Here is a 144,179-nt window from a genome sequence, read left to right on the forward strand (position 1 = left end):
TTTGAAAGAATTTTTATTTCATCATTATTTAAAACATAGCATGACAAATTAACCACATTATTCATAGGTTCTCCCAAATTGGACATCTCACATCTTACTTTGCGGTTTTTACGCCCTGCTCTTCGGGTTTTCTTCCTCTCTCCCCCCTCTTCCTGTGATGTCTTTGCCTCCTGTAATAGGACGGCTGACCCTGTTGGTTTTTTGGAGATGGATTTTGGCCCCCCTTATTGTTATTAGTACCTTGGACTTGCGAGTTGGCATTTAGCTGTGTACTGTTGGCCAGGGAAGGATCCCTAGGTGTCCTCAGAGGGACCCCATTGAGCTCAGTGGCCTCGGGTGAGCTAAAGCTAACCCTACGTCTGTTGCGCCACTTGTCCCGTGAACGGGACCTGTGTCTATTGGGACCCGGGGATCTGGGCATGGTTTCCCAGCGTCCCCATTCATAAACCACTTTTTTTGTATAATCGTCTGTGTCTCTGACATATTTCATACGCTTCATATCTGTAATAAGAATTTCCATATTCATAATGTTATCCAACATTTTTGCATTTAAATCATCATACATTTTAGGATTGTGCAATTTATGAATCGAACTCTTAATATCAGCCACTTTAAGATTCAGTTCTGCTAATTTATTTTCTTCGTATGAAATGATAAGACGCATTAGCTTGAGCGAACAGTCAGTGAGAATTTCATTCCATTCTATAACAAACTGTTCCGAGTAAATGGTGGTTGGAACTTTCTTAATACGTAGGCCACGTGGGATGATTTCCTCAGCCACGTACTGTTTAAGGCTGGACAAGTCCCACCATACTTTGGTTTCCTTGGCCAAAACGTCCTCTAATTTCAAAAAGGCTGTTCGCATACTTAGGTCAGGATCTAGTTCAGCTACATTGCAATTTTTAGAGAACACAGAAACAAATTTGTGGCAACGGTCCTCATTATAGGCAAGTTCACCAAGAGGAATGATATGCTTTTCCACATATGTGGCTACTTGGGGAACACTGTCAACAGGGTCCCCTTCTGCATGGGTATAAATGTGGGGGTCCAGCACAGGAACGGATTTCTGGTGTATTGTTTCCTTTTCAATAGCCAAGGATTCACATGGCACCATAGATGTACCACTGTCACAGGCAATGGGTACAGCAGGAAGAGTATCTCTAGAACAACCAGGCACAATAGATGCAGTGGATGCAGTCCCCATGTGCTGGACATGAATTGTCTCCTCAGGAGCCTCCAATTCAGATGCCAGAACCACGGAGGTGGCGGTCTTAGGGATATTCAAAAGATCTCTTACCATGTCCCTGTAGTTGGATCTCAGCTGGAAAGAGACATCTCCACTGACCGCTCGATCGCTCCCCGTCTGGAGGAAGCAGTCTCTAGGACGTGCGCCCAGGTCTGACGTCACTTCCCCTCCTCGCTGGCTGCACCAGGATCCAAGGGAGTGACGCCGAAGTTCCTCCGCTGTTCCGGAATTCCGCCGAGTCACAGGCTCCCACTGTAGCTGCGACCATGTGCGCAGAGTCACCGGCACCCCAGCGGGGCCAACAGCGCCGCACTGGTCAACCCGATCCTCCGCAAGGTAATGCAATTGCGCACTCTGAATGTCGGAACTCGTACCTTCTGCGGAAGTCAGGGCAACGTTCTCTGGGAGTGAGGCAGGTGTCACAGGGGCTCCAGCTGGTCGCGATACTTTGGAGATAGAATCCTTGCCATCTTTCAGGTGACCCCTGCCAGTGGCTCGCGGCAAGGCTGTGGCAGATGTATTGCTTCTAAGGGAACGCTGCTCCTTAGTAGCCATGATCGTATGTAGATGCCAGGCCGATAGGTTGTGTCAAATTATGACAAGTCCTTGTGAGGTTCGGTGGAGGAGCAAGTGTGTAGCTCAAAGTAGATCCAGACAGCAGGTGAACACAGCTCCACTCCACCACTTCTACTGCAGTGCTCGACCCAGGTTAGCAAGACCAAAGGATACAGGACAGAGGAAATGGTCCGCACTTATCAGATAGAAGCAACCTTTATTGAGGACATATCCCAATTAAAATTCGACAGGCATCATAGCTGACATGTTTCGGACTCAACTGTCCTTAATCATAGCACACATACAAATGGCAGTTTAGACACATAAGTAGTAGTGTGGGCGTGTGGTGCCCGCCCTAGGATCATCCCCATTTGGGGAGTGGTTACTCCACAGGAAGTATGGCTGAGGATACCACAACCGCCCACACATACATGCAGATAAAATTAAAATGCATCCAAACTTTGAAATACATGTAAAAACAATTATATGTACAATCTAAAAACCAGGAGCAGGTAACCTGAAAGCTCCCAAAATACAAGACAACAAAACCACATATTGGGAGGTAACAGCCTCAGCAGCTAGAGAAGAAAGATGACAGGGGGGGGGGGGGTTTGAGTTAATGACACGGTTGTCTTGGGTCTGGACTCTGGAGGTCAGGGAAGGTATTACAACTAAGTAATGGTGGCCAAATCCCATCTGGCATTTAATCCATATGGGGACCCTGGTGTTAAGCTTAAAGATCCACTCTGCCTCCTTTCTTAGAAGCCTTTTATACAAATCCCCTCCCCTTTTGGATGGCGTGACCTTCTCTATCCCGCAAAAGGAGAAACTAGTCATGCTCCCTCCATGAACCTCTCGGAAGTGCCTGGCGACATTGGTAATGTGAGTTGTGTGCCAATGTGCTCCTAAATAATGCTCTGCCACCCTCTGCCTCAAGGGCCTAGTGGTGCACCCCACGTACTGCAGGGAACATGCTCCACAGGAGATGAGGTACACCACATATCTTGTGCCACAATTAATAAACTGTGAAATGGGGAAACTTCTGCCACTGGTAGCAGAAACGGCAGTTTTTAGATCTAGTATGAACGTGGCAGTATTTGCAGGTCGCCAACCCACATCTGTGAGAACCAACTGTGGTTAACACGTTTTGCCTGTGACCCCCGTGGTGAACATGCTGGGGGACAAAGTTTGACCAAGGTTGGTGCACGTCTACTTGCATATCTAACTCCATTGCTAAGTATGCTGGAAAGATCCATATCAGTTTGAAGCATTGGAAGATATTTAGCAATAATTGCATTCACCTGTCTATATTCACTTGAGTACATGGTTGACAAAGGTTGGTTTCCAGGGTTCAGGATTCTGAGGTACCCGAGGATTGACCAATTCGGGTTCTGGACTTCTTGGCTACTCTGTCCCTCCCCCTCTTAATACACCACTCTGGGTATCCCCTTGCTCTTAAGCGGAAAGCAGCTGTGTTTAGCTCTTGTTCCATATAATAAACGTCAGAGCAATTACGTTTTAACCCTCGTGAACTCACCCACAGGAATACCACGAATTGTGTGTGTAGGGTGGCAGCTGTCTGCCCTTAAGACTGTATTGCCACTAGATGGTTTCCTGTAGGTAATGGTCAAGATGCTGCCCCGCTCTATATCGCCTCTTAATTCCAGATCTAAATAACTGATGGAGTCAGTACCCACCACATGTGTGAATTGGAGATTTAAGTCATTTAGATTGAAGTACTCCATCAGGTCCCCAACTTGATCCACGTCACCCTTCCAAATAAGCAAGAGGTCGTCGATGTACCTCCCGTACCACACAACGTCCTCCATGCGACGGCAGGCACCCCCAAAGACGTAGCGCTCTTCCCACCATCCCATGTATAGGTTGGCTAGGGACGGGGAGAACTTAGCACCCATGGAAGCGCCACGCCTCTGGAGGAAAAACCTGCCGTCAAACATGAAGTAATTGTGGGCCAGGAGGTACTCGACAGCCATGAGTATAAACGTGCAGAGATCTGCAGAGTAATTGGAGTAACGGGTGAGGTGGAAATTGAGTGCCTGAAGGGCTAATGTGTGGGGAATACATGAGTACAATGACTTCACATCTATAGTAACCCACACATAGCCCCTCTTCCACTGGAAAATTATCCAGACTGGCCAAAAGGTGATTAGTATCCTTAACGTACCCAGGCAGCCGTCGGACAAGAGGCTGCAACAGGGAATCCACCCAGCAGCCCAGACGTTCGCCCAGGGACCCCAATGCCTGCCACTATTGGTCTAACCCTCAGGGGGGTAGCCAGGTTTGTGGATCTGGAATTAAGAGGCGATATAGAGCGGGGCAGCATCTTGACCATTACCTACAGGAAAACCATCTAGTGGCAATACAGTCTTAAGGGCAGACAGCTGCCACCCTACACACACAATTCGTGGTATTCCTGTGGGTGAGTTCACGAGGGTAAAACGTAATTGCTCTGACGTTTATTATATGGAACAAGAGCTAAACACAGCTGCTTTCCGCTTAAGAGCAAGGGGATACCCAGAGTGGTGTATTAAGAGGGGGAGGGACAGAGTAGCCAAGAAGTCCAGAACCGAATTGGTCAATCCTCGGGTACCTCAGAATCCTGAACCCTGGAAACCAACCTTTGTCACCATGTACTCAAGTGAATATAGACAGGTGAATGCAATTATCGCTAAATATCTTCCAATGCTTCAAACTGATATGGATCTTTCCAGCATACTTAGCAATGGAGTTAGATATGCAAGTAGACGTGCACCAACCTTGGGTCAAACTTTGTCCCCCAGCATGTTCACCACGGGGGTCACAGGCAAAACGTGGTTAACCACAGTTGGTTCTCACAGATGTGGGTTGGCGACCTGCAAAATACTGCCACGTTCATACTAGATCTAAAACTGCCGTTTCTGCTACCAGTGGCAGAAGTTTCCCCATTTCACAGTTTATTAATTGTGGCACAAGATATGTGGTGTACCTCATCTCCTGTGGAGCATGTTCCCTGCAGTACGTGGGGTGCACCACTAGGCCCTTGAGGCAGAGGGTGGCAGAGCATTATTTAGGAGCACATTGGCACACAACTCACATTACCAATGTCGCCAGGCACTTCCGAGAGGTTCATGGAGGGAGCATGACTAGTTTCTCCTTTTGCGGGATAGAGAAGGTCACGCCATCCAAAAGGGGAGGGGGATTTGTATAAAAGGCTTCTAAGAAAGGAGGCAGAGTGGATCTTTAAGCTTAACACCAGGGTCCCATATGGATAAATGCCAGATGGGATTTGGCCACCATTACTTAGTTGTAATACCTTCCCTGACCTCCAGAGTCCAGACCCAAGCGTGTCATTAACTCAAACCCCCCCCCCCCCCCCCCCCATGTCATCTTTCTTCTCTAGCTGCTGAGGCTGTTACCTCCCAATATGTGGTTTTGTTGTCTTGTATTTTGGGAGCTTTCAGGTTACCTGCTCCTGGTTTTTAGATTGTACATATAATTGTTTTTACATGTATTTCAAAGTTTGGATGCATTTTAATTTTATCTGCATGTATGTGTGGGCGGTTGTGGTATCCTCAGCCATACTTCCTGTGGAGTAACCACTCCCCAAATGGGGATGATCCTAGGGCGGGCACCACACGCCCACACTACTACTTATGTGTCTAAACTGCCATTTGTATGTGTGCTATGATTAAGGACAGTTGAGTCCGAAACATGTCAGCTATGATGCCTGTCGAATTTTAATTGGGATATGTCCTCAATAAAGGTTGCTTCTATCTGATAAGTGCGGACCATTCCCTCTGTCCTGTATCCTTTGGTCTTGCTAACCTGGGTCGAGCACTGCAGTAGAAGTGGTGGAGTGGAGCTGTGTTCACCTGCTGTCTGGATCTACTTTGAGCTACACACTTGCTCCTCCACCGAACCTCACAAGGACTTGTCATAATTTGACACAACCTATCGGCCTGGCATCTACATACGATCATGGCTACTAAGGAGCAGCGTTCCCTTAGAAGCAATACATCTGCCACAGCCTTGCCGCGAGCCACTGGCAGGGGTCACCTGAAAGATGGCAAGGATTCTATCTCCAAAGTATCGCGACCAGCTGGAGCCCCTGTGACACCTGCCTCACTCCCAGAGAACGTTGCCCTGACTTCCGCAGAAGGTACGAGTTCCGACATTCAGAGTGCGCAATTGCATTACCTTGCGGAGGATCGGGTTGACCAGTGCGGCGCTGTTGGCCCCGCTGGGGTGCCGGTGACTCTGCGCACATGGTCGCAGCTACAGTGGGAGCCTGTGACTCGGCGGAATTCCGGAACAGCGGAGGAACTTCGGCGTCACTCCCTTGGATCCTGGTGCAGCCAGCGAGGAGGGGAAGTGACGTCAGACCTGGGCGCACGTCCTAGAGACTGCTTCCTCCAGACGGGGAGCGATCGAGCGGTCAGTGGAGATGTCTCTTTCCAGCTGAGATCCAACTACAGGGACATGGTAAGAGATCTTTTGAATATCCCTAAGACCGCCACCTCCGTGGTTCTGGCATCTGAATTGGAGGCTCCTGAGGAGACAATTCATGTCCAGCACATGGGGACTGCATCCACTGCATCTATTGTGCCTGGTTGTTCTAGAGATACTCTTCCTGCTGTACCCATTGCCTGTGACAGTGGTACATCTATGGTGCCATGTGAATCCTTGGCTATTGAAAAGGAAACAATACACCAGAAATCCGTTCCTGTGCTGGACCCCCACATTTATACCCATGCAGAAGGGGACCCTGTTGACAGTGTTCCCCAAGTAGCCACATATGTGGAAAAGCATATCATTCCTCTTGGTGAACTTGCCTATAATGAGGACCGTTGCCACAAATTTGTTTCTGTGTTCTCTAAAAATTGCAATGTAGCTGAACTAGATCCTGACCTAAGTATGCGAACAGCCTTTTTGAAATTAGAGGACGTTTTGGCCAAGGAAACCAAAGTATGGTGGGACTTGTCCAGCCTTAAACAGTACGTGGCTGAGGAAATCATCCCACGTGGCCTACGTATTAAGAAAGTTCCAACCACCATTTACTCGGAACAGTTTGTTATAGAATGGAATGAAATTCTCACTGACTGTTCGCTCAAGCTAATGCGTCTTATCATTTCATACGAAGAAAATAAATTAGCAGAACTGAATCTTAAAGTGGCTGATATTAAGAGTTCGATTCATAAATTGCACAATCCTAAAATGTATGATGATTTAAATGCAAAAATGTTGGATAACATTATGAATATGGAAATTCTTATTACAGATATGAAGCGTATGAAATATGTCAGAGACACAGACGATTATACAAAAAAAGTGGTTTATGAATGGGGACGCTGGGAAACCATGCCCAGATCCCCGGGTCCCAATAGACACAGGTCCCGTTCACGGGACAAGTGGCGCAACAGACGTAGGGTTAGCTTTAGCTCACCCGAGGCCACTGAGCTCAATGGGGTCCCTCTGAGGACACCTAGGGATCCTTCCCTGGCCAACAGTACACAGCTAAATGCCAACTCGCAAGTCCAAGGTACTAATAACAATAAGGGGGGCCAAAATCCATCTCCAAAAAACCAACAGGGTCAGCCGTCCTATTACAGGAGGCAAAGACATCACAGGAAGAGGGGGGAGAGAGGAAGAAAACCCGAAGAGCAGGGCGTAAAAACCGCAAAGTAAGATGTGAGATGTCCAATTTGGGAGAACCTATGAATAATGTGGTTAATTTGTCATGCTATGTTTTAAATAATGATGAAATAAAAATTCTTTCAAAAGGTTTATCCTTTGCTCCCACCCATCACTTTAATGTCTTTGAAACAATTTTGGATGTCAACAGGTTTGTCCGGTCCCTCCTCCTCAGGAAGCACTTTGATGGTCCCGAACGGGCACATCAGCTAAATGTCCCCCTACAACATGAGGATCTCTCTAATATTGGTGACTTTAGGGATACCTGTGCGAGATGGACTTTGGAAACCCTAGCATCTGATAGCACTGGTCTGGTATCCCTGGATGACACCAAGCCCATACAGGTCAGAAATCCTGATTTTTATCCTGTCTCTGAGAGATCCCCATGTGTGGAACAGTTCCAAGAACTGGTTGAGAGGGATCTCCTCTCGTTGGCCTGGGGCTCCTTAGGAACAGGTCCATCCAACATCACTGCTGCTGAACGTGCTGCATTAAAAAGTCTGCAAAATAACAACACCATTGTGATTAGAAATGCAGACAAAGGCGGTTCAGTAGTGATTCTGGACAGTGACGCATACAGAGATGAGGCTCTCAGACAACTCAATGATGGGGACACCTACCTTGGCCTGACGGCAGATCCTACATCTGAATTTCAGGCCAAGTTGTTGAGCCTCTTGTCCTGTGGTGAGAGCATGGGCATCTTTGACCACAGGATGTGTGAATATTTGGGGGTAAAGTATCCTGTGGTTCCTATATTTCACCACTTACCCAAGATCCACAAACCTGGCTACCCCCCTGAGGGTAGACCAATAGTGGCAGGCATTGGGTCCCTGGGCGAACGTCTGGGCTGCTGGGTGGATTCCCTGTTGCAGCCTCTTGTCCGACGGCTGCCTGGGTACGTTAAGGATACTAATCACCTTTTGGCCAGTCTGGATAATTTCCAGTGGAAGAGGGGCTATGTGTGGGTTACTATAGATGTGAAGTCATTGTACTCATGTATTCCCCACACATTAGCCCTTCAGGCACTCAATTTCCACCTCACCCGTTACTCCAATTACTCTGCAGATCTCTGCACGTTTATACTCATGGCTGTCGAGTACCTCCTGGCCCACAATTACTTCATGTTTGACGGCAGGTTTTTCCTCCAGAGGCGTGGCGCTTCCATGGGTGCTAAGTTCTCCCCGTCCCTAGCCAACCTATACATGGGATGGTGGGAAGAGCGCTACATCTTTGGGGGTGCCTGCCGTCGCATGGAGGACGTTGTGTGGTACGGGAGGTACATCGACGACCTCTTGCTTATTTGGAAGGGTGACGTGGATCAAGTTGGGGACCTGATGGAGTACTTCAATCTAAATGACTTAAATCTCCAATTCACACATGTGGTGGGTACTGACTCCATCAGTTATTTAGATCTGGAATTAAGAGGCGATATAGAGCGGGGCAGCATCTTGACCATTACCTACAGGAAACCATCTAGTGGCAATACAGTCTTAAGGGCAGACAGCTGCCACCCTACACACACAATTCGTGGTATTCCTGTGGGTGAGTTCACGAGGGTAAAACGTAATTGCTCTGACGTTTATTATATGGAACAAGAGCTAAACACAGCTGCTTTCCGCTTAAGAGCAAGGGGATACCCAGAGTGGTGTATTAAGAGGGGGAGGGACAGAGTAGCCAAGAAGTCCAGAACCGAATTGGTCAATCCTCGGGTACCTCAGAATCCTGAACCCTGGAAACCAACCTTTGTCACCATGTACTCAAGTGAATATAGACAGGTGAATGCAATTATTGCTAAATATCTTCCAATGCTTCAAACTGATATGGATCTTTCCAGCATACTTAGCAATGGAGTTAGATATGCAAGTAGACGTGCACCAACCTTGGGTCAAACTTTGTCCCCCAGCATGTTCACCACGGGGGTCACAGGCAAAACGTGGTTAACCACAGTTGGTTCTCACAGATGTGGGTTGGCGACCTGCAAATACTGCCACGTTCATACTAGATCTAAAACTGCCGTTTCTGCTACCAGTGGCAGAAGTTTCCCCATTTCACAGTTTATTAATTGTGGCACAAGATATGTGGTGTACCTCATCTCCTGTGGAGCATGTTCCCTGCAGTACGTGGGGTGCACCACTAGGCCCTTGAGGCAGAGGGTGGCAGAGCATTATTTAGGAGCACATTGGCACACAACTCACATTACCAATGTCGCCAGGCACTTCCGAGAGGTTCATGGAGGGAGCATGACTAGTTTCTCCTTTTGCGGGATAGAGAAGGTCACGCCATCCAAAAGGGGAGGGGATTTGTATAAAAGGCTTCTAAGAAAGGAGGCAGAGTGGATCTTTAAGCTTAACACCAGGGTCCCATATGGATTAAATGCCAGATGGGATTTGGCCACCATTACTTAGTTGTAATACCTTCCCTGACCTCCAGAGTCCAGACCCAAGACAACCGTGTCATTAACTCAAACCCCCCCCCCCCCCCCTGTCATCTTTCTTCTCTAGCTGCTGAGGCTGTTACCTCCCAATATGTGGTTTTGTTGTCTTGTATTTTGGGAGCTTTCAGGTTACCTGCTCCTGGTTTTTAGATTGTACATATAATTGTTTTTACATGTATTTCAAAGTTTGGATGCATTTTAATTTTATCTGCATGTATGTGTGGGCGGTTGTGGTATCCTCAGCCATACTTCCTGTGGAGTAACCACTCCCCAAATGGGGATGATCCTAGGGCGGGCACCACACGCCCACACTACTACTTATGTGTCTAAACTGCCATTTGTATGTGTGCTATGATTAAGGACAGTTGAGTCAGAAACATGTCAGCTATGATGCCTGTCGAATTTTAATTGGGATATGTCCTCAATAAAGGTTGCTTCTATCTGATAAGTGCGGACCATTTCCTCTGTCCTGTATCCTTTGGTCTTGCTAACCTGGGTCGAGCACTGCAGTAGAAGTGGTGGAGTGGAGCTGTGTTCACCTGCTGTCTGGACAGACATGACAAGGACTGTGATTCAGACAGTCAAACACATTTATTAGAAACTCCCCCCAAAAAAATTTGCATCGCGTTTCGCAGGCTCAATCCCGCTTCATCGGGCAATACAGGGAGGAGTATCAAGCGATCTGCACAAGTATTCAAGTTAAGCACCTCTGTCTTATTTCCTGCAAAGATAGGCAATTTCATAATATTTCTTTTTTCCGCAAACATTCAGCAGCTTTGATAGCCAAGTCCCAACAATTAGCTTGGCTGCATAATATTTTATTAATCAATACATTATAGAAATCAGTGGCGGACATACGGCCGTGCAGGCCGTGCCGCCGCACGAGGGCCCCTGAAGTTCCGCTGCTTCAGGGGCCCATTAAGTATTGCAGTTTTTTTTTTTTAATTTTACCTTTTATTTTTATTTTAACCTGGGGGGCCCCTACTCCTGTCCTCCCCCCTCACATCGGCCCCCCCCCCTCCCCCTCCCCCTCATGCGATGCGGCGGGAGAGCAGAAAATACAGGAAGTCTCCGCCGGGGCTGCAGCAGACACTAGAGGCTGCTGCCGCTTGGTCTCCCGTGTCTCCAACTTTGTACACTGCTCGCTACTTCCTGGTTTAGTAGCGAGCAGTGTACAAAGTTGGAGACACGGGAGACCAAGCGGCAGCAGCCTCTAGTGTCTGCTGCAGCCCCGGCGGAGACTTCCTGGATTTTCTGCTCTCCCGCCCGCCGCCGCCGCGCATACCGGGAGGGGGGCCCCGAGGTGAGTGAGGGAGGATAGGAGTCGGGCCCCCCACCCGGATAGCTACACACCCATCCACCCGGCTACCTTACCCACCCGGCTACCCACACACTCACCCGGCTACCTACCCACCCGGATACCCACACACACACCCGGCTACCTAACCACCCACCCAGCTACCTACCCGGCTACCTACCCACCCGGCTACCTACCCACCCGGATACCCACACACCCACCCGGCTACCTACCCGGCTACCTACCCGGCTACCTAACCACCCACCCGGCTACCTACCCACCCGGCTACCTACCCGGCTACCTAACCACCCTGCCGGCTACCCACCCACCCACCCGGCTACCTACCCGGCTACCTAACCACCCTGCCGGCTACCTACCCACCCACCCGGCTACCTACCCACCCGGCTACCTAACCACCCACCCGGCTACCTAACCACCCACCCGACTACCTACCCACCCGGCTACCCACCCACCCGGCTACCTAACCACCCACACATCTACGCACTCACCCGGCTACCTACCCACCCGGCTACCTAGCCACCCACCCGTCTACCCACCCGGCTACCTACCCACCCAGCTACCTAACCACCCTGCCGGCTACCTACCCACCCACCCGGATACCTACCCACCCACCCGGCTACCTACCCACCCAGCTACCTACCCGGCTACCTAACCACCCACCCGGCTACCCACCCGGCTACCTAACCACCCACACATCTACCCACCCGGCTACCTAACCACCCACCCGTCTACCTACCCACCCAGCTACCTAACCACCCTGCCGGCTACCTACCCACCCGGCTACCTACCCACCCGGCTACCTACCCACCTGGCTACCTACCCACCTGGCTACCTACCCACCCGGCTACCTACCCACCTGGCTACCCACCCACCCGGCTACCCAACCACTCACCCGGCTACCTAACCACCCACCCGGCTACCTACACACCCACCCGGCTACCTACCCACCCACCAGGCTACCTACCTACCTACCCACCCGGCTACCTACCAACCCACCAGGCTACCTACCTAAAGACCCACCAGGCTACCTACCCACCCACCCACCCAGCTACCTAACCACCCACCTACCCACCCACCAGGCTACCTACCCACCAGGCTACCCACCCACCCGGCTACCCAGCCACCCACCAGGCTACTTACCCACCCGGCTAAGGGCTGCCTACCTACCTACCCACCAGGCTACCTATCCACCCAACCACCCATGGGAGCTGCGCGCTGGATGGAGGCTGGGACAGGAGGTCTGCTGCTGCAGGTGAGTAAATGGTTTTTTTTATTATTTATTTTAGCAGGTGTATGTTCTGGGCAGGTCTGCCACATGATTGCGTGTATGTTCTGGGCAGGTCTGCCACATGATTGCATGTATGTTCTGGGCAAATTTGCTACATGATTGCATGTGTTTTCTGGGCAAATCTGCCGACATGATTGCACGTATTTTCTGGGCATATCTGCCGACATGATTGCACGTATTTTCTGGGCATATCTGCCGACATGATTGCACGTATTTTCTGGGCATATCTGCCGACATGATTGCACGTATTTTCTGGGCATATCTGCCGACATGATTGCACGTATTTTCTGGGCATATCTGCCGACATGATTGCACGTATTTTCTGGGCATATCTGCCGACATGATTGCACGTATTTTCTGGGCATATCTGCCGACATGATTGCACGTATTTTCTGGGCATATCTGCCGACATGATTGCACGTATTTTCTGGGCATATCTGCTCACATTATGTGTATTTTCATGAGAAAACCTGCTCACATTATGTGAATTTTCTGGGGAAAGGGTCACCAAAACCTGGGCCCACTGTCTTTGCGTTGCACTTTTCAAGGGAACCTGAGGTGAGAATAATATTGAGGCTGCCATATTTCTCTCCTTTTAAGCAATACCAGTTGCCTGGTTGCCGTTCTGGTCCTCTGCCTCTTATTCTTTCAACCATAGACCCTGAACAAGCATGCAGCAGGTCAGGGGTTTCTGACAATATTGTCAGAACTGAGAAGATTAAGCTGCATGCTTGTTGCTGGTGTAATTCAGTTTATTACTGCAGCCAAATAGATCAGCAGGGCCGCCAGGCAACTAGTATTGTTTAAAAGGAAATAAATATGGCAGCCTCCATATCACTCTCACCCCGGGATCACTTTAAATTACAGTTAGCTCCGCCCTTATCCGGTCATTGCCACGCCCATTTTTTGCCGCGGCGCTACGCGCCGCAGGTTCTATCCACACCCATTTTTTGCTGCGGCGTGCTTCGCGCGTCGTAGGTTATAGCCACGCCCATTTTTTGCCGCGGCGCGCTTCGCGCGCCGCAGGTCAGGGGGGCCCACAATTGATATTTTGCACAGGGGCCCACTGCTGCCTGTGTCCGCCACTGATAGAAATATATATTACATACACAAATTACAACCGAAAAATATTTTCATAGTAGGTATAATATAATAAGCCGAGACGATATACATATCCTATACTGATACGGTCAAGCATCTATTCGAAAACCCTTCAAGTTTAGGGGGCATATTCACAAAGGTCTTTCATGTACCTGTTCTAGGACATCAATGTCCTTCCTACAGTGTGGTGCTCAAATCTGTATCCTATAGTCCAGATGTGGCCTTACAAGTAATTTATACAGAGGTAGTAGTATGTATGGAAAAGCAATCTCACATACTGTATATAGAGAGAACAATTAAACCTAAGCCAAGCTGACATGTGTTATTCTTTCTCAAAAATGAAAGTATCACTGCAGTTTGCATTAAAGCTATCAACAGTTCCAAAAAATGCATTACATTTTACCAAAGCCTTTGGCGTCAATTCACCAGAGGTTACCAACCTATGTATCTCTTGGGAGGTAATTTACCTCCTGTGATATCTCCAAATAGCAATTCTCCAGAAGTATAGGGGAAAATATCCACAGAGAGAAATGCAAGAGATAAATGTGAGATAAGTATGAGATAAATAAGTGATAGTTAGTAGTTAGTTTTTCTCCAAATCACAATTCACCAGGGAAGAAAGGGGGTGTGGCCATTCGTTATTTTTTCATCTCTTTATCCCCTGAATGAACCTGGAGATATGATATCGTGGTTTTCACACAGCAGCTGCTGCTGTGGAAGATGGAGCCTTTTGAGCTTACTCTGTTAGGCCTGGTGCACACCAAAAACTGCTAACAGATCCGCAAAATGCTAGCAGATTTTGAAACGCTTTTTCTTATTTTTCTGTAGCGTTTCAGCTAGCATTTTGCGGTTTTGTGAAGCGTTTTTGGTGTAGTAGATTTCATGTATTGTTACAGTAAAGCTGTTACTGAACAGCTACTGTAACAAAAACCGCCTGGCAAACCGCTCTGAAGTGCCGTTTTTCAGAGCGGTTTGCGTTTTTCCTATACTTAACATTGAGGCAGAAACGCCTCCGCAATCCAAAATCTGCAGCAGCCCGGGAGTATGAGTTTCTGCAAAACGCCTCCCGCTTTGGTGTGCACCAGCCCATTGAAATACATTACCCAAGCGTATCCACAGCCGCAAGCGGATCGCAAAACGCAGCCGAACCGCTCTGGTGTGCACTAGGCCTTAGAGCATGCTTCTATTATGAGGAGACGAAGGCGCAGGGGGAGGGTCTGTTTAATCGCCCCTCGTATTTTTCGTGAGAGAACAGTTCTGAGACAGAGGTGGTGAAGAAGTTCAGACTCACTCGTGATATGATTTATGATATGATCCTGCAGTAAAAGGCGGGAATACTCTGGTCACGTAGTGGTAAAACTCCGCCTCCTACCCACAATGCTTCACTTTCAAGCTTACAGAGAGGAAAAGTATCCCATGCAAATCATTAATACCGATTACCTAACTCTCTGCTTTCTCACACTTTCCTCATGCATATCTCTCCATTATCCCCTGCTATCGAACATTTTTCCCTCTGTCCTCTCACACTGGTGAATTGACTCCAGAGTGTTAAAATACCTCATGAGATAAACTACCTACCTTTTTTCTCTTAGTAAATCCTCTCTGGTGAATTGACGCCTTTGTGTAGACTTTTGGTAAGTACTGAAAGACAGTTGCATGAACAGGGAGGTGAGAATTCTGGGAGGTTTTGCATAAAACTCTTGTACTGCAATGATGGCTGCAAGCAAATGAAGTCCAAATATTTTCCCAGTTACAGAAAATCATATCTGTCTTCAGCTGGAAATGACCAGAACATTTTAATAACATTAAACTGGAAACTGACTTGTTATAGCAATTATACACGTAGTATCATTTTTATGAGGATGGCATTTTCCTTTAATTTTCATATATCTTGGATAAACAGCCTTAGCAAAGGCACAGAATGAAGCTTTATAATGAAAAGAGACTTTAATGGAGCTCGGAGACTGCATTGCAGCAGAACCTGATCCTGAAAACAAGACAGTTGACAGTGTAGTGCATATGATCCCAGTCAGCATTGATAAATAATACTCTTATTAGAAAAGGTAAGGGAAAAAAGAAAGAAAAACATTAAAAAGTATTCCTTTTAAAGCCTCATAGAATTACCATTGTAATGTGGTACACAACAGGGACTTTAGTGTATTGAGGGCCACCATCATAGAGCAGGTGCACCATTTTAACAAACATGAAAAATATTGTATCCTCTGTAGACGTGAATCCTTTTGGATCTTAAAATTGGGGACCCTGGAGCCGGGGGGGCTTAATAAATGCCTGGAGGAGATGAGTCACCTGCCACAGATGATATAGTGCCAGTTTGACTATGCTGCTCTATTGGGGTGCTTTTCTGCTGGGTGGGCGGGTGTGGAGACGTGCGCATACGGGTGCGTGGGCATGTGCGTGCCGCGCTCCGCGTGTGCGCCGTCTCCACACTTATATGTACACCCGAGTGTTGCACTCGGAGTGTAGATGGGATTGAGCTATGAGTGTTGATGCTAATATGTTCGTTGTATTATAATATATGGGTGGGTATGAACATGTGACAATTGAGTTTTTTTTTATATGTATTGATACATCTATCGGTAATTCTGTATTTTATATGCAGTGTAATGTGCCGTTTAATGTTATTAATGATTTTGAGGGCACTACTAGGAACGACTACTGCAACTATGTAGACTTACTGCCTGGGTATGGGAACTCTTCTCGATATACACTGGGTGTCTGTGCACTTCTTTGCCAGAGTATACTGAAATTCTATATTCCACTCACTTCCCCTCTATTCCATACTATACGGTGGCTTGGGGCCTTTTGATCCACTGGGACTCCGTAGTCACCTTGTAGAAAGGGCTGATTGGATGCTATATAAAGGGTTGTCTCTTTTTATTGTAAGATTTGACTTGAAAAAGCGGGGGTTGTTTTCCCAGCGAAACGCATTGTCTATGTCTTTGTATTAAATTATTTTAATATATCCCTTGCATATGTGCTTATTGCACTATTACCCTCCCTACTTTGCTATCCTGCCATCTGTGGAGGACCGGACGCCGCTCACCACGCTCCTCCGCGTGTGTTAGAGGAAGCGTCCAGGTCCCCATAGCAACTGCCGCTTGGATCACTGGGAAGGTGACGTCACGTACTTCCGCCCTGCCGACACGGAAAGCCCGGTCCCCGGCTGGCTTAGAGGGACAACTGCTCATCGCGTCTGTGTACGCTGTGCCAGCCATAATACGATTAGGTGAGACCATTCCACCTTCTTTCTGTATCTTGTTGAATCGAACTCTCAGAGTGCTCCCTCCCTTTTTTTCTCCTCTTTATATGCATAGTGCTTGTGGGAGCAGCCGAGCAAACTACTTGGGTGGCCAGATCGCGCCTCGAGGGGCTCACTACCCCCAACTTTCTCTATCATAGATATTCTAGACATCACATTGGTAGTATTGTCTTGCACTCACTAAAGGATCAAAACCATAGTCTTTAAGGGGAGTGCAACAGCTGAAAAGAGGGATGAAGCCCTCCATGCAGTATTCAACAAGGAAAAGAGCTGGCACATCCAAACTTAACCTTTATTGGTTCCATGTAAAAAATATGGCCAACATTTCGGAGCCACATAGGACCCCTTTATCAAGGCAATGTTTGCTCAGAGGCAAAGATCGGTCTGCGGCTGTGCAAAAATTCCTGCAAAGGAAGTGGGAGTCTGGCTCCTCTGAACACTTGCAGAGAGCGATGCATATTGTCTGGGATCAGCCCTGCTGATCAGCAGTAGAGATGGCCCAAACGGTTCCCGGCAAACTTCCAGGGATCGCAATCTCGGAGAACCGCAAACTGTTCCGGAAGTTCAGTTCGCCCCCATAGTGCACCATTAGGGTCAATTTTGACCCTCTCTACATCACAGTCAGCAGGCACATTGTAGCCAATCAGTGGCTCCCTCCTGGAGCCACTCCCCGTTATATAAGGCAGGCAGCGCCGGCCATTATACTCACTCCTGTGCCTGCAATAGTGAGAGAAGGGAAAGCTGCTGCAGACTCTCTCATAGGGAAAGCTTGCTCCTTGCTGATTCTTATTGCTAAAAAAGCACCCCACAACTGCTCTTTTGAGAGCTAATCTTGTTCTTGTGATCTATTTTTTTTCTCTGTGTGTCCCGCTGACACTTCTGTTGCATAGACAGCCTTGATAATTCATACTGTGTGTGGGCCACTGCCAGGCCCACCACATTCAGTGACTACCTGTGTGTGTGACAGGTGCACATTGTAATACCCATTACTGCATATACCTACCTACCTGTAGTTCACAGTGCACCCACCTACCTACGTGAGTGCACGCAGAGTCACTCTGCCTCTCCGGTATCTGTCTGTGTGTGACAGGTGCACATTGTAATACTCGGGACGTGCATGCCATGCCTGCTGCCTTCCTTGGATGTGTGTGTTAGCCGTTCCTGCTCCTTTGCCAACAGCGTGCCTGCTGTCTTCCTTGGATGTGTGGTGGTGGTAGCTGTTTCTTAGGCTCCCACTCCGGACCGGAATCGAACCAGGATTCCCCGGCCATTACCCGTGGTCACTCGCAATGGCAGACTTGCCCTCCATAACAGATTCTCGTTACAGGCAGTGAACAGCCAGCAGAAAAAGTAATTTAAAAAAATAGATGTAAGCTTTAACTATGTTATAGAAAGAACCATAGAAAGTTGATAAGGCAGTCAGACATTACCTGACATCACTGAGTGAGGAAGAGCAATCTGGCCATGGAGCGCACCAGTCTAGCACGGCCGTCACTACACAAACAGCTGTTTGCGGTGCGTTACACAGTGAGTTTGGTGTGTCAGTGTGAAGCAGTACTCTAATTACACTTCCTGATTGATGTATACACATGCAAGATGTTTTAAAGCACTTTAGGCAATTTAGCATTCAATGTGATTTCTGCCCTTAAAACGATGCTTTGCGTCCAATCCCGATTTTTCCTGGGGACTTTTGGCGTGTATCCCACTCCGCCATGCCCCTCTCCAGGTGTTAAACCCCTTGAAACATCTTTTCCATCACTTTTGTGGCCAGCATAAATTTTTCTAGTTTTCAAAGTTTGCCTCCCCATTGAAGTCTATTGCAGTTCGCGAAAGTTTGCACAAACCGAACCTTCGCGGGAAGTTCGCGAACCCGGTTCGCGAACTGAAAATCTGAGGTTCGGGCCATCTCTACAAACTAGAAGCAGCTAGTATCATAGGCAGTTTGAACACAGCAGAAGCAAAACGTAAAAACCACACTCACCAATCACAGGCCGCCATAAACACCATCATCCAATCAGAAGTCAGCTTTCGCTTCCTGTATGCAGCTGACAACTATACATGCCGGCACCTGAGAGCGTAGGACGGATGCGTGGTCACGTGTGCCCATCCTGCATAGCCCCTGGAGCCCACATGTGCATTAATCTGACCCCCAGAGACACTGTGAGCACTAGTGGGTGGATCAGGCCACTCAGCCCGGCACCCGGAAGTGCCAAGAGCATTGCAGAGGCGAAAGGTGGGTAAGAGCGTGACAAATACATACGGTCAAAATGAGGAAGGGCAAATCAATTAATCGTTGCCCTGTGTCAAATCTCAGCCAAAACACCATGCCAGATTGTCAGCAGTTGGAGATTTGTTTAGGTGTGATGTTTTAGCTTAAAGCAAACCTGAAGAAAAAAATAAAAACTTATGATATAATGAGTTGTATGTGTAGTACAGAAAACAAATAAAACATTCGTAGCAAAGAAAAGAGTCTCACGTTTTTATTTTCCATTACATAGCTTTTTTATAACTTTGCACCATTCTGTCACATTTGCCGTTTTGAAACCACAATCTGTCGTGTAGGCTATAAAACAAAGCAGAAATAATGACCCTTTGAACTTTCCTTCAGTAAAAACCTTTTCACAAGTTGTCTCTCACTGTTTCTTGGCTGTTTAAGTGCTTCAAAAAACAGGACTGTATTCCACCCGGTTGGTCAAATAGCTCAGAGAAGCTCTTTTGCATAGATAACAACTGAAGTTTTTTAACTCTCCCTGTACTGGAAAACAATACGAGACTCTGTTCTTTGCTACTAATGATCTATTTCTTAGCTGTACTACACATACAATTCTTTATATTATAAGTTTACTTTTGCTTCAGGTTTGTTTTAAGGACAGTTACAGTTGGAACAGATGGAATGTGAGTAACCATTAGTCCCTGTTTCCACTTGCCACCCTTCACTCCATTTTCCCACACACAAATTCACATCTGAATGGCAGCCTATTGAAGGAAATTCAGTATGGTCCTAAGGGACACCATGCTCAGATTTTGCACAGAGCACTTCAGGAAGCATAGGGAGATTTTCATGCACTTCCATGGAATTGAGCCGAAATTCAAATGCAGGAAAACTGCAGCATGCACTGCGTTTGCATGTAGATTAAAATCGAATTGCATCTAAGCACCACAGTGGGAATGGGCCACCATGATTACATTGATAATAATGTCTTATCTGATTTTAGGTTCGGGAGGCGGCCAGTGAAAAAAAGGGCTCTTAGGCCAAGCCCTTTTATTTGCAATGATTTTGCTCTTGCCTTTAGTATTCTTACAATTCTGGCCAGTGAAAGCACATGGTGTGTATGATCTCATCTCTTTAATGTATGTGTTTGCGCTCTAACATTGTGTAAATACAGTAAATTGGAAGAGTTACGAGGCTGAACATTGTGTGCATAGTAAACCCTAAAAAGCATGCAAATTAGCACTTTAACAGATGTAATGTTTACCATTCTCAGTGTCAGATGGGGAGGTTTTTGGAACACCTCCATCAATGTATTTCAACATAACAGATTATCCTTGCGATTAACACATTTGTCTGGCAGATGCCAATCAGTGCATCCATGCCAATTTCTTAAGACCTTGAGGAAGTAATTTCATCTTCCTTTACTCTTGAATTTTAGGCTGCTTCTCTGAATTTTAAAACTCTATTGGGCTGTGCGTACTAAGTGTAGAGTTGATGTGCTAAGTACACATTCATTCAGATTCAAGGTTGACATTGGCCATTAACAATGCTTTCACATGGACTGACATTCTAGTACATTTGTAGAAAAATAATAAGAGGAATTCTAAAGATCTCCATTTTTTCCTCTCTAGTTCACATCTCTATTTAAAAAATGTTCAGCGCATACAATGCTTGTTTTGTTATGACAGTGTGCCTAAGATTTACAGCTTTCTATTATCCAACACATATTAAGGAGTGCTGCATAAATGTATATAATTCACAATTCAAAACTTGCAAGCTATTAAATGACATGAACCAATCAAGATACACATTCCAAGACAAGTTTTTGCTTCCTGCTTACTAGAATTTTATAGCACTCAGTCTCACAAGGAAGCTTTACAAATTGACAACATTCTTTCTTAATGCTGGGGCAATAACTCTTGCTTAGTGGGAGGCTTTGGGGTACTAATAACACCAAAGGTCAAAACTCAGTGAGATGGATTGATCAGACAAGTTATCAGAAGAACCAGAAGAAGGCCTCACACCCCTTCAGGGGATGGTTACATGAGTATAACTAGAAGATCTGAAGCAACCTTCAAATATCAAAAACCAGTAGCCTAAATCTAGAAGTTTATGGACCGCAATAAATATAGGAATGCATTTTTTCTTTTATGTGTATAGGCCTATTTGACCTTGGAGACAAATGATTTATGGCAAAGCCCTTTCTTAAAATCAGAAAGTCTTTGAGGCATCACTGATTGACTGCAAAAATACACAAGAATGAAGACAATTAGTTCCATTATGCCATCCTGAACAAGCACTGGCATATTGGTCTTCATCTCAGGTGAAGAAAACCTTTCAGCAAACCTAAGGGAAGAAACTATGGCCTGCTTACTTAACAACAAACAAATATCCCATAGTGATTCTCCTTGCCAGTAGTAAAGATGTTGCCATAAATTTAAGATAAAGGTGGACGTACATTGATAGATGAGCAGTGCACCAGATTTGACCATCAAATCAAGATCTGATCAGAGAGGGATTTAATTCTGCTACACACTGTACACAGTTTTTCAATAGATTTCAGCATAAAACATTTTAAAAACCTGTGGAGTAGTGTTGGGCGAACACTGTTCGCCACTGTTCGGGTTCTGCAGAACATCACCCTGTTCGGGTGATGTTCGAGTTCGGCCGAACATCTGATGGTGTTCGGCCAAACTGTTCGGCCATATGGCCGAACTAAGAGCGCATGGCCGAACGTTCCCCGAACATTCGGCTAGCGCTGTGATTGGCCGAACAGGTCACGTGTAGTGTTGGGGCGAACATCTAGATGTTCGGGTTCGGGCCGAACATGGTCGCGATGTTCGGGTGTTCGAGCCGAACTCCGAACATAATGAAAGTCAATGGGGACCCGAACTTTCGTGCTTTGTAAAGCCTCCTTACATGCTACATACCCCAAATTTACAGAGTATGTGCACCTTGGGAGTGGGTACAAGAGGAAAAAAAAAATAGCAAAAAGAGCTTATAGTTTTTGAGAAAATCGATTTTAAAGTTTCAAAGGGAAAACTGTCTTTTAAATGCGGGAAATGTCTGTTTTCTTTGCACAGGTAACATGCTTTTTGTCGGCATGCAGTCATAAATGTAATACAGATAAGAGGTTCCAGGAAAAGGGACTGGTAACGCTAACCCAGCAGCAGCACACGTGATGGAACAGGAGGAGGGCGGCGCAGGAGGAGAAGGCCACGCTTTGAGACACAACAACCCAGGCCTTGCATGAGGACAAGAAGCGTGCGGATAGCAATTTGCATTTTGTCGCCATGCAGTCATAAATGTAATACAGATGAGAGGTTCAATAAACAATAAACAGTAATTGGTGTTGTCCAGAATGCGCACAATGCGTGGGTCGCGTTCAATGCAGTCCTAGGCCGAAGAGGTCATAGCCTAGGGTCACAAAAACCTGTTTATTTGGGCAATTTCAATGGTAGTTATGCTGATGTACATAAATCTCAGCCATGGCCGTTAGCAACGTCTGAATTTCACGAAATGTCTCATGCAGGTAGAAGACATATTGTTGGACTTGGATTCCAAAGATGGGGTCCCTACATCTCTGCAAACCAGAGTTACAGGGGTCCAAAATTGGTAAAATCCCCCATAGGCTTTCATTGCCTCCCTATTTCACTTTCCAAAATCTCACATCTTTTCAAAGGGCAATTGCTCAGCAGTGGCAAATTTTCTAGCATTGTAGGGACCCTTAGGGGGAACATGACTGGTGAGTTTCGGGCCCCTAGGCCAAAGAGGTCATAGCCTAGGGTCACAAAAACCTGTTTATTTGGGCAATTTCAATGGTAGTTATGCTGACGTACATAAATCTCAGCCATGGCCGTTAGCAACGTCTGAATTTCACGAAATGTCTCATGCAGGTAGAAGACATATTGTTAGATTTGGATTCCAAAGATGGGGTCCCTACATCTCTGCAAACCAGAGTTACAGGGGTCCAAAATTGGTAAAATCCCCCATAGGCTTTCATTGCCTCCCTATTTCACTTTCCAAAATCTCACATCTTTTCAAAGGGCAATTGCTCAGCAGTGGCAAATTTTCTAGCATTGTAGGGACCCTTAGGGGGAACATGACTGGTGAGTTTCGGGCCCCTAGGCCAAAGAGGTCATAGCCTAGGGTCACAAAAACCTGTTTATTTGGGCAATTTCAATGGTAGTTATGCTGACGTACATAAATCTCAGCCATGGCCGTTAGCAACGTCTGAATTTCACGAAATGTCTCATGCAGGTAGAAGACATATTGTTAGACTTGGATTCCAAAGATGGGGTCCCTACATCTCTGCAAACCAGAGTTACAGGGGTCCAAAATTGGTAAAATCCCCCATAGGCTTTCATTGCCTCCCTATTTCACTTTCCAAAATCTCACATCTTTTCAAAGGGCAATTGCTCAGCAGTGGCAAATTTTCTAGCATTGTACGGACCCTTAGAGGGGAACATGACTGGTGAGTTTCGGGCCCCTAGCCCAAAGAGGTCATAGCCTAGGGTCACAAAAACCTGTTTATTTGGGCAATTTCAATGGTAGTTATGCTGACGTACATAAATCTCAGCCATGGCCGTTAGCAACGTCTGAATTTCACGAAATGTCTCATGCAGGTAGAAGACATATTGTTAGACTTAGATTCCAAAGATGGGGTCCCTACATCTCTGCAAACCAGAGTTACAGGGGTCCAAAATTGGTAAAATCCCCCATAGGCTTTCATTGGGCCTACTATTTACCGTTCCAAAATCTCACACCATTTCAAAGGGCAATGGCTCAGCAGTGGCAAAACTCACCAGTCATGATCCCCCTAAGAGTCCCTACAATGCTAGAAAATTTGGTACTGCTGAGCCATTGCCCTTTGAAAAGATGTGAGATTTTGGAAAGTGAAATAGGGAGGCAATGAAAGCCTATGGGGGATTTTACCAATTTTGCACCCCTGTAACTCTGGTTTGCAGAGATGTAGGGACCCCATCTTTGGAATCCAAGTCTAACAATATGTCTTCTACCTGCATGAGACATTTCGTGAAATTCAGACGTTGCTTACGGCCATGGCTGAGATTTATGCACGTCAGCATCACTACCATTGAAATTGCCCAAATAAACAGGTTTTTGTGACCCTAGGCTATGACCTCTTTGGCCTAGGGGCCCGAAACTCACCAGTCATGTTCCCCCTAAGGGTCCCTACAATGCTAGAAAATTTGCCACTGCTGAGCAATTGCCCTTTGAAAAGATGTGAGATTTTGGAAAGTGAAATAGGGAGGCAATGAAAGCCTATGGGGGATTCTACCAATTTTGGACCCCTGTAACTCTGGTTTGCAGAGATGTAGGGACCCCATCTTTGGAATCCAAGTCTAGCAATATGTCTTCTACCTGCATGAGACATTTCGTGAAATTCAGACGTTGCTAACGGCCATGGCTGAGATTTATGTACGTCAGCATCACTACCATTGAAATTGCCCAAATAAACAGGTTTTTGTGACCCTAGGCTATGACCTCTTTGGCCTAGGGGCCCGAAACTCACCAGTCATGTTCCCCCTAAGGGTCCCTACAATGCTAGAAAATTTGCCACTGCTGAGCAATTGCCCTTTGAAAAGATGTGAGATTTTGGAGAGTGAAATAGGGAGGCAATGAAAGCCTATGGGGGATTTTACCAATTTTGGACCCCTGTAACTCTGGTTTGCAGAGATGTAGGGACCCCATCTTTGGAATCCAAGTCTAACAATATGTCTTCTACCTGCATGAGACATTTCGTGAAATTCAGACGTTGCTAACGGCCATGGCTGAGATTTATGTACGTCAGCATAACTACCACTGAAATTGCCCAAATAAACAGGTTTTTGTGACCCTAGGCTATGACCTCTTCGGCCTAGGACTGCATTGAACGCGACCCACGCATTGTGCGCATTCTGGACAACACCAATTACTGTTTATTGTTTATTGAACCTCTCATCTGTATTACATTTATGACTGCATGGCGACAAAATGCAAATTGCTATCCGCACGCTTCTTGTCCTCATGCAAGGCCTGGGTTGTTGTGTCTCAAAGCGTGGCCTTCTCCTCCTGCGCCGCCCTCCTCCTGTTCCATCACGTGTGCTGCTGCTGGGTTAGCGTTACCGGTCCCTTTTCCTGGAACCTCTTATCTGTATTACATTTATGACTGCATGCCGACAAAAAGCATGTTACCTGTGCAAAGAAAACAGACATTTCCCGCATTTAAAAGACAGTTTTCCCTTTGAAACTTTAAAATCGATTTTCTCAAAAACTATAAGCTCTTTTTGCTAAAAAAAATTTTCCTCTTGTACCCACTCCCAAGGTGCACATACCCTGTAAATTTGGGGTATGTAGCATGTAAGGAGGCTTTACAAAGCAGGAAAGTTCGGGTCCCCATTGACTTCCATTATGTTCGGAGTTCGGCTCGAACACCCGAACATCGCGGCCATGTTCGGCCTGTTCGCCCCGAACATCTAGATGTTCGCCCAACACTACTGTGGAGCCACCACCACTTGCCTGGCCCACAGGTGTTTCCTATGTAATTTTCTACCCCCTGGGGCAATGCAGACTGTTGGCAGCAGAGCACACCCTCACCTATCCACTGGTATACTCTTCGTGGGTCCTCTCTCCATCACTGCCAGTGCACCTGTACTCTGTGACCTGGCAGCATGTACCTGGTCATGTATCATATGTGCCATCTGGTCACAGGTGCAAGCACTCCAGTGGCAATGGAGAGAGGCCCCTTTTTGAGTGATATCTTTACAGTCTGCCTGATAATTTCAATTGATTCCAGACAGGAATCAATCACAATTAGGACCAGGAAGCCATGTTGCAGCAGAGATCTCGATCACTATGATCAAATCTGCCAGGGAATTATGCGCCATCGAGTTAGTAATTAACCCGATCATCTGCCGATCCTTGTAGCAATAACAGAGAGTGTTACATTACAGTACATTACAGTTTTACACTAGAAGCCGTCTGCTACTGGAAACATGAGGAGTAGATTTTCTCAGTTCAACATCTCCTAACTATCTGAGGCCCAGAGAGAAAGAGTGACATCTTTCAAAATCAAAATGTCTGGATAAAGCACATGTCCATCCATGGGACATACAATACTTCCATTGTTTCAAATGATAATAAAGAAGTAAGCCATCCACTTCATATGTGTGCATCCATGCATTAAAACCATAAAAAACATAATCAGCAAAAATTATAACGTGCCTATCATAAGTACAAATCAATGATACCTCTAATACAAGATCTTTAAAATGTTAGCATTTTGTTAATTTGGTAAACTGGTCACAAGATTTGTGATTTAAAAATGCACTGGAACAAAGATAAACTTTGTGCTACTTTTGGTAATTGTAAATTAGAGAATCACATGCTTAGGTCTGTGGGACTGCAAGGCGGGAAAAGCGTACGTACGAAAAGGGCGTCGGGAAAAAAGGGCGCGTGGTATAAACGATAAATGGAAATATCGTTTATAGAAATTATTGTGTAGAATTTCGTTTATAAATAGTGATTTAAAAATGTATAAATCACTAAATAATGTGTATGAGATCGGCAATTCTTAAAACGTTAATCTTCCCTGTTTGTAAAGTGAAACTTATATTTTCGTTTATTAAAAACCCTCCCTGTACCTATCCCTAACCCCTAGACCCCCTGTTGGTGCCTAAACCTAAGACCCCCCTGTTGGTGCCTAACCCTAAGACCCCCCTGTTGGTGCCTAACCCTAAGACCCCCCTGTTGGTGCCTAACCCTAAGACCCCCCTGTTAGTGCCTAAACCTAAGACCCCCCTGTTAGTGCCTAAACCTAAGACCCCCCTGTTAGTGCCTAAACCTAAGACCCCCCTGTAGGTGCCTAACCCTAAGACCCCCCTGTAGGTGCCTAACCCTAAGACCCCCCTGTTGGTGCCTAAACCTAAGACCCCCCTGTTAGTGCCTAAACCTAAGACCCCCCTGTAGGTGCCTAAACCTAAGACCCCCCTGTTGGTGCCTAAACCTAAAACCCCCTATGGATAATAATGTTTTACAGACATGAATAAATAAAGAATGTAAAGAAAAAAAATGTAAATTATTTTTTTGGGTGGATAATAATGTGTTAGAAATGTTTTAGAAATAGTGATTTATTATCTTCATAAACGTTATTCGTCACGGGCTCATTTTGTAAACTTAAATCATCACAAACATAGTTATAAATCCTTAAAAATCTCCGGGCGCCGTTATAAATCCTTAAAAATCTCCGGCGCCTTATTTTCCCCGTTCAGCGCCCATTAAACGATATTTATAATGAAAGTGAATGGGGCGCCCTTTTTGTCCACTTGTCTCATGCGCCCAAATCTACTGCTTCCGGCGGGAAAAGGCCTGCAGCCATTGATCTGATGAGGGTCTCTCAAAGCCAGCGAAGCATGAACCAAAGGACTTATTATTAGTATAAAACTTATTTATTTTAGAAAATAAAAAAGCATACAACAATCTAAAAGAGTTATGAGTACTGACAAATTTCGAGAGGAACAACCTCTCTTCCTCAGAATAAAAAAATTAGATCAGTGATGCTCTCCCAATATAAATTTTAATGAAGAGCTGATCAATCAGCTGTGACCACGGGTGGCCTACCCACCCATATGTAGGTACCCATAAGTCTGTGGGATCCTCTGGGTTTGATTCTCTTCACACGCAAAGGCCTCGATTCATAAAGCATTACCTCATGCGGTAATGCTGAAAACAGCAGACTTTATCGACCACTTAGCAAAATGTCAATTCATAAAGGCTGTTACCGCATGAAAAGCTGACATTACCGACCAGGGAGATAAATTAACGACTTGGCTGCAGTCAGTAAATTGTCAGCAAATGTCAATTCATAAAGCCTTCAACAAGCGGTAAGCCTGTCGGTAGTTACCGACACATCTAGTGAGGTCTTAACACGTTACCGACAGCTCTGACAGCTCTGATGAATACAAAAGTGCAGAGATCCGAAGTCTGTTTGAGTCATCAGTGGAGAGAGCCAGAGAGCCCTCTGTGTGAATTATTTCAGCAGGCAAGGAAAGACTGTGTGACTCATCTGTCTGAGTCATCAGTGGAAAGAGCCGTCTGTGTGAGTCATTTCTGCAGGCAGGGAAAGACTGTGTGACTCCTCTGTCTGAGTCATCAGTGGAGAGAGCCAGAGAGAGCCGTCTGTGTGATTCATTTCTGCAGGGCAAAGAGGGAATCGGGACACTGCTCTACTCTACCGCTCAATGGGCTGTGGTAATTTACCGACCTCCAAGGGCAGCTGGGGAAATCTTTATGAATTAGCACACAGACCGGGAAAATACAGAGTGCGGTATTTTTCCGACAAGATTTTTTTATCGTACTGCTGTTTATGAATCGAGGCCATAGTGATTGCCGCGTTCCACAACTCACTACTGTGCTTCCTCCTTCCGGCTTGAAGAAGTAAGTGCTATAGTGAGTCGTGGAACGCGGCCAACACTTCCCATGTGAAAGAAATGGAACACAGAGGATCCCGCAGACTTATGGGTAAGTTAATCCCCTGTCACCTGTGGTCAAAGCTAATTAATCAGCTCTTCATTAACATTTATATTCCGAGTAGCTATGGACTTGTAGCTACTCGGAAGAGCATCACTTATTGAGACAATCTTACTCACCATACATGGATAGAATCAATCCTTTGGTTCATGCTTCTCTGGCTTTGAAACATCCCCATTTGCCCAATGACTGCAGGTCTTTTCCAGCCTCTCAGTTCTGTGGATATTTGTGAATGCCAATTTGCTTGAATCCAGATGACTTCTGTGATCAGATGATTGTGGCAAAAAGTGAAAATGCTGATACTGTTGTATGACAGATTCAGCCAACAAAGAAGGTGAGAGTTTCAGAATCTACATGCATCTATAACCATTTGTACACCTATGGTACCTAAGGTGCCTTTTGGTCTCTGCCTGTCCTCTTCCCAATTTCTCAAGTTGTTTACAGTAGTGTCTTTGCAATGGTAACATACCTGATGTTTTACCAGATATTTCTTGGGATTACTTGAATTTGGGCTCTTCTTCAGGGTTTTTAATCTTCACAGTTTTATTCTTCCCTGTGGTTTTGCTCCCTTCTGTGTATGAGTGCAATTAACATGGGCATGCACGAGTATGATCTGCACATGTCCAGTAGCACAAAGCCATCGGTGCATGGCTTTTTTCTCTGCTCCTGAGCTTTGTGCTATTGGGTTTGGGTACTTGTGCATAAATAGTATAATTGTGCTTGCACACAGTCTGGAGCATAGCAGAAGAGGATCCCAGGCATCAATGATAGGGTCTTAATATGCTCATGACCCCCTCAGTATGGGTAGTCAGATGCCCCCAGTATAGGTAGCCACTAGAGATGTCGCGGACCTCCGATTTTTGGTTCGCGAACCCGGTTCGCGAACTTCCGCGAAAGGTTCGGTTCGCGCGAACTTCCGTGAAAGGTTCGGTTCGCGCGAACTTTCGCGAACCGCAATAGACTTCAATGGGCAGGCGAACTTCAAGATTTTGAAAAATTTCCGCTGATTGGAAAAATGATAGAAAAGATGTTTCATGGGGTCTAATACCTGGAGGAAGACATGGTTGAGTAAAATACACATCAAAAGTCCCAGAAAAAAAATCTGGATTTAATACAAAGCAGTGTTTTAAGGTCAGAAATCTCATACCGGAGGGAGGAAGGTCTCATCTTCCAGGGAATTGTAGTATTTCAAAAGCCAGCTTACATACCGTGGCTGGGAATTGAACCCAGGTCTCAGTGTGTGGTAGGTAACTCATTTAACCACTATACCACCAACAACACTACATGCTGAAACTTCTTGGAGCAGACTTACTTCCTTCCTCCAAAAGACACACATACATCCCCATAAAATCATTCAACAGCAACTGCATGCACAGTCTTTGTGGTACACAGTCTATGTGGCACAATTGGTTAGTGCGTTTGGCTGTTAACTGCAAGGTTGGTGGTTCAAGCCCACCCAGGCATGGCCTTGCCTTTTGTGTTCAACAGTTGTCCGAAGAGAACCCCAGATAGCCAGGTAGATTCATCTCTCTCTCTCTCTCTCTCTCTCTCTCTCTCTCTCTCTCTCTCTCTCTCTCTAGTAGGGATGGTCACCACTTTCTGCGGATTTGTATTTTCCGCAACTTTAGGCGGAAATTGGTCAGTCCGTTCCGTTTGGTCGGAACGGAATTCCTTTTTCAATCTGGCGGAATTCCGAAATTGCCTGTGATTCTGCTGGTATCTGTTGATGGTTTTAAGCTGAAAATTCACTTCAATGGCATCAAGTCCTAGAGAGAGAGAGAGAGAAATCATTTTTCTCTTGGGTATATCACAATGGTACATGCTAGGCTGGCTTCAGCATGTAGTGTTGTTGGTGGTATAGTGGTTAAATGAGTTACCTACCGCACACTGAGACCTGGGTTCAATTCCCAGCCATGGTATGTAAGCTGGCTTTTGATATAGTACAATTCCATGGATTAAGCAAGCTAATTTTTCTCTTGGATTGATCATAATGGTACATGCTAGGCTGGCTTCAGCATGTAGTGTTGTTGGTGGTATAGTGGTTAAATTAGTTACCTACTGCACACTGAGACCTGGGTTCAATTCCCAGCCACGGAATGTGAGCTGGCTTTTGAAATACTACAATTCCTGGAGATGAGACCGGGAGGAGGGAGTGAGGATTAGGAATAACAATCAGCTAGGAACAAACCTACAAGATCCTAACTAAACTCTCCCTAGCAGAGTCTGTCAGCAGCTGTCTCTTAACCAATTGAGGACCCAGCCTTTACCCCCCCTTAAGGACCAGCGTGGTTTTGTATGATCTGTGCTGGGTGGGCTCTGCAGCCCCCAGCACAGATCAGGTTGCAGGCAGAGCAATCAGATCACCCCCCTATGGGGATGATGTGCAGGGGGGTCTGATCGCAGCTGCCTGCCTGGGTGTTGCGGGGGGGGCACCTCAAAGCCCCCCTCCGCGGCAAAATCCCCCCCCTCCCTCTCCTACCTTTTCCCCCTGGTGATTGGGGCTGCACAGGACGCTATCCATCCTGTGCAGCCTGTGACAGGCTGTCCTCTGTCACATGGCGGCTATCCCCGGCCGCTGATTGGCCGGGGATCGCCGATCTGCCTTACGGCGCTGCTGTAGCAGCAGCGCCATTCAATGTAAACTAAGGAGACAAACATCTCCTGCGTTTATATTTAGTCTGCGAGCCGCGATCGGCAGCTCGCAGGCTATTCACGGAGACCCGCTCGGTGATCTAACAGGAAACGCCCGCTCGCGCGAGCGGCCTTTCCTGATTAATTAGGGAGGCACCTGGCGACGCAGATGTGCGTCTCTGGTCCTCCAGCTACCATTTTGCCACCGCACGGTATGAGTGTGCGGTTGGCAAGTGGTTAACTAATTACTGGAGGCAGACGAGTGAGTAAAACAACTGCAGAACCTTGCCTTTTATAAGGGGGGTGGGGCTCCAAGAGTGAGTGTAGTCTGATTGCTGATAATTTGCCTGCTGACTGTGATGTAGAGGGTCAAAGTTCTGCTCAATGGAGCATTGTGGGGCGAATCGAAGTTCCGCAAAAGTTGGCCTTCGCAGGCGAACACGAACCACCCAAATTTCGCCTGGAACCTTTTGCTGGCGAACCGTTCGGGATATCTCTAGTAGCCACCAGATTACCCCACCCTTCAATAAAGGTAATCAGATGGTACCACACTAAGTATGCCCCCCTTTCCTTCAGTATAGGCAGCCAGATGCCCCCCACCCTTTTCAGTATAGAGATACAGATGCCACCCCCCCCCCTTCTGAGTAGGTAGCCAGATGACTCACCTTCAGTTTGGCACCCCCCCCACACACACACACACACACACACACACAAACACCTTTAGTATATGTAGGAAGAGGATCACCTTATTCAGCATAGGTAGCCGGATGATCCCTCTCCTTGAATGCAGTTAGCCATCGATGACCCCCTTTCAGTAAAGGTAGACAGATAACCCCCCATTCTGTATTGGTAAACTGATGACCCCCCTCCTTTCAGTATAGGTAGCTAGATGAATCCCCCCCCACACACACACACACACAAGCACCTTTAGTATATGTAGGAAGAGGATCACCTTATTCAGCATAGGTAGCCAGATTATCCCTTTCCTTGAATACAATTAGCCAGAGATGACCCCCCTTTTAGTAAAGGTAGCCAGATAACCCCCCCCCCCATTCTGTATTGGTAAACTGATGACACCTCCCCCCCCCCTTTCAGTATAGGTAGCTAGATGACTCCCATCTCACTAGTCATATGCAACCCCCTCCCCCTAAAAGCAAGCAGCAGTCACTCCCTTTCCTCCACTCCAGCACCAAATCTTTACCTCCGCCTCCTCCAGCAGCTGTACATATCTCTCTATCCAGCAGGTTTGTCTCATCATGTCATGTGTTAGCATATTACCAGCGAGGCATATGACAAGAAATGCTAGCCGAAGAGTATGAGATGTAGAGTGAAGGGAAAGTTGAAGATTTGGCTGCGCAAGTGGAGTATGGAGAGGTGAGTGATTGCTGTTGCTCCACTCCCATTACTAAGTAATATCAAAGTTATTGTAAGTGATTTTTGCTTGGTGGGTATTTTATTCACAAGGGTTAAAATGATCTACTAGGAGAAAACCCGAGAGAAACGTTAACAGGATATGGGCCTATGAGTGTTGGCTAGGCCAAAAGCTGAGTTGCAGTTTTAACGACATTTTTGTTTTGCTTGACACCAAAAAAAATACTATTTTAGAAGATTAACTTGACATATGTAGACTAGGCTGCATTGCTGGCAGAAACAAAAAAATAAAGCAATTGAAAACATGTAAACATAACCAGATGGCATTATTTAAAAAAAAGAAGATTAAATAAGACTAATGAGGACAAAAACAGAGCTCACTAAACAAAATGATAACGCAACTGAAAGGAAACTTTAATTCGTTCTTAAAAGGACTGTTGGGTGTTACAATCAAATTGCTTTACTGAGATGTTTCGGTACACTGACCACTTATCCACAGTAATGCACAGCACAGCTACCAAATGCTAAATACAATAAAAAAAAAACATGTCTGTTCCTACTTTTCCTAACAGCACACCACCTGTTCCTATATTTACCAACAACAACCAGATAAATTACTTAAAACTGACTATATTAACTCAGAAGCTAGTCTCTTTCTTCTACTTATCTTTACAAAGGGAACACTACTCTTGACATAGACTTACATAGTTAAGGACTGACTATTACCGGATTGGTGACAGAAGAGGAACATCAAGAAATGCTTGCTCCCAGCTAATGCAATTTCCTACCTTTATTTGGTCAGCAGGCGCCAGTCAGCCAATCAGGTGCACTGTTATACATCCTTTGCGTGCCATACCAAATCTAGCAGGAATTGCATAAATTAGGAAGCATTCAGGTGGGATGCTTCTGTTGGTTGTAATCGCTAGCAGGGACGCCCCATGCAGGCAGGTCTCCAACACGGTCCCCTCCCTAACCACTTACCTGTCAACCGCATCCTGGAAGCTGCAAAAAATAAATATCTAATAAATTAAAATCACAAACACTGGTTCGCATGACAGCTGGGGGCCCCGGGTTTTTTCTCTGGCCGGGGCCCCTACACCACCATGCGATACCCAGAGGAAAGTGCAGGTGGGCACTGGACCTCTCAGCACCAGGGAATTCACCCCCACTGGTGACAGAAGAGGGTAGTTGTGTTTAAAGCAATATAAAAAGGAAAATCAGGAAAACTTAAAGAGGGTAAAAAAAATCAAACAGAGGTAACTGGGAGCCATCTAAGTGTAGTCCCGGGACATTTTGTGAGCAGGCTAAGATATTACACGCACTGAGCGGTTGCTTACTTGCAATTAGGTTTTTCTCAAGTGGGTAACGCCTGTTCCCATGGTCACACTTCAACTTACAGGGGATGAGCGAGAAAATGTCTGACATGTTCACAAAAAAATTCCCTTAAAATTGTGATGGTTCCCCAAATGTTCATCAAAAAAACTTCCATGAATTGCTTTGAATCTAAGAGCACTGACCAGGGGCATAACTAAGCTGCATGATCTCCACCTATTGAAAAATTGTGGGGCCACATGCTAAACAAAAACTCCTTTCCCCTCTGCTGTGGGTGTCACCTGCCTGTAAAGCCCGGGCCCCTCTTAATGAGAGCAGCAGCAGAGCATGCACATACTTATATTGCCGTGGCTACACAATTTCCTCTTTACTTGGCAGTGCTGCAGGTTGCACCAGCACTCCTCCTTAAAGGACTTCTAAAGTGAAGTCACAAATCTATTTTTTACTCACCTGGGGCTTCTTCCAGCCCCTTGCAGCTGTCTGAGTCCCTCACTACAGCCATTGTCCTCCACGTTGTCCTGCTGGCTGCCCGGGATGATCGCAACCCTGCTGGGGGGTCGGGTCTTCCGTGCCTGTGCATGGGTTCGTGTCTGCGCGTCCAAGTCATCTGGCACGTACTGCATCTGCACAGCAGTGCACGCCACCACACTGCAGAGTGAAGAGGAGAGAATGGAGCTGTGGTGACATGTTTGTATGCTGCGCTGCATAAAGGGGCAGAGGGAGAGTGACAGGCTTCCTAAGCCCTTGCTCCCACACAAGGGCTAATTTTATGCCCATGGCACCTATTTTAGTGGTTAATTGCAAAGCCACCTGTATGTGCTATGATCATCAAATGTACAGTAGGTATTGCACCTCTTTATATATCCCTGGAAAAAGCATTGGGTTTGCTGCCAGGGTTTCATGGTTCAGGATGCTACTGCACAACATTCCCAAACTCCGCACATTTTCTCCCCACCCTTTTAACATCACTTCACCTTTTCTGAACATCATTTTCCACACTGTGCAAATCCTTTCCCCTACTTTTCAAAACTTTTCCCACACTCTGCACATCTTGGGTTCGATTCACAAAGCGGTGCTAACCCAGTTAGAGACTTTAGGCGTGATAACCATTGCACCACGCTGGTGAAAAGCCAGTTTAGGCGTGATAAGTTTAGGCGTGATAAGTTTAGGCATGATAAGTTTAGATCGTGCGCAAAGTCCCGCACGCAAAGCAGCGCCATTAAACTCTATGCAAAGTGCACCAGACTTTGCTAGCGCAAAACTTTTGATCAGCTGTGCACTGCGGTGCTAACCCAGTTGGTGCTTAAACTTATCATGCCTAAACTTATCACACCTAAACTTATCACACCTAAACTTATCATGCCTAAACTGAGTTTAGGCGTGATAAAGGGCTTTCCACCAGCGAGCTAACTGTTAGCACTGCTTTGTGAATCAGGCCCTTATTCTCGCACTCTGCACATCCTTTCCTACATTTTGCACTTAATTTCAAGCACTCTGCACTTAATTTCCCACACTCTGTTCTCCTATTGCACACACATTGTTCACTAACTGCACACTCTACAGAACATTTATTACACTCTGCACTTTTTACCACAATTCCTCCCTTACACGTTTTTACATCACATATAAGTCCTTCATCAGATTCCTCTTTCACATTCTTTCCTACACTTTTTTTTTTTTTACAATAAATTTTTATTGAATTTCAAAAATAACAGATGAAACAGTGGTGGCAATTATGACAGATAAACAAGCGTTGTAAACATGAGAGACATAGTGAAATTTGAATGAATATGATATATATATATATATATATATATATATATATATATCAACTTATAGCAACAAGGTAGGTGAATTATAGTGAAGAATACAGTAACCAAGTCATTATACAGCTAATTACAACTATAATATGTTGAAACTTTTCCTACTTATAGTAACACTTTGACAGTTTAGCTGCACCAGAATCAGGTCTCTTAATATATGACTCGATCGGCAGCAAGTTGGGTGGTCTACCAAACCAGAGTGAAGGGTTGGGGAAAAATAAAGGAAGGGAGGGGAGGGGCCAGAAACATTTGAGAAAAGTTTGTAGAGGAACATTAGTTTTAATCTCGTGGAAGATGTAATTATTCCGGTAACATTGGTAAATGGGGGATTATCAAGTCCCATGAGATTAGTAAGTGATCCAAGTTTCTTCCTGGATGGGAACGCCTGAGGAAAAGTGATTCCATTTTAAGGTTGTGGTCAATCAGATTGCGTAATTGTGTAATGGAGGGTATAGTCGTGTCATTCCAATTGGATAGTATGAGTTGTCAGGCAGCGCATATTATGTGTGTGACACAAGTTTTGTAAGGGTTTTGGATTGAGTCCAGGCCCACTAGTAGAAGTCCTAGTAGAGAATTTGGTGGTACTGTTTGACCTATTATCAAGGAAATTATTTTGAAGATAAGAATTCAAAAGGGTTGTATATATGGACAATCCCACGTAATGTGAAGTAGAGAACCCTGCGAGTTACAGGACCTCCAACATAATGGAGAGTGTTGGGAGGAGAATTTGGGTAAGGTTATAGGTGTAAGGTGTAAGGTATTTTCCAACACTTTGAACGCAAGAGTTTCTCTTCACACAATGCATAATTACTCCCACATGTTGCACATCTATTACCAACACTTTGTGCACTAAATGACCTGTCTCTGCAAAAAAAATTTTTTCCCAAACCAGCATATAGCCTGCAGAGTGTGAAATGTTGTGCACAGTGTGGGAAGTGTTCTGCAAAGTGTGGTGTGAGTGTATGATGAAGTGCAAAATGTGGAGGAAATGAGTGTGGAAAAAAATGTACGTAATTCTGAAAAGGATGTGTAAAGTGTGGGGAAGGATGTAAAATTGTATTCTAAAAGTAGGAAATTATGTTAAAAGTGCGAGAGAAAAATGGACGGAATGTAGAAGGTGTTGTGCAGTAGTTTATTTTTTTGCAAGATCTTTATGAAAAAACATTTTTTTTCTTGCTCCTACTATTATTCTCGATCTCAACTCCAGAAAGTGACACCACTTAGGCTTAACAAAATAAGTGTTGGAATTTAAGTATGATATGCTTGAATTCCAAGCCCTCAGTTACTTTAGATAAGTGGTCTCAGTAAAAGGACTTGCTCTGCAGAGTTTATCTTTAAGGAGGATTTCACTTGGAGAGAAATAAAGGCATTTCTAGAAGCAAAATGTAGAACATTGTGCTGTGTCTCCCACAAGGCCAGAGTGCGGTATCAGCTCAAGGTGTACTGACATACTGGCTGCAGCGGGGTAAACATCAAGTGTTCTCATATTTCCTAAAGATAAATAATGGCCAGGGAACAGAAATCAATGTTCTCCTTAGAATAAGGGAACAGGTCAGTGGAAAATGGCATGCGCAATAAAGACTGTGCTGGTCAGTCCATCCCATGCTGATGCCAGCCTATCACAGGCTGAGTATGGGATTGACAGCGGACTCCACCCACTAGGGGTGGAGTCCAGGGTTAACTCTTGACTGGCTGTTTAAAAGGAACGGGCAGTCTCGGGGAAAGCACTTCTAGTTTCTTCTAGTTACTTATACTTTGATATGGTGCCGAACAAGGTAGTAGTGTTGTTGCCCATAGCAACCAACAAATATTTATTACAATAAGGTTCAACATTATGCACCAGATACAAAAGACAATTAAAACCCACTATTATCCCTAACATACTTAACACATTTGGTAATTATAGCATGTATGGGGGCTTTACTATTACTTCTTAACTGTCTGCTAGAGCTCCAGCTTACTGTAGTCACAGGACAGTGAGCCTGGAGCTCTAGCAGTAAGTTAATAAGGGAGATGTGAGTATGTAACCCGAAGCGAGAAGAGGCAGCTATGCTCTCACCGGAATGTTTCCAACATGCAGCTAGTGTGGCACATTGGGAGGACGGGCGGTTTTTTGAGGGATCACAAATTTTAGGCCAAAAGTGTGTGTCTGTGTGTGTGTAAGGGTGGCTTATTCACGGGGCCGCTTATCCATGGTTATATACTGTAAATCGTGCGCTGCTGCTCTGGTCTACTCTAGACCAGAGCAGTGGCTCAAAGAGCTCATTGGCGCCTGGAATAGGAAGTGTACCCTTGCCACCCTCTGCCACACCGCACAATTCTGGAGAGGGGAGCAAGGAAGGGGGAGCCCCAAGGTGAGGGAAGGGAGGATATGGCCCCCCTTCCTTGCCGCTGTGCCCGCTGCTCCCCCTTCACTGCACTGCCACCCCAGGGCAGGCCCCTCACTGACCACAGGCCATCGGTCCATGCCCGAGTGCCGGAATGGTCAGTCCACCCCAGGGGGGGGACATGTCCCCGGGCGCAGCACTGTAAGGGGGCGCAGAGCATGGCCACTGCACCCCCAAGTGAGTGAGGGCAGCTCGCTGGCTGCTCGAAGTGCCCCTGTTTATCTCCCTCCCTCTGCAGAGGAGTGCAGAAGTGTTAACAGCAGCATAACATGGGGGGAACCTCTGGCTAACTATAGGGGGTACATCTAGATATCTAAATGAGGGGAAAGGAGGCATATCTGGCAATCTAAAGGGGGCACATTTGTCTATCTAAACAGGGGAAGGGGGCAAATCTGGCTATCTAAACAGCATTTGTACATTTGGCTCCACCCATGACCACATTCTGCTGCATGGCCATGCCCAATTTGTCCGGAGGGGGGAGCAAAAACTGTCTTTGTCCCTGGGTGCTGAAAAACCTAGCTACGCCTCTGATCATGCTGGTGAACATGCACAGTTGGACATACACTGACTAGCCAATCCTGTCTAATGTTATTAGTAATTCTAACATCCTCAGATGTACAGATTAGTCCCCCCCTCTAGCGTGATTCAAATGTTCTAAAAATTATAAATATACAGACAACTGGAAGACAGAACGGGGCACTCACTAAGTGGTAGCTGGCTTAAAGAGAACACTCATCTGCTATTATCTCTATGTCATGTGTAGTGTGTAAGCACAGCACTCACACCACCAGCCAATCTAAGTCCTCCTGGGCAGCAGTCACAGAGAAAAACTGCTTCAAAAGAAACACAAATGTGATTTTCAAGTCACATTTGGTAAGGGAAAAAAGGCTGACATCAAAGCAGAGCAGCAGTGAAGCAGAACTAATGTGCAATGTCAAGTAGGTCAGCCTCAGCTTCCTTGGCTATTAGTAACACTTTGCAACTAACAGGCAGCTGTTCTTCATATTTACAGGGAAATAATTATATTCAAGACCTGGAAAACCGAATTAACTTCAGAATAGCATTAATGTAGGTCCACTTCACAGAGGGCAAAACTGTTCCCCCTAAACTGAAACATGTTCAGAAAGGCATTTTATTTTTTTCTTGATGCTTGAGGCTTTCAGTTTAGCTTTACTGTTCTTCAGCCTTATGATTGCTAATAATAACTGCTGAGCATCTGTACCATAAAGCAGAAGAAGAAAATACAAAATGAGAAATGATGAGAAGATTAAAACTGGGAGACAGGAAGGGTGCAGCTAGGAAAACAAAGGGTGAAGAAGTGTCGGGCCACAACATAAATGTGCACAGTGAAACTGCACTGCTTGATGGTGCAGGACAAGAGGACAGGCACATAGCGGCACAAGAGCAGACTCCTGCTCATTGTAATCATACAGGCTCCCATTAGACTGCGCCCTCTTGAACTCTAGCTGTTGCCCAATAATTTGTAAAGGCTCTTCAGGGACAGAGAAAGCTCAATTCAACCGTGATTATCTTGGCTGCTTGCCAGCACTACACTTCTCTATGTGCCAGGCAAGCTGAGGGCACCGTTCCTATTAACTCCTTTTTTTCCCCAGGGACAGAGCTAGGACAAGATATTCTGATATCTGCAGCTTTCTTAGGAAGCCATAACAGCATTGTGGCAGGCGAGAAAAAATTGTTAGGGCTCCACTCCTAATACCATAATGAAATCTGGACACTGAGTAATGTACTTTATTTTTGTTATTTATTTTATTTATAAAGCACCAACATATTACGCTATGCTGAACAATATATAGGGAGAAAGACATTGGTAACTAGGGGTGACAGACATCACTACTTCAAAACATGAATACAAGAATACCAGATCACGCAGCACAGGCGAATGGCATAAATGTGCGAGGAGTTGCTCATGTAGTCAATAGATTGATGGTCTTATAGACCCGGAAATTTAAGTCAGCCAATAGTATGGGAGCGTGATTATGAGGATGTGTAATCAAATTGGATACACAAGGTGGGAGGACCTTTCTAAACGCTTACAAACTGAAGGGAGGGGTAGGGACAAACTAGGTAGGAGACTGAAGAGTGGGTGCTAAGCAGAGATGGTTAGAGTATTCGTGAAGGTGGGAAGGCCAGCGTGAACAAGTGCCTATGTAGGGATTCCTTGAAGGTGTTGAAGGGGGAGGGGGAGCCTGATAGGGGTGAAAGGAAGTTCCAGAGAGTAGGGGCAGCTCTAAAGAAATCCTGGAGTTGCATATGGGAGTTGGTAATATACAGGGCATTAAGGTGTAGGTTGTTGGAGGATCGGAGAGGGAAAACTCTGTGAACGAGTTTAAAAATGTAAGTCAGGCAAGATTTGTGGGTGTATTTGTGGGCCAGACAGGGTTTCTTCAAAGTGATTTTGAAGCAGATAGGAAGCCAGTGGAGGGTTTTACAGAGGGAAGCTGCAATGGTGGAGCAATGGGAGGAGTAATTGATTCTCAATTATTTTTATCTGAATTCTACTGTACACCATTCTGGGTAAGTGGTTAACATTCTTTCCTTGGGGTTTATATGTTTCAGGATCTGGATTCCACCAGATCTATTATCTGCACACGTTTTAAATGTTCTTCCACATTTGGTTGGCTTATTGAGACTTATTGAGACCAAATTGATCCTACTGTTGATGTGCATTACTACGGTAATGATATTTGTTTGAAAGCTGCTTGGAAAAGAATTACATATTTAATGACCGATTCACATGGACCTCTGCGGCCCCAGGGATAAAGTAACTTGGGGCCCTCTTGACCAACCCCCTCCATCACTGGCTGTAGGTAGCTCCCCCCCTCCCCCAGATAGCTAGCTAGATATGCTCCCAGTGTTAGGTAGCCTCCCCACCCCAGTATAGATAGCCAAATGTACCTGCAAGGAGGATTAGGTAGCCCCCCCCCCAAGATAGATAGCCAGAGCCCCCCCCCCCCCCCCCCGGATTAGGTAGTCCCAGGATAGATAACCAGATGTGTCCCCCAGAATTAGGTAACCTTCCCCCCCCCATTTAGCCAGATGTGCCCTTAAGTATTAGGTAGCCCCCCAGTAGAGATAGCCAGATGTGCCCCCCAGGATTGGTTAGCCTCCCTCCCAGGATAGATGGCCAGATGTGCCCCCAAGGATTAGGTATCCCTCCAGTATAGATAGCCAGATATGCCCCCCAGGATTAGGTAGCCTCCCTCCCAGTATAAATAGTCAGAAGTGCCCCCAAGGATTAGGTAGCCCCCCAGGTATAAATTAACAGCTGTACCCCCCAGTATTACGTAGTCTCCCTTAGTATAGATAGCAAGATGTCCCCTTGTTGTAGGTAGCCTCTTCCACAGAGCAATGCGAGTGAAAGTGACAGTACAACTCCCCTGTCAGCACCACCAGGAACTTCAGCAAGTCTTCTCCCTATCGCACAGTTCTGTATTTCCTCGCTGTCTCCTCTAGTAGTGCAGTAATGAGAGGCATCGCTAAGGGGCAGCAGAGAGGAGATACAGAACTGTGCAACGGTGAGAAGACTTGCTGAAGTTCCTGGTGGCACTGACAGGTGAGTTGAACTGTCACTTCTGCTCGCATCGCTCCGCATATGGGCAGGTGAGGGGCGGGGAACTCAGGGAGGCCCTTCCTCCTTCCCCTACCTGCCTCTGCTTCCCCAACCAAGAGCTGCGGTACATACAGCAGCTGGCGGGAGAAATGCAATTTTGAAATGGGTGAAGATGGAACATGCTTGGGGGACCCCTGGGCTCTGGGTCCTAGGACAATTGCCCCCCTTGCTTTAATTGTAGTGCCAGCCCTGGCAGGCAGCGCCTTTAGCCGATGCCAAACATCTGCAGACATTCCATCATTGTATCGCATTTTTACCCCATGGGACACTACATGCAGCAACTTTGAAGTTCCTGCAGTGGGCAGGAATGAATGGTAAAGGCATTGAAATGAACACTGCCATGCATTTCAATGCGAGGAGCATTTATTCCCAGCTGTAAACGACTTGCACAGCTGCCGGCAGAAGCCCATGTGAACCTGCCCGTAATAGTATTATGATTCCACTGTATAAAAACAAATATAAATAATAACACTAAATACATCAAATTGAGAATGATGTCTCTATTCTAAATAATGTAGCTTAAAAAGCTGAATTCCATATCTGGCTCAAATTGCCGCACACATCTCCAACATATCGTATGCTGGAAACCCCATGTGGCTTTGAAATAGCCACATCATATGCAGCCACACATGGAAGCAGGAGATTTGGGCGCATGAGACAAGTGGACAAAAAGGGCGCCCCATTCACTCCCATTATAAATATCGTTTAATGGGAACAGGGAAAAAAGGGCGCCGGAGATTATTAACGTTTTACAAACGGAGATTTTTAATGTTTTATAACTGTGCTTGTGATGATTTAAGTTTAAAAAATGAGCCCGTGACGAATAACGTTTGTAAAAATACTAAACATATTTATCCTGTTTAATTAAAACATTATTTAACATTTTAACCCTTACTATTTTTAAAACATTATTGTTCACAAAATAAAGCGATCAGTACGTAACGTAAATTGCAATATATTTTTTACAATTACTATTTGTAAAACATTTCTAAAACATTATTATCCACCCCAAAAAAATATTTACAGTTTTTTATTTAAATTTTTTATTTATTAATGTTTGTAAAACATTATTATCCATAGGGGGTCTTAGGTTTAGGCACCACCAGGGGGGTCTTAGGTTTAGGCACCACCAGGGGGGTCTTAGGTTTAGGCACCAACAGGGGGGTCTTAGACTTAGGCACCACCAGGGGAGTCTTAGGTTTAGGCACCACCAGGGGGGTCTTAGGTTTAGGCACCCCCAGGGTGGTCTTAGGCTTAAGCACCACCAGGGGGGTCTTAGGTTTAGGCACAACGAGGGGAGTCTTAGGTTTAGGCACCACCAGGGGGGGTCTTAGGTTTAGGCACCACCAGGGGGGTCTTAGGTTTAGGCACCACCAGGGGGTCTAGGGGTTAGGGATAGGTACAGGGAGGGTTCTGTGTAAGAGTAGGGTTAGGTATAGTTAGGTTAGGTTAGGTATAGTTTTAGTACAATTTTAAAAATACTAATCAACAGTTATTATGAATGTACTTGCCGTATATTAACCACTTAAGCCTAACTGGCCGAAAATTTTCGTCCAGTTAGGCTGCGCGCACTCCCGCGGGTCGCGCACGCTCCCGCGGGCCCCCCCGTGCGCGCCCCCGCTGCTGGCCGCTAGCCCACCGATCAGTGAAAGGGATTATAAATCCCTTTCGCTGATCGGACCCACCCGGAGAAAAGCAGACAGCGTCTCTTCAGACGCTGCGGCTTTTCTGAGCTCTGGTCTCCTTTCTTCTGCCTGGGAGCGAGATCGGTCGCTCCCAGGACTTTTTGACTGTGGCCATCTTGTGGCCAAATAGCAAATTACACCAAAAACACACAGTATTAAATAAACACATTTAAATACATTAAAAAACATTTAAATACATTAAAAAAAACCCTGTTTACCTCCCACACCAAAAAATACCCACATACAAGTTTAAATTAAAAAAAAAAAAATTACAATAATAAAAAAAAAAAAAACATAAATAGTTACCTAAGGGTCTGAACTTTTTAAATATGCATGTCAAAGGAGTATATCAATATGATTTAATAAATTATGGGCTTCTAAATAGTGATGGACGCAAATTGAAAAAATGCACCTTTATTTCCAAATAAAATATTGCCGCCATACATTGTGATAGGGACATAATTTTAACGGTGTAATACCCGGGGCATATAGGCAAATACAATACGTGAGTTTTAATTATGGAGGCATGTATTATTTTAAAACTATAATGGCTGAAAACGGAGAAATAATGAATTTTTTCCGTTTTTTTCTTATTCTTCCTGTTAAAATGCATTTACAGTAAAGTGGCTCTTAGCGAAATGTACCACAGAAAGCCTAATTGGTGGTGGAAAAAACAAGATATAGATCAATTCATTGTGATGAGTGGTGATAAAGTTATTGGCAAATGAATGGGAGGTGAAAGTTGCTTGGATGTAAAAAAATTTCAACCCTGTGGGCTTAAGTGGTTAATATCATTGTTATAAACAATATTTACACATTTTATTATGAACGTAATTATAAGTTTCAGTTTAGAAACAGGGAAGAATAACGTTTTAAGAATTGCCGATTTCATACACATTATTTAATGATTTATAAATTCTTAAAACACTATTTGTAAACGAAATTCTACACAATATTTTTATAAACGATAATACTGCTTATCGTTTACACCACGCGTCCTTTTTTCCCAATGCCCTTTTTTGATGTACGCGCCACACCCACCCATGGCTCTTCATCAATTTCCAAAAAAGGGGGGGGGGGGGGGCGGGGGAGGGTCATCCTCACAAGTTTGTCTCAGGCAGCAAAAAGTATAAAACTGGCCCTGCTTTCTGCGTACGTTAAACAGGGGCGCTGGGAAAAAAGGGCGCGGGGTTTTAAACGATAAGCATGAATAACGTTTAAAAATGTATTGTACTGTATTTCGTTTAAAATTAATGTTTTATAAAGTTATAAATCATTAAATAATGTGCATTAAATTGGCAGTTGTAAAAACGTTAATCTTTCGTTTAAATAGTGAAACGTATAATAACGTTTAAAAAAAAAATTACTAAGTAACCCTTCCTGTACCTACCCCTAACCCCTAGACCCCCCTGTTGATGCCTAAACCTAAGACCCCCCTGTTGGTGCCTAAACCTAAGACCCCCTGTTGGTGCCTAAACCTAAGACCCCCCTGTTGGTGCCTAAACCTAAGACCCCCTGTTGGTGCCTAAACCTAAGACCCCCCTGTTGGTGCCTAAACCTAAGACCCCCCTGTTGGTGCCTAAACCTAAGACCCCCTGTTGGTGCCTAAACCTAAGACCCCCCTGTTGGTGCCTAAACCTAAGACCCCCCTGTTGGTGCCTAAACCTAAGACCCCCCTGTTGGTGCATAAACCTAACACCCCCCTGTTGGTGCCTAAACCTAAGACCCCCCTGGTGGTGCCTAAACCTAAGACCCCCCTGTGATAAGCATTAATAACGTTTGAAAAACATATTGGGCGTTTTTTTCGTTTAAAAATAATGTAAAAAAAAAATTGTACTGTTTTTGGTTTAAAAATAATGTTTGAAAAAATATTGTACTGTTTTTCGTTTAAAAATAATATTAAAAAAATTATAAATCATTAAATAATGTGTAATCATGAGAAGCAGTAATAAAACATTAAGTCTCCGGGCGCCGCTTTTAAAACGTTATTTTTCTCCGGCGCCCTTTTTTCCTATCGGGCGCCCATTAAACGATATTTATTATGAGAGTGAATGGCGGCACCCGATTTGTCCACTAGCCTCCTGCGCCCTTTTTTACTGTTACCCTGCTTTCTACCCTTAAGCCTCCTCCACACACACTTAAAATGACCCTGGAGTGAGAGATGTGGAGATATGTGGAAGCTTCCTATGTAGTTCCTTTTAAACTATGCTAATAGTCAGACTGTCCTATATGGATGGTCATCTGCCTGTACAGTGGACCTGAACTCCTGCACAGAACACAGGCATTATTATAGCAAGTATCCCTTTATGAGAGATAATGAACAGTATATTTATTTTTTGTAAAAGCAATCACCTTACAGCTTTGGATATGTTATACAGCTGGCAACTGTTCCTATTTTTTATTAGAAATTAAAAAAAAAAAATAACAAAAGGAGACTATTGCACAGCTGCACAGGTGTTGCATACCAGATTTCATAACAAAAACAACAATAGGGAAAATTATACAAAAGAACATGTAAGATGCATAAAATGGGTAAGATGAATGCAATAAACCCCATTACAATTAAAACTGAGATTCTGTGCACAACCAACAAGCAACAATAAAATTGAAGTGAAATAGTAGAGCAGTAAATATCATTATGCAATGTGGAGTCTTGCCCATGCAGACCAGGCATCCCAGACCAATGAGGAGGACGTTTCCTGGGGAGAGGAGGTAAGTTTCTCCATGATGTATCTACTGTATATACATTATTAATTAAGAACACTCTAGAGGGAGGGGCTGATCTCCAAGTCCCAGCCAGGAGGGCCTTTGTCGCATTACAAATTTGACCTAAGTTTTGTTGTTTATTTAGAGATGGGATAGGTCCCCTCCGCAGCATTATGGGGCCCAGGGGGGAGGATTACAGGTAGTAAACACTTACCTCCTTTGGGTTCCAGGCGTTGGAGGGCACATCTCTCTACTCTACTGTAGTTCTGCTGCTTTGCACTTCTTGCTTCTCAGTTTTGGCTCTAGTGCCCGATCTGAGAAGCAGGAAGTAGAGAGCAGCAACACTACAGAGAAGATAGACATTACCTCCAGTGCCTGGAACCTGTTATAATTTAAGTAGGCCACAGTTATTTGGACTGAGTTTTAGGTAAAAGGCTTGTTCGCAGAATATACCTTTAAATAGAGGTTTTCGTGATGCAGGCAGAAGCATCTCAGTGTCTGCTTGAAGCAAATGATACAAGCAGATACTGAGAAGATGTTCCTAGTCCAAGGTCTTAGGCCTACACTGCCCCAGACAAATGGACTACGGGAACAATCAACATGGGCCATATTTATAAAACATAACATTCTTGCAACTAGGGCATAATATCTTATTGAATATTAATCGAGTAGGTGTGTGTCCTGACATCACAAGGGATCTGAACCAATCATAGATGGCTCAGTGAGGTCACATTTAACTCTTTCTGGTTCATATAAAGAGGGAGCACGGAGGGAAAAGGGGGGCACTCTACTTTCCAGCTATCCGGCTCTCTATGCTTCCTAGTTAGAATACTAGCTTCCTGTATGTATGCTGTAAATATATGTGATGTACATAGGACATAGGAAAGACTATTTATACTTTGAAGAAATCAAACTGTAACACAAGATGCTTAATAAACCCCTTTGAAAGGTGAAGAAGGCTGTCTCCGCTCTATCTCCTGTATGCTGTCGCTGTGAGTTGCAGCTCTGATGAGTTGCTGGTGCCGGAGCTAAAGGTGATTTATTACAGAACCCAGACCAGAAATGGTGAGTGTGTGCTGCCCGCTCGCAGTGCTCAGTAACTTGGGGGGAGGGAAGAGGTGGGGCATTTGGAGGCTCATCTGGTTACTATACTGGGAAGGGTGGGAGGGGTACATTTGGCTATTATACTGAGGGAAAGGAGGGGGGCACATCTGACTTCAATACTGGGGAGGGAGGGGGAGAAATCTACGGCTAATATACTGGGGGAGGGGGCACAGCTGGCTACTCCCCTGGGGAGGGAGTGGGAATTAAGGGGCACATCTGGCTACAATCCTGGAGAGGGAGCGGGGATTAGGGGGCACATTTGGCTACTATACTGGGGAGGAAGGGGTGATTAGGGGGCACATCTGCCAATTATACTGTGGAGGGGGAACATATGGCTATTATACTAGGGGGAGCACATCTTGCTATTATAATGGGGAGGGAGGCTGCTTATCACTGTATGGGGACACATCTGGTTATTGTACTGGGGATGGAGATAATACTGGAGGCATGTTTGCTACCTGCCCGCACATTGGAATCTCTAGCTCTAGTGCTGGAGAACCTTTTCCTGGCACTTCATTCCTAGTGCACTCTCTGTACTGACCATGTATGGACACATAACATAACGCTGCCTGCCTCCATACACTTTTACCCAACCCACTCAAATGGGTGGAGGACCACACCATTTCATGAGGGTGGGTAAGGGCCAGCATGGCTCCATAGAATGGGCACTTATGCAGCACTGGCTCTCATGAATTGAGAGAAAAGCAGCTGCAGTAGGAAAAAAAGCCCATGTCTTCGGTAAGTATGCATATTTTCTCTAGGTTTCTTTCAAAATTCTAATCTATAAATACCTTGCTTGCTTACCAAAGCATATTAATGACAGACAGTATGCTGATTCATCATCAGACTACCCTCATACAAGAGAGCAGATTGTGTGCACACCTTCAATTTTAGATGGATTCCTTTGGATGGATTAAATATATGAACATATTGGGTAAAAATAATAACTTGTTTAGTGCTAACATGTTTTAGGATGTATTGGTAGGAACGTTCAGCCTAATTACATAATGATGCATGCCTTTATACATGTTATGATGAATCTACTAAACAACATGTTCACCGAGCTTTGCTATTTTAGTGACGAGTGATATAAACCAGTCCGAGTCTCTGTATAGGGGAACTGCATTTTGTCCCATTTATAGACTGGCAATCTTATGTCTCTCACGTCAGAGATTCTAGATGGCAACTGAAGGTAATTAAAACAACATTACCATTAATCCTATGGTTGCTGCAATCATATGAAGCAATCTGGAAGTTAGCGTGAGTAGTGTGCAGAATTCCCGAGCTTTCTGGGTTAAACAAGAAATACATTTATAAATCTTGGAATAATTATTGTAAAAGTTTGTGATGAAATTCACTGTAAATTATCAGGCAGTCCTTAAACAAAATCAGAATCTGTCTACACTTAAAGAGTTTTAAAAAGTAAAGCCAGTGCAAAACTTTATATAGGTTGAACCATTTTGAAATGTTATACTTTGCAAGCTTATAGTTAAAATAATATTTTTCTAATTAGATGCCAATTCCTCCCTCTATTTTTCCAGCCAGCAGGACCAAAGAAAGAAAAGAGCACTTTTCATGCATATAAGCTGATTTATGGCAATTTGCACCACAATATAGAGTTGAAGAAAATGTGTTATATTTAGATCTGGTGGCTTTGGCCAAAAATCCCCACTGACAGCAGTGAGGATTATCACTCAAATCCCTGGGTTCACAGCATATAGAATAACATACTAGGGGAGAAATAATTCTCCGCACAAGGCTAAAAACCACATGGATAATGCTTCTGGCCCCAGTATGTACACTGTTATTGCTTGGTCTTCCAATTTGGAGACTAGACCAGTATTGCAACCACAGACTCTGTGCAGCTTCCATTTAACTGGAGGAAGACCAACTGAACTTCCATAAAGCTGCCTGGATTCTACCAATACTCTATTATGTCATTTTATCAACTAATGCTAACATGTCTGAACTGTCCCATTTCCTGCACCTCCCACCCCCTGGTGCTAACCAGTTCTCACAGCTGAACTTTTCAGACCTGTCTTTTTCATTTGCAGTGCTTCGCATTCAGCTGTAAAACTCAGGAACTTTCCTCAGCCATAAAACAAGTGATGACAGAATTATTTGCTGGGTGCCAAACTGGTAGCTGTTTTTGAAGTAGGTGGCCAATTGGTAATGAAAACTAATTAGAGAGAAGTCTTGTGTTGTCTAATCCACTATGGGAGCTTTAAAGTAGCTTTCTAGGCATTAGTTGCCAAATTATACTCTTCATCCATTTCCATGATCTGATTTCCTGCCCAGCTTTGTCATATTAATCTTTGTCAGTGTAAACTCTGTTAATCACATGAAATATTATAAATCATCTGACAGGCACTCATTCAATCAATAAGGTCTGAGGTCTGAGGGCATTAGTAACATTCGGGCCTTTGTCTGTTGAGCTAATGTATAAATAAAACAACTGTACCTATTTTTTAAAACATGTTAAATGCTCATTGATTAGATGCCTAACATTCACTTAATGCGTTATTACATTTTTATATAAAAACATTAGGAAATGTCCTTTCAAAATAAGCGAAGCAAAATATTCTACATTTATAAAAGTTATGCATCACATTTAAAGCAATGCTATAAAAAATTATAAGTCATGCAAAACTGTTTGTGCCAGCTGGACAGAGACTAAAAGCACAGACCTGGCACATAGAAAGTAACCTCAGATCTGAGTGCATAACCAAAATGAATAGTTATACACAAAAAGTAAAAAGTCTGTTAAAATAAATGTACATTAGCAGTGGCAAAGGGCTGGAATCTAATGAGCATTCCCATTTCCCTGCAAACATGCTGCGATATTCAGCTATGGGTGAGGGAGAGGAAGAACCACAAGAACAATCTCCCTCTGGCAATCTCTGGCAAGCACAGTAACCTATTGCGATTGTTTGTGGTGCCATCTTCCTTCCACCACCGATGATATGATTGCAGCAACAGGGACCTCAGCTTATTTTTTTGTTTTACTATTTTTGATTTGTTGCTGTTTATTCATTCTTTTTTTGTGGGGGAGGGATAAAACATATGCATATACAGTAGCAGTAAAAAGTATGTGAACCCTTTGAAATTATATGTATTTTGGTCATAAAATGTGATCTGACCTTCATCTAAGTCACAACAATAGACAATCACAGTCTGCTTAAACTAATACCACACAAATCATTAAATGTTTCCATGTTTAATTATCACCTTTTCCACCTATACTGTGAATGTTTACATGGTGTGTTCAATAAAAACATGGAAACATCTAATTGTTTAAGAACCCTTGGATTTACTAACTGGTTGAACCTCTTTTGGTAGCAATGATTTCAACCAAACGTTTCCTGTAGTTGTAGATCAGAAGTGCACAACGGTAAGGAGTAATTTTTGACTATTCCTCTTTACAAACTGTTTCAAATTTAGCATTATTCTTGGGATGTCTGGTGTAAATCGCTTTCTTGAGATCATGCCACAGAATCTCAATCAGGTTGAGGTCAGGGCTCTGGCTGGGCCACTCCAGAAGGCATATTTTCTTCTGTTTAAGTCATTCTGTAGTTGATTTACTTCTATGCTTTGGGTCATTGTCCTGTTGCAACACCCATCTTCTGCTGAGCTTCAGCTGGTGGACAAGATGGCCTTAGGCTCTCCTGCAAAATGTCTTGATAAACTTGGGAATTAATTGTTCCTTCAATGATAACAATCAGTCCAGGCCCCTGACGCAGCAAAGCAGCCCCAAACCATGATGCCCCCACCACCATACTTCACAGTTGGGATGAGGTTTTGATGTTGGTGTTCTGTGTTTCATTTGCTCCTCACATAGGGCTTAATTCACAAAGCGGTGCTAACTGTTAGCATGCTTGTGAAAAGCACTTTATCACGCCTAAAACCTCTTTGTGCACTAATTAGCGATCGCGCACAAAGTCCCGTGCGCAAAATTTTGCACGTGCAAAGGCCAGTGCACGCGAACGGTGCACCCTATGCACCTATAAGGTCGCATTGGATGCACCCTAAATGTTGCATGGGTGCGCCGTTTAGGGCACATCCAATGCGACCTTATAGGCGCATAGGGTGCCCCGTTTTTGTCGCACCTGGTGTGACGTGGACTCTGCGTGCACAAAGTTTTGCGAACGGGACTTTGCGTGAGATCTTATTTAGCTTGGTGCGTGCTAACTGCTTAGCACCCTAGTTAGCACGCCCAAAGCCTTAAGGCATGCTAACTAGGTTAGCACCGAACAGTGAATCAGGCCCATAGTGTTGCGTGTTTCTTCCAAACAACTCAACTTTTGTTTCATCTGTCCACAGAATATGTTGCCAGTACTGCTGTGGAACATCCAGGTGCCGTTTTGCAAATTTTAAACATGTAGCAATGTTTTTTAGACAGCAGTGGCTTTCTCTGTGGTATCCTCCCATGAACTTCATTCTTGTTTAGTGTTTTACATATCATAGATTTGCTAACAGGGATGTTAGCATATGGCAGAGACTTTTGTAAGTCTATAGCTGGCACTCTAGGATTCTCCTTCACCTCATTGAGCATTCTGTGCTGTGCTCTTGCAGTCATCTTTACAGGACGGCCACCCCTAGGGAGAGTAGCAGCAGTGCTGAACTTTCTCCATTTATAGACAATTTGTCTTACTGTGGACTGATGAACTGCAGGGCTTTCGGAGATATCTTTATAACCCTTTCCAGCATTAACCAAGTCAACAATTCTTAATCGTGGGTGTTCTGAGAGCTCTTTTGTGCGAGGCATCAATCACACCAGGCAATGCTTCTTGGGAAAAGCAAACCCAAAATTGGTGTGTGTTTTTTATAGGGCAGCTGTAAATAACACCTCTAATGTCATTTCATTGATTGGACTCCAGCTGGCAGACACCTCACTCCAATTAGCTCTTGGAGATGTCATTAGTCTAGGGGTTCACATACCTTTTCCTCTTGCACTGTGAATGTTTACATGCTGTATTCAATAAAAACATGGAAACATTTAATTATTTGTGTGGTATTAGTTTAAGCAGACTGTGATTGTCTATTGTTGTAACTTAGATAAAGATCAAATCACATTGTATGACCAATTTGTGCAGAAATCGATATAATTCCAAAGGATTCACATTCTTTTTACTGCTACTGTATGCATTGGCTCTGATGTGATGTGCACATTTCCCTGTTGATCTGTGAAAGCAGATTTTGAAGGACATGAACGCATTGAAATTTTACACAGAGATTATGCTTTGAAGTAGAGGTTCGCCTGCGCAGTACTGTCCTATTGATGTCAGCAAGACCATGTGACCCGCGGTGGAATGCAGCAGCAGCCGACTTGGAACCTGCCCTGGCGAGGTTGGCTTTGCCAGCGCAGGAGACCCCAGCCCCCAGAGCTGCGGCGAGGGCACAGGACGGCTGTAAGGGGCTGGAGGAAGCCCCAGGTAAGTGGATCTTTATTTTTGTATTTGCTTGGATGTTTCCTTTGAGTGGTTAAGCTATTTACTCACCTTGCGTTGCAGGGAGATGGATCCAGCAACGTCTCCCTGATGACAAGCGCTCCGCCGAACCATCTTCCTCCATCTTCCGGCCGACGGGTATGTACAATGTTACTCGACGGTGAGACGAGAATTCAAATGATCGTGATACCTTGCACTGGAGTTGTCAAGGATCTTAAAGATCCGATTTGCCATGACAGTCGTATTCACAGCGCGACGCTAAGAAAAGTCTTTAAAATTATTTGCTTTATTGTTGAGCGCTGACCTCCGATGAAAAGAACTTTTGTCAGAATTTGGTTATAGCTAATTATCATTCATCCAGTTCTGAAGCTCGGTTAAGCATACATTTATTTGTGGAGTAGGGTCTGTCACACCAGGTTTTATTGATAAACATAGTTAAGTGTCATCAGCATAGCAGTGGTATGTCAGGCAGACCATGCTTTTGGACAATTTTTCCAAGTGGTAGCATGTATATAATGAACAGCAAATGGAATAGTATTGAGCACACCTTATTTTAGTGGTACAGGGTTGGACAGGGAAGGCCCAGAGGAAGGATACCCTTTGTGTTCTGCCCAAGAAGGGGGTGACCAACTCGAGAACTAAGCCATCTATGCCTGCAGCCTGTAAAGCAAGACTTCATGATCAACCTAGTCAAAAGAGGTCAAGCAAAATCCGATAAGGGAGAAAGGCTAATTACATTAGAGGGTAAAAGGAAAGGGGGGGGGGGGGGTTTAGAGGGGGAAATTGAATATTTAATATATGGGAGGAGGCCATTAGTAATGACCCCACATTTTATTTCAGATCACATTTAAGGGAAGTTCTGTATGCAAAAATCAATAAATAAATACATAAAGCTTGCTATGTAAGGAAACCTAAGGAGAAGAGGTGTATTTTTTTCTTCTGAAGCACTTTTAAAGTGTATCTGTAGGGAAAAATGCAGATACCTTAGAAAGGAGAAAGCTTTAGATAACCCAGAGAGCTAAAAATGATCGAGAGTTTGAAATGGTGGAAAGCAAGAAATATTTCATTTCTGACCATGCGCCATCAGCAGTAACCATCTCTTGTCCTTTCTAGAAAACACCTGCAGCAGGTTTTTGCTATGAACATTAACAAGTGGCTACTGCTGCATAGTCAGCAAGATCTTTAAAAAAAACAAAAAAAAAAAACTATTTCACATAATAATAAGCAATTAAGCAATTGGAAATTCAGCCTTGCAATATTGAAAGTTGTACAGTCTGGACTTCAAAACCAGAGGCACAGTGGACCTGGGCCATATACCTGAAAGCGGATTTATTACAGCTTTGTGTGCCTCTAGTTCAGTTCTATCTATACTAGAGAGCACAATCCTCCAGCACCTCTGCCAGATCTGTGCCCATCTTTTCCTGCATCATCCGAACAGCGGAAAGGATAATTGGCTGTAGCTTACCTTCCCTGCAGGATCTTTACTCTAGCAGGTGCAGAAAGAGAGCAACCAAAATTGCCTCTGACCTCTCTCACCCAGTTCACTCCATCTTCCAGCGCATGCCTTCAGGAGTAAGATTCCGGTCAATCGCTACCAAAACCTCTAGACACCGGAACAGCTTTTTTCCTCAAGCAGTAGCCATACTTAATGCTGAACCACATTAGAGCTGCAAGGACTTGATAGTAATCAGCACAGAACTGTAAATGAACAAGTCTCACGTTGCTTACTGCCACTATACTTGCATAAATGTCCTTGACTTGTAATATGCACACTGTCTGTCCTTGTATTGTTTTTGTTTGCGTTTGTTAAGCAACTGCCAAGACAAATTCCTTGTAGGTGCAAACTTACTTGGTGAAATAAAATTGATTCTGATTCTGGTTCTGTTTGGTCACATTCACAGACCACAGTACCACGTTGTGCAGCTGCATTAAAAACTTTATAACGCAGCTTACCGCACTGCAATGATAATCCTATGCGCCGTTCACAGCGCGACATTATCGTCGCGTTGAAAATGTTTTGTTGTGGTAACTCACTGCTTACAGTGCGTTACCTCTTAACGCAGACACATTGCGACTTTAACATTGCATTAAACCGCAACGTCCCACTGTGAATATGCCCTTTCTTGAATTCCTCTGTTTTTTAATAAACATAAGCATATTCAGTGTTTTTTTTAAGTTTTTATATTATAAAACATAATATTCAAATCCAAATACCAAACCACTAAATGAGTACTTTGCTGGGCTCTCCCACGGTGTCACAGGCTAAGAAAACAAACCATTGTGGTTCTTTTGAAAATGCTATCATTAAAACACCTGGCATGTTACCTGGAAACATGGCCTGTCAGGAGGACTATGATTAAGGACCATTGTGAGGCCCAACCATGTCAGTAACCTGGCAGTGTGATTTTAAACCTGATTCAATAAAGGCAGATTTATACTTTGCTACAAACATTGTGTGGAACTTTCTTCTTTCTCCAGGTCTGTCAGTACTAGTTAGGCTACGTTTCCACCCGTGCGTTTTTCAGTAGATTTTTTGCATAGAAAATTTGAATTAGTTTAACAACAAAAGGTAGTGAATGGAGCAGTTTCCATTTAAAGTGATCGTATGCAGAAACAAACATCTGAGGTCCTGCTTCATTTTTCCAAATATTTTTGCATGTATCATCCGCGATTGGCGTATAATTCTTTTCAATGACATGCATTGCAATGCAAATATTTGCGTTATTTGCATGAATCAGCTTATAATTCACTTTCTACCCAACATGGTTGCAGGAAGTTGTTAGCCGTCATGACTAAGCTGTTACTAGGCAGATTATAATAAGCCCCCTGCTGGTGACATACTCTATGATTATGACCAACCGAAGCCTCTCACTTGAATGTTGCTAAAATTATGCAATTCCTGCTAGATTTGGTACTGCAGACGGGTGTATATTATTGCACTTGATTGGCTGACGAGCTGTTTGTGGACCATATAAAATGGCGGATTGCTGCCTGGGAGTGAGCATTTCTTGTGTGTTTTGCATTTAGTAAATATAGAGGCAGATAGGGTGAATCCACTGGTGGTGGCAGCACCGGGGCTCACCTGTACTCTCCATCTTGGTGTTGCATGGGGACTTAGAGGTCCTGGGTGGTTGCAGAGCTTGGTGCCCCCCATTTGCCATGTGCATTTTTAACTAGGCAGATTATGTAAATGTTAACTAATGCAAAATTTTGCATCCAAAAATGTGCATGCGATTTTTCGCCAATCAGAATAATCGTGTACGATTTTTGGGGATGCAAAAAATTCAGTCTACAATGGAAACATAGCCGTGTAGAAAACCTGTGTAAGATTATTATGTACAGTTTGACAGCTATTATGTATGTTTAAATCCTCACTAACTGTGGGCATATGTTTGGTTGCCTATTGGCTACATTTAGATCTTGCATTTTAGGCCTCATCTTTTTAATTACAGAAGTTGTTCCATCATTTTGTGCAGCATATCGATGTACATTACAAATTACTTTATTCAAAAGCTTTTCGTCCATTTTCTCTGTTCACATGAATACATTTGTTAGCTCTAACACATGCTGTCCTGGTTTAAATATTTCCAGCTTGTCCCTTGCTTGCACATCCCTTCTTTGTCCTGTTGTCTCATTTATCCCGGGGGATGAGCACAGCGCTTCAGCCTGCCAGTGACCTGGGGACCTGCGGGTGTTGCTGAATTCTCTATTCGGTGCTGGGATTAGGTGAGATGGCTCCCAGGGCTGGCGCCTGGATCAGAAGGGTGTACATGGGGATGACAATGATTCAGTATGACAGGGTCAGACTGGTCACAGTATGTAGAAGACATACAGAGCAGGAAAGAGGCAGGAGGCGTTCAGAAAGAAAGTGCAACATTCGAGTAAGGCATATGTATATGAAATGTCAAAAAGATGAAGAAACAGCTGGAGAGTGAAGGGGGTAAAATGAATAACTCATAAAGTTGAAAGTTTAACTATACACTTTTCTGCAAAGAACAGGATACAGCAACCATGTTAGAGCTTACCCACTCTCAGCAATGTTTTAAAGTTACCTTCTTGTAAATCCAGCAGGTGACATTCCTGTGCTGTGGATCTTGTACAGGCAGTATGGTGTAATTGTCAGCCAACTCTCCTTGGAAAAGATGTTGGAAGGTGGTCACAACTTGTAGTACTGATTTAGGCCACCTGTTAACATGGATGAACCAAGAATGTCACCCTGTACTTTGGGACAATATTGATAATATTATTATTATTATTGATTTATAAAGTGCCAAAATATTCTGTGGTGCTGTACAGAGTGATAAACAAACATAGGACATATAATAATACAGACAGTGGTATTCACAAAGAAAATATCAACACTTGTACATAAAATACAATTAGTAGGCATGTAGAGGTAGTGGGTGAGAAAGCACAGGGGGTCCGGGAGCCCGATCTTGTGTAATACGTTAGGTGGTAGGGGAAAATTTTTTTAAAAACAGTAGATTTTATACTCACAAGAGTGGGTTGCTAGGTGAGGCAACCACTCGTGTACGCCTGTGGGGAAGTACCGTCCCCACTCGGCCTTTGTTCCTGGTCGCTGCTCCGAAAAGATGATCAATCGGGAGGTTCCCGATGTGGATCTCCCCCTAAGGCTAGGGGTTTCTGGTAACTTTACGAAAAGGGTAGGAGGCGCCCGGTGTACGTAGTAGTATGTCTTTCTCCGTAGGGTAGATACAGCACTTAATGAAAATGGTGTGGTCCTACCTTCTAGAGGTCCCCTCTCGGGAAGTATACAAATGGAATTTCGTTGGTTTTTAGGATTCTATTTATTTGGCATCAAGACAACGCGTTTCACGGTTAGAACCGCTTCCTCAGGTCAGTGGATATGCCTTATAGCAAGTAATGCTAAAAATCCCGAGAGGGGACCTCTAGAAGGTAGGACCACACCATTTTCATTAAGTGCTGTATCTACCCTACGGAGAAAGACATACTACTACGTACACCGGGCGCCTCCTACCCTTTTCGTAAAATTAGTAGGCATAGTATTTTAAGTGACAAAAGTAGCAAGTTTATCAAAATATACAGCAAATTCCAGGGTACAAAAGGGTGGGAGGTGAGTGTGTCTAAGTCAACAATATTTTGAAAGCGCTATTGTGGTAATACTAATCAAAATGTAAACATAAAATAAATAAAAACAGTTATTAAAGACAATTTTCACTGTTCATTCCTCTAAGTATGTTTTTAGAACAATGTCCTTTATCATAGGTGCGCTTCCATGTCAGCCGCGGCAGACTGTTAACAAAATTTTCCAGTATACAAGATAGCGCTCAGCTGTATCCTGATTCCATCACCATACACCCCGTGTGGGATTGAACTCACCCAGCAAGTTTGACCACTATCAGACTGGTCAATGAGCGCCCAGCAATGTGCAACTCCAGCACTTTAGGGTTGACAACTCCTCTTAAAACACGGTATCCTGAATGATGTATGTTGGTTGATGCGTACCTCATATGAAGAAAAAAGCTTCCATAGCGTAATTCAGTTAAAAATGTTACATTTTATTATAAAATTACACTCACAGTCTCGTTGCGGATAATTAGGCACAGAGTTTGAAACGGGCTCTCCCCCGTTGCCTCCCGGGTAGGCTAGAAGGTGTAGTCCCGCTCTCGCGGCTGCTACCACATCACCGTGATTTCCTGGACGTCCGGCAAGCTCCACCCTACGCGTTTCGTCACTGCGAGTGACTCATCAGGGGCGTGGTTAGCTTGCCGATGTCAGTTCTTATATGTGCTCGTCACTCACCCCCTTCCGCTTTGGCTCAATATGAGCCATGCGGACATCACTTCTATGCGCTCCACCGCACGGAAGTGCACCGCAACAACCCCCCTCCCATAGGGTGGGCCAGTACTTGGATCATTTTTTACAGCCGTTGGTGGTGGGCCTCCCTCAGGTGGTCAAGGACACTAAACACATGCTGCAGATCCTGAAAGAGGTGGATGCAAAACAGGGTGATATATTGGTGACAGCGGACGTCTCGTCGCTGTACACTAATATTCCCCATGGAGCTGGGATGGAGGCAGTAAAGTTCTTCTTGGAAAAGGAACCTACTATGAAACCCAAACAAATTCAGTTCATCAAGAAATTATTAGAATTTGCACTTACGCGGAGCCACCCTCACTACCTCTACTTACTTTAAACCCACAGACAGGAATGGGTACCTGTCTACCAAAAGCTGTCATCACCCAAACTGGATTAAGGCGGTACCAAAGGGTCAGGTTATACGTCTGAGGAGAAACTGCATGCAGATGGATGACTATATCTCCCAGTCACAGACATTACTCAATAGATTTGTAGACAAGGGGTATGATGAAACAGATACTCAAAGACAGATCATGGAAGTGGGTAGGATTAACAGAGAAACTCTATTGGATGATGCACCTAGACGTAATGATAGAGAAATGAACAAGATTCCATTTATAACTAACTTCTCCACTCAGTTTAGACAGGTGGAAAGAATTATAACAAAGCACTGGCCAATACTCAAAGCAGATGCGACCTTGGGGGAAGTACTACCAGCTCACCCAAAATTTATATACAGAAAGGCTAGGAATTTGAAAAATATACTTGCACCTAGCTGTGTGAACCCGCCGATGGAGCTAACTCCTTTTTGGCAACAAAATGGTTTCTTCCAATGCAGAGACTGTATAGGGTGTAGAGAGATTTGCCCTGTTCGATGTCAGGAGGTCACGTCCACATACAATGGTGTCACAATTAAAATAAAACAAAACATCACATGCAACTCAAAAGGAGTTGTATACTTGATCTGGTGTAATTGTAATTTACAATACATAGGGAGAACAAAAAGGGCCCTGAAAGAGCGAATAGGGGAGCACATAGGCAATATTAGAAGGGGCTTTGTGGGTCACAGTGTATCAGATCACTTTAGAAAGTGCCACAACCAAGATCCCAGCTGTCTAAAATTCTGTGGTGTGGAGAAGGCCAGGTACTCATGGAGGGGGTGTAACAGAATTAGGATGATCTCTCAAATGGAGACCCGTTGGATGTATAAAATGAGCACCCTGAAACCTAGGGGGTTGAATATAGACATAGACCTAAATTGCTACATTGCCAATAGTTGATTAACAATGTATAGTATTGATACTGATGTACTATGTGGAAATAATGTTGGCAGTCAACTGTAATATGAATAAGAACCACTAAATGGCGTGTACAGGGAATATCTTGATGCCTCCTGGGACTGGCAGGGATGTGTGGCGTAATGACCCCCTCTGCATATAACTATCTATATCCCATTCCAATACATTCATCCCACAGCCAATTTTGAATTTTAGAAAAATCGCTTTTTTAATTTTTTTATTTTTTATTGTTCAGTTTTAAATTGGCATAACTGCTGGTTCTGTCTAATATTAGATGTTGATGCAAAGAAATGTTTTTCTTAATAAAGTTGGGGTTGTTGCGCTGCACTTCCGTGCGGTGGAGCGCACGGAAGTGATGTCCGCATGGCTCATATTGAGTCAAAGCGGAAGGGGGTGAGCGACGAGCACATATGAGAACTGACATCGGCAAGCTAACCACGCCCCTGATGAGTCACTCGCAGTGACGAAACGCGTAGGGTGGAGCTTGCCGGACGTCCAGGAAATCACGGTGATGTGGTAGCAGCGGCGAGAGCGGGACTACACATTCTAGCCTACCCGGGAGGCAACGGGGGAGAGCCCGTTTCAAACTCTGTGCCTAATTATCCGCAACGAGACTGTGAGTGTAATTTTATAATAAAATGTAACATTTTTTTAACTGAATTACGCTATGGAAGCTTTTTTCTTCATATGAGGTACGCATCAACCAACATACATCATTCAGGATACCGTGTTTTAGGAGGAGTTGTCAACCCTAAAGTGCTGGAGTCGCACATTGCTGGGCGCTCATTGACCAGTTGCGATAGTGGTCAAACTTGCTGGGTGAGTTCAATCCCACACGGGGTGTATGGTGGTGGAATCAGGATACAGCTGAGCGCTATCTTGTATACTGGAAAAAAAGAGTGTGTCTAAGTGCAGTACATATTAGCCAGTTGGGGGGTTATTTAAAGAGACACTGAAGCGAAAAAAAATTATGATATAAGGATTTGTATGTGTAGCACAGCTAAGAAATAAAACATTAGGAGCAGAGACATACGTCTAATATTGTTTCCATAACAGGAAGAATTAAGAAACTCCAGTTGTTATCTATGCAAAAAAGCCATTGAGCTCCACGACTTTCAAAGCCACAGAGAGTTCTGTCTTCCGAAGCTTGTTATCTCAACTGTCTGTCAATGCATTTTCTTTTTCTCTACCGAGGACAGGTCAATAATTCACTGCCCTGCTCTGTAAAAAAGCATTTAGGGCTTGATTCACAAAAGGCTTGCGCGCATATTAGTGTGTGGAGCGTCTGTTTTCGCGTCCTAAGTGCCTTTTAACTGGCGTGCTAACACTTAGCACCCTTTAGTGAATTGAGGCCATACTGTACATTACACAAAACATACATAGACATATGACTATGGTAGGAATTAGATTGTGAGCCCCTCTGAAGGACAGCTAACTGACAAGACAATATACTGTGTAAACGTAGCACCGATGCGAGCGAAACATCGCACCGTCTGCGTGTAAAATAGCTTTTCAGGCTATGCCTTAATTCACTAAAGGGTGCTAAATGTTAGCATGCCAGTGAAAAGGCACTTAGAACGCAAAAACGGCTGCTTCAAGCGCTAATATGTGCGCAAGCGTTTGTGCGCGCAATGGTTAGCGCTGCGAGGTGTGCGAAAAACATCGCACATTCCGTGCGCACCACGCAGCGCTAATCTTTGCGCGCGCAAGCGCTTGCACACATATTAGTGCGTGAAGCAGCTGTTTTCGCGTCCTAAGTGCCTTTTCACTGGCGTGCTAACATTTAGCACCCTTTAGTGAATGAAGGCCTTAGAGTGCTGAGTATTGTGTAAACTGCAAATATTAGAGAATGGTGAAATGTTATAAAAAACACTATATAACTGAAAATAAAAATATGAGGCTATTTTCTTTGCGATTAATCTTCTAGTAATTATCCGTACTACACAACCAATTAATTATATCATTTTTTTTCTGCTTCAGTGTCTCTATAAGTATAGGAGTTATATTCACATCATTCAAGTTAAAACATTAGCGACCACTGTAAAGGCTTTTATAAAAGTTATTCCGGTTCTCAGACAAGGATCTACCTCTTGGATGCACTCTGCATTTATCCAATAGATCGGGTACTGAACTGCTCTACTGTATAATTGGTACTAATAAATAAAACATTTCATGGGACCAGCCTGCTTCTTTAGGTATCTGTTGAAAAAACACAGTTGAGTGCCTGTCTTTTTCTGCATCTAGAACAGACAGGTATGTCCAATGCCAGTCCTCAAGAGCCATATCCATGCCAGAGTTTGGGATGGACAGAGAAATTGAGAAATGTGTTTTACTTGATGAACTACACTTTTCCTGATTTAGTCCAACTGGAGCGGGACATCCCTTGTCTAGAGGCTCTGATACCTGAAGAAGCGAGCTGGATCTGTGAAACGCATTTGGTGCCATGATGAATGTTTTTGCCAATTGCCTGGCTCATGTATTTAAAGTATATGCAGTAAGTATTTTCACAGTTGAAGTTGTTTACTTCCATTTACTTCCACCACTCTCGCTTTCCTTTGCTGTAGGGCCTCCAACACTACAGAATATCTTTTTCTTTTTTTTTTCTTTTTGGCTTTGGGGTGGACCTGGCTATGGTATTAGCAACAGAAAAAAATAGTAAAAAAAAAAATATGCCCAGGAAACTGCGCTGGGTCCTACTAACAGATTTGGCACCGCTTCTGCACTGGATGCTTTCAGTGGCAGTAGGATGGGAGCAAAAAGCAGACACAACTTCTGAGGTGCAAATGATAGATATGGACTACTAAAAACTTCCTCAAGTTTCCACAAGCACATTGTGATAATTCATTTCACCTTCTCTTTGAGATACTGTAAGAATTTCTCATCTTACAGCAAGGGTTCAAAAGCATAGAAAACAGGATGGACATTAAATGTAATGTTTACAGGTCTGATATAAGGTAGATCAGAACCTAGATGAAACAACCAACCTAGATTTCCTACAAATGGTTGGCTGTTAGGTGGCACTTTTTGCAACTCCTACCTGGGTTATTGTTAAAGGACCAGTATCATGAAAAAAGTAGCCAGTTAAAATCTGACAAAACCGACAGGTTTTGGGCCAGTCCATCTCCTCGCGGGGGATTCTCAGGCCCCGTTTACACTTAATCAGTTGCTCTCAGTTATAACTGAAAGGTCAACTGATTTTCAAAGTAAGTCCCATGTTTTCCTATGGCACCTTTCACACTTTAGCGCATTTTAACTGAAATCTTTTTCACAATGCACTGCTATGGAGAAGAAAAAAAAATGCGTACTAACTGATTAAATGTAAACGGGTCCTCAGGGTTCTTTGTTTTAAACAGCATTTCCTGAACAGCAGTCAAACTGCTACAATAGTAAGATACCAGCCAGCCTCCCTACTCACTTGCACACTATTTTGATAGTTAGACTGTGCAACTGCTGTTCAGGAAATGCTGTTGAAAACAAAGAAAACCCGGGGCGTGGCCTGCACGAGTATGTGAGTAGACGTGCTTTCCTGAGCTCTCCCGCCGGGCTGCTTTAATCCTTCTTAATCCTCCGCTCCGAGGGATCTAAGACCGTAACTATTCGTATCAGCTCTCTCCCCTGCCTCTCCTGCACGGTTAGCCGTTAAGCTGCCTCCGAAAAACGCTGACAAAAAGGAGAAGGACAAGGAGAAGATTGTGGGCCCTCTGGACAAGTTCAGGCGTGCTACACAAGATGGCGCCCGGCCTGATGAAGAGGACACCAACCCGGACACGGCGCGCATACTGGAGGCTATTACTGCTATGCACACCTCTCTAACGGATACGCTATCTGCTAAGGTGGATGAGGTGAAGGTGGATCTACAGCTGCTACGGGCTGATTTTGGCAATCTAAGAGAACGGGTGGGAGAGGTGGAGCGCCGGGTCTCGCAGCTAGAGGATGACTGCCGTCCACTCCCGCAGCAATCTCAAGCTATGCAATCACAAATCACAGCAGTGATAGCACGCCAAGACGATATGGAGAACCGGCTGCGACGAAACAATATCCGACTGGTAGGCCTACCAGAAAAGGCTGAAGGCACTGATCCTGCGCGCTTTCTGGAAGACTTGCTACTTTCTCAATATGGCGCTGAGGCCTTCACATCCACGTTCTCTGTTGAGCGCGCTCACCGTATAACAGCCCGAAACCAATCCCAGGAGGCTTGCCGCGGACCTTTATCGGAAGGCTACTGCATTTTAAGGATCGAGACACGGTCCTCCGACTTGCCCGAGAGAAAGGGAACATTAGCCTAGACAACGTGGAAATATCTATCTTCCCGGACTTCGGGGTTGAAACCCAGAAACAACGGGCCAGCTTCCAGGATGCCAAACGCAAGCTACGCAAGCTCGACTTACAGTACTCCATGTTGTTCCCTGCCCGTCTCTGCGTGATAGACAACGGCAAGACGCACTTCTTTGATGCAGCCTCAGAGGTTCTAACATGGTTGGACTCCCGCCCTGCAGTAGCAGCCTCGCCGGATCAGTAATGTATAAATCACCTTGCTCTCTCTGGCCCTTTCCCCCCTGGTCGCCGTTGAATAAGTCTGTATTATCTACTTGACTTTCCGCCTGCAGTTGCATTATGATTGACATAGCTGCATAGTCGAATGTCTTCTTTAACGCAACCTACCCGAATTAACTCTACTTTCCAGTCTTACCCTCTGCCACTAAAGACATATTGCAATGAACTGCAGGCGAGATGCAACTCTCCTAAGTGCCTCCTATTATGTGATAGGACTGGGCTATTACACTGAGTAGATTTGTCTCTGGACACCTACTTCCCTGCACAGCTTTCATTTTCAAAGCACCAACAAGCTAAAAGTACAACTCAAGTGTGTGTTGCCCCCTATAGCGTATAAATAGGTCGAATTATACCTCTTATTCTTGCTGTACCTGGACATGTTCTGGGGGACCTACCCTTTCCCAAGGGGTCTTTTCATTTGTATGAGTTATTCTCTCGGGCGGGGTGCCGGGGCCGGGCCGGGGGAGGAGAAACCCCCCCCCCGCGCGAAGTTTCGGCGGGGGGGTTGGCCTCCCCCCTCCCTGCCCCGTCGCCGTAAGCCCGGGGGGAGCTCTTTGGATGGGTACCGTAAGTGTCGGTATTATGCACCCTAACGGGTGTTCCCCCCCACTGGCCGACTGCGCATCGCTCATTATACTTTTTGAACGATGTATCGTAGGCCTGTTGTCTGCGATGTTTTACATGTGTGATGCGCAGCCACCCAGCGTATTATCTGGTTATGCGCTCTGGCTAAAAGAGTTATGTCAAGAGCGGGGACCTCAAAGTCCTATGTTATTGTTTGAGTTGTTACAGTGCACTATTGGCTTGGCGGATCCGTTATCTCTCATCTATTATAACACGTAAGATGGCAATGTCTAAGGTCTCTTTTCTCACATGGAATGTGAGAGGCATGCGTGAAAAGGTCAAACGCTCAGTTATACTTAATACCCTTAGAAAGCAAGATGTTGATGTTATAGCTCTACAGGAAACCCACTTTGATGAAAACATGCCCCATATGCTGCGCAGGTCATGGATTGGCTGGCACTATAGCTCAGTTTTTACTTTACAGTCTAGAGGAGTTTCCCTTCTGATCACAAAAAGGGTGCACTTTCAGCTGATCACCATTGATGTGGACAAGGAGGGCAGATATATATTTTTGCATTGCTCATTCTATGGCGTGCCCCTGCTTATATTAGCTATCTATATCCCCCCTCCTTTCTCATACGATGTAATTAAAAGGGCTCTAGCATTTATAGCTTTACACCCACATATCCAGTCTATCTGGATGGGCGATTTTAACTATGTCTTGTATCCACACTTAGATAAAATACCTGTCCCCGCTGTATCCTCGGCTCCCACTAAACTGCTTAAAATGCTGCAACTAGTCTCTGTCGCAGACACCTGCCATAACAAATTTCCTAACACCTCAGCATTTTCCTGTTTGTCTGCTACGTACCATTCGCGCTCAAGACTGGACTATATACTGGTAAGCAATACCCTTCTTCCGAATACCCAAATGGTTACCTATACCCCACCCATTCTATCAGATCACTCTCCCTGCGTGGTGTCCTTCAACTGGACCTTCCCACCTAGAGCCAATCTCTGGAAATTAAATACCTTTTGGTTGGGAAAGGTGGAGGGGACCATGCAGCTAGAAACTGAGCTTCAACAATTTCTCACAATACAAGGTGACACTGCTCGCTTCACCTCAACATGGAGTGTAGTTAAATTACATCTCAAACAATGCTTCATAAAAGAAATTAAAAAGGTCAAAACACAATCTTCACTATCAGAAGCCTCTATTCGTGAAGAACTGTCCAAAGCAGAAATTTTCTGGGATAGGGAAATAGGCAATGTTTCCGAAGATAATTGGGATGATGCCCTCTCCAGTGTAGTCAAGATCTCCCCACACCTGCCCGATCGTCTACTATACCTGTATGTACTCCATAGAGCCTTCCTTACCCCTGTAAGATTATCAAAAGTTAAACAAGGCGCTGATGATCTCTGCCCTAAATGTCGAAATGGCAAAGGCACTTTTCTGCATATGATATGGTCATGCCCACGAGTAAATACTTTTTGGAAGCAGATAATCAAATTTCTGAATGACCACATGGGATGCCCACTCGTTTGTGATGCTAAAACTTGTCTTCTAAACATTTTCTCAGTTACTCTACCTAGCAAGTATCATAAGCAATTTGCACTGGAAACTCTGCATCTAGCTCGCAAACAGCTTACTAAAAACTGGATAACACCCATGGTCCCCACCTGCACAGACTGGATTAAAGCAGTCAACACGGTGTTACCATACCGTAGAGCCGTATATCAGCATAGAAATGCCTCTGCCAAATTTGAAAATATATGGTTTGAATGGACTAACTCCAGATATACTAAAATTTAGCATGCCCACATACCTCCTAAATATATAAACCACTTACATTTATCCCCTGATACCGGATACCGCCAAGCAAAATGTTTTCCGCTATCTCTCCTACTGGACAGGCTCTTCTTCGCTTGTCCCTTGGTAAATAGCGCTATATTGCACTGAAAAGTTTAATGTTCTCCGTTGTAAATTATTGATTATTTTAAAATGGCTATCCTACCACTAACATGCCAAGTTTGTTGTTATTAATGTTACCTTCCAAGCTACTCGCTTGTCCTATGATGAGTGTCTGTTCTTTTGTATCCTGATGTGATGAAGGCCTTTGGCTCAATGATGTATGTTATCTATATGCACTCTTTATGGGATTCTACCTGTATTGTATATTTTCCATCTGTTGTCAAACTCTAAATAAACTTGACGTGTTTAAAAAAAAAAAAAAACAAAGAAAACCCTGAGACTCCCCCATGAAGAGATGGACTGGCCCAAAACCTGTAGGTTCTGTCAGATTTTAACTGCCTCCTTTTTTTCCATGATAGTGGTCCTTTAAAGAGGAACGGTTGCGAAAATCTTACAATTTAAAATGCATACAAATAAGAAGTACATTTCTCCTAGAGTAAAATGAGCCATACATTACTTTTCTCCTATGTTGCCGTCACTTACAGTAAGTAGTAGAAATCTGACATTACCAACAGATTTTGGACTAGCCCATCTTCTCATAGGGGGGTTCTCAGGGTTTTCTTTATTTTTAAAAGCACTTAGCGTCCAGCTGCCAAAATAGTGTGCAGCGAGCAGGGAGGCTGGCCAGCATCTTTGTATTAATCATTTTCAGGGAATGTCTTTAAAAAAAATAAAGGCCAGGTTGAGAATCCCCTATAGAGAGATGGACTAGCCCAAAATCTGTCAATAATGTCAGATTTCTACTACCTACTGTAAGTGACAGCAACATGGGAGAAAAGTAATTTATGGCTCATTTTATTCTGGGAGAAATGTACATCTTATTTGTATGTGTTTTAAATTTTAAAATTTTCGTAATGGTTCCTCTTTAACCACTTTACCCCCGGCGGTACGAATTTCTCCATCTCTTTTTCCATCCTTTAACCCCCAGGGATGGAGAAATCCGTACCTTCCGCGCTGCCGCCGCTGTCCGCGCTCCCGCCACTCATGCGCGTGCACCCGCCGCCGCCCGCTCTCCCGGAGATCAATGAACAGGAAAATCCATTCCCGTTCGTTGATCTAAGCCCCCGCAATGATCCGCTGCTTCTATTAGAAACAGCGCGATTATTGTGATTCTCCCAGCCTCCTACTGCTTCCTGTAAGCATCCTTCCGGACGCTTACAGGTCGCATGTAAACAGTACATGTAATGTAGTTTACAAAATAGTAAACTACACCCTAAAGTATTTTACACATACAAATACATTGTATTACACAATAAATTAACTCATTACCTCCCACACTCCCCAATTATTTTTTTTTGTTATGTAAAAAAAAAAAAATACAATAAAAAAATAAACAAAATAGTTACCTTAGGGACTGAACTTTTTAAATATTTATGTCAAGAGGGTATAACACTGTTACTTTATAAACTACGGGCTTGTAATTAGGGATGGACGCAAAACTGACAAAAATGCATCTTTATTTCCAAATAAAATATTGGCGCCAAACATTGTGATAGGGACATAATTTAAATGGTTTTATAACCGGGACAAATGGGCAAATACATTTCATGGGTTTTAATTACAGTAGCATGCATTATTTAAAAACTATAATGGCCAAAAACTGAAAAATAATATTTTTTCCCACATTTTTTCCTATTTTCCCATTAAAACACATTAAGAATAAAATAATTCTTGGCATAATGTCCCACCTAAAGAAAGCCTAATTGGTGGCGAAAAAAAAACAAGATATAGTTCATTTCATTGCGATAAGTAATAATAAAGTTATAGACAAATGAATGGATGGAGCACTGAAAGGTGAAAATTGCTCTGGTGTTCAAGGGGTAAAACCCCTCAGTGGTGAAGTGGTTAAAAAGCACAGTAGCTTCACGTTGTTTGTTACAGTGTACCTAAATAGCTCATGGGGACCCAGAACAACAGTAGCACCTTGTGATAGTAGCTACCTACATGTTCACAGAGTGACAGCTTCTCATAACTAATCCAAGGCAGGTTTGTTGGCTCACTTAGGTATATATATATATATATATATATATATATATATATATATATATATATATATATATATATATATATATATATATATATTTATATATATATATATATATATATATATATATATATATATATATATATATATATATACATATATACATATACATACATATATACACATACATACATACATACATACATACATACATACATACATACATACATACATACATAAATACATACATAAATACATACATACATACATACTTACATATATATATATATATATATATATATATATATATATATATATATATATATATATATATATATATATATATATAAGCCGAAGGATGAGCAGCACAAAACGAATTTTATGCAATACTATGCAAAGCATGCACGCAGCACTGGAGGTCCCCAGACTCCATAAGAAATATAAAAATACAGAGGGTGCTGCAGCACACAACAGGAAAACAGTCACAGGGGCTCTTGGTTACGCTTTAACGCGTTTAAGCTCACCAACTGCGCCAAAGTGTCCCCGATCTGGTGAGTCCTACTCTAACCAGGCAAAAATGCTAGTTTTTATCAGCGTTCTAGTGGGAACCATGCCAAAAGCCCAGGGGTCAGCTAAATGGGAGAAATTAGATTAAAAACACCTCACCTTCTACTAGCTACTAACTCACAGGGGAAAATAATATAAGCTGAGGGATGAGCAGCACAAACCGAATTTTATGCAATACTATATTATTATTTTAGTAAGTATTTTAGTATTATTTTAGTATTTTAGCAAGGTAATGATCACGAAGGGGGATGGGCACATGTACATGCCTTTTGGTTTTTTTGTTGCAGCCGCCCGCAGTGCAGCCGGAAAAATTAGGCAGGAATATAAACGCACCAGAAAAATTACTGTAGCGGCCGCTATTAGCAGCGGCCTTAAAAATTCAGGAATCCGCCTAGAGTCCTGGACCCTGTTGGTGGTGGCGGAGAAGGCAGTCAAGCGGCCTGCAGGCAGAGATGCTGTGTGTGGGGACTGACTTAGTCTTCGGTCGTGCAGTAGCCCTCCGGGATCCATTCCTCATTCATTTTGATAAAGGTCAGGTACTGAACACTGTCGTGACTTAGGCGACTTCTCTTCTCAGTAACTATGCCTCCAGCTGCAAAGAAGGTCCTTTCTGACAGGACGCTTGCGGCAGGGCAAGAGAGAAGTTGTATGGCAAATTGGGACAGCTCTGGCCACAGGTCAAGCCTGCGCAACCAGTAGTCCAAGGGTTCATCGTCGCTTTTCGCAGTGTCTACATCCACACTCAAGGCCAGGTAGTCGGCTACCTGCCGGTCCAGGTGTTGGTGGAGGGTGGATCCGGAAGGACTATGGCGAGGAGTTGGACTAAAGAATGTCCGCATGTCCGACATCACCCTGAGATCGCTGGAGCGTCCTGTCCTTGCCTGCGTGGACATGGGAGAAGGATTACTGGCAGTGGTACCTTTATTGCGTTGTGCAGCCACATCACCCTTAAACGCATTGTAAAGCATCATTGACAGCTTGTTCTGCAAGTGCTGCATCCTTTCCGCCTTCTGTTGAGTTGTTAACAGGTCTGCCACTTTGTGCCTGTACGGAGGGTCTAGTAGCGTGGCCACCCAGTACAGGTCATTCGGGCGGTCAATTCAGCAGCACAGAACAGAAGGACCATGGCAACATACTGGTGGTAGTAGTAGTAGCACAGTGTCATAGTGCTGGCCAAAAAATTAAATGCACCCAGTGACCCGGGCAGTGTGAACGCAGAGTGCAGCAGCGGGAAGCGACTGAGTCAGGAGGAGGAGGACAATGCGGGTGGTCAGTTCAGCAGCAGCAGCACCACAGAAGGACCATGCCAACATACTGGTGGTAGTAGTAGTAGCACAGTGTCATAGTGCTGGCCAAAAAATTAAATGCACCCGGTGACCCGGGCAGTGATAACGCAGACAGAGTGCATTGGTGGTACCGTGGTAGCGACTGAGTCAGGAGGAGGAGGAGGACAAAGCGGGCGTTCAGTTCAGCAGCAGCAGCAGCACAGAAGGACCATGGCAACATACTGGTGGTAGTAGTAGCAGCACAGCGTCATAGTGCTGGCCAAAAAATTAAATGCACCCAGTGACCCGGGCAGTGTGAATGCAGAGTGCAGCAGCGGGAAGCGACTGAGTCAGGAGGAGGAGGACAATGCGGGCGGTCAGTTCAGCAGCAGCAGCACAGAAGGACCATGCCAACATACTGGTGGTAGTAGTAGTAGCACAGTGTCATAGTGCTGGCCAAAAAATGAAATGCACCCGGTGACCCGGGCAGTGGTAACGCAGACAGAGTGCATTGGTGGTACCGTGGTAGCGACTGAGTCAGGAGGAGGAGGAGGAAAAAGCGGGCGTTCAGTTCAGCAGCAGCAGCAGCACAGAAGGACCATGGCAACATACTGGTGGTAGTAGTAGCAGCACAGCGTCATAGTGCTGGCCAAAAAATTAAATGCACCCGGTGACCCGGGCAGTGTGAACGCAGAGAGAGTACATTGGTGGAAGCGAGTGAGTCAGGAGGAGGAGGACAATGCGGGCGGTCAATTGAGCAGCACAGAAGGACCATGGCAACATACTGGTGGAAGTAGTAGCAGCACAGCATCATAGTGCTGGCCAAAAAATTAAATGCACCCGGTGACCCGGGCAGTGATAACGCAGACAGAGTGCATTGGTGGTACCGTGGTAGCGACTGAGTCAGGAGGAGGAGGAGGACAAAGCGGGCGTTCAGTTCAGCAGCAGCAGCAGCGGCACAGAAGGACCATGGCAACATACTGGTGGTAGTAGTAGCAGCACAGCGTCATAGTGCTGGCCAAAAAATTAAATGCACCCGGTGACTCGGGCAGTGTAAACGCAGACAGAGTACATTGGTGGAAGCGACTGAGTCAGGAGGAGGAGGACAATGCGGGCGGTCAGTTCAGCAGCACAGAAGGACCATGGCAACATACTGGTGGTAGTAGTAGTAGCACAGCGTCATAGTGCTGGCCAAAAAATTAAATGCACCCAGTGACCCGGGCAGTGTGAACGCAGAGTGTAGTAGCGACTGAGTCAGGAGGACAAAGCGGGCAGTCAGTTCAGCAGCTCAGAAGGAGGACCATGGCAACTTACTGGTAGCAGTACCATAACACCAAAAAATTAACCAAGGTAGGCACTAGGCAGGTAGTAACTGTCTTTATAAAGGCAGGCATAGTTAACAACAGCATATGCAGCAGCCACTTCATGTCCCCCTGTGTCCGACAATAGGGGCCAGGAACTCACCTTCCACCCAAGCCTGGTTGATTTTCAGGAAGGTGAGTTTGTCCACAGAGGCGTGGGAGAGCCGAGAGCGCTTCTCTGTGACCACGCCACCGGCCGCACTAAAGCATCTCTCTGAGAGGACACTGGAAGGAAGGCAGGATAGGAGTTCCAGGGCATACTGGGAAAGCTCGCTCCAGATGTCCAATCTCTTGACCCAGTACTCCAAGGGGTCCACGGGGCTGTCGGTGTCATTGAGCCCGCTGGATGACCCCATATAGTCAGACACCATGGTGGTCAGTCGTTGCTTGTGCTGGTTGGTGGTGGATGCTGTGGCGGGCACCTCTGTTCTGGGCTGCTGCACTGCATACAGGCTCTTGCTTAGGCTCTTCAGGTCTCCGGGGCGCCAGTTGCTGCTGCTGCTGCTGGTGCTGGTGGTTGTTGTTGTGCTGCTAGTGGCAATGGCAGGCACCTCTTGCTGGCTTGGCAGAGCAGTTACAGTGGGGATGGAAGGCTGGGGGAATGCTTCCAGTAGTCTGCGCACAAGGGCCTCCTTCAACTCCCTTGTGCGTTGCTCGGTGGTGGATGGCGTCATTAAGTCTCCCAGCTTCCCCTTCAGACGGGGATCAAGCATCAAGGTAATCCAGATGTCCTCCCTTGAACGCATCTGGATCACCCGGGGGTCCCTGCGAAGGCAGCGCAACATGTGCACAGCCATGGGAAACAAGTGGGCCCTGCCAGCAAGATCTTGCTCGTCCTCGCCATTGTCCCATAACGCATGCATGTCCTCTTCCTGTGCCATGTCGTTGTCCTCCTCAAACCGCCATCCACGTACAACTAGTGTTGGGTGAACAGTGTTCGCCACTGTTCGGGTTCTGCAGAACATCACCCTGTTCGGGTGATGTTCGAGTTCGGCCGAACACCTGATGGTGTTCGGCTAAACCGTTCGGCCACATGGCCGAACTAAGAGCGCATGGCCGAACGTTCCCTGAACGTTCGGCTAGCGCTGTGATTGGCCGAACGGGTCACGTGGTTCGGACCCGAACGCGCTCTGATTGGCCGAACTGTCACATGGTTCGGGTAAATAAATACCCGAACCACGTCATATCTCTGCCATTTGTCTGTGGGTTTAGCTTTGGGTAGGCAGGCAGGGTAGTTCGCGCTCCAGCCACGCTAGCCAGGGTCCCCCGGTCATTGTGTCGCTGCTGGGAATAGTAGTACACCGCTCGCTCAGGCACACTATATAGCATTGTGTTTACTGCCACTCTGTGTACCTCGCTCAGCCACACTATATAGCATTGTGTTTACTGCCACTGTGTCTGCTGGGAACAGTAGTACACTGCTCGCTCAGCCACACTATATAGCATTGTGTTTACTGCCACTCTGTGTACCTCGCTCAGCCACACTATATAACATTGTGTTTACTGCCACTCTGTGTCTGCTGGGAACAGTAGTACACCGCTCGCTCAGCCACACTATATAGCATTGTGTTTACTGCCACTCTGTGTACCTCGCTCAGCCACACTATATAGCATTGTGTTTACTGCCACTCTGTGTCTGCTGGGAACAGTAGTACACTGCTCGCTCAGCCACACTATATAGCATTGTGTTTACTGCCACTCTGTGTACCTCACTCAGCCACACTATATAACATTGTGTTTACTGCCACTCTGTGTCTGCTGGGAACAGTAGTACACCGCTTGCTCAGCCACACTATATAGCATTGTGTTTACTGCCACTCTGTGTACCTCGCTCAGCCACACTATATAGCATTGTGTTTACTGCCACTCTGTGTCTGCTGGGAACAGTAGTACACCGCTTGCTCAGCCACACTATATAGCATTGTGTTTACTGCCACTCTGTGTACCTCGCTCAGCCACACTATATAGCATTGTGTTTACTGCCACTCTGTGTCTGCTGGGAACAGTAGTACATTGCTCGCTCAGCCACACTATATAGCATTGTGTTTACTGCCACTCTGTGTACCTCGCTCAGCCACACTATATAACATTGCGTTTACTGCCACTCTGTGTCTGCTAGGAACAGTAGTACACTGCTCGCTCAGCCACACTATATAGCATTGTGTTTACTGCCACTCTGTGTACCTCGCTCAGCCACACTATATAGCATTGTGTTTACTGCCACTCTGTGTCTGCTGGGAACAGTAGTACACCGCTCGCTCAGCCACACTATATAGCATTGTGTTTACTGCCACTCTGTGTACCTCGCTCACCCAGCACTATATAGCATTGTGTTTACTGCCACTCTGTGTCTGCTGGGAACAGTAGTACACCGCTCGCTCAGCCACACTATATAGCATTGTGTTTACTGCCACTCTGTGTACCTCGCTCAGCCACACTATATAGCATTGTGTTTACTGCCACTCTGTGTCTGCTGGGAACAGTAGTACACTGCTCGCTCAGCCACACTATATAGTATTGTGTTTACTGCCACTCTGTGTACCTCGCTCAGCCACACTATATAACATTGTGTTTACTGCCACTCTGTGTCTGCTGGGAACAGTAGTACACCGCTCGCTCAGCCACACTATATAGCATTGTGTTTACTGCCACTCTGTGTACCTCGCTCAGCCACACTGTATAACATTGTGTTTACTGCCACTCTGTGTCTGCTGGGAACAGTAGTACACCGCTCGCTCAGCCACACTATATAGCATTGTGTTTACTGCCACTCTGTGTACCTCGCTCAGCCACACTATATAACATTGTGTTTACTGCCACTCTGTGTCTGCTGGGAACAGTAGTACACCGCTCTCTCAGCCACACTATATAGCATTGTGTTTACTGCCACTCTGTGTACCTCGCTCAGCCACACTATATAGCATTGTGTTTACTGCCACTCTGTGTCTGCTGGGAACAGTAGTACACCGCTCACCCGCCACTGTATAGCATTGTGCTCTGTGTCGCTGCTGGGAATAGTGGTACACCGCTCACCCACCACTGTATAGCATTGTGCTCTGTGTCGCTGCTGGGAATAGTGGTACACCGCTCACCCACCACTGTATAGCATTTCTGTACTGCCACTGTACTGCTGCCAGTCAGCGTGTACTTTAAGGATAAGTGAAATGAGGAAGAAATCCGGTGAAAGAGGGAGGGGCAAGGGAAGAGGTGTTTCCCCTGACGGTTCACGTACAGGCCACAGGGGAGCACCCAAGAAAACCCACTCAATACCGCCCATGTTGTCCAGGACAACAACCCTCACAAATCCAAAAGAACAGGACCAGATAATTACTTGGATGACCTCTCAAGCGTCCAGCAGTGGTTTAAGCAGCACCAGCACATCACGCACAAGGTCCGAGTCCTCAGCCAGTTACAAGGAGCCAGTGGGCACAAAGCTGACACAACCGGCAGCGACACCACGCACACAACTGCCAGATAACCAGTCCGATGAATTACCTCAGGACACAATGGGGTATTCGCAGGAGCTATTCCCAGCCCAACAAACTTCCACCTTTGAAAGGTCAATGGAGGAACAGCCAGAAATGTTGTGCCCGGATTCACAACCACTAACTGTGGGAAATGCACCGCGCAGTGAAATACAAGGCGGGTCCGAGGACTTTGAAACCCAAATCCCAGAGCAAGTTGGGCAGGAGGGGTTGCAATTGCAGGAGGTCAGCCGACAAGATCTGGAAGACGACGTTGGAGTGAGCTGCGCAGAGGTTGTTCTGGGGAGCTCTACTCCACGGCGGGGGCCCCCCACACTGACATATGACGAGTTTGAGGAGATGGAAGAGGAGGGTATGGACAATGTGGACATAGACCCAGATTTTGTTTGTGAATGAGAACATCGCCATCGTAGCAGCAGCACAGATGAGTCTGTTGAAGAACCCACTGCTGCACGAGTTCGCCTTGTGCCACAAGGTAGGCGGCGCGCAATTTCAGGCACCACAAGCGTAGAAGTTCAAGTGAGAGGCAAAAGAGGTGCAAACAGAAATCGCCAGCAAGGCAGGTGCTCCAAAGTCTGGGCTTTCTTTGAAGACTGCACTGAGGATGGTACTATGGCGATTTGCAAGGTGTGCAAGACCCGCCTGAGCAGGGGGAAAAAGTATTAACAACCTCTCCACCACCAGCATGAGCCGCCACATGCTATCCAAACATCCCACTCTGTGGGCAAACGCGGCAGGACAGGGTACCAGCAACACTGCCTCCCTTGAGGTCACCAGACTCACCACCAGACCCGCCTCAGCAGCAGCAGTAGCCCAGCCATTGCGTGGTTCACAACATTCACAAACAACAGACGATGCTGACACTGTCACTTTCCGGAGTAGTGCTCTTGAGGTCTCCCAGTGTTCATCAAACACAACAACCAACAGCCCTTCAGTGTGCAGCCCTACGGTTCAGTTGTCTGTCTCGGAGATGTTTGAGCGCAAGAGGAAATTGCCAGCAAATGACCCCGGGCCGTGGCAGTAACAGCCAGCATAGCCAAGCTTCTGGCCTGCGAAATGCTGCCATATCGAGTGGTGGAGACAAACAGCTTCAAGGGCATGATGTCAGTGGCCCTCCCACGTTACGTGGTTCCCAGCCGCTACCACTTTGCGCGCTCTGCAGTGCCTGAGTTGCATGAGCACGTGGTCAGCAAAATAACCCCAAGCTTGAAGAATGCCATTGCCTGCAAGGTTCACCTCACCACTGACACCTGGACGAGTGCGTTCGGCCAGGGTCGATACATCTCCCTTACCGCGCACTGGGTGAACCTTGTGGAGCCTGGCAGCGATTCCTCACCTGCTACGGCGCGGGTGTTGCCCACGCCGCAAACAGCTGCACCGCCGTCCCTCCCACTGGATAACAACAGCAGCACCTACCTCTCTGACTCCTTCTCCTCCAACGCATCTCAAAGCTGTACCTCATCCGGAAACGCTAACCCAGCAGCAGAAGGATCGTGGAAGCAGTGCAGCACAGCTGTTGGCATGCGTCAGCAAGCGTTGCTGAAGCTGATCTGCCTTGGGGATAAGCAGCACACAGGGGAGGAAATTTGGAGGGGAATAAAGGAACAGACGGATTTGTGGCTGGCACCGCTGGACCTGAAACTGGGCATGGTTGTGTGTGATAATGGGAGTAATCTCATTCGCGCTTTAAGGTTGGCTAAGCTGACACACATCCCTTGCCTGGCACACGTGATGAACCTAGTAGTTCAGCGGTTCCTGAGGACATACCCAGGCGTGGCCGATCTTCTGTTGAAGGTGCGACGAGTGGCCAAACATTGTAGAAATTCCAGTACTGCTTCGGGGGCACTCGCCAAGATGCAGGAGCGCTTCAATCTCCCCCACCATAGCTTGCTGTGTGATGTCCCTACGCGCTGGAATTCTACGCTGCACATGCTAGCCCGCTTTTGCGAGCAGAAGAGTGCAGTGGTCCAGTACATAACGGCGCAGTACCGAGGCGCATCCGGACAGCTGCCAAGCTTCTGTGGATCCGATTGGGCCAACATGTTGGACCTCTGCCAAGTCCTCCAAAATTTTGAGCAATCCACGTTGCTTGTGAGCAGTGACAACTCTTCAGTCAGCATTACCATACCACTGCTGTGTTTACTGAAGAGGTCAATGTTGAAAATCAAGGAAACAGCTGTCATGATGCAACTGGGGGAATCTGAAGGAGAAAACGATCAGCGTGATGGTACCAACATCAGGCCATCCGCCTCAGGAAACGCTGGCCCCAGCAGCTATGACGAAGAAGAGGAGGAGGAACAGCTGGAGTTGGAGCAGGAATTTCCTGCCACCACTGACGAGGGCCAGAGCAGTGCACGTTGGACTTCCAAAATTCAGCGCGAATGGTCAGCAGAAGCAGACCAGGAAGAAGGTGACGACTATGATGCATCACAACAACTATCACAACGCTCACAAGAGGATGATGAGGATTCTGGCAGGACTCTGGCACACATGGCTCAATTCATGCTAGACTGCATTGAACGCGACCCACGCATTGTGCGCATTCTGGACAACACCAATTACTGCGTTTATACCCTTCTGGATCCACGGTACAAGCACAATGTTCCAAAACTGATTGAAGAAAGAGTCAGACAGGTCAAAATGGAAGAATACCAGCAGGCCCTTGTGGAGACTTTAGAGAGGAGATTGACATCCTCCTCCTCCTCTAGCCAGTTGTACGCCGACAGACTGACTTCCGCAAACCCAGGACGACCAGGAGGGCAGCAAACAACACAAGCCGCAGCTAGTGCCCAAAAGGGAATGGTATCGGCAGTGTCCTTGGAGTGGGAACATTTTCTGACACCCATGCAGCAGCAGCCCACAGAACAGCAAGCGTGCAGATCCACCTCCAACACCGATCGCCTGGAGAAGATGGTCAAGGACTACATGTCAGATGGCGTAGCTGTGTTGAACAATCCATCTGCACCCTTCAACTATTGGGTATCGAAGCTAGACACCTGGCACAAACTGGCAATGTACGCAATAGAGGTGCTGGCTTGCCCGGCAGCCAGCGTTATGTCGGAACGCTGTTTCAGTGCTGCCGGAGGCATCGTCACAGATCGGCGTATCCGCCTCTCCACAGAAAATGCAGACCGTCTGACTCAAATTAAAATGAATCAATCCTGGATTGGAAACGACTATGCAACACTCCTGGACCCCAACCAAGTAACATGAACAATTACCATCTGTGATGGGTTAGCGTTGCCGGTCCCTGTTTATTGAACCTCTCATCTTTATTACATTTATGACTGCATGGCGGCAAAAAGCATTGCTATATCCGCATGCTATTTGTCCTCATGCAAGGCCTGGGATGTTGTGTCTCAAAAAGCGTGGCCTTCTCCTCCTGCGCCTCCTCCTGTTCCATCACGTGTGCTGCTGCTGCTGCTGCTGCTGGGTTAGCGTTGCCGGTCCCTGTTTATTGAACCTCTCATCTTTATTACATTTATGACTGCATGGTGGCAAAAAGCATTGCTATATCCGCACACTTTTTGTCCTCATGCAAGGCCTGGGTTGCGTCTCAAAAAGCGTGGCCTTCTCCTCCTGCCCCTCCTCCTGTTCCATCACGTGTGCTGCTGCTGCTGCTGGGTTAGCGTTGCCGGTCCCTGTTTATTGAACCTCTCATCTTTATTACATTTATGACTGCATGGCGGCAAAAAGCATTGCTATATCCGCACGCTATTTGTCCTCATGCAAGGCCTGGGATGTTGTGTCTCAAAAAGCGTGGCCTTCTCCTCCTGCGCCTCCTCCTGTTCCATCACGTGTGCTGCTGCTGGGTTAGCGTTTCCAGTCCCTGTTTATTGAACCTCTCATCTTTATTACATTTATGACTGCATGGCGGCAAAAAGCATTTCTATATCCGCACGCTATTTGTCCTCATGCAAGGCCTGGGATGTTGTGTCTCAAAAAGCGTGGCCTTCTCCTCCTGGGCCTCCTCCTGTTCCATCACGTGTGCTGCTGCTGCTGCTGCTGCTGGGTTAGCGTTGCCGGTCCCTGTTTATTGAACCTCTCATCTTTATTACATTTATGACTGCATGGCGGCAAAAAGCATTGCTATATCCGCACGCTATTTGTCCTCATGCAAGGCCTGGGATGTTGTGTCTCAAAAAGCGTGGCCTTCTCCTCCTGCGCCTCCTCCTGTTCCATCACGTGTGCTGCTGCTGCTGCTGGCCTGGGTTAGCGTTTCCGGTCCCTGTTTATTGAACCTCTCATCTGTATTACATTTATGACTGCATGGCGGCAAAAAGCATTGCTATATCCGCATGCTTTTTGTCCTCATGCAAGGCCTGGGTTGCGTCTCAAAAAGCGTGGCCTTCTCCTCCTGCACCTCCTCCTGTTCCATCACGTGTGCTGCTGCTGCTGGGTTAGCGTTGCCGGTCCCTGTTTATTGAACCTCTCATCTTTATTACATTTATGACTGCATGGCGGCAAAAAGCATTGCTATATCTGCACGCTATTTGTCCTCATGCAAGGCCTGGGATGTTGTGTCTCAAAAAGCGTGGCCTTCTCCTCCTGCGCCTCCTCCTGTTCCATCACGTGTGCTGCTGCTGCTGCTGCTGGATTAGCGTTGCCGGTCCCTGTTTATTGAACCTCTCATCTGTATTACATTTATGACTGCATGGCGGCAAAAAGCATTGCTATATCCGCACGCTTTTTGTCCTCATGCAAGGCCTGGGTTGCGTCTCAAAAAGCATGGCCTTCTCCTCCTGCGCCTCCTCCTGTTCCATCATGTGTGCTGCTGCTGCTGCTGCTGGGTTAGCGTTGCCGGTCCCTGTTTATTGAACGTCTCATCTTTATTACATTTATAACTGCATGGTGGCAAAAAGCATTGCTATATCCGCACGCTATTTGTCCTCATGCAAGGCCTGGGATGTTGTGTCTCAAAAAGCGTGGCCTTCTCCTCCTGCGCCTCCTCCTGTTCCATCACGTGTGCTGCTGCTGGGTTAGCGTTTCCAGTCCCTGTTTATTGAACCTCTCATCTTTATTACATTTATGACTGCATGGCGGCAAAAAGCATTGCTATATCCGCACGCTATTTGTCCTCATGCAAGGCCTGGGATGTTGTGTCTCAAAAAGCGTGGCCTTCTCCTCCTGCGCCTCCTCCTGTTCCATCACGTGTGCTGCTGCTGCTGCTGCTGGGTTAGCTTTGCCGGTCCCTGTTTATTGAACCTCTCATCTTTATTACATTTATGACTGCGTGGCGGCAAAAAGCATTGCTATATCCGCACGCTATTTGTCCTCATGCAAGGCCTGGGATGTTGTGTCTCAAAAAGCGTGGCCTTCTCCTCCTGCACCTCCTCCTGTTCCATCACGTGTGCTGCTGCTGCTGCTGGCCTGGGTTAGCGTTTCTGGTCCCTGTTTATTGAACCTCTCATCTGTATTACATTTATGACTGCATGGCGGCAAAAAGCATTGCTATATCCGCACAATTTTTGTCCTCATGCAAGGCCTGGGTTGCGTCTCAAAAAGCGTGGCCTTCTCCTCCTGTGCCTCCTCCTGTTCCATCACGTGTGCTGCTGCTGCTGCTGCTGGGTTAGCTTTGCCGGTCCCTGTTTATTGAACCTCTCATCTTTATTACATTTATGACTGCATGGCGGCAAAAAGCATTGCTATATCCGCACGCTATTTGTCCTCATGCAAGGCCTGGGATGTTGTGTCTCAAAAAGCGTGGCCTTCTCCTCCTGCGCCTCCTCCTGTTCCATCACGTGTGCTGCTGCTGCTTCTGCTGGGTTAGCGTTGCCGGTCCCTGTTTATTGAACCTCTCATCTTTATTACATTTATGACTGCATGGCGGCAAAAAGCATTGCTATATCCGCACGCTATTTGTCCTCATGCAAGGCCTGGGATGTTGTGTCTCAAAAAGCGTGGCCTTCTCCTCCTGCGCCTCCTCCTGTTCCATCACGTGTGCTGCTGCTTGTGCTGGGTTAGCGTTACCGGTCCCTTTTCCTGGAACCTCTTCTCTGTATTACATTTATGACTGCATGGCGACAAAAAGCATGTTACCTGTGCAAAGAAACATGACATTTTCCACATTTAAAAGACAGTTTTTCCTTTGAAACTTTACAATCAAATTTTCTCAAAAACTATAAGCTCTTTTTCAAATATTTTTTTTCCTCTTGTGCCCACTCCCAAGGTGCACATACCCTGCAAATTTGGGGTATGTAGCATGTAAGGAAGCTTTACAAAGCACGAAAGTTCGGGTCCCCATTGACTTCCATTATGTTCAGAGTTCGGCGCGAACACCCGAACATCGCGGCGATGTTCGGCGAACGTTCGCGAACCCGAACATCTAGGTGTTCGCCCAACACTACGTACAATGCCTGCTGCACTCTGCTCCTCCTCATTCAGGTTAGGGACCTCCAACTCTTCCACTACCTGCTGTGAGCCCTCCTCTGAGCTGGACTGTGCTGCCATCTGCTCCTGTTCTTCCAACTGCCTCAGGGCTTCATCCCCACGCTCAATTAAATTGTCCATTGCCTGCTCCAGTAGACAAACCAAGGGCACCCACTGGCACACAGAGGCCCGCTCCTCACTGACCATCTTGGTTGCCTCCAGGAAGGGACTCAGCACCAGGCATACTTGCTGTATCAGTGTCCACTGAGTGGCAGTAATCATGGGGACTTGCTGGTTGCTGGGGACACTTGGGTCTAGCATGTAGGCCCTAAGAGCCAGACTGTGCTGACACAGCCGCTCCAACATGGCCAGAGTCGAATTCCAGCGAACTGGCATGTCGATGATCAGCCGGTGTTGTGGCCTTCCATACTGCTGCTGTAAGGTGGACAAGAGTGCAGAGGCAGTGGCTGACAGGCGGAAAAAGCGTACCACCACCCGGGCATCCTGCAGCAGCTCGCTCATCCCCTGGTAGGTGCGCAAGAAGCACTGCACCACAAGATTGAGCACGTGGGCCAAGCAGGGGATGTGCTAGAGGTTTCCCTGCTGCACTGCTGCCACCAGGTTGGCCCCGTTATCGGCTGCCACATACCCCACTTCCAGGCCTCTGGGGGTCAGCCACCTCCGCTCCTGCTTCCTGAGGGCGGCCAGGACGTTGGTGGCCGTAAGCCTCTCCTTCCCCAGGGTCACCAATTTTAAAAGGGCTTGGCAGTGCCGAGGCTTGGCGCTGCTGCTGCCGAGGCGGGCTTGCTTTCCGGGTGCAGAGGGAGTATCGTGACAGGACCCTTCTGCATCCCCCCTGATCCCACGTGGTGGCACCACTAGCTGGGCTGATGCGCTCTTGTCCTCCCTCCCTTCCATCAGTGTCACCCAGTGGGCCGTAAAGGACAGGTAGCGACCTGTCCCAAATCTGCTACTCCACGAGTCCATGGTCACGTGGACCCGCTTGCCCACAGAGTAGTCCAGGGAACGGGCCACGTTTTCCACCGCAAACTTGTGGAGTGCTGGGATCGCGCTCCTGCTGAAATAGTGACGACTGGGGACTTGCCACTCGGGGATGCCAAATTGGAGCAGCGTCCGCATGGCGCTCCCCTCCTGCACCAGGGAGTAGGGAAGCAGCTGTGATGCCATGGCCTGGGCCAGCAAGCCATTTAGTTTGCGGATCCGCCTGTGGCTTGGAGGCAGAGGCTTGGTCAGACCCTGAAAGGTGTCGCTCAGCAGGGTCTGACGACGCTGGGATGCAGGGGAGACAGAGGAGAGAGATGACCACTGGCTGCCAGCCTCAATGTCTGTGTCCTGAGTAGCCGAGGTGGAAGAGCGCTTGCGTGCTACTACTGCTGCTGCTGTGGGGGATTCACGACCCTGAGGGAGGGATGATGCTGCTGCGCTGGTGGGCCTTCTGCTCTCAGGAACCCCTGCCAGCAGTGCCTGCTTCCTCTTAAACTCCGCATACTCGCGGCAGTGGCGGCTTCTCAGGTGGCCCTGGAGGGATGAGGTACCCATCTTGCTCAGACTTTTCCCACGGCTCAATCTTTTGCTGCATAACCTGCACACCGCATACCTTTTGTCATCAGTACATTCATCAAAGCAATCCCACACTGGTGACTTTAATTTACTGCGGCCCCCACTAGCAGAGGGTACAGCGGAACAATGTGTGGTAGTAGTTGCCTGGGGTTGCATGGTGGTGGTGCCGGCTGAAGCAGTGTCCTGTCTACTTCCTCCACGCCCACTGCTGCCGATGCCCCTGCCCCTGCCTGACATATGGCGATATCCTTGCCTAGGCCGAGGTGACTCGTCATCCTGCTCTGACCATTCTTTCCCGGACTCAGCAGGCTGCGCATAGTTAGGGTCCACAACGTTGTCATCATCAGCAGCATCATCATAATCCAGCTCTTCCTCTGACTCCCCCGCCTCCTCTTCTGTCCCTACATCCCCAGACACAGACCCCTCTTCTTCATCACCAGAACTCAACAACGCTTGTGATTGTGGCCCGATCTCAATCTCTGACGAGCCTATACACTTGTATGTTTGCACAGAGGATGGCTTAACATATTGTCCTCCATCCCAACTTTTCTATGGACATGCTTGTCCTCCACTCACCCTATGCACCTTCCCACGTTGCACTTTACTAACCATAGTGCTGGACTATGGTACTTGGGGATAATTTTTCATTTTCTACCTTTTACTGGTTGTGAGTACTGGATTTAATACATTGGAATTGTGATATATTACAGGGTGTCATGGATGGTTACTGTGATTATGTACACACTTATCATGTTTGATATAAATTACATGAGTGCCCCCTGATTTTGATCTTAAATGTTTTTATGTTTATTGTACTTAATAAAGATGTTTCATATTTTTGTACTCATGAGTTGAGTGGTGCGATTTCTTAGGGAACTTCTTGTTCTTGTAGTGCTTGAGGTTTTGATTTGTTCCTTTCTGCACACTCCTCACGAATGTATCCATATTTTATGGTAATGTGATGGTGCTTGCCCATTTGCTCTGTTTCAAATAGTAACGTTCTCCTCCAATTTGCGGCGCCGACCCTGCTGTAAAATGGCCGCTACACGCTGCTGCGCATCTGCAGCGTGACTCCCCCTATCAGCTGGGCGCCCAGTGCGTCCACGGCCAGTGGCTAGCGGTAGAATGGACACTGGTGCAACAGACCTGCTGGCGGTGGCGGTGCCAGCAATGTTTCCTCTCTTCATGCCCTTGATGCCCTTCCCCCGGGTGCCAGTGCCAGCAGACATAGTGCAAGTTTGTGTAATGATGATGTCACCAGATGGATGTGGGGTACTTGTACTTTATTGAAATTGGTGTTGGACTTTGATGAATCAGTACGGGGGTGACAGACAACTGAGTAGAGGAAGAAAACAGTGTGCACACTAACGGGCGGTCTATCTGTCACACACACTGACAATCAGCAGCGCAGCAGAAATGCAGTGATCTGTACCTAACACATACACAGTGCTAGTCTCTAACAACTAAGCACTGCAGTAATAAATTAACTACACAATAACACAGTAATCCCTATGCCCTAAACTATACTGTAGCTAAGGCAATATAGCACAGGCCTGGCCTGTGTGCACAAACAGCACACACACAGACACACCTAACTAGCAGAGCTGCTGCAGGCTGCAGCAGAGACTGTCACAGACATACACACTAACTAAAATCACAATACAACAAACTAGCTAAACAACAATAAAAGAGTGGTATAGTACAGGTGTGGTGCAAAAACGCTGGGTTTAACACAGTAGAAAGCACTTGCTTTAGCCAAACAAAACTGGAGTGTCTCTCAGTGTGCAGTCGCAAAGCAAGGACAAGTTGCCTCAACATGTCCGCCTCTTTATATACGGGGGGGCTGGCCAGAGTTCCCCTCTGTGATTGGTTGCTAGGGCTTCTGCTGGGAGCCTTCTGATTGGCTCAATGACGTCATCTCCTTAGTTACAGTATTCAGATTCCCCACTGTGCTACTTACAACTGCATTTACCACAAACTCTCAATTATTCAGGGCTCTTTCACACCAGAGCCCTTTTTTCCGTGTTTTACCGCAAAGTCTATACTTTGCGTTAACCAAGGTAAAAGGAAAGTCCATAGACTTTCCTTTTACCTTTCACACCTGACGCTGCGTTTCGATACGTTGCGGTACGACGCGTCCCGGCGCATTTTATCTTTGGGAATCGCAGTTTCCCCTTCGGGTTAATTAACTACTACCGCCGCTACTCAGCGTCGCACCAGAGTTTCCGGACGACACGCCGCAATGCGTGCAGGAGCCGTTCTCCTGCACGCGTTCAGTGTGTAACCGGCCTTATGTTTACTAATTGCATAAATAAACTAAGTACAATACAGTTACATATCATCACAATTCAAAAAATAAAGAAAAACAGTAAATTTGATCAGATTTCTCTATCAAAAACAACAACAACAAAAAACTTTTATTTTCTGTACAACTGTTTTAATAGAATTGTAAAGTCGAACTGAAAAATTATTACACACGTGTGGCCACCTTTAGTCTGATGGTGCAGGGCTGACAGTCTTGTATGCTGGTTTCACACTTGTCAGGTGTGATGCAGTGCGGTGCATGCACAGAAATGAGGCTTCACATGATTCTTCCCCACAGTACGGCAACAGGGTAATATGCAAAGGCCCGCCCCTCTGGTTAGTGACGTACTTCCTGCTGGGCATCAGTACATCACTGGGATTTATGTTGGTCCGTGCATGCGCGCACACTGTCTACATCGCCCATTGACTTGGCACTGAATTGACTCAATTACTGCATGATCCGTGTGGTAAGCGTGGTTCATGCAGTAACAAACTGCAGTCTTTGCGTCAGCATAGTGGCAGTTTTGGGTACTTCTGTCGCGCCGTGAAGTGTGAAATTCTCCATAGACTTGCATGGCCCTTGCAGCAGGATAAAGTACTACGGTGTAACACTGTGTGCCAGTGAGCAAAGGACCGTAGAGTCAGTCCATGCAGTGGTTGTTCCAACAGAAGAAGCATCAGAAGAGACTCACAACCAAGCTTCTGATGGTGAGATGTAGCTGGTGTGTGCTGCCAGCAGAGAAGAGTGTTCTAGCACTGCAAGCAACAATCTAAGCACTATCAGGCTGAGAGAGAAGACATCAGGAGAGTTATGCTAAGCAATTCATTAACCCTTGCGGTGGTGCAGTGTAATTATAAGCAATGTTTCGGAATTTCTCACATTGCATTGCATGCATGTCTCTAAAAAAGCAGTCATGGGCTTAATGGAAATCTCCTTGTACCAATAATTATATATAAATGTTCCTTCTTTCATCCATCTTTACAGGGTTATGAATGTGTCAAAATATACATACAAGACACAACTATAGCAGTTTCTTTGATTTTCAATGGGAAATACTTTTTTGTGTATGTGAAATTTGAAACACACTCCAGGCATAAATTAAACTTCAAAAACTATATATAGCCTCCAGTATATAAGTTCAGCAGGGGCAATCTTACATACTGTATTTTTTGTATTATCAGAATCACTTTTTCTGCCCCAAAAGTGGGGCAAAAAAGTCACTGCATCTTATAATCCAAATGCAGGTAGTTCCTGACTTGTAAGCTCCTGGCAATACGATCCTCCAACCCACCGCAATGTCAGGACTCCTTGTACTGTGCCCATGCAGAGGAAAACACAGGGGGACAAGCAGAGGACACAGGGGGGCACAAAGGGGCCTAGAGGAGGACACAAGGACAGAGGCAGACGCATGGAGGACACAGAAGGACACAAGGGGGACAGATGAGGACACAGGGAGACACAAGAAGTACAAGGGTGAATGAGGTACAAAGGGGGAATAATCCACAATATGCCCCCTTCACCATGGATGCACCAGGTTTAGTATATATATTTTTTCCCCTGGTTTTCATCCTCTAAACCTAAACGCATCTTATGGTTAGGAGCGTCTTATAGTCCAAAAAATATGGTATTTTTCTCTGCAGTTTACTGTACATTTTAAAGCCCGGGGTCATCATACTGGCTTTTGCATTGTTAGTACAGGTGAATAAGGGGGCCACACAATTACTCATACAAATGCAGCTGTTTCAGAGATTCCATTTGGTAAAGACAGACACATGCTCCTGAGATCTGTGCACAACATATAGAGCTGCCAGCAGAGCAGAGTTTTTTCTTGCACTGATCCTGCACCCAATCCAAACCCAGGTTTTGTGAATTGTTGTAACCTCGTACTGCTAGGACAGTAGGAGTTGCTTCTCCTGTTCAGGGCAGATCATTTGACCCTTCTGCTAAGAGTGTAACTATTTGTAGCCAGCTCTGCAGCGCAGCAGTCTCATAATCTTCCTACAGCTACATTTACCCTCCACTCACAGTGTAAAAAAGCATATTACCCTTTTCACATCCTACTAGCCTGACTTGTCTGCTGTAAGAGAAAGATTTGTTCTGTGATTTCGCAAATCCCTTCTATAGACATAGGGCCCGGTTCCACTAGGAGCAGTCGATGCGGCTACTTAACCGCATCGCACTGCGGGTGTCCTGAAACACATGCACGGCAATGGAACAGTCTCCACTGCGTGCATGTTGTGCGGTGCTGTGTGGAGCAATCCGAGAATCTGCAGCATGCTGCAGATTCTCGCACGGCCACATCCGCCCGCAGCCGCGTCCCATCTCTTCAATTCACTTCCGCATCGGGAGATACGGAAGTGATGCGGCCAGCGGCGGAAGTGATGTGATGCGGCTAGGTAGCTGCATTCGCAACACTTAGTAGTAGAAATAGGTCCATAGAGTTATAGTGTATTCTTATGCATCAAAGTTGATCACACTGATGAGCTGAAGTTACAGTGCTAGCCAAATACGTTATCATTATGTATTATGACATTTTGCCACATACAGTATATAGTCATGTCACAAACTGTCCCTCAGAGGAGCTCACAATCTACTCCTTATTTATAGTATTATTTCTCTATCGAAGACTAAGGCCAATTTTTTGTGGGGGAACAAGTTTACCGATATGTATACGTTCAAACTCCGTAGAGATTTGACCCCTGTGCCACCATGCCACTCAGTTAACTCGCCTGCAAAGACTGTTGGTGGTCAGGAAAAAAATGGTGGCAACCATCTCTCATGCCCTCCCTACCTAATGTAGCCGGCAATTAATGAAAATTACTATCATATGCATTTTTAGATTTAGATCTGCTCTTCTTTTTCTTCAATCAAAACATAAAGCGTGACATTCTCAGTGGACAGCTAAATAATGGACCTTATGGTCTTATGTGTTAAAAGCTGAGACAGTAAAGTTGTAATAGCCATACGTCTGGTATCTGATCTGTGTGATATTGTCATGATAAAGCAATGTGTGAGAAAGAACGGCAGTATATGGTAATACTTTAACAGTCTTTAATCTTCCTATACGGTATGGCTGAGGCCCACCAGAGTAGTTAGCATAATTGCTCCAGATGCAAATAACAAATGTTTTAACCCAGAAGTCATATTCTTCCAGATTGTCTCTCTCCCTCTCTATCTTTTCCTTTGACAGTCTCTGGAATAAATCAGTGTTCTGTAATTTCCAGTCGTATGTACAATTTATGTCCTGAAAACAAGAGCAGGTGATCAGAGAAAACAGAAAAAATGTGACTCTAAAACAAGCAGGAGAGGCAGAAAATGAGAAGCAATTATCGTGGAGACCCTCCAGCAAATGCTCCTCTGTTTTTGTATCTCTTTGACAAAGCTCCAAGTAAGTTTGTGCCAGAATAGAGAGAGGTTTTTTTTTCACAAATTGTGCGCCATGACTCACAGATTTGACATTATTTCATTTTTATCACATCAATGTTACAGCTGTCAGTAAATCACCATGTTGTAGGAGGAATAAGGTAATACTTTACCTTGGAGCACACTAACCTGAGTAGGTACAAACAACCTATGTAGGTATTACATTCTAACTTTGAAGTGAAAGAAGAAGATGGTTTATTAAATGACTGAAATAAAGAGCACTGTTCAGAAACGTCCCCATTTTACAGATTGATTCATAAGGATTATCATCGTTAGAGATTTTGTAACCATGTTTGCATGCTTTGTAAGCATCTCTCAATCTCAAAACTGGCAAAAATTACTTTTTTGGCGAATAAAGCTTCTAAGGGCCCATTCACACTTAGAACCGCAGAATTGCGGGAGTGATTTTCCCGCGATTAGCGCGGAAAAATCACTGGACACTGCGGCGGTTTTGGAGCGATCGCGATTAGCGTGCTGTGCACGCTAATCACGATCGCTAATCGCGGAACGCTCGTCGCCGGCAAACCGCTGCATGCAGCGCGGTTGCGGTTATTGCTAACCGCAACCGCGGCAGTGAGAACACTGCCACTCGTTAAATTGTGTAGCGGTTCTTGCAGAACCGCTAGCGGTTTGCCGTGAGCCGGAATCGCTCGATTCCCGCACAAGTGTGAATGGGCCCTAAGTGCTGTGTCAAATGAAAGTATTGCAAAACAGCCATCATAAGGTTGTATAACCAGGTTTTATATGCAGAAATTGGCATATGTACATGCTTTGTTTAGGTTTATGAGAAAACCATCATATGCTTGTAATAATTTCCATAGCGCAGCATGCCACAGCATGTTTGTAATAATGTGTAATGTGCCACACCTTCACAAGTGTAGAGGAGAAAAACCTGTATCATCTGTGGCAGCCTGGAACAACACAGTGGCAGCATGGATTGAGCTCACTGGGGAAGATTAGTCAAAAACCAATGCAAGAAGAATTAGTGCAAAACTGGTACAGATTGGAGCAGATGCCTAGGCATAGGTGTAACTACAAGGGAGCAGTGCCTGTAACTGCAGAGGGGCCCGGAGCTGTAAATTAGAAGGGCCCCAACAACTGCTTCAATATCTCACATCAGGTGTTTTTATGGCTGCACTTGTTATGGGTGTGAAAACTATGATGTCCATAATTGTTTATGGCCCCTGCAAAGTACCCCCGGCCTGTGAGGGCTGCCAGGGGTAGGAAAGGGGAGGGGAGTGAATATTGGGAGGGCTCCATCAAAGATTTATTTTTTTTTGCAACGTTTTTCTTACAAGGATTAATAAATCTGCATGATACATTTGTGATATATTATTGATAGTGATTCCTCAGAGGGGCATCCTATGCTTTTGTTCCTTTGAATGAAACCAGAAGGGAAGGAATATGGAGAATGGCACAGTGGACTTCTTTTTAAAAATGCTGACTTCCTAGGTGTGCTGCTCCTTTTCCTCTAATACCATTTGAATCAAATCAAAATCTGACATCATTGTGACCACTCTGACTGCATGGTTATTGCAGAAATGCAGAAATGTGAAAAACAGGGATGTTTTTAGGCATAGGCAAACCAGGCATGGACCTGGAGAGACACCAGCAGCTGGGTAGTACTCTGAACATACTGTTCTTTTGTGAAGAAACGCGGAAAAGCCGCCGTCTCTCAAGGTGCGGCGGCTGTTTCTGCGTCCAGCATGGCGTCACAACGCGGAAAAACCGCCGCATGCCGCATAGGCAGAGCGTCGGAATCCGCATTGGGAACGGCGGAATCCGCATTGGGAACGGTGGAATCCGCATTGGGAGCGGCGGAATCCGCATTGGAGGCGGCTCCCGCACTCGGTTCACTAGATACATTGCAAAACAGTACTGGTGTGGCTGGGACTGATAGTCCACCAAGATTCAGAGTGACACGCGCGCGCACAGAGGCAGAGCTTAAATAACAGCCAGAAGGGAGTCAGCTGACCAGGCGGGTCAGCTGACATTTTCCACCACTCTCATTGGTCCAGCAATTAGGGAGGTCCTGGAGAGGTCCTTGTGTATATATACTGCTGGCTGTTCAGTTGCTGGTTGTCTGGCGTTGCGAACACATACGTGGGAGCACTCAGACCCGTAGTCAGATCCTTAAGTGTGCCGGGACCAGCTGGAGCTGTAATCCTACACTTAGCTAGATTCTGTTGATAGTTTAAAGTACTAGTTTGATTGTGATTATCTGTTATGACCCTTTGCCTGCCTGACCATCCTCCTGTATTCTGATCTTGTACCTTGCCATTCTGATACTCTGTTGCCAAACCCCGGCTCATCCTTAGACTCTGCTTCTGCCTCTTGATCTTCTACCTCGATATTTCTGATACCCTGTTGCCGAACTCTGCCTGTACCTAGACTCCGCCTCTGCTTTCTGAATCTGTACATTATCTGTCCGTGTGTTACGACCTGGCTTGTCTGACCTCGAGAACCGACCTCACTATTTGAGGCGGTTCCCTGTCCTGTTAGTGACACTACCTCCAGAGTGTCACTCTCAGACTAACCTTCCTACTCGCAGCCTGACTCCTCCCACCTTGGAGAGTTCAGGTCTTCGGAAGGAAGCAGTGCAGTACTCCTCGCTGCACTGAGGCTCAGCCTCTAAGTGTTACTGTTACACCAAACACTACACTCTACTCAGGTGTACAGAGGTTAGCTGGTATATCGGATTATCGGTGATACTGCAGATCACTTATAATCTGGTATATGTCTGTATTCCCAGTGATACTGCAGATCACCGGTAATCAGATCCTCTCTGTACTCCACCGTTCATTACATCTTTATAGAATTCTTATACACAGGGTTGTTTCTGGCTATTTTGGCAGCCTAGGCAAGGCACCTTTTTTCTCCCTACCCCGTGAACAGGAAGATCATAACTTACATCAATGAGTTTTGGGGGGCAACAATAAGAAATCAATAGATAACTTTAGAAATAATGTTGTTTCTCAAAATAGGTTAGTAAAGGATACACAAATTATTACACTCCCTGATTGATGTATACACATGCAAGATGCTATAAAGCACTTTAGGCCTGCAATTTAGCATTCAATGTGATTTCTGCACTTAAAACACTGCTTTGCGTCAAATCCAGATTTTTTTCCGGGACTTTTGACGACTCGAACATGTCTCCCTCCAGGTATTAGACCCGTTGAAACATCTTTTCCATCATAATTTTTTCGAATTTTCCAAGGTCGCCTCCCCATTGAAGTCTATTGCGGTTCGCGAAAGTTCACGCGAAGCGAACTTTCGCGGTAGGTTCGCGAACCTAAAATTGGGGGTTCGGGCCATCTCTAACAGAGAGTACAAGAGAATCCTCATAAAAGAACCAGAGGGGTAAAACAAAGACATCCACAGGATAAACAGAGAGAGAACCAAAAGGGGAAAATATAGACTACAAAGGGACCCATTGAGAGACATAAGCTAAAAGAAGACACACAGAGGTGGAGACAGATTTTTTTCCCATAATAAGCCTTTCCCATAATAAGCATTTCACAACTGAGGGGTTTTACCCCTGAAACACCAGCACAATTTTTACCTTTCAGCGCTGCTTCCATTCCAGTATTTATGTACTATGATTGGTTATTGGGGACTGGAGTCCCCATAACCAATCATTGTACTGCAGAGCCGGGGTGTGTGTGCGCACGCGCGGGTCGCGGGGGCGCGCGATCGCGCGCTGCACGTTTGTTTATCTTACATTGTTTTGAATGAAGACGGCTTCTGTTTGTTCTGTTTGAAGCCCTCTTGAAGCCTGGTGGGTGGGTAGGTAGCCGGGTGGGTAGGTAGGTAGGAAGCCTGGTGGATGGTTAGGTAGTCGGGTGGGTAGGTAGGAAGCCTGGTGGGTGGGTAGGTAGGTAGCCGGGTGGGTAGGTGGTTAGGTAGCTGGGTGGGTAGCTATCCGGGTGGGGGGCCCGACTCCTATCCTCCCTCCCTCCCTCCCTTCCTCACCTCGGGGGGCCCCCTCCCGATATGCGCGGCGGGAGAGCGAGCGGCAAATGCAGGAAGTCTTCAGGGCTCTCCAGGCATCCGCTAGAGGCCCAGCCGCTTAGTCTCCAATATGTCTCCAGTTGGAGACATATTGGAGACTAGCGGCTGGGCCTCTAGCGGATGCCTGGAGAGCCCTGAAGACTTCCTGCATTTGCCGCTCGCTCTCCCGCCGCGCATATCGGGAGGGGGCCCCCCGAGGTGAGGAAGGGAGGGAGGGAGGATAGGAGTCGGGCCCCCCACCCGGATAGCTACCCACCCGGCTACCTAACCACCTACCCACCCGGCTACCTACCTACCCACCCACCAGGCTTCCTACCTACCCACTCGACTACCTAACCACCCACCAGGCTTCCTACCTACCTACCCACCCAGCTACCTACCCACCCACCAGGCTTCCTACCTAACCACCCACCCAACTACCTAACCACCCACCCGGCTACCTACCCACCCACCAGGCTTCCTACCCACCCACCAGGCTTCCTACCTAACCACCCACCCAACTACCTAACCACCCACCCGGCTACCTACCCACCCACCAGGCTTCCTACCCACCCACCAGGCTTCCTACCTAACCACCCACCCAACTACCTAACCACCCACCCGGCTACCTACCCACCCGGCTACCTAACTACCTACCCACCCGGCTACCTACCTACCTACCCACCCGGCTACCTACCTAACCACCCACCCGGCTACCTACCTAACCACCCACCCGGCTACCTACCTAACCACCCACCCGGCTACCTACCGGGCTAGTTACCAACCCACCCACCAGGCTACCTACCCACCCACCCGGCTACCCACCCACCAGGCTACCTACCTACCTACCCACCCGGCTACCTACCTAACCACCCACCCGGCTACCTACCTAACCACCCACCCGGCTACCTACCGGGCTAGTTACCAACCCACCCACCAGGCTACCTACCCACCCACTAGGCTACCTACCTACCCACCCACCAGGCTACCTACCCACCCACCAGGCTTCCTACCTACCCACCCGGCTACCTACCTACCCACCCGGCTACCTACCCACCCACCAGGCTTCCTACCTACCCACCCGGCTACCTACCTACCCACCCACCCGGCTACCCACCCACCAGGCTTCCTACCTACCTACCCACCCGGCTACCTACCTAACCACCCACCCGGCTACCTACCTAACCACCCACCCGGCTACCTACCGGGCTAGTTACCAACCCACCCACCAGGCTACCTACCCACCCACCCGGCTACCCACGCACCCACCAGGCTACCTACCTACCTACCCACCCGGCTACCTACCTAACCACCCACCCGGCTACCTACCTAATCACCCACCCGGCTACCTACCTAACCACCCACCCGGCTACCTACCGGGCTAGTTACCAACCCACCCACCAGGCTACCTACCTACCCACCCACCAGGCTACCTACCTAACCACCCACCCGGCTACCTACCGGGCTAGTTACCAACCCACCCACCAGGCTACCTACCTACCCACCCACCCACCAGGCTACCTACCTACCCACCCATCCTCCAGGCTACTTACCTACCTACCGGGCTAGTTACCCACCCACCCACCAGGCTACCTACCCACCCACCCACCAGGCTACCTACCCACCAGGCTACCTACCCACCCACCCACCAGGCTACCAACCCACCCACCCACTCACCCACCCACCAGGCTACCTATCCACCCAACCACCCATGGGAGCTGCGCGCCGGATGGAGGCTGGGACAGGAGGTCTGCTGCTGCAGGTGAGTAAATGTTTTTGTTTTATTTATATTAGCAGGTGTATGTTCTGGGCAGGTCTGCCACATGATTGCATGTATTTTCTTCGCAAATCTGCCGACATGATTGCATGTATTTTCTGGGCATATCTGCCGACATGATTGCACGTATTTTCTGGGCATATCTGCCGACTTGTTTGCACGTATTTTCTGGGCATATCTGCCGACTTGATTGCATGTATTTTCTGGGCATATCTGCCGATTTGTTTGCATGTATTTTCTGGGCATATCTGCCGACTTGATTGCACGTATTTTCTGGGCATATCTGCCGACATGATTGCACGTATTTTCTGGGCATATCTGCCGACATGATTGCACGTATTTTCTGGGCATATATGTGTATTTTCTTGAGAAAACCTGCACAATTATGTGAATTTTCTGGGGAAAGGGTCACCAAAACTTGGGCCCACTGTCTTTGCGTTGCACTTTTCAAGGGAACCTGAGGTGAGAATAATATTGAGGCTGCCATATTTCTCTCCTTTTAAGCAATACCAGTTGCCTGGCTGCCGTGCTGGTCCTCTGCCTCTTATTCTTTCAACCATAGACCCTGAACAAGCATGCAGCAGGTCAGGGGTTTCTGACAATATTGTCAGAACTGAGAAGATTAGCTGCATGCTTGTTGCTGGTGTAATTCAGTTTATTACTACAGCCAAATAGATCAGCAGGGCCGCCAGGCAACTAGTATTGTTTAAAAGGAAATAAACCCTCACCCCGGGTTCGCTTTAAGTTACAGTTAGCTCCGCCCTCATCCGGTCATTGCCACGCCCATTTCCACTACGCAGGTTGTGGCCACGCCCATATTTTGGCGCGGCGCGCGTAGCGCGCCGCAGGTCATAGGGGGCCCACAATTACAATTTTGCACAGGGGCCCACTGCTGGCTGTGTCCGCCACTGGGCTCACCCATTGTGGTTCATTGTTAGTTATGTGCACAAAGGCTTCAGCATGACACTATACAATACAGTAGAATTGCAGTTAAAACTTTTATCTTGCTGCGGAAATAGTATGGAAAGGTTAGGACCTGTCTTTCTTTTTACTGCTTATTTTACATGCCCCCCACCAAACACACACACACACACACACACACGCACACACACACACACACACACACTCTGAACTCTTATGTGACAAAAGGGAGAGGAAATCCCACTTTCTGTCACCGCTACACACCACTTAGTCACTGCTAGAGGTGTCCCCAGTGGATATTTAGTCCAACCATTTTACCCAACCATAGCTGTAAGGACTCTTTCATATGACAGTCCCAAGTTGCCTGTAGCCATGCTGAGATGTGCCATGATGTGGTTTTATGCTGGCAACAGGCAACTTATTAAGCACTGAAATACTGTATGTGGCATTACAAACACTGCCACTCGGTTGCATTGAACTGCAGCCGGAAGGTACTCAGTGGCCAGCAGATTGGAAATAGAGGAATTCAAAATAATCCTGATATGAAAACCTCTGATCCAGAAGAAAGTTAAGTATAGCCTATCAAAGCCTCTTATTGCCGGTTAATTAACCAACAACTGCCATCTATCAGATTGGCAGCAGCTGGTTTTGATAGAGTAAATATCTTTCCCATCCAGATCATTAGACATTTGCACATTAGGAGAGTTGCTCATCAGTTATCACTATTTTGGTGCAATGCAGCACAGTGTGAGCGTTACCATAAGGATTTATGTGTTTCAGGCTACATGCACAAGCTTTTATCATCCTTGTCAATTAAAACTTAATTCACTTAAGCTGTTGTTAAGGTGGACATGTAATTCAACCCAGGAATCCTGCTCCATTACAAGACGTACACACTGCAATTTTTTCATCCAGTATCTTAGCTGAATACCAGCTAATACGGATTCCAAATCTGTACTATGTAAAAAGAAATATATAACATCCCCATTACAGCACATGATGAAAATGTAAAATTTACAAAGTGTGATGCTAGAGTGATTCAACATGGATTTCCCAAACACAGTGAAACGGGACACAATCCTGACACAGGGAATATATGGGTGGCAGAGAGAACAGAAGCCATAGACTAATCAAATTACAGAAACGGGACTTGTAATCTCCCTGTAGAAAGGGAAAAGGAGGATCATGGGAGGATTAAAAATTGGAAATACATTTCTTTTCTTGGAGCTGAGTTTTGACCTTATAATAATGGGATTAAAGAGCTTTCCAAGCGGAAATCAACATTCAGATATTGTGTTTTAGAAGCCTTCACTTTGTGACATGAATTGCATTATTGTATGTCACTATCCTTTGCAGCTACTGCCACCATATGGCCATATCACATAGGTACAAACTGAATATATTTTTTAAAAAGTAGGTTTACCAGATTGTCCATTTACTTATTTACACATCTAAATAGTAGTAACAGCTTCCACAGTTCTTACAGAAAACTATTAACATCGCTAATACTCATTCGCATAAGGTTCTCAATCTAATCACTTCTGGACCTTTCTTTTCTTCCTAAGAGACCACTTTTTGTACATTTTCGAGTGCAGAACACAAATCTTACAGATTAATTGAACTTTTTTTTTTTTTATCATTTTCTCAGCTAATATTATATACATTGAAACATTGTAAGTATTTAGCAAATGAAAAAAGTACTCATAGTAGTGTTGGGCGAACAGTGTTCGCCACTGTTCGGGTTCTGCAGAACATCACCCTGTTCGGGTGATGTTCGAGTTCGGCCGAACACCTGATGGTGTTCGGCCTTTTAAGTTCGGGTTCGCCCCGAACTTCTGTATGCCCCCGAACAGGGCCGAACAGGGCCCCTGTTCGGGCGAACAGGGCCCTGTTCGGCCGAACAGGCCGCAATACGGCCCCCCTATGGGGTCGCAGGCATAAGGGGGGAGCATGCCCCGATCGCGGGGGGGGGTCGGAAATTCCCCCCACCCCCTCCGCTAGCGCTCCCCCCTCTGCCCGCTTCCCCATAAAAAAAGTTTAAATCAAGTTCAATAGTAGTGTACCTGGGCTGGTGGCATTGGCTGGCAGTGGAGTGAGGAGGAGGAGGAGTCCGAGTAGCAGAGTGACGTTGAGGCCGGGCAACGGGCGGTTCAGCGCTAGTACCCTTGTGGTACTTCCGCCCTTTCTCTGACCTCACGTCCTCTGCATACGAGGGTACGCATCACGCGTACCCTCGTATGCGTCATCACGCAGAGGACGTGAGGTCAGAGAAAGGGCGGAAGTACCACAAGGGTACTAGCGCTGAACCGCCCGCTGCCCGGCCTCAACGTCACTCTGCTATTCGGACTCCTCCTCCTCCTCACTCCACTGCCAGCCAATGCCACCAGCCCAGGTACTATTGAACTTGATTTAAACTTTTTGTATGGGGAAGCGGGCAGAGGGGGGAGCGCTAGCGGAGGGGGTGGGGGGAATTTCCGACCCCCCCCCGCGACCGGGGCATGCTCCCCCCTTATGCCTGCGACCCCATAGGGCCCCCAAAATGGGCATGTTCGGGGGTCCCATTGACTCCCATTGAGTTCGGCGTTCGGGGCCGAACATGCCGAACATCTGGCCCATGTTCGGCCTGTTCGGCCCGAACCCGAACATCCAGGTGTTCGCCCAACACTAACTCATAGCAACAAACAGAAAATAACATTAATCTTTTATTCAAGCCAACTTACTTAGTGAACTTTGTCGCTAATTAAGAGGTTGTTCACATTTGTAATAGCAGTTTTTTATTGTGAATTTCTGGGTCTTCTTTTAAAGTTTGCGTGAGCATTTTTACAACTTTTGTATGCAATTTTTTGTTTTGCAATTTTTTGGGGGATGTAAATAGTTAATTTGCATAAAGATATATCTAATTATCTTTAAAATGACATGTGATTCTTTAAGAAAAACAAAAACTTTTGTATGTTTTTTTGCATTCCCATTAACTTGCATTGAAATACAAATTGCACATAGCATAAGAAAATAAGCAGATCTGCCATCAGATTTTAAAATGCAAAAAAATCGAAAACTCAAAATCACACACAAATGAAAAAAAAATTGTAATGCCGCTGAAACAAGTTACATGTGCGTTATAATAATTGCTCGTTACTTACCTCGCCTCACTCCTGCAATGGCGACGGAGTGTAATGATCGCTCATTTCCCTCCAGCCGCCGGGTCCCACGCAGCTCTGTTCATCTTCCTCTCCTGTGATGTCAGCAGATGCCAGCCCGACCTGCTTTGCTTCCTGGAGCTGGCGTCCCCTGATACAAGGCGCGAGCGTGCCTCTCTGCTGCTCTTATGTTGCAGTGGCCGGAGGCAGTACTGCAGCCTCCCTAATTGAGTGGCAGGGTATTAAAACCCTGCACTCTCACAGATGGATGCTGTTGCAACCCTGGTCATCAGCCATGGCGTTGCATCGCCATTCCCCTTCAAGTTGTTTCCCTTCTGGCTTACCTATTGACAGGATCTCCCCTTCCCTTCATTCTCTTCTCCCCTTCCAAGTCAATCCCCTTTTTGGCACACAGGATCTCTGCCTGTCAATTATACTGCTAGTCATTTCCCTGCCTGTATCCCTGCCTATCTGATCCCTTCCTGAGATCTTCCCTGTCATCTCCCTGTCCGCAGCTCCCCTGGGTTTCCCTCAGCCTGCTAGTTTCCTCCAGAGCTCTCCCAGTCACCTGCAGTTTTCCTGGGTTTCCCTCAGCCTGCCAGTTCCCTCCGGGAGCTCTCCGAGTCACCTACAGCTTCCCTGGGTTTCCCTCAGCCTGCCAGTTTCCTCCAGGAGCTTTCTCAGTCACCTGCATCTTTCATAGGTTTTCCTCAGCCTGCCAGTTCCCTCTATGAGCTCTCCAGGAGGAGGGGGGGGAGGAGGAGGGGGGGGAGGAGGGGGGGAAGGGGAGGAGGAGGAGGAGGGGGAGGGGGAGGAGGAGGAGGGGGAGGAGGAGGAGGAGGGGGGGAGGAGGAGGAGGAGGAGGGGGGAGGAGGAGGAGGGGGGGAGGAGGAGGAGGAGGAGGGGGGGAGGAGGAGGGGGGGAGGAGGGGGGGAGGAGGGGGAGGAGGAGGAGGAGGAGGGGGAGGAGGAGTAGGAGGGGGGGAGGAGGAGGAGGAGGGGGGGAGGAGGAGGAGGGGGGGAGGAGGAGGAGGAGGGGGGGAGGAGGAGGGGGGAGGAGGAGGAGGGGGGTAGGAGGAGGAGGGGGGGAGGAGGAGGAGGGGGGGGGGAGGAGGAGGGGGGGGGAGGAGGAGGAGGAGGAGGGGGGGAGGGGGGGAGGAGGAGGAGGAGGAGGGGGGGAGGAGGAGGGGGGGAGGAGGAGGAGGGGGAGGAGGAGGAGGAGGAGGGGGAGGAGGAGGAGGAGGAGGGGGGGAGGGGGAGGAGGAGGAGGGGGGGGAGGGGGAGGAGGGGGAGGAGGAGGAGGGGGGGAGGGGGAGGGGGAGGAGGAGGAGGAGGGGGGGAGGAGGAGGAGGAGGAGGGGGAGGAGGAGGAGGAGGAGGGGGAGGAGGAGGAGGGGGAGGGGGAGGAGGAGGGGGGGAGGAGGAGGAGGGGGAGGAGGGGGAGGAGGAGGAGGAGAGAGAGAGAGAGAGAGAGAGAGAGAGAGAGAGAGAGAGAGAGAGATTTTTTTGTGCAAATCCGTCGGAATTATAAAAGTTCCGCGGAATTCCGTTTGAGAGGTATAGGAATTCCGATTTGACTACCGGAATCGGAATTAACCGAATTCCGGCCGGAATCACGGTATTCATAATTCCGCAGAATTTTCCGAGCATCCCTAATGATTAGCATAAAGCATAAAGCTTTCTCTGCATTCAAGAAGGGATACAGTTCAAGCTCAGAAACTACAGCTCTTATCAATTGTGTTAACTGTTTGAAAAGACACTATACAAAATGATATAGCATAGAATATTCTAATTTTGAATTATCAATAGAGGTTTACTTAAGATAGGTCTTGTATTATCAACATGCTTATCTTTTATGCAGACTTGAGACCAAATCTAGATATTGGGAAAGCAATAGACATGTATCCTTGTACTTTGCATAAGCCTTTGACACTGTTGCACACAACAGCATGGTGCAGAAACTGAGGATACTGGGATTAGGTGGAGATTTAGGTATGTGGATAGAGAAATTGGTAGATGACAAATGGCAAAGAATTGTAGTAAACAGATCATACTCATAATGCTCTCCTAAGGTCAGTATTTGGTCCAGTTATTTTAAATGTCTTTGTTAATCACATAGATAGTGACATAGAAAGTAATGTTGCCATCTTCTCAGGTGATACAACCTTATTTAAAAGTATCAACAATCAGCATAATAATGGCAAACTACGGAAGGATTTTGACATTATGGCTATATGGGCAGGAAAATGGCAAATTAAATTTAATGACAAGAAATGTAAGATCATTCACCGTAGCCTTGCCAATGGCATTGCATCATCTAAACTAAATAAGATGCAACTGAGAGCATCAGATATTGAGAAGGAATTGGTAATACTGGTTGAAAATAAGTCAATGCAAAGCATCTGTCTGTAGCAAAAGTAAAAAAAAAAAAATCTGACATACATAAAATGACCCAAGTATACTACTGGGTACAATGACTGACTAAGTCAAAGTAAACCTGAGACCAATAGATTACAAGGATTTATATTTACCTGGGGCTTTCTCAAAAGCTGTAGTTAATGGGCTTCCTCAGTGTCTGTCTCGTCCCCTCCCGCTGTCAGCACCGGTAGTGGTGGACTACTGTATCTGTGCAGCTCCTCCTTTGTCACGCTCCCATGGCCAGGAGCATTCTGCACCTGAGCAGCTAGTTCACTAAAGTATTTTTGTCTGTGAGTGCATTTAAAATGTTTAACCCATTGTGCTGAATAGATAAAGGGTCAGAAAGTGACCCCCTTCTAGTTACTCAAGTGGGTGGGGCTAGATATTTAGTCACACAGGTGGTGTCAGATAATACCATGAGTTTCCCCATTCTATCGCCCTCATGTGTTTAGGCTCACAGACACAGGAAAAAGCAATTGTCCCTTGACAGTGGGGCAAGCTTGCTTTGCAAAATAGTTAATTCACCAATCCCTTCACAAGGTACCCAAATGTTGAATGCGTAGACTTACGAGGGTGGGCTACACACTTTCTGGCTCCTACCTACTGACCACTAGAGATGGCCCGAACGGTTCGCCGGCAAACGGTTCCCGGCGAACTTCCGTGGTTCGCGTTCGCGGAGAACCGCAAACTTTTCCGTAAGTTCTATTTGTCCCATGATGCATCATTAGGGTCAACTTTGACCCTCTACATCACAGTCAGCAGGCACATTGTAGCCAATCAGGCTACACTCCCTCCTGGAGCCACTCCCCCCCCCCCCCCCCCTTATAAAAGGCAGGCAGCATCAGGCATTGGACTCACTCGTGTGCCTGCAGTAATTAGAGAAGGGAGAGCTGCTGCAGACTCTCATAGGGAAAGTTAGTTAGGCTCTTGTAGGCTTGTTAGCTTGCTCCTTGCTGATTCTTATTGCTAAAAAAACACCCCTCAACAGCTCTTTTGAGAGCTAATCTTGTTCTTGTGATCTATTTTTTTTTTGTGTGGCCCACTTGCAATATATACAACCCTGTCAGTCAGTCGCAGCTGGACTTTGGTGTAATTCCTACTGTGCCACTGCCAGGCCCAGCACATGTGACTACCTGTGTGTGTGACAGGCAGCTGCAGATTTGTAATCCCATCCCAATCACTGCACCTTTTCACTGTTCAGTGCACCTACCTACCTACCTACCTACCTACCTACCTACGTAAGATATATACCTGATTATATGGTGATCTGCAGAATCACCAATAATACCGGTATATCAAAAGCTGATGTGACAACAATAGCAATATGTGATAGCAAGGTTAAGTGCTTGGTGCAACAGTAGTACTGATAGATTAGCTAATCCACACCAGTGGAGCTGGTGGGCACTAACTGTACAAACCCCTCACCAGAGACTAGGGCCCTCTGGTGAGAGTAGAGTGGTCAGACTTAAACGGGTTGGCAACAGACTGGCAGATACGGTACAAAGTCAGAAGACAAAGGCAAGAAGGTTTTAACAGGCAGAGTCAGCAACAAGATCAGATGGGCAGAAGTACAGAATCACTGAGAGTAAGAATAGTCAGAACGAGCAAGAGTCATACACAGATAATACAATATTCAATTATGATTATGGCTATCAAACAATCCTATCACTATGTGAAATCCTCGGTTTCCCCCCGGATCAAAGCACACCGGATCTATCTAAGGTCTGAGCGCTAACACGAAGTATTCACAACAGCAGACAAGTTGTGAGTTAATCAGGGAAGCTTAAGAAGCAGAGGAGACCCCTTCGGCACGCCCCCCTCTCATCAACCAATGAGGAACGGCGAGCGGCGCCTCTGACGTCAGCCGACCAGCCGGTCAGCTGATGCACCTCCTCCCTGCATAAAGGTCTCGTCTATGCGCGCGCGTACGCGACATTGCAACCCTATGTGCTGCTGACAAATCCGTCCTCGCCGTGCTAGACGCCCGAGGACCGGACAGATTGCTAGGCAGGGAGATGGAGGCAGCTGCGGTGGTATCGCTGTTCACCGCAGCTGTCTCTTCTGTGTTTGTTACACCTGGTCTGCCAAGCACAGTCAGGGAAGGTACATTACTTACACAGCCCATTGGGTCAACCTGGTGACCGCTGACAAGCAGGGAGTACGTGGCTATGCAGCAGACCAACTTGTGACACCTCCACAGCTTGCAGGCAGGCCTCCTGCCACCTCCTCTCCTCCTGCTACATCCTCTTCGCTGTCATCATCCTCCTTGGCTGAGTGGCAGTTCAACTCTACTGGTGCTGCAATCTCCTCTCCAGCTACACAGCTCCAGCTCCCCAGGTCCTAAGCTACATGCCAGGTACGACGGTGTCACGCCATCTTAGACATGTCTTGCCTCAAAGCGGAGAGTCACACTGGACCAGCTCTCCTGGCTGCTCTTAACAAACAGGTAGATCAGAGGCTGACCCCGCACCAGCTGGAGATCAGCAATGTGGTGTGTGACAACGGCAGCAATCTCATTTCTGCTTTGAATTTGGGAAAGCTAACACATGTACCCTGCATGGCACATGTGCTGAATCTAGTCATTCAAAGATTTGTGTCAAAGTACCCAGGCTTAGAGGACGTCCTGAAGCAGGCCAGGAAGTTGTGTGGGCATTTCAGGCGGTCTTACACGGCCATGGCACGCTTTGCCGATATTCAGCAGAGAAACAAGTTGCCGGTGAGACGCCTGATTTGCGATAGCCCGACTTGCTGGAATTTGACCCTCCTTATGTTCTCTTGCCTGCTAGAACAGGAGAAAGCCGTCACCCAGTACCTCTACAACTACAGTAGAAGGACACACTCTAGGGAGATGGGGATATTCTGGCCAGAGTCGGATTAAGGCTTAATGGGGCCCTAAGCAAAGTAACTGATTTGCCCCCCCCCTGCCCCATCATGTCGTAATACAATCAGAAGATGCAGCTGCACAGCAACATGCTGCACACACCGGGGCAGCCGAGCTCCTGGTTGCTATGGGCAACAGCCCGCTTTCCTCTGTGGGTGCACAATGCAGGGAATAGCAGCGGCAAAATGGAGAGTGAGAGATGAATTGCTGGGACATTTGTACTCAGGGGCTGGGGCACCTTTGTGAAGAGGGCGCCAGATATCACAGCAGCAGCACTTTCCCCCTGCATCTCCAGCCTGGCAATAACAGAAAGCTCTGGACACCGCCAAACCGGAAGCTGTTCCCCAGACAGAATTACATAACGACCCCCACCACCGAACAACCGATTTCCTCCCAAATTAGACAGCCACCATGCAGCCTCCATCCCAGTGAATACGATAGTCAAGCAGAGAAGTCAGCCGCAGCGCGGGAGAATAACAGCACCAGATGACTCACATTCACCTATTGTCATCCAAGCAATAGAGGTCCCGTCATCCGGAGCCCATCTGTCTCCTCTAGAGTGCTGCCGCTCTGTTACCACTACTATTACTACTTCCTGTCTGATCTGAGAATCAGGAAGTTCAGAGCGAGCAGCTGCACTGTAGAAGAGACAGATGGGTTTCAGATGACGAGATCTCTATCGCTTGGATCATGGATAGGTGAGTGAGCGTTTGCCATCTGCTGCTATCGTTCTTGCTGCAGCTGTGGTTCTCTGTGGGAAGGGAGGGAGGAATGGGCAGCGGCAGAGCGCACAGTAGCAGAAGGGGGACCTAGGAGGAGAGCCTCACTCTGAAGACAATCAGCAGCGTACGGCATCATTTGACAAGACAAAACAAGACAACATTTATATCGCGCTTTTCTCCTGGCGGACTCAAAGCGCCAGAGCTGCAGCCACTAGGATGCGCCCTATAGGCAGTAGCAGTGTTAGAGAGACTTGCCTAAGGTCTCCTACTGAATAGGTGCTGGCTTACTGAACAGGCAGAGCCGAGATTCGAACCCTGGTCTCCTGTGTCAGAGGCAGAGCCCTTAAAGGGACTCCGAGCAGTGCCTGTGTGTATGCCTTTAAGCATACCCACAACTAATTAATTACATCCTCACACCTACCAGCATGATGTTTGTAATTATATCCCCCTGGGTTCCTTATATTTCATTGCATTGTGCTGAATCGAGCTGCCGACTTTGGAGAAAAGTCGTCCTGTGGCCGCGATTTCGATCGCGAAAATAGTGAAAACTAAAAGGCATAGGGTGGCCATTTATATATAATTGGAAAGAGGAGAAAGAGAGCTTTAAAATGATATGCATCTTTCCATAGTTACTGCACTGCTCAGAGTCCCTTTAACCATTATTCTATCCAGCCACCGCTGACAGGATGGCGAGGGCTGGTTTATGTGCTGATGGGGCCCCTTTGACTCTGAATGGGGCCCCAAGTGACAGCTTTTGTTGCCTGGTCGGTAATCCGGCCCTGGTTCTGGCCCAACAACTAGACACTCATGCAAAATGCATGCAGGCTCATGCGGCCGTCTGAGGAGGTGAATAACCTGGTGAGTCGCAGTGAAGGCACCATCAGCGACTTGATCCCGTACACTTACTTCCTGGAGCGTGCCATGCGTAGAGTGGTGGATCAAGCTGTGGAATAGCGTAAACAGGAACAGTTACAGGAGGAAGCGTTGTGGTATCAATTCTCATCAGAACCAGATGTTTCTTCAACACCTGCGGCAGCACAGAGGGGGGAGGAGGAGGAAGAGTCGTGTGGGGATGAGGAGTCAGATTCGGATGATGAGGAAGGTGTTTCTTTGGAGGAGGAGGAAGCGGCGGCAGAAGAACAACCGCAGCAGGCGTCGCAGGGGGCTTGTGCTGTTCAACGTTCCCGTGATATTGTTCGTGGCTGGGGGGAGGAGTAGGACTTACTTGATGTCACTGAGGAAGAGCAAGAGGAGATGGATAGTATGTCTGGATCCAACTTTGTGCAGATGGCGTCTTTCATGCTGCCCAGCCTGTTGAGGGACCCCCGTATAAAAAAACTCAAAGGCAATGAGCTGTACTGGGTGGCCACGCTACTAGACCCTCGGTATAGGCACAAAGTGGCAGAGATGTTTCCAAATCACCAGAAAGCAGAAAGGATGCAGCACTTGCAGAACAAGCTTTACAATGCATTTAAGTGTGATGTCACAGCACAACGCAATAAAGGTACCACTGCCAGTAATCCTTCTCCCATGTCCACGCAGGCAAGGACAGGACGCTCCAGCGATCTCATGGTGATGTCGGACATGCAGACATTCTTTAGTCCAACTCCTTGCCTTAGTCCTTCCGGATCCGCCCTCCACCAGTGCCTGGACCAGCAGGTAGCTGACTACCTGGCCTTAAAGGGATACTGTAGGGGGGTCGGGGGAAAATTAGCTGAACTTACCCGGGGCTTCTAATGGTCCCCCGCAGACATCCTGTGTTGGCGCAGCCACCCCCCAATACTCCGGCCCCGCCTCCAGTTCACTTCTGGAATTTCTGACTTTAAAATCAGAAAACCACTGCGTCTGCACGCCCGTGTCCTCGCTCCCGCTGATGTCACCAGGAGTGTACTGCGCAGACACAGACCATACTATGCCTGCGCCGTGCGCTCTTGATGACATCAGCGGGATCGAGGACACATCAACGCAGGCGCAGTGGTTTTCAAACTTTAAAGTCTGAAATTCCAGAGGTGAACTGGAGGCGGGGCCGGAGCATCGGTGAGTGGCTGCTCCAACACAGGATGTCAGCGGGGGACCGTTAGAAGCCCCGGGTAAGTTCAACTCATTTTCCCCCGACCCCCCTACAGTATCCCTTTAAGTGTGGATGTAGACACTGTGAGCAGCGATGAACCCTTGGACTACTGGGTGCGCATGCTTGACCTGTGGCCAGAGCTGTCACAATTTGCCATCCAACTTCTGTCTTGCCCTGCCTCAAGCGTCCTGTCAGAAAGAACCTTCAGCGCAGCTGGAGGCATTGTCACTGAGAAGAGAAGTCGCTTAAGTCACAAAAGTGTTCAGTACCTCACCTATATCAAAATGAATTAGGCATGGATCCCGGAGGGCTACTGCCTGCCCGAAGACTAGGTCAGTCCCCACACACAGCATCTCTGCCTGCACGCCGTGTGACTGCCTGCCCCAAGACTAAGTCGCTCCCCACACAGCACCTCTGCCCACAGGCCGCTTGACTGCCTTCTCCGCCACCACCAACAGGGTCCAGGACTCCAGGTGGATTCCTGAATTTTTAAGGCCGCTGCTATACTAATTTTTCTGGTGCGTGTACATGCCTGCCTAATTTTTCTGGCTGCACTGCAGCTGCAACAACAAAACAAAAGGCATGTACATGTGCCAATACCCCATGGTTACCATCACCTTGCCGCGGTGAAGGGGCTTGCGTATCACAATAAAGCAATGGCCGACGGCTGTATGAGTGTCTCGGGGGGGGCATACCAGAGATAATAAGGTCGTTGCTTCATTGTGGACGGACCAAATTTGATCAGCTAGACAGTCACTGTTGTTCTATCATTGAGCTACCACAGCCCGGCGACCAGATGGGCTTGAAAACCGCCACGGCCTGCACTCTCGCCATGGTGCGCACCAGTCCAGCACGGCCGTCACTACACAAACAGCTGTTTGTGGTGCGTTACACAGTGAGTTTGGTGTGTCAGTGTGAAGCAGTACTTTAATTACACTCCCTGATTGATGTATACACATGCAAGATGTTTTAAAGCACTTTAGGCCTGCAATTTAGCATTCAATGTGATTTCTGCCCTTAAAACGCTGCTTTGCGTCAAATCCAGCTTGTTTCCCGGGACTTTTGGCGTCTATCCCACTCATCCATGCAAAAACTCAGATGTTAGACCCCTTGAAACATCTTTTCCATCACTTTTTTGGCCAGCATAAGTGTTCCTAGTTTTCAAAGTTCACCTCCCCATTGAAGTCTATTGCGGTTCGCGAAAGTTTGCGTTCGCGGTTCGTGAACTACTAGATAACCTAAAAAACACACTGCCTCTAGGATTGAATATTGTATACTACCCCACCTCTTGTTACACTTTTTATTCATATTACTTTTGACTAGGAATGATCGGAAACAGCAAATTCCGTTCCGCCGAAATTCGTGCATTCCGCCAGCGCTTAATTCCATCGCTATGAAAATCCTTTGGAGTTTTCGAAAAATTCCGGATTCAGACGGAAAAATTAAAGTAATCGCAAATGGAACCTTGTTTATGCTAAATAGTAGCCCATAAAACCTATTGACTTTTCCTCCCTCCTCCCGAGGTCTTATCTTCCAGGGAATTGTAGGATTTCAAAAGCCAGCTTACATACATTGGCCGGGAATCGAACCCAGGTCTAATGCTTGGTAGGCAGCTCTCCTCACCCCTATACCACCACCAACACTACATGCTTCAGCCAGCCTAGCATGTACCATTATGATATATGCAAGAGAAAAATTAGCTTGTAGGATGTAGGCCTACCACTCTGTAGGCTGCTATCCTAACCATTATACCACCAACACAACACACTGCAATGCTACATGCTGAAGCCAGCCTAGCATGTACCATTATGATATATCCAAGAGAAAAATGAGCTTGCTTAGAGATTTGTAGGATGTCAAAAGCCAACTCACATACATTGGCCAGGAATCGAACCCAGGCCTACCACTCTGTGTTGTGTTGGTGGTATAATGGTTAGGATAGCAGCCAACAGAGCGGTAGGCCTGGGTTCGATTCCTGGCCAATGTATGTGAGTTGGCTTTTGACATCCTACAAATCCCTAAGCAAGCTCATTTTTCTCTTGGATATATCATAATGGTGCATGCTAGGCTGGCATCAGCATGTAGTGTTGGTGGTGGTATAGTGGTGTGGAGAACTGCCTACCAAGCATTAGACCTGGGTTTGATTCCCGGCCAATGTATGTAAGCTGGCTTTTGAAATTCTACAATTCCCTGGAAGACAAGACCCTCTTCCTCCCTCCAGGAGGAGGGAGGAAGGAAATAAGGAAGTCTGTAGAGCAGAAATACCTCTTATTGGGCAAAAATTAGTTCGGTGGGGAAAAAAATTGCATTCAGTAAAATTCCGCAGAACTTCGTATTTTTCCGCGGAAATTCTGCCATAGTGATAAAGCAATTCCGTTCCGTCACAACGGAATGGAATCACCAAATTCCAGCCAGAATCACAGAATTCTTAATTCCGCGGAATCCAGCGACCATCCCTACTTTTGACACTCTAATTACTAAGTCTGTGTTTTGTACCAATTCTCTATTTCGTATATTGATGTATACCATTGTCTGTATTATTTTGTCGTAACCCATGTCCGTTTCTTAATTTGTACAGTGTCATGGAATATGAGGGCACTTTATAAATCAATAATAATAATAAACTATGTCTAGGGCCTGTTTCCACTACACTCCGATTAGATGCAGAATGGATGCAGAAAACTGACTCCAATGAATGCCTATGGGCCATATTACATTCTGTATGTATTAAATGACAAGCAGGCAGGAAAACAGCTAAGAGAGTCTGGCTTTATGTGTTCTGGTCCAATTTTAAGTGGCCAGTGGTACTGCATGGAATTAGGGAATCACAGTAAATACTAATAGTGTATATAGCAGACAAAAACATCTTCAAACTCATTTTGTTTGGCGAATTAAAGGTTTACTTCTTCGGGAATCCTACTACAACCCTTACAAAGAGCCAGCAATATACCTCTTCAATGGAAGTTGTAATGCTCAGAAAAACCTGAGCAGTATAATCATACAGTATATAAAGATATAATACAGCACACAAATCATGTGTAAAGCCTCTTGCACACTACATGCAATTCTGATTTTTTTATGCAATCCAAATTTTGATTCTGATTAAAAAATGTAGCAGCCTGCAGTACTTTTTATCAGAATCAAAAATCGGATCGTATAAAAAATTAGAATCACATATAGTGTGCAAAAGGCCTAAAGAATAAGTGCAGTGACAAGAGTCAGAGTACCATGGTGAAATCAACATTAATATTGAAACTGACTGATTCCTGAGATGTGTTAAAGTCATATTTTCTTTCATCAGTTATACATAGGTTGATATTTACAGTGATTCTCTAAATGTGGCCAATAACATGAGCCCCACAAAGTGTAACTGAACAGACTCTTGAAAAGTCAACCACTCCTACTAGGTTCCCTGACTACTGTTATGCTCCCAGTTCCATTCCACATGTGGTACAGTATCAGTGGAAATGCCTCTGCGATCTTCCAGAGAGGTCAGGGAGTGACGATGCCTGGTCCTCCACGATGGCAGCACCACATGTCAATCCTGCACCAGCCGGGGACAGAATTGAAAACTAAGTATGCCTGCAGAGTCCTCAGCTGAGACAGCAATAGTGATCAACTGATGTCCCGGTGCTTGATAGAGGGAGGCATGCACCAGGATGCACAAATGTGCAATGTAACTAGAGCCCCGGATTGTGTTGCAGTTGAGCCCTACTCCCAATGATGCACATGTGCTGCAGCGAGGATCAGTGTCACTCATCCCCTCCACCCTGAAGGGGGGACAGAAGAGCTCAAAGTGGGACAGGGGAGGACACAGGGGGACAGGAGTGTCATATGGTCTGAAAAATAGGGTACTTTGTTTTTAATGAGCACACAGATAATTATATTCTTAAAGCGGAATATAACCCTGCATTTCAACTTTGCTATAAAACATTATTTACAGTATATTATATGCAACCAGCATTTTTTTTTTTACTAGACCAGCATTGGAAGGGTTACACAGGGCTTTAAAGTTCCTTTAGATTTCTGCAGACGCATCCGAAGCTGAAAAGAGATACATTTTGTTTACAGAAATGTATCTAAGTGTTGAATGACTCATCTCTCTGACTGAGAAGGAGCTTGGAGGACTGCCAAAGAGTGTGTAACTGTTTATCAATAGATATATAGAATGTAACAATCTGAACTTCTGCATATCTCTCCACGGAACTTGAAACGTCTGTGTTTAACCCTTCCAATGCTGGTCTAGTAAAAAAAAATGCTTTTTGCATATAATATGCTGTAAATAATATTTTAGAGCAAAGTTGAAATGCAGGGTTATATTCCGCTTTAACAATATTTATGATGAAGTAAGATTGTGATTTTTAACTATTCACATACCTGTATACTTTGTATATTTGCATTCTACTTATACGCTACTCTTCCCTTCCCCCATATCCCAACCCTCATTGATATTTTTTTAAGGATTAGTTCAGATTGGAGCAATGGAGGGCTCCTATTTTATTAAAACAAGATTGTCAGCCACAAAATCAAATTCCATTTACTCACTGCTCTGTGCTTATTATGCAGCCTGGAACCTAACCCTGCATTGCAAGCATTCCAATCTAATTATAAATGTTTTTGCTGTAATAAATCCTAACTCAGGCAGCCTGGCTCTATTTGGTACATTGCCGATAAAAAAGAAGCTTGTCATCTTCCTGCTCCTCACTGATTGGCTAAGGATAGTTCAGTGAGCTCCTGAAATATGATCTATGCTGTGCTCAAATGTGTTTACAAAGCAAGCTAGATATTTATTATCTAGATATCTAACAGAATCTATTGAAGTACAGTGTTGCACTGTTCGATCCAGAGCAATGCTATGGGTCATCATTCTGCTGCCGATTTCGACCTGCCACTGATCGGCCTAGATTTTCCATCTGGTCCAATCAATCAATGGAATGATTGATCAGGCTAATTGCTGCATCAATTTCTAGCCAATTCAATCAGAGTGAAAGTGGGAGAAATTGATCATTGTATGGCCATTGGCCACCTTAAAGCGATATTGTCACCATAAAAATTACATTTCAACAGCAACTGGTCTGGGTGTATTAAGTGATAAAGATGCTAATCCTGCATTCAAAACTTGAAAAACTTTTTCTGCTGTTATGGTTTGTAGTCATCACATACTTTAGGAGCACTGGCCCTAGTGCCAAACAGTGCCAAAGAGTTGAATGCTGGGAGTTATTTTTATCTATAATATATTCCTCCTCTTCCATGTATTTCCCTGCCTAGCTGCTTATCAGAAACACCCTCTGATTACTTGTGTTTACAAGCAAGGCTGAGGTGACTCAGTGATTGGATGTGTAAATAAAAAAAGACAGTTGTTGCAGTTATTAGTATACACCTCAGTGGGAGTGTCTGAAGACTCTGGGAGGAGGGCATATAATGAATACACAATGAGCAAGAGAAGGGAGGGGGGAAACAAGAGTCAGGGAGGATATGATGTCTTATGTGAGATTTTGCTGCTGTCAGTGTTGCCATTGATAGTCCAGACTTCCTGCAACTAGGACCTCCATGGACCTTCTCAGATTTAATAAGGACTCCTGAGGTCTGAGAATGTCAAATGAGCAACAACACTAAAACAAATTCACAGAGGTTCTAAAATTTTATTTTTCCCAATTATGTGTTACAGCACAAATGTATCCACTTCTTGTCAGAACAGGAAGTTAATAGGGATATAGACTAGAATTAAATCTTCTTTTTACCATATTCAATATTAAAATAAATATGGAGTGTGACTTAAAGAAAACCTGAACTAAAAATTAAAAGTCAAAATAAACATAAACAGGTCATACTTACCTCCCATGTAGTCTACTCCTCAATCTCTTTCTCCTCTCCCGCATCCTGTTTGTCCACTGTGATACAGGTTCCCTTTAAAGGTAACCTGAACTGAGTAAAATTATTTAAAATAAACACATGAGGTAACTTCAAATGAACATTACATAGTTACCTTGTCATTAGTTCCACTCAGAAGCTCACCATTTTCTTCTTACAGTGATCCCTTCCAGTTCTGACAACATTTTGTCAGAACTGAAATATATCAGTGCTGTAATATGTACGAACAGAGGCGCCAAGCAGAGTAAAACAATGTTCTAAAAACGATAAAAAGAGGGAAGTCGAGGTGGACTTACCTCCCTCTGGTAGTGGACATATACTCAAATGCAGAGTAAAAAAATATACAATTTATTCACAGCTCCATAAAATCGCAACGCGTTTCGCGGTCAACAATCCCGCTTCATCAGGCATTACAGCGTGTGAGCGCTTTATGGACCTGAACCAGTTTTATATGCTCTTGTACTGCCTGATGAAGCGGGATTGTTGACCGCGAAACGCGTTGAGATTTTATGGAGCTGTGAATAAATTGTATATTTTTTACTCTGCATTTGAGTATATGTCCACTACCAGAGGGAGGTAAGTCCACCTCGACTTCCCTCTTTTTATCATTTTTAGAACATTGTTTTACTCTGCTTGGCGCCTCTGTTCGTACATATTACAGCACGATTAAGTCCACCCCTGGTGGAGGGGTTCTTTCCCCATTTTCCTATCTACAGAGAGCGACTTTTATACCTGAGTGGGGTCAGGTACTAATACTCCCCACCTGCCTGTCAAGTGGTTACCTGATGGTAGCCCACCTTTGTGAGTATAAGAACCTTTGACATTACATTATATATTGAGCTTACCAGACAATATTGCACTATTGGGCTCTTGGTGTCCTCTGTTTTGTTTTTACATGAAATATATCAGTTGCTGTCAGTTATATATCAGTTACTGTCAGTTATAGCTGAGAGGACAACTGATGTGCCAGTTAATGTCCATGTTTCCCTATGGCTCACATGGGCAATGTTACAGTTTAACAGTGTGCTGACCAGAAAGCTGTTATGGGGTAATGGCCATTTTCAAAATGGAGGACAGAGAATTCCCTTGATCACAGTGGACAAACAGGACGCGGGAGAGGAGAAAGAGATTGAGGAGTAGACTACACGGGAGATAAGTATGACATGTGTATATTTATTTTGACGTTTAATTTTCAGTTTAGGTTTTCTTTAAACACATGTGATTGCAAGTTTAAATCTTGCCCTGGCCTATTCACGGACAGTGCCATAAAGTATCAGCTATGTCAGATACCCTAACCTTCATTTTTATAGGTTTTTTTGTCAGTTTTATTTGTTGTTGTAATTTTTGTTTTGTAATGTTATTGTTTAGGTTGAATTTCACAAAGTATGGTGATTTAGTACTCTGCCTCTGCAAAGTGCATTTGGTTTCCAAAACATTAGCTGAGGGAGACAGATTCCAAAGAATGGGTTAAAAATCTTAAACTAATATTTAGATGGTGTCTGAAACTTATCATGTAGGGCAGTTTCTAAAAATTGTCACCAGTATACATTTCTTGACAACAGCTGTGCAGCTCTCCCTGACTTTAGGATCAAATTAGCACTGTTTTCTTCTGGGATTGGTTTGTACTGTGGTGCATTCCACAGTATTTCCCTAAGACATTGTGGTGTACATATGAGAAGCTGCTAAGTATGCATATATTGTACTGGGAAACATATAGCATATGTTGTAGCTGTATCTGTGTTTTTATAAGTTTGTTTACAAAAACACTATGACACTTTCTTACAGTTTCTACTTGATTACTTCAGTTTAAAGTCTATGTTATGTAATGTTTATAAATGCTGGTCACCAGACATAAAAGCTAGTAGCAAAAAAAGTTTCTGTACCGTGTTAGCCAAACAAATTATATAGGTAGAAAAAAAACGTTTTGTAAGAAATAATACCTTTTAATGGCTAACTAATAGAGTTAAATGATGCAAGCTTTCTGGGATCTAGTCCCCTTCTTCAGGCATATTTTCAGATGTTAGCTGAAGTAAAACACTGATGCAGATAAATGGTAAACACGAAGATGACAGTTGTGCTGGTAACTGTTTATCCGTTAGGTGTCAGGTGATCAGCAGGCTGGAGCCAGTGAGTTAGTGCAACCATACATGAAATCCAGCAGGTTTCTGAAGATCATGAAGCCAAATCAATCATGTTACATAAGGTGTCATGAATCCTGTTCCACAATTTAAACCTTCTGTTAATGTCTTGAACATTTTCATAAATTTGTACTCAGAAACTTTTCTTGATTGATCATTTTTGAAGTTACCCTTAAGAACAAGTACTTTTAGATCTTGCATGCTGTGTCCTGGTTCACAGAAGTGTTGGCCCACTGGTGTGTCCATTTTACCCTCATTAAAGAAAACCTGAACTGAAAATGAAAAGTCAAAATAAGCATACACAAGTCATACTTACCTCCCATGTAGTCTACTCCTCAGTGTCTTTCTCCTGTCCCGCGCCCTGTTTGTTCACTGTGATCAAGGGAATTTTCCGTCCTCCATTTTAAAAATGGCCATTATCCATAACAGCTTTCTGGTCAGCACACAGTTAAACTGTAACATCGCCCACTTGAGCCATAGGGAAACATGGACATTACCTGGTACATCAGTTTTCCTCTCAGCCATAACTGACAGCAACTGATACTTTACTGACGGCAACTGATATATTTCATATCTGACAAAATATTGTCAGAACTGGAAGGGATTATTGTCAGAAGAAAATGGTGAGCTTCTGAGAGGAACTGATGGCAAGGTAACTATGTAATGTTCATTTGAAGTTACCTCATGTGTTTATTTTAAATAATTTTACTCAGTACAGGTTCTCTTTAATTTTAAAGCGGTGATGGTTCATTCTTGTGCGCAGTTTTTGTCCTGTTTCTCCTATATAGATTCTTCTTGAGGGGCATTTCATGCAGCGTATCATGTATACAACATTGGATGACTCGCAGGAAAATTGGTCTTGTATTTAATGATATTTCTGTGAGTTTGGTATTTGTATTTGGCTTGTGCTCAAGATATAAGGGCAGGTCTCACACCTTGTGTTATTGCAGGGTAATGTGCCTGGAGTATCTGGTGTAGATAATGCACTTCTGATAATCATTTGTCTCAAATTGGGAGGTTGTCTGAAAGCAAGCAGTGGTAAATCAGGAAAAACATCCTTCAGGCGTTTGTCTTTATGGAGTATTGGTTGTAGGGCTTTTGATATCTTCCTCAGTGTCTTTAATTTTGGGTTGTAAGTTACCACAATTGGGATTCAGACATAAAAGATAAACTCATCTCCTTCCTGTTTTTCTTATTGCTGAAAGGTCCTCCACAGTTTCTGTTTTATAAACCAAAAGTGTTTGGCTTGTGTGAAAAGATTATACGTGTACATATAAGATGCATGCCGTGGGAATTTAAGTACTGGAAAGATCCACACCACAAATAGAATATCTGTAAATTATCACCATTCTACTATGAATCACCAAGTAATTCCTTACTCTGACGCAAGCCCTCCCTCTCAAAGCCTAACCCTAACCAACTCCCCGCTGATGTCTGAATCTAAGAGCTCCCTGTTGATGCCTAAACCTAAAGACCCCCACGCCAATGCTTAACTCCAATTACTCCCCACCGATGCCTAACCTTGAGAATTCCCTTCTTAGGCCCTGTTCACACCCGAGCAGTTTGTCTGCGATTTTGGCAAAACGCTCAAGTGCTAGCGCTTTTGAAAGCGCTAGTGCAATAGAAATCTATGGGCCTGTTCTCATTCGCCTATCAATAACTGAATTCAGCTCCCTCAGTACTCGGGGATGGATGCCATCTGGGCCAGGTGCCTTATTTATCTTGATTTTATCTACGCATGCCTTCACACCTTCCTGTGTTAGGCAATACAGAATTAATTAATAAGGTAGATTGGGAAAAAACCAGGACTGTATCGTGGGACAAGGGCAAAGACATGAAGACAGAAATAAAGCATGCATTTAAAAGATCCCTGACTGATCTTTTAAGAGTCCTATATTCTGAACCTTTTTCATTTATGTATTTGTAAAACTTTTTTTAGATTTAACTTTGTCACTAGTCACTTGTTTTTCATCTTCCTAATGTGCAGGCCTGATTACATTTTTACAAGTTTTGTTACATTCCTTACATTTCAATAATGCAGATGCAGTCTCATCCTGCTATAAGACCGTAAAGGCACTCATTTTACACTTAATCATGTCCAGAACATTATTTATCCATGCTGGCCTTCTTCTAGATCTAGAATTTTTACTTCCATAAGGTATATACTGTATATTTTTCAATAGTCATTAAGAATCTGTTTGAAAGTTAGCCATTTACTTTCAGTGTATTTGCCCTGTAATTTACTATCCCAGTCTAGCAGACTTGGTGAGTCTCTGAGCTTCTTAAAGTCGGCTTTTCTAAAATTCATAGTTTTAGTTGTCCCCCGCTAACATCTATGTTATGTTGCACGTCAAATGTTACTATGTCATGGTCATTGTTTCCCAAGTGTTCTAGAATTTTCACATTGGATATTGTATCTAGAGATGGCTCGAACGGTTCGCATGCGAACTTCGGTGGTTTGCGTTCGCTGTGAACTGTGAACTATATGTGAGTTCGACCCGCCCCCTACAGTACATCATTAGGGTCAACTTTGACCCTTTACATCACAGTCAACAGACACAAGGTAGCCAATCAGGCAACACTCCCTCCTGGAGCCCCCCACCCCCCCCTAATAAAACGCAGGCAGTGTCAGCCTTTTCACTCACTCGTGTGGCTGCAGTAATTAGAGAAGGGAGAGAACCTGCTGACATAGGGAAAGCTTAGTTAGGCTCTTGTGTTAGGCTTGTTAGGTTGCTCCTTCTTGCTGATACTTATTGCTAAAAAGCACTACTTATCCTCAACAGATCTGTTGAGAGCTAATGTTGTTCCTGTGATCTATTTTTTTTTTGTGTGTGTGTGTGTGTCCCACAGACATTTGTGTTATTGCGTTGTGTTGCATATACAGCCCTGTCAGTCAGTCACAGCTGCTGGACCTTGGCCCCTTGGTAATGCCTACTGTGCCACTGCCAGGCCCAGCACATTCAGTGACTACCTGTGTGTGTGACAGCTGCACATTTGTAATACCAATCACTGCATACCCACCTGTTCAGTGCACCTACCTACCTACGTGAGCGCACGCAGTTTTATATAACACCAGCCACTGCACCTGTTCACGGTACCTGTGTGTGTGACAGCTGCACATTTGTAATACCAATCACTGCATACCCACCTGTTCAGTGCACCTACCTACCTACATAAGCGCATGCAGTTTTATATACTACCAGTCGCTGCACCTGTTCACGGTACATGTGTGTGTGACAGCTGCACATTTGTAATACCAATCACTGCATACCCACCTGTTCAGTGCACCTACCTACCTATGTGAGTGCACGCAGTTTTATATAACACCAGTCACTGCACCTGTTCACGGTACCTGTGTGTGTGACAGCTGCACATTTGTAATACCAATCACTGCATACCCACCTGTTCAGTGCACCTACCTATCTACGTGAGCGCACGCACTTTTATATACCACCAGTCACTGCACCTGTTCATGGTACCTGTGTGTGACAGCTGCACATTTGTAATACCAATCACTGCATACCCACCTGTTCAGTGCCCCTACCTACCTACGTGAGTGCACACAGTTTTATATAACACCAGTCACTGCACCTGTTCACGGTACCTGTGTGTGTGACAGCTGCACATTTGTAATACCAATCACTGCATACCCACCTGTTCAGTGCACCTACCTATCTACGTGAGCACATGCAGTTTTATATACCACCAGCCACTGCACCTGTTCACGGTACCTGCGTGTGTGACAGCTGCACATTGTATTGATACCAGTCACTGCATACCTGTTCACTGCACCTGTGTGACTGCACATTGTATTCGTCAAGTTAGTGCATACCTTTCACTTCATCCCCCCCCCCCAATATGGGCAAAACAGGCAGAGGCAGGCCACCCGGCAGGTCTATTAGAGGTCGTGCTGAAGTGATTTCATGCAGCCCTGGACCAAAGTACAGTGTTCAGAAGGCGCGTGCCATCAACCCCCAAGATTGTCAGGACGTAGATGACTAATTAACACAGAACACCTCATCTTCCTTAGCTTCCGCACGGAAGCATGACATATCTACCTCCTCCTGCTCTGATTCTGGCACTCACTTAACACTCCTGCGTAGGGACAACTTCCTTACAAAGGCACATAATGACAAAGCACAAACTGCAATGGGATGACCACCTGAGGAAAAGCAGCACACAAAAGCAAAGCCACACACCGCAGTGGAAGATAACAGGCCCCAATTATTTCTCAAAATAGGTGATACCCAAACTGTACCGTGATGTTGAAAGTGGCAAGTGGTGTCATCTCTGGCACACAGCGTGGGGTCAAGGGTCCATCTGACCACGTGGTCTGCAAAGCACGGTCAGGCCTGCCTAAAGACTAAGTCAGTCCGCACACACTGCATCTCTGCCTGCACGCCGTGTGACTGCCTGCCCCAAGACTAAGTCGCTCCCCACACAGCATCTCTGCCTGCAGGCCACTTGACTGCCTTCTTCGTCACCAACAACAGGGTCCAGGACTCCAGGCGGATTCCTGAATTTTTAAGCTAGCAGCGGCCGCTATAATAATTTTTCTGGTGCGTGCACATGCCTGCCTAATTTTTCTGGCTGCAACAACAAAACAAAAGGCATGTACATGTGTCAATTCCCCTTCATGATCATTACCTTGCTGCGGTGAAGGGGCTTGCGTATCACAATGAAGCAATGACCGACGGCTATATGAGTGTTTCGGGGGGAGCGGGGGGGGGGGGGCGCACACCCAAGATAATAAGGCCGTTGCTTTATTGTGGATAGACCAAATTCGATCAGCTGGACAGTCACTGTTCTATCATTGAGCTACCTCAGCCCGGCGACCATATGGGCTGGAAAACCGCCGTCACCTGTACTCTCGTCATGGTGCGCACCAGTCCAGCACAACCGTCACTACACAAACAGCTGTTTGCGGTGCGTTACACAGTGAGTTTGGTCTGTCAGTGTGAAGCAGTACACTAATTACACTACACTACACTACACTACACTACACTAAACTAATAACATATACACATGCAAGATGTTTTAAAGCACTTTAGGCCTCCAATTTAGCATGCAATGTGATTTCTGCCCTTAAAACGCTGCTGTGCGTCAAATCCAGATTTTTTCCCGGGACTTTTCGCGTGTATCCCACTCCCCCATGCAAAAACTCAGATGTTAGACCCCTTGAAACATCTTTTCCATCACTTTTGTGGCCAGCATAAATGTTTCTAATTTTCGAAGTACGCCTCCCCATTGAAGTCTATTGCGGTTCGCAAAAGTTTGTGCAAACCAAACTTTTTGCGGAGGTTAGCGTTCGAGATTCGCGAACCGAAAATCGGAGGTTCGAGCCATCTCTAATTGTATCTAATGTATTTGAAATTACCAAATCAAACAGAGCATCTCCCCTAATCCTAAACTTCTCTCCGCCACACCTAACCAGTGGCTTAACCTACGGACCCCTGCCAATGCTTAAACTCATCTACTAATAATAATTTAAGCACCGCCAAACGTGTGCTATGTATAGCAGGGGGCCCCAGCACCCACTACTTTATCCAGCACCTCAAGCATCCAAATTACCCTTATTAGCCGCTAATCGTGGCTATTAAAATAGGCCCCTATGGGGGTGTCCTAATCAACCAGGTGCCAACGACACCCACATTTCCTGCTATGGATTATACTGCAGGCTTAATTTTCATGCATCACTCTGTTTACTTCAATTCAGAGTGGAGTAGTGTTGGAACTGCACAGCCTCCATGTAGGGGGTAGCAGCAAACTGTGGCAGGTTGCCCAGACACCAAGAGACCTTCCAGCACTAAAACTGCCAAAGAGGAGATGCATTGCATATCTGTACTTTCTGCAACAAATACGTTTAAAATACCTGGCTGCTTACTCCTACCTCGCTCCTGTAGTTTCTTGGTGCCAGCAGAGCTCAGCATAAAACAGATCACTTGATCCTGGTCATCTTCTAGTGCTGAAAGAGATTAACTCTTTGTGGCATGTACTGCAGCTACAGTTTCTCCCAAGAGAGCATATAATAAAACATGTATCACTTCCCACAGTCTCCCCAATGTGCATAAAATATCCCTGTGTACTTCTTAGCAATCTGTTCTTTCTGCAGTACACAGGCGCACGGAAGGGGGTGTTCCGGGTGTCTGGAACCACCCCCTCGCACCTAGACCGGAAGTGCCTCCTGAATCTGAGCAGCGGCAGCCACTGTTATAGTGCAGCTGCCGCCTGCTCATGTGTGTGCGCCGGGATCCCCATCGTCCGCAGGGGGGCCCGGGCCCGCCAGCCATGTGTGGGGGGGAGCGCTGACGCCCTCTCAATTGCAGGACCCGGCAGCCAGGTGTAGAGCTTCTTCCCCGCAGCCTGCACTCTCCCGGGAGGCAGAGCAGGGCTACGGCAAGATGGCTGCCGAAGCCCTGCTCTGGAGACTATTTGTGTCTCCAGTACAGTGCTTCGGGAGCCATCTTGCCGTAGCCCTTCCCAGTGCGGGAGATGTGCTGCAGGAGGACTCGGGGAGCTGCGTGCCAGATGCTGGGAGAGGAGAAGACTTCTGTCAGGTAAGTGAATTGTTTTTTTTTAACAGGTGCATTTTTTTTTCTGGTCACTGCTGCCTACATTGTGATTTTCAGGTGCCTGCTGCCCACATTGTGATTTTCAGGTGTCTGCTGCCCACATTACAATTTTCTGGTCACTGCTGCCCACATTGCGATTTTCTGGTCACTGCTGCCCACATTGCGATTTTCAGGTGTCTGCTGCCCACATTACGATTTTCTGGTGACTGCTGCCCACATTACGATTTTCTGGTGACTGCTGCCCACATTGCGATTTTCTGGTGTCTGCTGCCCACATTACGATTTTCTGGTCACTGCTGCCCACATTACGATTTTCAGGTGTCTGCTGCCCACATTACGATTTTCAGGTGTCTGCTGCCCACATTACGATTTTCAGGTGTCTGCTGCCCACATTACGATTTTCTGGTCACTGCTGCCCACATTGCGATTTTCTGGTGCCTGCTGCCCACATTACGATTTTCTGGTGACTGCTGCCCACATTGCGATTTTCTGGTGTCTGCTGCCCACATTGCGATTTTCAGGTGTCTGCTGCCCACATTACAATTTTCTGGTGACTGCTGCCCACATTGCGATTTTCAGGTGACTGCTGCCCACATTGCAATTTTCAGGTGACTGCTGCCCACATTACGATTTTCAGGTGTCTGCTGCCCTCATTACGATTTTCTGGTCACTGCTGCCCACATTGCGATTTTCTGGTGCCTGTTGCCCACATTGAGATTTTCTGGTCACTGCTGCCCACATTGTGATTTTCAGGTGTCTGCTGCCCACATTGCGATTTTCTGGTGCCTGCTGCCCACATTGCGATTTTCTGGTGCCTGCTGCCAACATTGCAATTTTCTGGTGCCTGCTGCCCACATTGCGATTTTCTGGTGCCTGCTGCCAACATTGCGATTTTCTGGTGTTTGCTGCCCACATTACGATTTTCTTGTCACTGCTGCCCACATTGTGATTTTCTGGTAACTGCTGCCCACATTGTGATTTTCAGGTGTCTACTGCCCACATTGTGATTTTCTGGTCACTGCTGTCCACATTGTTATTTTCTGGTGACTGCTGCCCACATTACGATTTTCTGGTAAATGCTGCCCACATTGTGATTTTCAGGTGTCTGCTGCCCACATTACGATTTTCTGGTGACTGCTGCCCACATTGTGATTTTCAGGTGTCTGTTGCCCACATTACGATTTTCTGGTCACTGCTGCCCACATTACGATTTTCAGGTGTCTGCTGCCCTCATTGAGATTTTCATGTGCCTGCTTCCCACATTGTGATTTTCAGGTGTCTACTGCCCACATTACGATTTTCTGGTCACTGCTGCCCACATTACGATTTTCTGGTCACTGCTGCCCACATTGTGATTTTCTGGTGTCTGCTGCCCACATTACGATTTTCTGGTATCTGCTGCCTACATTGTGATTTTCAGGTGTCTGCTGCCTACATTGTGATTTTCAGGTGTCTGCTGCCCACATTACAATTTTCTGGTCACTGCTGCCCACATTGCGATTTTCAGGTGTCTGCTGCCCACATTACGATTTTCTGGTGACTGCTGCCCACATTGCGATTTTCAGGTGTCTGCTGCCCACATTACGATTTTCTGGTCACTGCTGCCCACATTGTGATTTTCAGGTGACTGCTGCCCACATTACGATTTTCTGGTGACTGCTGCCCACATTGCGAGTTTCAGGTGTCTGCTGCCCACATTACGATTTTCAGGTGACTGCTGCCCACATTACGATTTTCAGGTGTCTGCTGCCCACATTACGATTTTCAGGTGTCTGCTGCCCACATTACGAATTTCTGCTCACTGCTGCCCACATTGCGATTTTCTGGCGTCTGCTGCCCACATTATGATTTTCTGGTATCTGCTGCCTACATTGTGATTTTCAAGTGTCTGCTGCCTACATTGTGATTTTCAGGTGTCTGCTGCCCACATTACAATTTTCTGGTCACTGCTGCCCACATTGCGATTTTCAGGTGTCTGCTGCCCACATTACGATTTTCTGGTGACTGCTGCCCACATTGCGATTTTCAGGTGTCTGCTGCCCACATTACGATTTTCTGGTGCCTGCTGCCCCCATTGTGATTTTCAGGTGACTGCTGCCCACATTACGATTTTCTGGTGACTGCTGCCCACATTGCGAGTTTCAGGTGTCTGCTGCCCACATTACGATTTTCTGGTGACTGCTGCCCACATTACAATTTTCAGGTGTCTGCTGCCCACATTACGAATTTCTGCTCACTGCTGCCCACATTGCGATGTTCTGGTGAATGTTGCCCACATTTCGATTTTCAGGTCTGCTACCTGTGTGATAAATGGGGGTCATCTGGTCACCTATACTAAAGAGGGGTGGGGTAATTTCGTTATCCATAATAAAGGGGGGTTATCTGGCTACTTAATCACTGCCACATTATATATATTTTGGCAAAACACTACTGTATCATGTGTATTTTGTAGGGAAACACTGCGCATTGTGTGTATTTTGTAGAGAAATGCTTTGCATCATGTGGATTTTGTGGGCAAATGCATGCGCGGTAGTGTGCGGCTTGCCAAAAGAGACCTATCAGGAATCCCCCCCTGGAAAATCCTAGATTTGCCCCTGCAGTAAGAAACCATTCTTTACTGCTCTTTTCTAAACTCTTTATAAAGACACTGGGCAGCAGAGCAGGGACAAGGTCCTCCAGCACCCAAGGCTGAGACACCAAAGTGCGCCCCTCCACCCCTCCCACCCCAGCTGTCACTCACTGATTGCTGTTAGACTAAGAGGGCCACAGGGCCCACAACCTCCCCAACACCTTAATATCTAGTTATCTGGCTTGCAGTCACTGCTATGTATCCCCTTTTCTTATTTCTTTCTGCTTCATACACAATTAGGAATGACAGCTGAACGAATTGTGCGCCCCCTCCTACACTGCGCCCTGAGGCTCGAGCCTCTCCAGCCTATGCCTCGGCCCAGCCCTGCTGGGCAGTTTGAGGAAAGGGTAATATTTTCTTATTCAGGAAACAGGGATAGGGAGATAAGATTCTGCTCAACTACAGTACTGCAGCTCAAGGCCCAAAGTAGGTTAAACTGTACACAGAGGGATAGACTGGATGCTCTTTCCTCTTGGATTACCTCATGTGACTCATGACGGGATGGGAAGAAAGTTTGGACATTCGTCTCTCCATTTAATTAGTACTTTTGTGTCAACAGGAAACAGAGATAGAAAACCCAGCAGTCAAGTATTTTAAATATATCTATTGCAAAAGTAAAAACTTTGTGAATTAATCCAAATAAACTATCATAAGCATTTCAAAAATAATAGGCTAAGGCTTTACTCCTTCTGTGTACCTATTTTCAGAAAATACATAGCGCTTTGCAGTGTATAAAAATTAGAGATGGCCCGAACGGTTCGCCGGCAAACGGTTCCTGGCGAACGTCCGTGGTTTGCGTTCGCGGAGAACCGCAAACTGTTCCGGAAGTTCGATTCCACATCACAGTCAGCAGGCACATTGTAGCCAATCAGGCTACACTCCCTCCTGGAGCCCCCCACCCTTAAAAAAGGCAGGCAGCGTCAGGCATTTCACTCACTCCTATGCCTGCAGTAATTAGAGAAGGGACAGGTCTGCTGCATAGACATAGGGAAAGCTTAGTTATGCTCTTGTTAGGCTCTTTAGCTTGCTCCTTGCTGATTCTTATTGCTAAAAAAAAGCACCCCTCAACAGCTAATGTTGTTCTTGTGATCTATTTTTTTTTCTGTGTGGCCCACTACCACTTGCATATACAGCACTATCTGTTGCAGCTGGACCTTGGTAATTGTGATACTGTGCCAGGCCCTGCCTAACTATACTGTCTGGGACACCTACCTATGCCTACCTACCTATACGGGGACACCTACCTATGCCTAGCTAATTACTGGAGCACCTACCTACCTATACGGGGACGTCTGCCTATGCCTAGCTAACTACTGGGGCACCTACCTACCTATACGGGGACACCTGCCTATGCCTAGCTAACTACTGGGGCACCTACCTACCTATACGGGGACACCTACCTATGCCTAGCTAACTACTGGGGCACCTACCTACCTATACTGGGGCACCTACCTATGCCTAACTACCTATACTGGGACACCTACCTATGCCTAACTACCTATATGGGGACACCTACCTATGCCTAGCTAACTACTGGGGCACCTACCTACCTATACGGGGACACCTGCCTATGCCTAGCTAACTACTGGGGCACCTACCTACCTATACGGGGACACCTACCTATGCCTAGCTAACTACTGGGGCACCTACCTACCTATACTGGGGCACCTACCTATGCCTAACTACCTATACTGGGACACCTACCTATGCCTAACTACCTATATGGGGACACCTACCTATGCCTAGCTAACTACTGGAGCACCTACCTACCTATACAGGGCCATCTACCTATGCCTAGCTAACTATTGGGGCACTTACCTATGCCTAACTACCTATACTGGGACACTTACCTATGCCTAACTACCTATACTGGGACACCTACCTATGCCTAACTACCTATACTGGGACACCTACTCATGCCTAGCTACATATAAGAAGATAATAAGGTCATGCTTCATTTTGGAAAGACCAAATTCAATCAGCTGGACAGTCAGTCACTGTTGTTCTGTCATTTAGCTACCTCAGCCCGAACATATGGGCTTGAAAACTGCCATGGCCTGCAATCTCACCATGGTGCACACCAGTCCAGCAAGGCCAACACTACACAAACAGCTGTTTGCGGTGCGTTACAGAGATGGGACAAGTTCCTCCAGCACCCAAGGCTGAGACACCAAAGTGCACCCTCCATCCCTCCCACCTCAGCCGTCACACACTGATTTCTATTATACTAAGAGGCGCCCCAGGGCCCCCAACACCGTAATCTCTAGTTATCTGGCTTGCAGTTACTACCATGTATCCCCTTTTATTATTTATCTCTGCTTTGAACACAATAGGGGAATGATAGCGGAGTGTGTTGTGCGCCCCCTCCTACACTGCGCCCTGAGGCTGGAGCCTCTCTCGCCTCTGCCTCAGCACGGCCCTGCGTTACACAGTGAGTTTGGTCTGTCAGTGTGAAGCAGTACTCTAATCACACTCCCTGATTGATATATACACATGCAAGATGTTTTAAAGCACTTTAAGCCTCCAATTTAGTATGGAATGTGATTTCTGCCCTTAAAACGCTGCTTTGCGTCAAATCCAGATTTTTCCCCGGGACTTTTGGCGTCTATCCCACTCCTCCATGCAAAAACTCAGATGTTAGACCCCTTGAAACATTTTTTCCATCACTTTTGTGGCCAGCATAAGTGTTTGTAGTTTTCAAAGTTCGCCCCTCCATTGAAGTCTATAACGGTTCACGGAAGTTCGCAAGTTCGCGAACTTCCGCGGTTTGCGAACCTAAAATCGGAGGTTCGGGTCATCTCTAATAAAAATAAACTCCAACCTTACACCTAAGTTTCAAATTGTCAGCCCGAGTCCTGCAGAGATTGAGATAAAGGTAGTTTGCTACCGTGCACCTCCGTTACTTCAGTTATTTCTAAGTCACACACTTGGAGTACGCAGCCCATAGTCTTGACTAATTATGCAGAGGATGTTAAAATCTGATTGCCATCTGGAGTCGGGAAGGATTTTTTTCCCTTTTGGGCTAATTGGACCATGCCTTGTAAGGGTTTTTCGCCTTCCTCTGGATCAATAGGGATATGTGAGGGAGCAGGCTGGTATTGTACTTTGTCTTCTGGTTGAACTTGATGGACGACGTCAGTATGTCTTTTTTCAACCCAAATAACTTTGTAACTGTAAAAATAGAGGATTTTCACAGCAACCAAGGCAGTAGCATTTAAATGAAATCAGACATAGCACTTTCAATATTATCTTTGCTGCACGTGTCCTTTACTAGGGGAGTGAGACACTGGTTGCAAAGGAGTTGGAGTTGCCCAAACAACTTTCTGTACATTCTTCTACCTTCTGTGGTATGAGTTTTAGCCTAAATACTCAACAAATACAAGAAATGAACAGATTGATCTGTCAGGGGAATCAAACCATCAGGGGTTGTTTTAATAAAGTGATTGCAGTGCCCTAACAACAGCTGACAAGTAGAGTTAATTATTCAATTGCCAGCTATGAATGGAATGTTAGGTCTGGACATAGCATGCAATTAGCATCATACTTAGGAGAAAAGAGAGGCCATATAGTATGTTGCCATGGAGTGCATAGAAGGTGGAGTATATAGTGTCTGCTGCTAAAGTTTCACTGGAGATTTATTGCATTGGAGTTGATTCACAAAGCCCAAGTAGAATTGCTGTGCGCAGCCGCAGACAGAACATGCAAATAGCATAACATGCTGTATACAACCATCATGTGCTTTATAAACGTAACACGAGTGGCACCGTGTGCAGAATGAGCAATATGTTGATGGAGTAACTGTTAGTAAACTTGCACTGTGTGTACACATCAATATTACCAGGGTTCTGTGAATTAACCCCATTAAGGCCTCTTTCACAGTGGGACATTGTGTTTGATGCAACGTTAAAGTCGCACAACGTGCCCCTAACGCAGCGCATGTAGGTTATAAAATTGGACGTTAGTTTGCACTGCGTTATGTGTCTCTTGGTGCACCATTTTTGTCGCATACTCATGGAACGAAAACGGCACATGCGTTACATTTTTTAAAAAACCTTACTGAGCATGTGCAACACACATAACGCAGCAAATGTATTGCTAAAAGCACAGCATGCAGCACTTTCTAAATATTGCTACACGTTACACACAACGCAAATTGTGCACTGTGAATGTCTCACAAACTTTGGGCCTGATTCACAAAGCGGTGCAAACACTTTGCACGCCTGTGAAAAGCCCTTTATCACGCCTAAACTTAGTTTAGGCGTGATCTGAAGGAATTCGCGCGAACTCCCGCATGCAAAGTTTTGCGCGCATGGCGCGGTGCGCTATGCGCGCAGCGCACCGTGCTTCGCGCGAAGTGCTCATTAAGCCCTATGGGACTTTGCGCGCAAAACTTTGCGCGCGGGAGCTTCGCGCGAGTTAGAGCACAAAGCGGTGATAACTTTGCTAGTGCAAAGGTTATCACGCCTAAAGTCTTTTAGGCGTGATAACTGAGTTATCACCGCTTTGTGAATCAGGCCCTTTGTATTGCTGTGCGTTAGTCTGCGTTGGAACATTTTCTAAAGTGCGACTTTAACGTCGCACTGTGAAAGAGGCCTTAATGTAAATTACAGTTTTGAAAGCAAATGTCATAATTATTTGGCAATCTTGTTTTATCTATATAGCATTTTACATCTTGTGGTTGGAGCGTTAAAACAATATTTGCTGTCTGTGGTTTGGCAGCCATACGAGAGGGTGAGGGACTGTGATATGAGTGGTGGTGGAGACTTATGAGAAGAGTTATGTGTCACAGCTACTAAAGTGAGCATGTGGTGTTTATTGATTTATGCAGTATCACTCTATGGTTTGTTGTTTTTGCTTCTTTCTATATTCTCTGAGGATTTTGCATGCACAGGAGGATAAAGTTGGAATCACATTAGATACAGTGGCTTGCAAAAGTATTCGGCCCCCTTGAAGTTTTCCACATTTTGTCACATTACTGCCACAAACATGAATCAATTTTATTGGAATTCCACATGAAAGACCAATACAAAGTGGTGTACACGTGAGAAGTGAAACACAAATCATACATGATTCCAAACATTTTTTGCAAATAAATAACTGCAAAGTGGGGTGTGCGTATTCAGCCTCCTTTGGTCTGAGTGCAGTCAGTTACCCTTAGACATTACCTGATGAGTGCTAATGACTAAATAGAGTGCACCTGTGTGTAATCTAATGTCAGTACAAATACAGCTGCTCTGTGACGGCCTCAGAGGTTGTCTAAGAGAATATTGGGAGCAACAACACCATGAAGACCAAAGAACACACCAGACAGGTCAGGGATAAAATTATTGAGAAATTTAAAGCAGGCTTAGGCTACAAAAAGGTTTCCAAAGCCTTGAACATCCCACAGAGCACTGTTCAAGCGATCATCAAGGAATGGAAGGAGTATGGCACAACTATAAACCTACCAAGACAAGGCCGTCCACCTAAACTCACAGGCCGAACAAGGAGAGCGCTGATCAGAAATACAGTCAAGAGGCCCATGGTGACTCTGGACGAGCTGCAGAGATCTACAGTTCAGGTGGGGAAATCTGTCCATAGGACAACTATTAGTCGTGCACTGCACAAAGTTGACCTTTATGGAAGAGTGGCAAGAAGAAAGCCATTGCCAACAGAAAAGCATAAGAAGTCCCGTTTGCAGTTTGCCACAAGCCATGTGGGGAACACAGCAAACGTGGAAGAAGGTGCTCTGGTCAGATGAGACCAAAATTGAACTTTTTGGCCAAAATGCAAAACGCTATGTGTGGATGAAAGCTAACACTGCACATCACTCTGAACACACCATCCCCACTGACAAATATGGTGGTGGCAGCATCATGCTCTGGGGGTGCTTCTTTTCAGCAGGGACAGGGAAGCTGGTCAGAGTTGATGGAAAGATGGATGGAGCCAAATACAGGGCAATCTTGGAAGAAAACCTTTTTGGAGTCTGCAAAAGACTTGAGACTGGGGCGGAGGTTCACCTTCCAGCAGGACAACGACCCTAAACATAAAGCCAGGGCAACAATGGAATGGTTTAAAACAAAACATATCCATGTGTTAGAATGGCCCAGTCAGAGCCCAGATCTAAATTCAATCGATAATCTGTGGCAAGATCTAAAAAACTGCTGTTCACAAAGGCTGTCCATCTAATCTGACTGAGCTGGAGCTGTTTTGCAAAGAAGAATGGGCAAGGATTTCAGTCTCTAGATGTGCAAAGCTAGTAGAGACATACCCTAAAAGACTGGCAGCTGTAATTGCAGCAAAAGGTGGTTCTACAAAGTATTAACTCAGGGGGCTGAATAAATACGCACACCCCACTTTGCAGTTATTTAATTGTAAAAAATGTTTGGAATCATGTATGATTTTCATTCTACTTCTCATGTGTACCCCACTTTGTATTGGTCTTTCATGTGGAATTCCAATACAATTGCTTCATGTTTGTGGCAGTAATGTGACAAATTGTGGAAAACGTCAAGGGGGCCAAATACTTTTGCAAGCCACTGTACATGTGAGCGAAGGATCCTACAGAAATAGACTGAACTTTATTGCACCTATATGTTTGGTGAAAAGGACTGCAATCATATATATGTGGATAAGTGTTAAGGTAGTCATACACTGGTCGATTTGCCATCAGATTCGACCAACAGATAGATCCCTCTCTGATCGAATCTGATCAGAGAGGGATCGTATGGCTGCCTTTAGTGCAAACAGATTGTGAATCAATTTCAGCATGAAACCGATCACAATCTGTAAAGCTGGCGCTCCCCCTCCCCCCCCCTGCATACATTACCTGCTCCGGCCGGCGCGATTCCCCCTCTGTCCCGCGTCTTCTTCTCCACGCTGGGTTCCGGACTGGCTGCACCTTCAGTGAACTGCCTGTCCGGGGAAGGCAGTGCAATGAGGGCGCTCTACTGTTTAAACTTCCTGCCGGGAAGGGAAGTTCAATGAAGCTGCAGAAACCCAGCACGGAGAAGAAGCCGCGGGGACAGAGGGGGACTCGCGCCGGCCGGAGCAGGTAATGTATTGCCGCTAGCGTCGGTCGTCGGGCATTCGAACGCCGATATCGACGCACTCCCGACCCGTCGGCGATCGACCAAAATCTTCGCAACGATTGGAATCGACAGGAACGATTGATTTCGGACAGAAATCGATCGTTCTGTTAGCGTTTGCGCAACGATTTCACAGCAGATTTGATCACAGTGATCGAATCTGCTGTATATCTGCTGTATATCGGCGGGAAAATCGTTAGGTGTATGGGCTGCTTTAGGCTTTTTGATCATATTTTGATTTTTATGTTATTTGTTTTTCACTAGGGTTGGATTAAGTGTGCGCTATCATTTGTTTATTACTATGTTGGATATTTAGGCAATACTGGGTGGCTGCCAGGGCCGGCCTTATGTTTCCCAGCGCCCTGAGCAAAACCTGATTTTTGTGCCCCCCCTTCATCCTCTTTACGCGTGCGCACACACACACAGGCCTATATGCAATTCACCTTTTGGCCTCTTGCACACTGCAAGCAATTCAGATTCAGATTCCGCTTTTTAATCTGTTTTTACTTCCGATTCAGATTCAGATTTGCAGTTTGCTCCTTGCACACTGCAAATCTGAATCTGAATCGGAGGTAAAAACTGATTAAAAAGCGGAATCTGAATCGGAATCGCGTGCAGTGTGCAAGAGGCCTTTCTCCTGCGTTACCTCCTAGGACAGTGGTTCCCAACCTTTTTGAAGTTGTGACACATCACGCCAAATGCTCAGATCTCTGTGACACATCACATATGGCACAGCACCGACAATTTGCACCACGCATCATAGCCGCAGTGCGCTTCCCAAAGAAAAACACCCTCAGACTCAGTATAGGTAGGTAGCCAGGTATCGGTGTCCCCAGTATAGGAAGTCTGGTGTAGGTGCCCTCAGTATAGGTAGGCAGCTATAGGTGCCCCCATGAAAGCTGGCGCCCTGAGCGACCGCTCCGGTCGCTCAGGTCAAAGGCCGGCTATGGTGGCTGCAGTACACATGTTAAATTCTTGGCCCAGGTGTTCTTTATTGGCCACTAGTTTAATCTAGCGTGTGTACATAACTTTAGGCTGCCAGTGCTAATCCAAGTTAGTCCAGTGGAAACTATGAATAAGGGTAGCCTGACAATAGGAAAAGCTCATTGTCAAATTCTATAGGTTCTACAATATCCCCTTACCCAGCGATTCTCAGCATTGTTACTGCATGTACCTCTTTATGAAAAATGGTGTTTGCTGAGTATCTCCTGTTGTAAATAGCATCATCATAAGTATCCAGTGACACTTATGCATTTGTTAGTAGTATTAGGTAATGGTATCTGTGTAGAAATGCTTTTAATAAATGGCTTTTAATAAATGTATTTTAATAAATGTGCTTTAACTTGACTAAAATATTTTTTCAGACTTATATATATTTTAGATTTTTTTTTTAATCCTCAAACTCACTGTAATATGCTAACATAAGATCAAGTACCCCTCAACCCACGCACTCAGGAATAGATGTACTATGTGTTGAGATTGAGAACCTAGTCTCTAACTCCGACTTAAATTCTCCAAGTTCTCTCTCAACCCAGCCAACCATAACACATGTGATATCAAAGAGGGTATGGAACCCTTGTTCCTGCCCACTTTCATATTAAAAAATCAAAGTCAAAATCTTTGAAGATGTTGCTATTGCCATTTCAACTTGTAGACACTGATGCCTTCAATAACCTATTGTCTTTGTGGATTTCCAATTAGTTAATCACAAGCCAGTTCATAACTGCTAGTTCACTAATCTTTCTTCAATTTTCAATATGATCCAATATAACTTAAAGTGGATCCGAGATGAACTTTTACTCATTGCATAATTGTGTTCCTTTCCTATTGTTTATAGGGCATTCCTCAAGCCAAATACTTTTTTGTTTTTGCTTTAATGCTCTAATTCCCTATAAACTAAATAAGCCACTCAAACAGGTTTTCAGAGAGCCAAGGCACTTTCAGACAGTAGCAAGGGCGCATGGGAGCTGAGTCTGGGCAGGAGGAGGGGGCGGTATTACTAGCCAGAGATTTCAGAGGCAGAGGGGAGAAGGGAGGAGGAGGGGGATTAGCTTTCTTTGCTCAAGATGCAGATAAGCCTGCCTCTGTGTAATGTTTACAAATAGCATGGCTGCTGTCGTATCACAGGAAGAAATATTCTTATTCTATTAAGGCTGTTTGTAGCTAGATTTGCTGTGTAAACTATCCACACTTTAGATAAGATATATAGACAAGATACTTGTTATAGTTAGTTTTTCATCTCAGATCCGCTTTATGCTGGGTACACACGTTGCGTTCCCGCACTCGATTCCCGTCGATGCGCCGCTCGATTCCCGTCGATTCATTTATTTCCGACATGTCCGATTCACGGGTCGATGGATCGTTAGGTCGATTTGCCATACTTTACATGGCATTCGAGCTAAAAATCATCGAAATGCGCTCGGAAATGCTCAGAAATAATTGAATCGTCGGGAATCGAGCGGTGCATTCGATGCGGGAACGCAACATGTGTACCCAGCATTAAGCAAGGGTTGAATTTCTTGCTATCTAGCAGACATTTTTAAGGAATTTAGAGGAGATTTGCAGGATCACTTGTGAACTCTCTATCTATCTCTGTGATCTTAAGTAAATGAAGTACACTGTACTGAAGGAAAAATTTATAAGATTTTTTTTTCAACAGCCTGCTTTAAATCCTGTATGCTTAATCTTTAACATGAGAGGACTGAGATTCAGAGGTGATGCACCAAAAATCACAAAAGGCATCTTCAGGAAATGCAATGAAAAAAAATGTTGTAAATGCTGAAACGCAATGAACCCTGTAGTAATGTGACGTATGTCTGCTTACTTGTGGAGTAAAGCAGTGATAACCCCAGTCAGAGAGCTGTGTAATTAGTTGCAAATCACACAAAAATCCGCTATATCCTTCTCTCTAATCCCTTCTTATCTCTGGGAAAAGCTGCCTTAGTCTGTGATTGACGGGCAGAAGACAAGGCTGAGGAAGCACAGCTATCAATTAGCATCGTTTAGAAATGCTGATTAGAGTTTTTAGCTGTGATCGGGCCTCATTACTTCACTCATGAAGCTCATCAAGAGTGAAACAGACACAGTGACTTTATGAAATATGTAAGGCATCAGTTTTTATTTGGTCTTTTTAAGAACAAAGCTGAAAATAAGGACACCCATACATGACCGGATACATGGTGAGCATTGTAACAGATTTAAGCTAGATTAGATACACTCGTTATCATGCCGAAAGCTTGTTTAACATCGTGGAAAATCCGTGCCGTAGGATTCTGATTTGTTGCTTCTCTGTGAATGTAACAGGATAGATAATCCAGTCTCTGAATTACCCTGATAACATGTACATATTGCCTAATCTTGCCGGACAGTCAGAAAAACGTCTGTTCAAGCTTGAATGGTGGGGTTACATAGTTAGTTTGGTTGAAAAAAGACATCGGTCCATCAAGTCCAACCAGAAAAAAAATAAATAAACAAAACACTATCCTGAATCTGCACATATCCCAGTTGATCCAGGGGAAGGCAAAAAAAACGTACAAGGCCTGGGCCAATTAAAAGGGAAAAAAAATCCTTCCCGACTCCAGATGGCAGTCAAATAAATCCCTGGATCAACTCTTCCAGGAATTTCCTAAAAATTATAGCCATGGATGCCCTTCAATGCAAGGAAAGCATCCAAGCCCTCTTTAAATGCAGAATATAGAGTTTGCCATAACTACTTCCTGAGGTAAGATGTTCCAGATTTTAACCACTCTCACTGTGAAAAACCCCTTTCTAAATTGATGGCAAAAACTATAGTGTTTTGCCCAAAACTGTATTCCATACTCCAGATGTGGCCTCACAAGTGATTTATACAGAGGGAGTAGTATACTAGCATCTAGTGATTTTACTTCCCATTTTATGGATCCCAGAATTGTATTTGCTTTAGCTACCACTGCTTAACATTGTATACGATTACCTAACTTGTTATCAACCAGTATTCCTAAGTCCTTCTCCAAGTCTGATGTTACCAGCTGTACGCCATTTATCTTATATGATGATCTACCACTGGTACGTCCAAGGTGCATGACTCTACATTTATCAACATTAAATTTCATCTGCCACGGGCCTGCCCATATGGCCATGTTGTCAAGGTCCTGTTGTAATATGTCACTATCAGTCTTAGGGTTTGATTCACAAAGCGGTGCAAACTGTTTAGCACGGGTGCCGCGATTCGGACTTGTGCGAGCGCAATTTGCCGCGACTGCAAATTGCGCAGAAAAAGTCCACGATCGTGCAAGTCGCATCACTTTGCGCACACAAAAGTCCGTGAACGGCACTTCACGTGCTAACTGTTAAGCACACCCGTGCTAAACAGTTTGCACGGCTTTGTGAATCAAGCCCTTAGTGTTGATAATTCTGCATAATCTTGTACCATCTACAAAGATGGCTACATTACTCTGTATTCCATCTACTAGATCATTAATGATTACATTGAAAAGAATAGGACCAAGTAATGACCCCACTGATAACAGTTTCCCATTTTGAGTATGTTCCATTTACCACCACTCTTTGCCTTCTATCCCTTAACCAGTTCTCTATCCACATACACACATTTTCATCCCAGTCACTGTATCGTCAGCTTTTGTACCAGGCTATTGTGGGGAACAGAGTCAAAAGTCTTTGCAAAGTCCAAGTACACTACATTTATAGCGTTCCCAAGATCTAAATTTTCATTCACCGCTTCATAAAAGCTGAGCATGTTAGTGAGACAGGACCTGTCTTTAGTAAAAGAGAAAAGAGAGCACCAGCAGTTTTTCTCCAAACAACCTTTCTACATTATTTTCAATACAAAGAATAAACAGTGTAAAACAATGGTAGTACAGAATATTTTGACCAAGCCCGGATCCAGCTGCTCTAAAAGAGAGCTTTATATGTTTTTTTACAGATGAGAAGAGAGTCCAAAGTGGTGGACCAATGATGGGGGTTCCTTAATATACACATTGCACTTCTTAATGATTCCCAGGAATTGCCCCTTAAGATGAATGACAGGATTGCACACCTGCTATTCTAGCTGCTTAAAGCAAACTTAAAGCAAAAAAACAACAACTTATAATGAATTGTATGCGTAGTACGTATAACGATTTATAGCTTCTTTTTATAACATTGCAACATTCTGTAATATTCTGTAATATATACTTTTTTTTTACTCTTCCTGTACTGGGAAACATGAGACTTTTTTTCTTTGCTACTAATTTTCTATTTCTTAGCTGTACTAACAAACGGTACAAGACTCTACTGCTTCTACGTAGCTGTTCTACACATACAATTCATTATCTCAAAAGTTTATTTTTTGCTTCAGGTGTGCTTTACTGTATCTTTTGGACTATAAGACTCACTCTTTCTACCCCAAAAATGGGGGCAAAAAGTCAACATGTCTTAAAGTCCAAATGCAGAGAGTTTCTGACTTGCCAATACGAGCTTCCAACCCGCCGCAATGTCAGGGTCTCCCTTTACTGTGCCCATGCAGAGGAGGACACAGGGGGACAAATGGAGGACACAGGGGAACACAAAGGGACATAAAGGAGGACACAAGGGGGACACAAAGAGGTATAGAGGAGGACACAAGGAGAACAGAGGCGGACACATGGGGGACACATGAGGACACAAGAGAGACAGAAGAGGAAATAGGGAGACACAAGAGGTACTGCACAAGGGGGCATGAGGTACAAAGGGGGCATAATCCACAAAATGCCCCTTCAGCCTTCACCATGGATTCACCAGGTTTAGTAAAAAAAATCCCCTGGTTTTTGTCCTCTACACCTAGGTGCATCTTATGGTTAGGAGCATCTCATAGTACGAAAAATATGGTAACTGTTAGACTGCCTGCTAATTTTCAAAAAAGTTACAGGCCAGTCCCAGCTATGTTTGAATTGTTAGGTTATCTCCCGTGGGGGCCCGTCACCGCCGTGGGAGAGTCTAGTAGGGATAATTTGTGCACAACTTATGCTGAAGCTAACGCCCTCCTTTACTCTACCTGTTTTGAATGCAAGGCGTGTAATCTGCCCGTTATTCGAGCTCTGCATACTTGTGCAGGTAGTCAATTCAGGTGCAGCGTCTGTTTGGAAGTGCTGCCATTTCCTTCTGCTATTTTTGAACTGTGTTTATTAAATGTATTTCCCAAATCTTCATATACCAAAGTCCACATTTGAGATGATTGAAAATGATGCAAATTATTATGAAAATCCAAAATGTAAATGGACTACCGGTAATTAATCTTGCAGTGAAAGCAATTGATCCATTTTCAAGCTGCATAGATTTTCAGTAATATATGCATAATTCTGCAACAACTTAGAATTATTTGCATATTTCAAGTCAAGTAGAAAATTGGCGTGGAGTCAAAATTCTGTACTAAATATCTTGACATTTGAGCCACAGTAAGATGAAGAAACAAAATGCCTATAGACATCCATGGAAGGTGGAAGTAGTTTAGTACAAAAATGCCTTTAGACGTCCATGGTGTATGGATGTAGAAACAGATAGGGCACCACAAAGTCTCATTTAAATGGAACAATTTCTAAAATAATAGTAGTAGGAACATGTGAACTAAAAAGCAGTCAATAGTGAAAGTGCAAAAATCTACTTCCCTGTATATTACCTCCAATACTTCATGTCCTGTCCCAGTCACTTCCTAATATTACAAAGTCTTGACGCCCAATTACCAAAACGACTGAATAAGAACAGCTGGCTGGCTATTACAGACACAACAACCTGTGATAAAAGGGGCTGGAGAGGGGACTATAGGGAGCTTAAAGAGTAAGGTGGTGACTAAACATTATCAGGTGATTTAACCTTTTGCCCCAGCAAGTGCTACAAAAAAATAAAGTGTGGTGGTGGTAATAACATTAAATGTATGTTAACCATACTAACATTAACCAGTTCACCCCCAAGGGGTTTTACTCTAACGGACCAGAGCAATTTTTTTGTCAGTGCTCCTCCCTTTTATTCCCTAATAACTTTATTACTACTTATCACAAGAAAATGATCTATACCTCGTTTTTTTCGCCACCAATTAGGCTTTCTGTGTGTAGTACATTTTGCTAAGAATTTTTTATTCTAAATGCGTTTTAATGGAAAAAAAAACAAAAAAATGAAAAAAAAATCATTATTTCTCAGGTTTCAGCCATTATACTTTTAAAATTAAACATTCTCCTGTGGATAAAACAAACACATTTTATTTGCCCAGTTGTCCCGATTATTAAACCGTTTAAATTATGTCCCTATCACAATGTATGGCGACAATATATTATTTTGAAATACAGGTGTTACTTTTCTGGTTTTTTTTTTTTGTTCTGGCCATAATTACAAGCCCCTATATAATAAATTAAAACTTACTTAATGTACTTGTATATGTATGTGCTTTGTAAGTGTAATATACTTTTTGGCCACAAGATGGCTAGTGAACACTCTTCCATATAGGAAGTGACCACTTTTTTTTTTTTTACACTGTATTAAACTGTTACAGTTTCCTGTTTTTGTGAATGGAGGGGGCCGCTGTTCGCGGTCGCGTCCATTCACTCCAGGCAGTGCAATTGGCTAGAGGACCGCTCGGTCCTCTTCCCCAATCACCCAGCACGGGAACCCGATGGAAACAGCGGTGGTAGAGGCGCGCACACGTGCAGAGCGGCGGCAGGAACACGCGACGTATTAAAACGTCATGTTGCCATTAACAGGCAAAAGCTTGACGTTTTAATACGTTAGATTGCCGTTAAATGGTTAAAAGTATGCTGCTAGAAGCCTTTAAAATAAAATTGATGGACTTGAGTTGCTGATGAGAGAGAGAGAGACTACTTTATACACATTGCAGCATTTATACTTACCTGGGGCTTCCTCCAGCCCCATGCAGGCCATGTACTTCCTCATCGCCTTCCCTGGCCATTCCGTTGTCCTGTGGTCAGCTGCAGTAATTTGGTCAGTCACACTCTTCTGCATATGTGAGGTCCCTCCGAACACACACACTGTAGCTCTCCCAGGCGACTATACTGCACATACACAGAAGAGTGTGACTATCTGCTGTTGGGCAAATTACTGCAGCTGACCACAACCCACATGGGGATGAGAGGAGCCCCAAGTAAGGATAAATGCAGCAACATACATTTATGTAAAGTCTCAGATCGGATGCACATTAAGTGTAAAAGGAGTGCCTTTAAGCAGGAGGGGATTGTGTCTCCATTAAAGAAATATAAAGAATGTAACAAAGATTGTAAACAGGTAATCAGATGAAAGAGGCTAATCACAAAGTTAAATCCAAAAAGGTACTTGTTGGAAGTAAACAGACATTGCAATGCAGAGACTCCAGTCTATGGTGGTCTCAGTCAGAAGGTATTTGACATTACCTTAGTCAGAGAGGAAAATCAGTCACCATACGGACATTGAGCAACTATGCATGCCAATACATGTTTTAATTGGGCCACGCAGATAGTACTCTCATCATCCAGTACTAGGTCCCTGCGTTTGAATCCCAGCCAGGGCACTATCTGCACGGAGTATGTATGTTCTTCCCTGTCTGTGTGGGTTTCCTTCTATTTTCTCTGGGCACTCCAGTTTTCTTCCATATGCCAAAAACATACAGATAAATTAATAATTATAATATATCATAATTGCTCTGTTTGTCCACTGTATCATTTTGATACTTGTATCCTGCTATAATGTGCCATAATCCCTATCGACTCAAAGCATGTATTTTTTTTTATTTTATAGATTTTTGTAATATTTTGGGAAATAATATCTCCTAATAACAAACAAACATTTTGGTGTTCAAAAGGTCACATCCAAAGTTAAAGTCTGTATAAAGAATCAAATAGCTATTGAGGTTTAACATTCAGGATCTAATAAAACTTGCATAAATAATAATTGCTATGCAAATATATATATTTTGAATACCCTGTGCTATGTACCTAGATTTTTATTACTAGTTTCACTTATAAACCCTCAAGGGAGAGGAAACAAGACTACAAGAGAGATGGTTTAGGTAGGGAAAGAGGAAGGAAAGTTGCAAAAAGAATATAGTCATGAGAGGGGTCATTGGGAGCCCCATGAAGCTCAATTATTAAACAGATTGGGTGAGAGGCACTCAAAATAGTGTGTAATGAATATCACAATTTAGAAAGAAAAAAAAAGAGGTATCTTACCACAGAGAAAAGTCTAAACTCTATATAGGGATAAGATAAGTTTATTGCACACTTTCAGACAACCCGAAATTGCTCAATAAACTTATCTTATCCATATAAAGAGTTTAGACTTCTCATTGAGGTAAGACACCTCTTTTTTTCTTTTTAAATTGGGATATTCATTACACACTATTTTGGGCGCCTCTCACACAATCTGTTTACTAGTTGTTTGATCCTCCTTAGGAGGGACTGGCTGCTGACCCTAACTCATCTTTTAAGAGAAAGCGACCACTGAGATTTCTATTTCCTCCTAGGTCCCAGATCTAGTAGTCTACTTTAATAGCTAGAGTGATCACATTATTGTGGATGGCTAGTTAGCTTCATATACTCGTAATTTTCTTTTTTATAGTGCATATTTTAATGCCCTAGCAACAGGGTTAGGTTAGTGTCAGACAAATAGTGGTGGTTTGGTTTGTTAACTTCACCATTCACATAAAACTTTGCCTCATCACTGAACAAAATATTCTGTGTACACTCAGGGTCCTGTTCCAATTTTTGTTTTACCCATTCTGCAAATTCAGTGCGCCGATCTGGGTCATCCTCGTTGAGATGCTGTAGTAGCTGGAGTTTGTAAGGGTGCCATTTGTGAGTAGCTTATAACCCCCCAAAGGGATGTTCGACTAATGCCACTCTCCAGTGACATGTGGCGAGTGCTACGCTGTGGACTCTTGCTGAATGAAGCTAGGACAGTCACTGATGTTTGTTCATTAGTGACAGATTTCATGCGTCTACATTTTGGCAAATCCAACACTGAACCAGTTTCATGAAACTTAGCAAGCAGTTTGCTAGCTGTAGCATGGGAGATGGGTGGTCTAGTAGGGTGTCTTGCATTGAAATCTGCTGCAATGACCCGGTTACTGCATTCACCAGACATCAACACAATTTCTATCTGCTCCTCACGTGTTAATCTCGGCGACATGTCAATGGCTGTAAACAAAGAGAAACTTGTAAATAACTCATGAAAGAATAACATTACGATAAAACTAAGCACGCCATTGTTTTTCTTGTGAAATTCCCAATAAGTTTGATGTGTCACATGACCCTCTTCCTATTGCAAAAACAAAAGTTGGATTCAACATGGCCGACTTCAAAATGGCCACCATGGTCACTCACCACCCATCTTAAAGAGTTTCCCCCCCTCACATATACTAATGTGCCACAAACAGGAAGTTAATATCACCAACCATTCCCATTTTACTAAGGTGTTTCCATATACAGTGGCTTGCAAATGTTTTCGGCCCCCTTAAAGTTTTCCACATTTTGTGACATTACTGCCACAAACATGAATCAATTTTATTGGAATTCCACATGAAAGACCAATACAAAGCAGTGTACACGTGAGAAGTGGAACGAAAATCATACATAATTCCAAACATTTTTTACAAATCAGTAACTGCAAAGTGAGGCGTGCGTAATTATTCAGCCCCCTTTGGTCTGAGTGCAGTCAGTTGCCCATAGACATTGTCTGATGAGTGCTAATTACTAAATAGAGTGCACCTGTGTGTAATCTAATGTCAGTACAAATACAGCTGCTCTGTGAGGGCCTCAGAGGTTGTCTAAGAGAATATTGGGAGCAACGATACCATGAAGTCCAAAGAACACACCAGACAGGTCAGGGATAAAGTTATTGAGAAATTTAAAGCAGGCTTAGGCTACAAAAAGATTTCCAAAGCCTTGAACATCCCACGGAGCACTGTTCAAGCGATCATCAAGAAATGGAAGGAGTATGGCACAACTGTAAACTTACCAAGACAAGGCCGTCCACCTAAACTCACAGGCCGAACAAAGAGAGTGCTGTTCAGAAATGCAGTCAAGTGGCTCATGGTGACTCTGGACGAGCTGCAGAGATCTACAGCTCACGTTGGGGAATCTGTTCATAGGACAACTATTAGTCGTGTACTGCAAAAAGTTGGCAAGAAGAAAGCCATTGTTAACAGAAAAGCATAAGAAGTCCCGTTTACAGGTTGCTGCAAGCCATGTGGGGGACACAGTAAACATGTGGAAGAAGGTGCTCTGGTCAGTTGAGACCAAAATGGAACTTTTTTGCCCAAAATGCAAAACGCTATGGGCTTGATTCACAAAAGAGTGCTAACTGTTAGCACGGCCGTTTTTGCGCGAATTTTCGCATTGCGCGTGCTCACGAATTTTCGCACGAAACGATAATGTTTTCGCGCGCAAACGCGAATTTTACTGCGAAATCGATATCGTTTTCGCGTGAAAATTCACATTTGCGCGCGAAAACGTTATTGTTTTGCGCAAAAAAACGTGAGCGCGCGCAATGCAAAAATTCGCGCGCAAACGGCCATGCTAACAGTTAGCACTCTTTTGTGAATCAAGCCCCATGTGTGGCGGAAAACAAACACTGCACATCACTCTGAACACACCATCCCCACTGTCAAATATGGTGGTGGCCGCATTATGCTCTGGGGGTGCTTCTCTTCAGCAGGGACAGGGAAGCTGGTTAGAGTTGATGGGAAAATGGATGGAGCCAAATACAGGGCAATCTTGGAAGAAAACATCTTGGAGTCTGCAAAAGACTTGAGACTGGGGCGGAGGTTCACCTTCCAGCAGGACAACAACCCTAAACATAAAGCCAGGGCAACAATGGAATGGTTTAAAACAAAACATATCCATGTGTTAGAATGGCCCAGTCAAAGTCCAGATCTAAATCCAATCGAAAATCTGTGGTAAGATCTGAAAACTGCTGTTGACAAACACTGTCCTTCTAATCTTAATGAGCTGGAGCTGTTTTGCAAAGAAGAATGGGCAAGGATTTCAGTCTCTAGATGTGCAAAGCTGGTAGAGACATACCCTAAAAGACTGGCAGCTGTAATTGCAGCAAAAGGTGGTTCTACAAAGTATTGACTCAGGGGGCTGAATAATTACGCACACCCCACTTTGCAGTTATTTATTTTTAAAAAAATGTTTGGAATCATGTATGATTTTTGTTCCACTTGTCACGTGTACACCACTTTGTATTGGTCTGTCACGTAGAATTCCAATAAAATTAATTAATGTTTGTGGCAGTAATATGACAAAATGTGGAAAACTTCAAGGGGGCCGAATACTTTTGCAAGCCACTGTAAATGGCCCACCCTGTACATGTGCTGGTAACCACTCTGTGGGCACATTGTACACATTTTCTGTACAACCTAACAAGACAAACACAAGTCACACTTAAATACAGTTCTTAGAGGCACTGCGCATTGGTGGGTTTTTACAGCATACATTATTTGCTGAAATCTCTTTGACTGTAGTCTCATTGGTAGGGTCTCTGCCTAAGATGGCAGACTTCAGTCCTCAGACACACCGGGTGTTGCTAGTATGGCTTTTTCCCTTCAGTAATTTCACTGTGCAGAAATTGCAGACGTTGAGGCCTTTGTTGATTCAAGTTTACAAAGCATTAGTCCTCAGTTACCCGGGCAGAGCCTCAGAACACAAC

The 144,179-nt window shown here is 45.5% G+C and overlaps 1 long non-coding RNA gene across 1 annotated transcript; it reads right to left on the bottom strand.

Moving 5' to 3' along the window:
• Positions 1-56,295: 56,295 nt before the first annotated feature.
• Positions 56,296-115,216, bottom strand: LOC137528375 (uncharacterized). Its single transcript, XR_011023379.1, has 4 exons — positions 115,069-115,216; positions 113,093-113,182; positions 56,823-56,955; positions 56,296-56,521 (listed from the first exon to the last, which is right to left on the bottom strand). It is a non-coding gene; the product is annotated as an uncharacterized lncRNA (long non-coding RNA).
• Positions 115,217-144,179: the final 28,963 nt, after the last annotated feature.

The sequence above is a fragment of the Hyperolius riggenbachi genome, chromosome 8, assembly GCF_040937935.1.
Source record: "Hyperolius riggenbachi isolate aHypRig1 chromosome 8, aHypRig1.pri, whole genome shotgun sequence".
In the NCBI taxonomy this organism is placed as follows: domain Eukaryota; kingdom Metazoa; phylum Chordata; class Amphibia; order Anura; family Hyperoliidae; genus Hyperolius; species Hyperolius riggenbachi.